At 39.1% G+C, this 120,699-nt stretch overlaps 2 protein-coding genes across 2 annotated transcripts; both read left to right on the top strand.

Moving 5' to 3' along the window:
* Nucleotides 1-44,448: 44,448 nt before the first annotated feature.
* Nucleotides 44,449-80,774, top strand: LOC308663957 (complement component C6-like; the record flags this gene model as incomplete). Its single annotated transcript, XM_081320809.1, has 17 exons — nt 44,449-44,594; nt 45,205-45,361; nt 46,808-46,952; nt 48,435-48,576; nt 49,657-49,795; nt 51,034-51,234; nt 53,734-53,974; nt 55,868-55,990; nt 57,974-58,140; nt 61,892-62,117; nt 66,402-66,573; nt 68,023-68,134; nt 71,655-71,787; nt 73,026-73,217; nt 75,215-75,305; nt 77,260-77,501; nt 80,599-80,774. 17 exons carry the CDS (start codon nt 44,449-44,451, stop codon nt 80,772-80,774), a joined length of 2,805 nt encoding a protein of 934 aa, XP_081176935.1.
* Nucleotides 80,775-86,621: 5,847 nt separating this feature from the next.
* Nucleotides 86,622-116,890, top strand: LOC308661454 (complement component C6-like; the record flags this gene model as incomplete). The annotated part of the gene is made up of 17 exons (XM_081316386.1): nt 86,622-86,764; nt 87,521-87,677; nt 87,982-88,126; nt 89,271-89,412; nt 91,033-91,171; nt 92,026-92,226; nt 94,476-94,716; nt 98,481-98,603; nt 99,119-99,285; nt 104,184-104,409; nt 106,106-106,277; nt 106,914-107,022; nt 108,395-108,527; nt 109,768-109,959; nt 111,966-112,056; nt 113,431-113,672; nt 116,193-116,890. The coding sequence occupies 17 exons, from the start codon at nt 86,622-86,624 to the stop codon at nt 116,372-116,374; spliced, it is 2,805 nt and encodes a 934-aa protein (XP_081172512.1). The 3' UTR covers nt 116,375-116,890.
* Nucleotides 116,891-120,699: the final 3,809 nt, after the last annotated feature.

Raw genomic sequence — 120,699 nt, 5'->3', positions numbered from 1 at the left:
CCACCGAGAGTCACATAGAGATAAACCATATTTACACAGCATTCAAAAGAGATAATAAAAAAGCTATGAAAGAAACACAAACATCAGACATCCCTCCAGCAACCAGTGTCCAGATAAGCATGGATTATCACCAAACAAATAATGAAAGAAATAATGAAACAGAAAACAGTATCCCAATATCCTACAAGGAGAAAACCACCACCACCCATTAACACTGGCAGAATAAGCTCTGTATATAAACAGGGATCAAACCCCACATTCACTCACACTGATGATGTTATCTAGTTTGGTAATAAAATGTTTGCAAGCAAACAACCAAGCTCATAAAGCACCAAGGACGCCACAGTTCTATCCTAAGCTGCATATATTCTCTTGTATTTGTAAGACTGTCAAGATACAGAGAATAATATAAGGTTGGATCTATATTTAGCCATGCTTACAGATATTCATTGAAATCATGAACTGATATGTCACATTGATTTCACTGGATCATCTCTCAGCCTGACTAGGTCCAAATCTACTCAACTATTTTTTTCTTAGAACTCAATATTTATATCCCAAGTATGGATTTTGATAACACATAAAAGCAGCATACATTTCTATTTAACACTCAGAGAAAAATAATTTCCCAGCTTGTTCTAAGCAAAAAATAAAAAGTATAAGCAGAATAGTTCAGTGAGCATTAATAATACGGAGCTAATTTTTCATTGTCTGAGTGAAAGGACACTAATGAAAAAATCTATCTCAAAAACAACCTGTAGTACATGACAATAGAAAATTCTTCCACTCACTTGTCTCATAAGGGAATATTCAAATGCTAAGAGATGAAATAGTGAAAGATTTTAATTAGGCGTGAATAACCTGCAGCCTCTTTACCTTTTATATAAATAATAGTTCCCCAACACAAACTCAGTTGCTATGATTGGAGAAGACTCCAGAATGTTATAGAGCACGGGTGTCAAACTGCCGACCCATGGGCCGGATGCATCACAACAAAACCATGCCCACCCCATTGCTGGCAATGGGCAAAAAGTTCTGATACGTCGCACGACATCATGTGACATCGCAAGTTTGACATGTCCGTTATAGAGGAATATTTCTTAAGCTCAGCATCTTTAAGGTGTGTGGACTTCAACTGTCCATGTTGGCTGGGGAATTCTGGGAGCTGAAGTGCACACATCTTCACAGAACAGAATAACAAAATTGGAAGGGACCTTGGAGGTCTTCTAGTCCAATCCCCTGCTCATGTCTCTTCATGCAGGAGACCCTACAACATTTCAGAAAAGTGGTTGTCCAATATCTTCTTAAAAACCTCCAGAGATAGAGCACCCACAACTTCTGAAGGCAGGTTGTTTCACTGATTAATTGTTCTAAGTAGTTAGGAAATTTCTCCTTAGTTCTAGGCTGGTTCTCTTCTTGATTAGTTTCCATCCATTGCTTCTTGTCTTGCCTTCAAGTGCCTTGGGACATAGGTTGACTCCCTCTTCTTTGTGGCAACTGCTGTGTCAAATCACCAATATCAAGCCCTACCATCTAATATCCACATCCACATTTCTTTCCCTGTTATAACTTCCCACTCTCCAGGATATTATGATCAGAATATTTCCAAGTCATTTCAGCTTTTGATTTTTTCTTCTTCTGTTTCTCCTCATGCAATTCTTCATTTTATTTACTACAACTTTCCTTAATCTGGGGCTTTATAATTTCCACCTAGCAAGAATTATGTTGATGAAGTTGATGATGATGACAATCATGATTAACTTGCTAATAGTAATTGTTTAGTGTCCCGTTAACCTCCTTTGCCCAAGGAATGGATGTTTCCCTTTCCTTCCTCTTTATTCTGATTTAAATCTTAACATAGGTTAAAAATTCTTTGAAGTCAGTTTTGATCTGCTCCCAGAATAGCTCCCATTAGTGAGATAAAATATTATGAATGTAGGAAGTAGTCATCCCAATAAATACTTGTAATCATCTGGGTGGCTAAACTATATCATTCAGTCTCTATACCCAACATATTTTACTTAGGCAAAACTGATGAATCAAGGACCTTAATTTTGACATTGATCCTTGCTTGAAATGGTTAATGTAAGAAGTCTGCAATGCCAAATTAAGGAATATTTTTTTCCTGGTTTGTCAATTTTCTTTTTAAAAGTAAAGTCCTTATTTGAATTAAATAAATATAAATATTTTATTTTTAAGGAGCAAATTCATTTCTGACCAAATCTTACAATTGGACCAAGTGGGAAAGGGTCTTCAAAACATAGCTTTAATTTATCCAGGAATATCTGACTAGTTTGTTTAGAAAGAGGTATTAGACAACCTGGCAGAACTACTTTTATAAATGTATGCACACAGATGAGAGCAAATCAGTACCAGCTTCTTTGAATTCACATTCAAAGCTTCCCTTTGAAGAATAACATTTGAATGTCCTTGGTGAGGGCATTTTATTAGTTTGGGTTACCTTTAGACCAGGAGTCTCCAACCTGTGGGCCATGGCCCACTACTGAGCTGTGGCCTATTGGCCACTGGGCCACATGAATGGCTGACAGGTGCACAGACCTACTTATGCAAGCATCACCACAAGCATCATGGGCATTTGCAGCCCCACTCGCCCAAGCATCATAGGCGTTCGCAGCCCCATTTACATGAGCAATGGGTGCTCGTACACGTGCATGCATGCGTTCACCCCCACACAAACTCATCCCTTCTTCCCCCCTTTCCCCTTTCCCTCCCTCCAGGCTGCCAACCCCAAAAGGTTGGGGAACTCTATTTTAGATGATCCATGACATGGTAAGATGGAAATTCACATCTGAAGGACTCTAATTCGAGGAATCTTACAACATTATTCCCTTCTGACATTAAAGCTAACACCATGTATAGTCATCTAAAGTGCAAAAGTCTATGAGTCTCATTCCCATAGAAAGTTTGAATCCCAGAATAACATTTAGCTACCTTCACCTGAAGAATGTCAAAAAGACTAAACAAATCACATGGTGTTGCCTGGTATTCCATGTACCAAACCTTATAAAACAGATGCCAGTGTCAAAATTTATACAATATTCCTTCTCCACAGTTCTCTTCTGTGTATGGAGTGGATTTGGAGAAGGGCTGCTCAAATTGCCAATGTTGCAGTTGACATGACTCTAGTACCTTCACATATTCTTTCACAGATGGGTACTTAGATCTCTAGAATACAGCTTACAGTCAAGGTCACTGCAAGGAGCTGATGTTGAATAGTCATAAAAGAAGAAGGGGGGGTTGTATAGCTATAGAAAAGTATATCTTAGATTTACTGGAACCATTCAGATGTCAGATTGGCATCCCTTGTAGTTATTGATTCAAGCTTTAAAAACAAAGAACAGCTCCTGCAGATATAACCAAATATATTTCCTTGTTTTATTGACGTTGCTGAACTACAGGTAGAAAAAGAGAGACGAACACTAATTAATATATATTTACATGTAACTAATAATTACTTTCCTATTAGAGAGATCTAAAATATTATGGAAATGATAACAGATGGATATATTGGCCTTCATTAAAAAGAGTTAAGGCCCATTTTGTTCATTGGTGGAAGTAATCAGTGAGAGACAAAACATCTGATGAACACAGTGGGATAAAGCAAGGCTACACAATTTTAATGGGGAACTTTTGCAATAATAATATTTTAAAAATTCTGCTGTTCCAATTCAAGTGATTTGGCATTTGAGTCTTTCCACAGCAGGACACTCATACAATGTCAGTGCACTTTATGCACAGTTTTTCCAGGGAGGGAAGGCCTACCTCTTACAAATTAGGCCTAAATTAGGCCTAAAATAAAAGCTAATGGTGATTTTTATTAAAATGTAAATCAAATTAACAGAAAATGAACACACTTGATTCATGCATTAAACCCGTCTCCCTTGGGGCCCTTTAAAAATTATTAATCTTGTAAAAACTGTTAGAAATCTGGGGGCATCCCCTAAAGGCTTTCAAAAACTCCACGCAGCCCTGGGTCTTGGAGTTATCAAATTTTCTGCTCCAGCATATGATGATTTCATTTGAATTTCCTCAACTTGCCTCATTGCTCTTTGACTATCGCTATTATTTGTTCCATCTTGCTTGTCCTAAAGCAAACTCCTATGCAATGGATTCAAGAAATAAGAATGATAAACATGGTTATCATCTCTGAATGATCTTTTTAAAATTCCAAAATTTGTCATAAAAACAATGGTGTCTCTTTAATTCTGAATAGAAATCTCATTCTAGATCAGTAGTAGGCAACCTGGATCTCTTTCCAGAAACTGCTGCTTTATTTCTTACCAATGACTGGTTAAGGATGGTGAGTGCAATATTTGGAAGGATACTAGTTGCCTTCCCTGTTCTAGGCACAGAATTTCCTGTGGACCAAACAGTGTAAAAATCAAGAGCATTATAAAGAGGTCATAGTACATTGTTCATTCTTTCCACTTCCAGAGAAATCTTTAATAAGCTTCTAATGAATTTATTGGTTTCTACAAAGCTTTCCTTTAAGTCACCTCTAGTGGCCAGAAGAGACTATTATATGCAAGACATGAAGGGATAATTCTGCTTATTGGGCCAGTATTGTCTATACTGTTATGCTACACCAAGGCTGACAAAATTGAGACACTTACATGTTCCTGCAGTCCCTGGATATTTGGAGGTAGAAAGGCACAGCTCTAAAATAAATTGAAAGGCAATTTCAGAAAGATTGAGGGGCTCTTCCCCAGACAAACCATCCATAGCCTGCCCATGAGTGTTCTAAAATCCTGCCCAATTGGCAGGATTGCCGCCACCAAATTGCCACCTGTTTCACAGAACAGTTTTCACCAAGATTGTTCTACGTTCTTTACCAGGGTTAACTACTTTTTTTAAAAAAATGATGATGGCATTATTGCACAACCTTTTGCCACGGTCCTTCCCTCCCCCTGCCAATCATTATGCTCTCACAACATTTCAGTGAGATCATGTGAGATTGCCAAAGTTTTATGAGATTTGATACATGACTCTTGATACATGTTACCAAACTCTTATGAGATTTTTTTAGGAATAACTTGCGAGCTCAAAGTCCAGCAGATGCTATGGCATCTTGGGAACTGTATTCTAGTCCTGTATTGCAATCCTGTGTCCTGTACCAGTATTTTATGTAAAGAAGGGAGTCAACTAATTTCTAGCTTCTTGGATCAAGGGATTCCATAGTCATGTTTATGTTCCAGCTAAAAAGGCATGCAAATTTAAACAGCTGTCCATTCTTTGTGGTTGGTAGAGTTTATTTATTTATTTATTTATTTATTTATTTATTTATTTATTTATTTATTTATTTATTTATTTTATTGGATTTGTATACCGCCCTATTCCCGTAGGACTCAGGGCGGTTTACAGGGCAGTTAAAACCATGAATACAAAAAATTAAAAACAAATAAAACAATTAAATTGTTGTGCACATCACTACGGTAGAGATCTCTTTCAATATGAACAAGGACACTACATCTACATATAGAATTGTTATTAATATTACTGGAAGTAGCCCAATAAGTGGAAACAGAAATCACCTATATAAGTATAGAATGAGGATACATAGTTTAAAGTAGAACTTGAGAAAATGATTTCAGTTATAAATATGACTATGCATTCAAACAGCAGCACAATGTGGTTAAAAAGAGGCAAACTCAATTTTAGGCTTCACTAAGAATAGTATAGTTTATCAATGGCATGAGTAATCATTGACTTTATTAATTAGACCACACCTTAATACTGCAACCAAATCTGCTTAATGCACCTTAGGCAGAGCAAAGCAGAACAAATTCAAAGGACAATAAGGATGATAAGAGGTTTACAATCTTATTCCTGTGAGGTGAAAGAACTTGGAATGGGTAGCCTTGAGAAGAGAAGCTTAAAAATAGGTATGATAGCATTTTTCAGTTACTATTACATAAGGCCAAGAACTGCTCTCTGTCAACCTAGAGCAGAGGTCCCCAACCATTTGGGCATCAGGGACTGGTTACGTGAAGAGAGGTTTTTCTGTGGACCGGAGGGGGCGTGATTTTGTGTGCTGCCTGCAGCCTGCAGATGGGACTTTCCTTGTTTGTGTGGCCTGGTTGCTGGCATGCTACAGCTCGGTACCAATCCATGGACCAGGGGTTGGGGACCCCTGCCCTAGAGGGCATAACATAGAAGAATGGATTTTGATCATTGAGAAAGTTAAGAGACAAAGATGTTCACAGTGGAGCTACCCAGAGAAGTGGTGGGATCCCCTTGACTTTCATTCATACTCCTGCACTGATCAGGAAGATTGGGTTTGATGGCCTTCCAACTCTGTTATTCCATGGTTTAGGATGAATATTTTTCTGTTTGTCTTTGTGTTTCTGTTTTTACATTTATTTCAGTCCAGTGTGATTTTAACTAGTTCAGAGCACCATCTCCCTTACTGGAATGTAAAAAAGCAAAAAAAATTAAAAAAGAAGCTTTCGGTTTGGGAAGCTTTAGACTGAATGTTTCTGAAGGTGACCTGTTCTTCACAGGGTGTTTAATTTCAAAGCGGGCACCTGGAGACACAAGCACAGCCATCTATAAAGTGTGCTTTGTGTAATTGTAATAGCTCAAATGATAACTTTCTTAGATGTTTCTTTCTTTACAGTGAAGCAAAAGCTAATAGTATATTATACAATCTGTTTGGTATAATTCTTCAGTAGCCTCTGTGTTTACACTGTTCTGAACTGTATCTGTTTACTTAATCACAAGGTACTTTTAAGAAAAATGCTGTACACAGTGTAAAATGTATTAATGACCTATTTGTTGAAACTTTGGTGATTCCCTTCTCCATAATTCTGAAACTGTGTCCGTGTTCCTGTAAGTTTTGCTGTGTATGTTTGGGCGTATGTGTGCAGGGGTGTGGGTTGTGCGCATTATACAATTTAGGAGAATTAGCAACTTAATTCTAAATGAAAAAGCTGGTTGTGTTTCTTCAAAGTTGCATCTGTTTTAAGATTTTGTGAAATCTCAAAGCTTCATGTGTGGTTGAGGATTAATTTATATGGACCAAAATCTAGTGAGCTCCTAAAAAAATAAAAATGAAACCCTTCATACGGTTCTCTGGTTCATAGCTGCAAGCTTTGATTGTTGTCCTTAGTATGCATTTTTTAAAATCATAAACATTAAAATGACTGTGGTATTTTGAAAGAAAATAAATGCAGAACAATAACCATGAATCTCACATCTGAAAATGGGGAAAGAATTCATTTCTTGGGAAATGAAATCATGTATTTGTCACCCAATTTGAAATTCATCATCTGCCTGTGTTCCACCATGAAACCTGAGTTCAGGTCCCAGAAGGAAGATGGATAAATTCTGTAATGTTTAAAACTCAAGTCTATTAATATTACCACCAGTAAATTTTAGCCTTATTTCTCTCCAAACCTGAATTTTATATTTATAAGGAAAGGTGGGATATCAATTGTAAAAGTTTTTTTTTTAAACAAAAGCCAAACGAAAACATTCTTTGTTTTGTGGTTTGAGAGATTTTTTTAAATGTTCAGAACTGATTGCACTAAACTAAACCAATGAAAATTAACATATTTATTAATTGATACATAGCTTTAATACATTGGTTTCAAAATAATACTGATTAGCCACTTTTCACAAACAGGAATAGAAATTTGTCCACAGCTTCTTTCTTGTGTGACTGAAAGCCCATTCAGAATGGGGTAAGCAGATTTAAGAACACTTATATTTTATTTATTTTATTAATTTATTAAATTAATATGCCTCCCCTCTCATTTTCCCTACCTTTATCAATGGTCAACTGAAGCACTACATAAAAATGATTTCACCTTCATTCATTATTTACTGATACCTTTTCAGCAAATTCCAGTATTTTATTGACAGATTAAGGTTGCAGTCCTTCACTTTGTTACCTGGAACTAAGTCATAGACTGTATCCTGTGGGACTAAAATAAACTTCCATTAGATCATGCCCTAAAACCATATTCAAATACAAAGAATTCTCTAGCCCTTTATAAAAAAAATTAGGCATGTAAATATGAGCCCAGATATGTGTCAAACATCACCAAAAACCTAAAAGTAACATATATAAATGTAAAATTTTCTTGGATTAATCATTTATTTTATGCTTTTTCTATCCAATCTTTCTGCTCCCAAAGCACTCAAGTAGATAATTATTTAAAGGTGAGTTCTTGGGAAAAAGAGTAAAAATAATTACTTACATTGTAAAGGCAAAGGCAGAAAGACTGTGTGCTGAAACTCCAAGGGACTCTATTCCATACTGATAGTTTGGGAGCAGCATATGGACAAGTTATGCAGTATGCAGTGAGGTGTCCTACACATTGCATAACCTAGCAAATCTGGGCTGCAGTAGGCTAGACCCCCAGATGCAGCCAGAGAGATTTATAAAAAGTTTCTTCTTTGCTGCTACTCACTGGTCATCCAGTGGTGTACAGGTAGTCCTTGACTTACAAGAATTCATTTAGTGACTGTTCAAAGTTACAACAGCACTGATGTTTTTCACAGATATGACCATTGCAGCATCCCCATGGTCACACGATCAAAATTTCAGACACTTGGCAACTGGCTCTTGTTTTACAGTATGATGGTTGCAGTGTCCCGGAGTCATGTCACTTCCTCCAAAGTCAATGGGGAAGCTAGATTCACTTAACAGCCATGTTATTAATTTAACAACTGCAAGGATTTGCTTAACAACTGTGGCAAGAAAGGTGGTAAAGTAGGGCAAAAATCACTTAACAACTATCTTGCTTAGCAACAGAAAGTTTGGGCTACCTGCAATCCAAATATGGGATAAGTAGTCATCTTCTTCCCAATTGTCACAAATATGGCTTGTATTGGCCTAACAAAGTATACCATGACAATGAGTTACCCCATTTGAGTTAGATTTGCTATAATTAACAAGCTCCAGGAAAATACAAGAAAATATGCTTAGCATTCTGTATTCTAGGTCTGCCCACTGCAATAATTATCCCTCCAAGAAATGTCAAGCACACCCTCGGGCTTCTCAAAGGTGTGCCAATCACTTCTCTGAAAGGAGCTGCAGTACTATTTGTGGTGTGGCTTAATGTATCTTTCTCTCAATTTGCCATCACTTTCCGTATTGCTTAAACCAGAATATTTCCCATTTTGGGTACAAGCATTTTGTAAGTAAGTTCCATCAAGACTTGGTCTCTGTAATGAACACATGTTATCAGGATATGTGTTCCATTAAAATTAATGGAATATAGAAGTTGAATGTCTTCTGATGCTTTCAGTGGGACTTGATCCCAGTTAACTGGAGCTGGAGTAGAGTTGTATTTCTTTTCTAAGAATAGAAAATCACAAAAGTGATGGATTGTTTCACAGGCCAAGATTCATTCTTACATTGCCCTAGCTACCTATTGTGAGTTTTGATGTCCTCCGTGTTTCTTCAGAAAAATGGAAAGCCTTCTCTAACAACTCCCTTCTTTTGCTAATGTATTACAGTGACCTTATTTTATTTGGATGGAAATTGTGAATATGTTAACTTGGCTAAAATTGCAATGTGTACCAAAGGTTTTTTTCTTTTTAAATGTAGGTATTTTAATAAATATTGCATAAAGAAAATAAACAAACCGTCTACAGTTCTGTATAGCAAATGTGAATTTTTATTAAAAAATGTATGTAATGTAAAAAAAAAAGAGCAAATGTTTCTTTGTATTCCGTGAAATGTCAAATAAAGCCCTGGTAACCATATTTCTGGTTTGATTATTTGGTTAATGTGTTGATGCAGCATGATTCTAAAATAAAATGTTTTATTTTTCTATATTTTAGTTTGTTGATACCTTTTTATGGCCTTTGCTTAAATGGAATGGGTAGTTGGAAGACCATAAGAAATCAAACGAAAGGCAGATAAGGCTTTTGACTGAAATGGAGTACATTAGATTATCAATTTCATTCAAATGACATTGGCTGTTTTAAGACATGCAAATGTAGAAGTAATTACTCTAACTCAAATAGAATGTATTCTGCTGCTTCACCAGGCAGGGGATGGCTGTGATCAAAGAACCTGTGATGTGCCTGCAGGTTAATTAGAACTATGCAAAGCATCCTATGATGCTTTGTTGTGATGAATATTTCAGCACACACAACACTCCTCAGAGTAAGGAAGCCTCTTCCTTCTAATAGACAACTGGCTATATTGGTTTGGTTTGGTTTGGTTTGGTCTGGAGGCTAAAATATATGAAGAATGGTTGCTGGAATTGGGTATGTCTAGTCTAGTGAAAAGAAGGAGTAAGGGTGACATGATAGCACAATATCTGCCACAAAAAAGACAGGGTCAAGCTCTTGTCCAAAGCACCTGAAGGCATGAAAAGAAGCAATAGATGGAAACTAATCAGGGAGAGAAGCCAGGGCTTTTTTTCTCATAGAACGCTCAGAACGGAGTTCCGGCACCTTTTTTGGATGGAACCTTGTAGGGTAGGCAAGGCGGGTTGTATGACATGTGTGAGTTCCGGCACCTTTTTCTTTTACAAAAAAAGCACTGAGAGAAGCAATCTAGAACTCAGAGGAAATTTCCTGACAATTAATCAGCAACTTGCCTGGAAGTTTTTAAGAAGAGATTTGACAACCATTTGTCTAAAATGGTATATGGTTTCCTGTCTGAGCAAAGGGTTGAACCAGAAGAGCTCCAACGTCCCTTCCAACTCTCTTATTCTGCTATTCTGCTTTGCTTTCTTTTACTCTCTCAGAACTGTTTCCAGTTCTTCAAGCAGAAGCCAGTTCAGATCTTCTGAGCCTCTTCCCTTGAAGAGATCTTGCTAATCTTCCAATGGCTTCTCGTCTGATCTAGGCAGCCCATCAAACAGAGGATTATCCAACTGAATCCCATTCAATTTTATATCAATTTAATATAAGAGTTTAAAAATATTTTCAGGTTTTAGTTACACTTCAAGGAAATAGTATCTGTTCTATTCTTATATTCTGTGATGTTTTTGGTCAGTCTCACATGGCTCCAAGTTGGGGCAGGCAGCCACAGTTACCCTGCTTTTTTCAGGTCAATTTTCAACTGAGGAAGGATAGACATTCAACAGATTCATCTCCTCAATCATCTGACAGATCTCAATGGTGAATGCATATTGGACAGAAATCGAGTACTTTCCTCTGCTATTATCATTGTTCAGACAAAAATTTTCATACAGGTAGTCCTCAGCTTACAACCACAATGGGGATCAGAATCTCAGCAAAGCAGTCCTAAACGCAATCCTGGCATTCTCTGGCCTAGGATTCTCCCAATTGTACAATTTGGAGAATGAAATTTCCAAAATCCCACAAGAGTGTGCTTCTTTTTCACAAACATTTTGCAGAAGGAGGCACTCACTTGGAGAATGGCACCAGGTGAGCCTGCCTCACATCAACTGGGGACACCTGTCAGCAGTTATAGAAAAATTGCAAAGGTAAGTGGGGAGTTTTATAAGCCCTAGTGAACCCTTTAATCAGCTGAGGACTCCAAGGATGTGGGACACAGGTGGGTTGGGTGAGTGGCTGAGATAGGAAGGACAGTTAGGCAGGTGGCAGGAGGTGCAGTGCCCCTGCAGTCATCTGGGCAGACTGCCAAGCACCTGAATTTTCATCAAATGACCACAGGAAACTGAAATGGTCATAACCTCAGGCACAGGGTCATAAGTCTCTTTGTTCAGCATTGCTGTAATTTTGAATGGTCATTCAGCAAGGACTACCCATGTCTCTGTTAATGTTGGCTTGCCTGTGTAATTGTGGCTCCTTTGAATCAAGAAACAGTGGCCAGTGGAGATACCTATTAAGGGGCAGCCTTTATATTATTGACATTTACTACTTGTAAAGGAGAATATTTGTAGTTCAGAGCTGACATCAGGATTACTTGATGCTCTCTGAGTTTGATTGTTTTCTTCCAGACTTTTCATTACCCAAACTAGGTAACATCATCAGTGCTAGTTCACAGAACATTACTGGTGGAAGTGAAAGATTGAAATTCAACCATGCAGAGAACTCTGAAATCATTAAACAATTTTTTTTAAAAGCAAGACACTAGCACTTATTATGTTACCTAGTTTAGGTAATGAAACGTCTGCAAGAAAACAGGCAAGCTCCGAGAGCACCAAGGACCCTCATACTTTACTTGCCATCAAACTCAGCCACCTTTTTCATTATTTAGTACACAGCATTGAACAATTTGCAGATTTCAGATAAAGATTGTTGTAATGATTTTATGAAATAGCCTCCCTTATAAGTAATAATGAGCTGCTTCTCTGGATTTGGGATATTAAAATGCAGAAGACAATTTGCATTATTTGTTGCTACATGAAGAGGTCATGACTCCCTAGTCATCCATAAAAGATGACTCTTCTGCAAAAGGTAGAAGATGTTAGAAAATATAAAATATTAGCAGACAATATTGTCTGAAATGCATTCTCTGACAGCAGGAAATATTGCTTTAAATAAAGATTAAATATTTAAAATAGTAATTTGGAGCATATATGAAACTGAAACTGAGGAAAACTGGCCAGAAGGGTTTTTAAAAATTACTTATTTCATTATTTATGTATTGACTGCAATAATAATAATAATAATAATAATAATAATAATAATAATAATAATAATAATAATAATAATAATAATAATAATAATAATAATAATAATAATAATAATATTTTTATTTGTATACTGCCCTTCTCCCGAAGGACTCAGGGCGGTGAACAGGGCAAACATATAAAAGTACAAAAATACAAAAGTTAAAAAAGAATTAAACGAGATGCCCAAGCTACAACAATAAGTTAAATACATTTAAAACAACAATAAAATCCCAACCCATCCCCCATCAGGCCAGGCCGGCTTGTTCGAACAAATAAGTCTTCAGATCACGTCAGAAGGAGCGAAGGTCGGGTGCCATCCGGAGCTCAACCGGCAACCGATTCCATAAATCCGGGGCGCCCACAGAGAAGGACCTCCCCCTAGGGGGCCACCAGATGACATTCTCTGACCGGTGGCACCCTGAGGAGGCCCTCTCTGTGGGAGCGCACAGGGCGGAGGGAAGTTGACGCCGGTAGCAGGTGATCCCTAAGGTACTCCAGACCCATGCCATGTAGGGCCTTGAAAACCATTACCAGAACCTTGAATCTCACTCGGAAGACAACTGGGAGCCAATGCAGCTCACGGAGCAGAGGTGTAACATGGGAGTATCGGGAGACTCCCAACACAACTCTCGCGGCTGCATTCTGTACCAGTTGGAGCCTCCGAGTGGTCCTCAAGGGCAGACCCATGTAGAGAGCATTGCAGTAGTCTAACCGAGAGGTCACGAGCGCATGAGTGACCGTACGCAGGGCATCCCGGTCTAGATAGGGCCGCAACTGGCATACCAGGTGAACCTGGGCGAAGGCCCCCCTAGTCACAGTTATTATGTGATCTTCCAGAGAAAGCTGTGAATCTAGAAGGACTCCCAAGTTGCGAGCCCTATCACCCCCCATAGAAAGAGATAGAATATTCTGAGTATCCCGAGATGCCGGTATGTACAGCCACTCACTCTTGTCGGGGTTGAGTTGAAGCCTGTTCCTCTCCATTACTCTGCTGCTTTTTGTCAAGGTATTAGAGGTGCTTCATCACCAAAAGCACTAAAGCTACAAAGGACATTTTTTAAAAATAGATGCTTTAAGACCATGAATAGAGTTGATGACACTTCATTTTGAGTTTCTTCTTTATTCTCAGAGTACACAGGACTTTTGTAGGCATACATCGTGATGTTCATGTTTCATTGTCAATCTTGCTGTCCTCCTCTTTAAGAAACATAATAACTATAAAAGTATTTCATAATCCATATTCTTTTTGTTCATAGATGTCATTGGGCAGTACAGTGCAAATGTCACGGATGAATCATCGCTACATATACACATAGCCTTTGATGCCTATATACACGCACAAATTAATGGCAGGCACCACAGAATTCTCTTAGCCTTACCGGTGGAACTGAAAGATTGAAATTCAATCATACAGAAAACTCTTCTATCATTAAACAAAAATATTTGGAAGCAAGAGAGAGAGAAAACTCTCCAACCAGTTTAAGAATTCTCTCCTACACATACATTTCCCACCTTCTGAAACACACATAGAAACCTGCTGAACTTTATAGGTCATTGTGGAAAATGTAATTGAATTGTTTCCATTATTTGCTTTTGTCAAAGGCACGGGTTTTACTCTCTTGGTTGCCTTCCCGAATTTATCATTTCAGACTATGCTTCAAAAAATGGCTCCTCTATAAGTTACAAAATGTGACAATTTCATTATGGCATTGAGTCAAGCAATCTGAATGCAAATTAGTTGGGGTGACAAGAGGTGATGGCAAGGGAATAAAATGACACAGCTACCTCCTCTTCTTTATCACAGGAAGGTTGATGGTGCTGCATACCAATGTGCCCTCTGAAACAATATTCAGCTGTGACTAAATTAATTAAAATCTGGTTTTCTAGCTCTGGGGATTACTGCAGAAATTGATCATTGTCTCACTTCATCCATGCCAAGCCCAGTGAAGATTTGAAGTAATGTTGAAGCTCTTAATTCTCAGCACCGGTGTTCTGCTATTTATATCTGGAGTAAATAGAAAAGGCAAATTCAGATGTTAGACAGGAAGCTCCCTTATTCAAGGCCAAAACACTATTCTGAGTACACTATATCTCCTGAAACACATTTTTCCTCTCATTCTATCACTACTGTGAATTAATCCAGGAAAGTACATAGAGCAGGCCCTCTGCCATGGAACTATGGCTGCTTGATGAAGAACCTGAGAAGGGTTCCAACAGATGACTAAAATGAGCATATGACCTATTTTGTAGGTTGGAGTCTTTGGTGCTCTCCGAGGTTACTGGTAGTTGTTTGCTTACCCAACTACCTTAGGTAATATCTTCAGTGCTAGAGTGTGTGGAATTTGCTCTGTTTGTATACAACACCTTGCCCTGCCAAGGCTGGTAGGGGGTGGTGTTTTGGCCTTGGTAGTTCTTTGATTAGGATATTGTTTTTTGCTTGATTGTTTGTCTGGGTTTTTTTTATACTAATTTTATTAAAGTTTACAAATGTAAAAGATTAGTACAAAATAAGAAAAAAATGCAAACAAATAAAAAAGAAAAAAGAACAAAAAGTAGATGTATAAAAGATAACTCTCTCCCTCCAAAGAGACAATGTCAGTACCTTAACACTTTCTCTAGTATTTCACTTAAAAAACTTCTTCCCAATATCTCATCCCTGATCAATAATCTAATTGTAAGAACTCATCAGGACACAGTGGGTCAGTGGGTTAGGACACTGAGCTTGTCGATCAGAAGGTCGGCAGTTTGGCAGGTCGAATCCCGAGTGCCATGTAACAGAGTGAGCGCCTGTTACTCGTCCCAGCTTCTGCCAACCTAGCAGTTCGAAAGCATGTAAAAATGCAAGTAGAAAAATAGGGACGACTGCGGTGGGAAGGTAACAGTGTTCCGTGCGCCTTTGGCGTCTAGTCATGCCGGCCACATGACCACGGAGGCGTCCTCGGACAAGCGCTGGCTCTTTGGCTTTGAAACGGAGATGAGCACCGGCCCCTAGAGTCGGAAACGACTAGGGAAACGACTAGCACGCATGTGCGGGGGAACCTTTACCTTTTCAAGAACTCAACATTCAGTCCCAAACAGCAAAAGTCCCAAACAGCAAAAGAGCTACTAGAAATAGTAACAAATGTATCTTAATAAAAAAGTCCATTTTGTAATCCAATTTATTACTTTCTCTAAGAAATAAAGCATCTCTTATGAACCCTCATCTTTCAGTCAAAAATAAATCTGATTAATAGCTACCAGAAACCACAACATATATATTTTAATCCTGATTGAATAAGTTCACTTTATAAACCTTCTGCTTACTTTTAAAAAGCTTGATCTTTAATCCCGTCAAATAATGTCCCACCAGTTGATTTCTCATTAGTTTTTTCTTTGTCCCCTCTCAGAAACAGTTTCTTTGGTTTCACACATTCCTTTTGTAAATCTGAGATAAGAAGGCTTTTCAACTCTTCTGATTCATTATTTGGATGCCCCCCTTAATTACTAAGACATCAGCTAGTTTTATTTCTACAATAAATCCATTTTGGCATCTTTCCCCATATCTCTCTTATACTCTTGTATTTTTAAGTCCATATTCGGAGGGCATTTGGCATCTTTTTCCATATCACTTTTGTAATACAACATTTTTTAAAACTCCAAATCCACATACAACCAGTCTCTGTTTCATCTAATAAAATCTGTTTCCCTTCTATATCCTCTGTCAAAGCATAAAGCATTCTTGTAAGTACAAGTAATGCTCAATTTGCAACTGTAATTGAGCCCAGAATTATGGTTGTAAGTTGTGCTGGTTGTTAAGCAGGTCGCCATGTGACCATGATCAACTTTACAATCTTTTCTGTAGTAGTTGATAAGTGAACATTGCCGTCATTAAATGAACTTGGTGATCGCTAAGAAAACCCATTTTAGCTAATGGGCCTGAAACCTGAAGTAAACACTGATTTCTGAATGCTGCAATCCCAACCCGTGGGTTTCAGCTTTTATTTTATGAGAGAGAGAGAGAGAGAGAGAGAGAGAGAGAGAGAGAGAGAGAGAGAGAGAGAGAGAGATTGCAAAGTTAGTTTAATGAAGTAGTTGCAGCTAAATGTGCAGTTGCAACTATTCCAGTTTTACAAATCACCTTGGTGAAGAAACTGCACACTATAATCAGCTTCTTGCTTAAAACAGCTTCAAATATTGCTGACAACTTGTGAGTGTATTTTTTTAAGCAGCCCAGAAAATAAAAGGTATCCAATAAAACTGGTCCAAAATGGGCTAGGAATATAAATACAATGCTGAAATTGGAATACTTAATGTCCAGTGTACTGAAGCATTATCATTTCCCATGCCTTGTTTCTCACTATAAAACTGATCATACAAAAGACTACACATTCTTTTGCCATCATAACTAAGCAAAATGTCACAGGAGAGAAGCAAGAAATGCAAACAATTCTTTTCTCATTCTGAGACTCAGTGATGTGATTGATAAATAATCAAGGCAGTCTTGAAAGAACTGTCAGCCATAACGGCCCAAGAGTGGAGGGATTTTAATAAGGAACAAGAATTCCCAGCAACAATGATAGAAGAAGAAAATTAAAGGTTTAAGGCCTTTTCATGGAGCATATACAGTAGATAGGGTCTCAAATTCATTCTGCTTGACAATTTGGTAGCAGGAATCTCTTCCACTTTCTTCTGCTAATGCTGTAATATGATCTTTGTACTGTTCCTCTAGTTCAGCAATTGAAGCTTTCCTTCCATAAGCCCCTGAAATTTTAGAAACATGGTGAAACCTGGTGGCAGGAGAGATTGTGACCTATCATGGCCATAAAGGTCACGGCCTTAATTTAACAATCTATAATTTCCAAATCTCGTTTTACCAGTTCTGTGTCTGTGACATAGAACAACAAGCAGCAAACCAGATTTATAAAGCTGAGGCTTTATATGGAACCATAACATTGTTCCATGTAGCTTAGTACCATCTACACCAGAATATTTTATTCTGTTATCCTCTGAACGCATTAGGATCCAACTCTCAAGAGTCCTAAGCAATAATTTAGCAGTATTTAATAATTCAGGACATTGGAATCCCCTGAACCCCAAGCTCGGTCTATATGCTGGTGACTGCCTTCCAGAATTGTGATCATCTTGCTTGAGACTAAAATTATGAGAAAAGCTGACATACTGTACTGCATTCTATTTTTTTTCCAAAATGTCTTTGAATTTTTGCACATGCAAAAATATGCCATGAAAACAGATGCTTACGGTACACTGCATACTCTGTACTTCACGGTTTTGGAAACTAAAGGATTGCAGAAAGCAAGACTGGGTTTGAGCAAAGATGCCACAGGTTGTTTACTCATGCAACTCTACAAGAATACATTTTGCTTTTTGATTATGAAAATCGTGTTATTTTGGTGGATCAAATTTTACATGGGGCAACTGTGAACAATTAAATTCAAAATACAGACCAACAAATTATCTGGTGGAATATCATCATTGTACCAGTGACACAAATTGTCACTTGCATCAGTAGCATGATGCATCTGATATAGATGAAATAATTAATGTTAGTTGTCTGATACTATCATAATGGTATGCAAAAATACCTGGGATTACCAGGTTTGAGAGTTGCATTTTTTCAAACTCCACCTGCTTTGATTTGGATTTCTGCCTGCCATGGGACTGAGCTGTGCCCTATTCCTAAGAACTGACATGTAGTTGGCCAGAGAGCTATGTTTTATATCAAACATGGCCTAATTAGAGTCTTCATGATTTTACCATTCTGTGCCTTAAGGCTAAGCATGAATGGTGTTATACCTCAAGGACTAAGCCTTACTTCCAGAATCAGCTCTTAATTGGAATTCAAGGGGATTCTTTAGTATAAGAAAAGTAGCATGGTATCTTTTTAGAAGGGAATGTATTAATGGGGAAAAAATGCCTAAGAAATATTTAGTGTCCCAAAGAACTTCAGCTGGGAATGTGGTGTTACCAGGGAAACACTGATGTTATGAAAACAGATTAAATTACTGTACAGGAGCATATCCTATATTCGTCCCTTCCAAATTCCTATGCCTATCAAAACTATATCCTTTTTTCAAGTATTACAGCCTATTACTGATGTGCAAAATAGCTTACATGTTTTATTTATTTTAGTGTGACTGTGCAGAAGCGCAATCCAGCTCGGCTACTCTACACACAATATAGGAAAAAACTGGGTTTTTTTTTCCTCCTAGCCCCTTTGAAAAAATAATCTTCCATGCAGGATTTGTGTTTTCATTTAAAGGACTGCATTGGCACCTGCAGATTTTTTTTAAAAAGCCTCTGATTACATATTAGTGTGTACGTAGAAAGAGAATGAGAATTTTAATAAAAAAAATGACTGGGAGAAGAATTAACCTTCTTTCTCTTCAAAGTACAGAGGTCTTCATCCACTCATATTGAACTAAACAAAAACAAGAAATATTGCTATAGGTGTTTGCCCTTTCTGATCATATAAAACGTGTGCTACACTGAGAGTGGTATGATTGGCAAGCCTCTATACTTGTGATGGAGAACCTGTGATGGTTCTAAAATTGCATGAGAATGGGGTGTGGTTTTGAGAATAGTTTTTGTTGGGTGTTGGTGAATGCTGACATGTCATCCAAAAACATTGTGCATGTCACCTCTAACATGTGTGTCATAGGTGTTCTATATCATTACCAAAAATGATAGGACTTTATCTTTATATATGCAGTACATATGGGAGCCAGTCTGGTACAGTGATTAAAGCACCAAGCAAAGAACTAGGAAACTGTGAGTTCTAGTCCTACCTTAGACTATGGATTGTGTCTTACAGAAACTCCAAACTCCTCCATAGCCCCAATCACGTTTTGGTCCCTCCAATTTTATTGCTTAAGTATTTATTAAGCTCCTATATAGCTGTAATAAAAAAGAAAACTCTTGATGGTTAGAAAATGCAGCATCAACAGCTCCTAATATTTCCTGGCCCCATTAAGTAAGGCTATCATATTATAATGAGATTTATGTGCTTGTTTAAGTTACTTCCTAAACCTCCTTTGATAATGCCTACCTTCAAAGCAGCATGTGTGGGTCTCTGAAAGCAATTATATGCAATTAATGTAATTACATGGGGTTATGTTGCCTCCAGTGTTCCAGATGTTGTCGTGGCTTGATGCTTCCTGATCCTGTTAACAGCACACTGTTTCTTTTATGCTGCTCTGAAAGGCCTGTTCAGATTATCAAAGAGAGGGAGCTCCCTTACACACCTCCATTGTTGCCTGAAACACCTTATATACAGTAATGCTTTCTCTTTCTTAAAGGAAAAGGTTAGAAAGCCTGTTGAATATCTGAACATCAAAAGTGTGCATGAAACTGACTGGGCAGTCAATTTGTTGGCATAAGAAACAGAGCTTTTGAGGGTTTGTTCTATAAACAACAATTGGCTGGGTTCATATCGAACATTGAAATACAAACTGCAACTTACAAATGACTAAGCAGGCATGCTAAATTAAGCCAAAGTCAAATAAAACAAAGTAAAACAAAGTGAAAGCATTCTGTTCAAAGAACCATTACATTTTCCAGGAAGATGGAAAATGTGAATTAGGCTTCTCTGTTTAATATATCTATAACTTGAACAGGTTGGGGTGTGGGGATTGTTTTATTTATGACTTTGTTCAATTTATATCCCATTTTCCATAGGTACCAGGAGATTGAGGCCAGGTGTCCAGGACTCCCTGCTCACTTTTTTCTTACCATGAGGTAGGTTGGTTTGAAAGAAAGTGACCAATCAAAGTCACCCAACAAACTTTAGTGGCAGAGAGTGAAACTTCCTGGCTTCAGTCCAGTATTCAATCCAGCAATTTGATGCTACACTGGCTCTATTTTTGGAAGGATGATGCAAACATACATTAAAATTAAAAAAAAGTTGATAAGAGAATACAATATCAGCCAAGGAAACAATGTTTGTTCAGTTAATACCAGTCACAGGGGCATTGGGAAGGAGTGGTCCAAAAGCCACACTGGTGGGCATAACTGCATGATCAAAGCCCAATTCTTTGTATATGCTTCAACGCTGCAGGTACATAAAATGGGAGAAGCTATTATCATGGTCATGTCGGTCATCTTGGCATTTTGCCCCCAGCCCTATCCCACTTGCAGACACTCCTGGCCATTCCTGAATGGGAATTTAGTTATGTTCACCCTCTGAGTTCTTTCAAGAAGAGAAATAACATATACAGTAAAGCATAGTTTGCTACAGACTCAAAAATGTCCCTGCACATTTGAAATAGTTTAGTTTAGTTTAGTTTATTGAATTTATATACTGCCCTTTTCCCATAGGACTGGGAGAGATCATCCGTAGCTTCGGGGTGAAATATCATCAATATGCTGATGATACCCAGCTATTCATCTCCACCCCGAACCAACCCAGTGATGCCCTCGATGTGATGTCCCGTTGTCTGGAAGCGGTACAGATTTGGATGGGAGAAAACAGGCTTCGACTCAACCCGGCCAAGACTGAGTGGCTGTACATACCGTCATCTCGTTTAGTCCAAGAGGTTCCATCTCTGACTATAGGAGGAGAGATGTTACCTCCCATTGATAAAGCACGCAATCTGGGCGTCCTCCTAGATTCACGACTCAGTTTTGAAGATCACATGGGAACCGTGGCTAGGGGGGCATTTGCCCAGATTCGTCTTATATACCAATTACGCCCCTTTTTGGACCGAGATGCCCTACGTACAGTCACCCACGCACTCGTTACCTCCCGTATTGATTACTGTAATGCTCTCTACATGGGGCTGCCCTTAAAGACCACCCGGAGGCTTCAGCTGGTGCAGAATGCAGCTGCGCGGGTTGTGATGGGAGCTTCCCGATACTCCCATATTACACCCCTCCTGCGGGAGCTGCATTGGCTACCAGTTGCCCTCCGGGTGAGATTTAAGGTGCTGGTACTTACCTTTAAAGCCCTACATGGCTTAGGTCCGGGATACTTGCAGGACCATCTGCTGCCGGGAACAAATTCCCATCGTCCAGTACGCTCACACAGAGAAGGCCTCCTCAGGGTACCGTCAGCTAGGCAATGTCGGCTGGCGACCCCCAGGGGGAGGGCCTTCTCTGTGGGAGCACCAACCCTATGGAATCAGCTCCCCCCTGAGCTTCGGATAGCCCAAAACCTCCAATCCTTTCGCCGCGGCCTCAAAACACACCTGTTCCACCAAGCTGACCTAGACTGACAGGCATCTTAATTAATTTATATTTAGTATTTTTAATTCATTTTTAAATTCTCTAATTTTTTATTGCACTGATGTTCTCAATTTCATTTATCTTGATTTATGCACTTATTATATGTTTTATTGTGAGCCGCCCTGAGTCCTTCAGGAGATAGGGCGGGATATAAATCCCATCAATAAATAAATAAATAAATAAATTTAAAACCATCAATATAATACAAGAGTTAAAAACAGTTAAAATAATTAAATTTGATCCCTGAGGAGAAAAAAAACAAAACCTCTCAGCCTGGGCTGGAAAGCTCAAAGAGCCAGGTCTTCAGGTCCCGGCGGAATGACCGAAGGTCGGGGGCAGTCCTAAGCTCCACGGGCAGCTGGTTCCAAAGGGCAGGCGCACCCACTGAGAAGCCCTCCCCCTGGGTGTTATCCGCCGGCAGTCTTTTACAGGCGGCACCCTGAGAAAGCCCTCCAAGTGGGAGCGCACAGGACGAAGGGAACTTGATGTCGGCAGTAGGTGTTCCCTCAAATATCCCAGACCCAAGCCATTTAGGGCTTTATAGGTCATCACCAGCACCTTGAATCTCACCTTGAAATAACCCTTGCTCTGGGAACAACTTTTTTTTCTGACATTTCTCCTGTTTTGGAATGGTACTGCTCTAAACTGTCTTCAATTTTGTTACTAACCACTATTGTTATTTCCCCTCAGAGTATTTGCATGCAAGGTGGTTGTGACTTGTCCTCATGCCATGACATTTTCACATGCTGAATCCTGCATCTCAAGTTCTAGCTAGGCCATCTGCAACCTTATTAGAGAACACCCATTTAAATGATTAAAATGCCAGGCTAAATTCTTTATTCATCTAGCTCATTCTTTCCTTGTCCAGATCCTCCAAATATGATGGACTTCAAATATAGTATTCCAAGACGCTATGTACAATGTTTTGGGACTAGGGAAGTAATAATCAACCATTTGGAAGCAATTGAATGAAGGAACTTGTGCTATCTCATCCTGGTACTTTTTCCTCAGTCTGAGGTGAAGGCCTCTTTTATTAACTTGCTGCACTGAGCCATTAGCTGGATTCAATGATCCAGGTAGGCCACAGTTTGTTTTAGTCCATGATGCCCAAACTGATAATCACAATAATCCCTAAAATGTTGCTTGGAACCTTATGGGCAGGTCAAAACCAGTCATCTTAACATATTTTAGCATGATACTGTTGTCCCAAATTCAGGTCTGAGCCTGGTGCTGAGGCCAATGAAGAACAGGTGCAGGTTTTGTTGTCTTTTATTGAAGCATTCCAAGAAAGGGGATCCTGGCCAAAATGCAAGGAACCAAGAACCACAGAATTAATAAAGCCTTATATATTTTCTCTAAAGCAGAAGGTGGGATAAGGTGGGATATATAAGAAATATCATCCAATAAACATTTCAGTTATAATCTAACAATTATTCTGTTGGTCTCTAGCTGTCTCTATTCCAAAGCCTTGGCTAATGAATGCTTCAGGAGTTGTCTAATACACATACTATTTGCTCCGGCCCATCCCTATTCCTAGCTTCTAGCTGAGCTTGCAAGATACCCAAGACTTTTGTTACTCTTATCAGCTTTTTGACCACACAGAATTGTTACAAGCATTACATGTGCATATTCCCTGTGAATAAGGATTTTTTGTTCTTGCCAAACTCCCCAATTACAGGCTTCCTGGTCTCCTTTCAAGTGTATACCATAATCTTGCTTTGTTTTGACAGACAGCCCATCAATATATTAGTATAATCCCTGGATACCATCTTAAAAGCAAGCAGTGTCATAGAAGAGCTGGAGATTAGTTAAAAGGCCATATTGTCCAGCTAAGTGCATTTTTGGCTGGACTATAAATGTAAAAAAAAATCTTGTGACTTCAGCATGCCCTCATGTTCTACCACTGAGCTACAATCCCTTCTCTGATCTGGTTGTACCATTTTGAAAAGGTCTACAAAGTTATTACAAGTTGTTTTTTTTTAATCCCCACTAATGTTTTCTCAGACAAGCATTTTTGGTGTTGTTTTGTTCTCTGGCTCTGTTCTTGTGTCTTTAAGAGCATCCTGGCAAAGAAATATAGTCTGGATTTTATCTCCAGCTCAGTTCCATGCCAGGCACAGATAACACCTGCTGTATTTCCAGGTGCCCATCTCCAGATGAAGGCACCACAAGCGCTGTTCTTTTTCCTCTTCTCTCCTTTCTGCCCAGCAAATATGTAAATAAATAGACCTATTTCATGTATTGCAATCATAAAAGGATGCATCAAATCATTCCATAGTTTGTTTACAGCTTTTGCTTTTTAGCTCTGTCAGACCTGAACTCCAGAAACCCATTCAAAGAGATGGCAGAAAGTCATTAAAAATGTCCTGTGTGTCTTAGCTGCCATCCAGGGCTGTCCAGACGTATTTTACAGTTAACTTTACTGCATTTTTTAATGTTCCATAAAGATGATGAGTCTTCCCACAAAAGAGTTTTGTTAAGTGGCAAATGGGAAGCCTCTCCTTCCACAGATAGAGAAAGCTTGAAGGAACTTAAATTGCCTGTAAATTTCCAAGCTCTTGTTCTGAACCAGCCAACTACCGGCCTTGTAATAAGGCAAACCCCTGTTCAAGTAGTAGAGACTGGAGAGCGTCTGAGGCTGCAAAGCGTCTGCCAAGTTTAATTCACAAGCAAAACAACAGAACAAGAAACACAAGAACTTGAATCCTCAAGCGGAAGGGTTGCTTTCAGCAACCAGCCCCTCCCCAAACACTCCTTTTATTTAGAGTTCAGGGCGTGGTCTCCCTGTGCCTCCTCCCGAGGAGTCCCACAGCCTTTCTTTGTTTGTTCCTGCTCGACTGCCTCCTGCGTCGGGCGTCCTTGAACAGGGCCAGCTGTGGGTCATCATCCTCCGCACTATCGGGCTCACGCAGCTGAGAAGAGGGCCCCGGCTGGGAGCTCTGCCAAGCCTGCAAGCCATCATCAGCCGGTTCGTCTTCCACACCCTCCTCCTCCCCCTCATCTGAGTCATCCGATACATCCGAGCCGGCTGCCGGGCCCACAGGCTGGCCCTGAGTCACAACAGCTCTTTTCTCCCAATTCTACAACGGATACCAAATTTTCTACAATTAAGGAAAGGCAAAGAGAGCCGTCAACAAAGGCCAGATGCCGCAATGGGTTTCCTTATTTTGTCCCACTAGAGAAATTATCCTTTAAGCATTGTTGCTACAGAAGTGAGGATTTCTTGGAGTGACTGTCAGAAATCATAGGGATACATTTATACTAGGGATGCCCAACCTTAACAACGTTAAGATCTGTGGACTTCAGCTCCCAGAATTCTGCATTCACAGGTAACTGGGGAATTCTGGGAATTGAAGTCCACAGATCTTAAAGTTGCCAAGGTTGAATTTTACATTCTTCTCAAGAGGCAAAGCTAAGGGACTGTTTTTCCTGGCTGCTGTGCTGGCACATAATAGATTTCCATATCTAGCATCTGGCCCTTGCTTAATTTCAAGAATTGTTCAAATAAGTCTTCATAGTGGAGTAGTAAAGGCACTGAGCTGGGACTGGATCCCCTTTCAGCATGGCGGCTCTTTAGTCTGTGATTTTCTGTCAGACCAATCTACCTCACAGCATTCATCTTTTGGGGAGAAAACGAAGGCACTGTGTATGCTTAACTCCCCAAGATAAGACCAAATATCAATCTTTTTATCATAATAAAATAGTAATAACTTCTACAAAAGTCCCAACAATTAGTAGGAGGCAGAGTGGAAACTCGGCTGCACCAGGAATGTAGTACTTGGGAGAAAAAAAGTGTTGGGTTTATCAAGAATACAGGTAATCCTCGACTTACAACCACAATTGAGCCTAATATTTATGTTGCTAAGTGAGATATTTGTTAAGTGATTTTTGTCCCATTTTACGACCTTTCTTGCCATGGTTGTTAAGCAAATCACTGCAGTTGTTAAGTTAGTAACAGGATTGTTAAGTGAATCTGGCTTCCCCATTGACTTTGCTTGTCAGAAGGTTACAAAAGGGGATCACATCACCCTGGGACACTGCAACGGTCATGAGTCAGTTGACAAGCCTCTTGAATTTTGTTCACATGATCATGGGGATGCTGCAAAGGTCATAAGTGTGAAAAATGGTCATAAGTCACTTTTTCAGTGCTGTTGTAAATGAACTGTTGTAAGTCAAGGACTACCTGTACAAGAGCGAGCTTGAGTCAATATTGTAATGCTGATGCAGAAATAGAGAACAGGGAAAAAGTTTTTCTTTGCTCAGTGCTTTCAGCCACTGATCTTCAAAGCAGCTGATTGGCTCAGGAGTCAGAAATATATACATCATATTGGTTTTCCATTAAACGTAATGCAAAACTTAACTGACACAATAAAAATACAGTCATTTAATCAATACAATTAAAATTAATGCAAACCTCCATTATGCTATTATTTGTTAGTTAATGAAATATTTCACTAATTTCATTACTAAAATCAATAATATGTTAATCTAATTGAAAGATAATTGAGATGCTTGCCTGTGCCATCCTGAATTTGAAGGTACATTAGAAACAACTCAACTTTTTTTCCCTTTTCCTTTGGCAGGAAAAAAAATGGCTTTCCGAATAATTAGTATGCTGGTGCTCCCTAGTGGCAAAGCTTTCTTTAAATAACGAACATAAATTTTGCATGAAAATGATATCATTCCAGATATATTAATAGATAGTTTTCTGTGTGATTGATCATTTTTACATATTTAAAAATTGCTGAATTTTAAATATAGCACAGGCCTCAATGTCATCAGGCACTGACTGTCAGTTTATTTACTGTCCTCGATCTTTTAACTTCTGTTACAAATCATAGGCTTTTCTGTAGATAAGCAATCTGAAACATTAATCTACAGATAGTTCTTGATTTATGACTGTTTGTTTAACAATGGTTACAAGTTAGAATGGCCTCAGAAGAAGTGACCTACAACCTGGTCCTCACAGTTACAACTGTCTCACCATCCCGTGATCGTGTAATTGTGTAATCACAATTCAGACACTTGGCACCTGGCTCTAATGGTTGCAGATGTTGTGATCAATCTTCCCAACAGCTTCCCACAAACAAGGTCAATTGGGGTTGTCAGATTTGCTTAACTATTGTGTGATTCACGTAACAACTGAGTGATTTGTTAGCAGCCACAATAAAATGGTTGTAAAATTGGGTAGGCACACGACGGCTTGATTAACAACCACATTGCTTAGCAACCAAAATTCCAGTTCGAGTACAAGCCAATGCCTGTCTGTATCAGATTTGTACTGCAAAAAATCTAGATAACCTCTACACAGCCATAAACAGTAATATGTTCTATTATGTCTGTGCTGCTACTCATATTTTTGCAAGACAGATATGGTAGCCCTAATCTTCTTTACAATGCTACATATGTAGAGCTAATAAACATAAATTTGGTAAATTGTAACAACTTGGGATCAAGTTTAGGAATGCTTTCCTGGGGACATTTTTCTTATTGTTTCTAGACTAGTAGAGACAAACGTGTGATCATTATTACTTAAAATATCTTTCTCTGGAAGAAAATTTCACTCAACAGTTTACAACAATATGGACAACTTTTTATTTGATCTTTTATCAGTTTTTTAAAAATTAAGTTTAAGATAGTAAAATAGAAAGAATGTTTTTCAAAACTGAAGAAATTTTGCCTTTTATCATTTTTTTAAAAAAATAATTTTAAGATAGTAAAACAGAAAAAAAAACTTCCTTCAAAATTGAAGCAAACCCGATCTACTCAAAGATTGTTTCGCTCCCTTCCTGATATGATTATTTTTTCTACTCCATTTTTAAATATACATCTGAAGTAACATTAATCTAAGGGACATGGGGAAGGTGTGTAAAAGCAGAGTCACTTTTGAATGCTTAAACAAGGACTCCTTGTCTTCCCTGGCACTAAATATATATTACCAAACCATTTTTTCTGAAAAGTGGACTCCAAATTTTCCTTCGATCTTTCCTTCCATATGCACCTCCCAAATCTCTCCTCAGTTCCTGCAGTGCTTTGAAAAATAAAGAGGAAATTTGTGCCCTTCATCACCATATTTTGATTGACATTTCTAGAATCCAGTCATCACAATGCCATGGTCAGAGACAAGCGAACAGGTGTATCTACTCAGTGGAGAGGGCAACATGCAGAATGGGTAGAGCCGCCTCAGACTTATGAATAGAGCCACTGTTGTCTAAATAGGGAGAATGAAATTTAAATAAAAAGCTAAATGAAATTCAACAGCACAATGGTGATAAAAATCCTGGGTTTAGAGTCCAGGATTGCAGGCTGCCCCCCTCTGCTATAAATGAAATAATACATAATATTGATATCTGATATGTATTAGGTACATATTCAGTTAGAATAATATGATTGCATCTCTAAATTTAATTGGTTTTTGAACTAGAAAGTCGGTTTGAATTTTTGAATGGAATTAGATGCCTCTAAAGATATTCAGAGAAGTACTGTAGCTATCTTGCCACACACCAAACAAACTAAATGGAAATTTTAGCATATATGGATGATTCAAGGCTGAAGAAGATGTCTATAAATAGCTTTAGGAAAAGAACATTAATGGTAAGATTTATCTGAACTATGGATACACAGTTATGGATCTCCAGATGTTGCTGAATTACAACATCATTAATAGCTATTTATCATTAATGACTTATTCTGAATTGTAATTCAGCAACTTCCCCAATAGTATGGTTTTCTGTGGATTGAGATTTTGTCTTTAAAAACAAATGAGTTCAACTCAATGTTAATAAGTCCTACTATAATATATTTTATTTCAGCCAAATTCTGCCAAGAACTCCATGCAACATATAAGATTCTTTCCTAGTCCAACAGATCTTTAGAACAATCTTTAGAGATCATATATTGCTAAAATGATATTCCTCCTCCTCCTCCTCCTCCTCCTCCTCCTCCTCCTCCTCCTCCTCCTCCTCCTCCTCCTCCTCCTCCTCCTCCTCCTCCTCCATTGCATTAAACTGATGTCAAGGAAAAGCAGAGAAAAATACTAAGGCACTCAAGGAACCTTGAAATCACATAAGCGAAGTTTCTTTTCTCTCTGAATATAAAATCTTGGCTTTTTCTTGGTTGCTATAGCAGGTTGCCACAGTAACAGCCATTATTAAAATCCATTAGATATTTATTAGGATTACGGCAGAGGGGATGAAGGGTTGGGAAGAGGTAGAAAGCAGTCTAAAAAAGTAAAGATTATACAATTAAGGATAAGGTAACAAAATTCTGAAGATACTATCCCAATGTGTTTCAAAGGCCCAAGTTGTACATTCAGAATCAGAATAGAGCTGGAAGGGACTTGGGAGGTCTTCTAGTCCAGCCCCCCACTCAAGCAGGAGACCCTATAGCAGGGGTGTCAAACTGCCGGCCCATGGGCCAGTTTAGTCATACTGAAGCCGTGCTCACCCCATTGCTGGCAATGCAAAAAAAGTTGCGATACGTTGCGACACATCACGTGACATGGTGAATTTGACACCTGTGCCTTATAACATTTCAGACAAGTCTCTTCTTAAAAGCCTTCATTGATGTTGTGAGCCGCCCTGAGTCCTTAGGGAGAAGGGCGGCATATAAATTTAATAAATAATAATAATAATAATAATAATAATGAAGCGCCCACAACATCTGAATGTAAGTGTTCCTCTGGTTAATTGTTTTCACAATTGTTCTCTCAGGAGTTGTTTATATAGGAAAGCAGGTAACTGGACTACCCTTGTCATCAAACATGGTCATTATCTTTTAACATGCTCATTTAGGAGGATCAGTTGCGGAAGAGAGAGATCTTAGAACAGGGGTGTCAAACTTGCAATGTCATGTGACTTGTTGCAAAGTATCGCAACTTTTTTTTCCATTGTTGGCAATGAGGTGGGTGCAGTTTCGGCATGACGCATCCGGCCCGTGGGCCAGCAGTTTGACACCCCTATCTTAGAACTTTCTAAATCTATACTTATGAGAGCTACCAAGACTTACCAGTACTAAGCCAGGAAGAGCAGCTGAAGTTTGCTGTGCTCACATTTTGACTTGATATACCTGGAACATTTTTTTTAAAAAAATATCTGTAAGTGCTGGGGGGAAAATAGCAATCACAAATATTTTAATATAATTTCCAAATTATGGGAAGTAATCATTCCAGTCTATTTTACATTATAATTATCATTGTTGTTGTTAGTTGCGAAATCGTGTACGACCCATTGCGACCCCATGGACAATGTTCCTCCAGGCCTTCCTGTCCTCTACCATCTTCTGGAATTCATTTAGGCTCACGCCTACTGCTTCAGTGACTCCATTCAGCCACCTCATTCTCTGTCATCCCCTTCTTCTCTTGCCCTCAACCTTTCCCAGCATTAGGTGGCCAAAGTATTTGAGTTTCAACTTCAGGATCTGGCCTTCTAAAGAGCACTCAGGGTTGATCTCCTCTAAAACTGACCAGTTTGATCACCTTGCAGTCCAAGGGACTCACAGAAGTCTTCTCCAGCACCATAGTTCAAAGGCTTCAATTCTTTGGCACTCAGCCTTTCTTATGGTCCAACTTTCACAGCCATACATTGCAACTGGGAAGACCATAGCCTTGACTATAAGCCCTTTTGTTGGTAGGGTGATGTCTCTGCTTTTTAGTGTGCTGTCTAGAATTGCCATGGCTTTCCTCCCCAGGAGCAAGTGTCTTTTAATTTCTTGGCTGCAGTCCCCATCTGCAGTGATCTTGGAGCCCAGGAAAATAAAATCTGTCACTACCTCCATTTCTTCCCCATCTATTTGCCAGAAATTGAGAGGGCCGGATGCCATGATCTTGGTTCTCTTAATGTTAAGTTTCAAGCCAACTTTTGCACTCTCCTTCTTCACCTGCAACAAGAGGCTCTTTAGTTCCTTAATTATCATTATCAACTCACTATTTCCAGTTTTGGACGCTGGCTGTGTTCCTACAGTATGCTAACCATAGTTTACTCAACTGTGGGTTAAAATAAAATCCAGCTACCTTGATTTGCCTAACACACTGAGCCATATTTATTTAGCATGTTGTGAAAAATCAGTTTTTTAAGAAGAATGTAAACAAAGTGTAAGAGATCACATGAGGAACATGGAAAGTAAATCTTGTGTGAAGAGAGTGAAGAACTGAATATGTTCAACCTTGAAAGGAAACAAGGAGGAATTGGGAATTAGGACATGATAGCACTTAACACCTGAAAGAATGTAGCAATCAAAAAGCCCATTGTCCCAGAATATAGGACACATAATAATAGTCATGAGTTGAACATTAGGAAAACTTTTTTTTGTATATATTTTTGGTATTTTTAACATAACATAAATCATTCAGTAATTTGTAAACAGTATGTTGTCTGGGTAACATTTATAAGACAATCTTTAACAATTGATTTCTATAATCTATATTCCATATGTTAATTTCAGTTGATTTCCCCTTTCCCCAAAGTATCTTTCTTTGCAAAACATTAGATTAAAACAATTCTCATTATTTTGATAAACAACAATTAAGTATATAGTTTTTCCAATAATTCTATTTGTCGTTTTAGTTGCCTCATCATAAATCCTGTTACCATGCTTATTTCAGCTTATTTCTCCCCCCAAATTCTAAATATTCTTACTAGTGACAATTTTCTCAACAATTAACTACATTTAATTGGTGGATTTAATTCTATTTTTTCCATATAAGCCCTCTCATACTTTTATATTTCTTAATCAATAAGTAAAAAAGTAGAAAGAGAAAAGAGGAGAGAGACAAAAAAGAGGAAAAAAAGAAGAAAGAAAAAAGACAAAAAGACAAAAGCACTGAGATACAAAAAATAACATACGACTGAAGATAAGTATCCCTCCTAATTTAATATATATTTATTCCCTCAATTTTTTATTCTTTTTGACCATAGCTGAAAATGTATTTAATCTATTTAAACTTTAAGCATTCCATTCAGTAGATCTAATCATCTAATCCTTTAACTCTCATTCAAAACACATTTTTTATGCTTTTCTTATCGTCACATTTAAATAACTGAAATGTTTGCTTTGTTTAAATCATTTCAACTTTTTTTTACAGAAAGGAAAAAGAAAAAAAACATATTGTATTAATTATAAAAAAAATCATCTCTCTAAGAGTAATATATTCCAAAGTTTTTCCATTTTTAGCCATATTCAAACAAATGTTTCTTTTTTAAGTATTCTCTCTGATAAGTCCCATCATCTATTTTCTTGATTTCCATTTTAACCTTTTTTCTTTGGCCATTGCCTTTCTTAATCAGTATGTTTTGCTGCATCATTCGTTTCCCTGTAAAGTATTTTTTCTCATTCTTTTCCTTATCTTCAAAGTTGCTTGGACATGTTGAAATATTTCCCATTTGAATTAAATCATGATTTTTTATTTTATACGGTTCCATCTTTAAGTCTCTATCCTCAGAATTATGTTCAGTCATCTCTACTGTATTTTCCTGGGAAATTTCTTGGAGTGAAATTAAGTTGGAGATAAGTTGATTCATACTCTCAAGGTTGTTCTGTATTTCTTTGTGGTTTAAAATCATTGTCCTTTGAAATTATTGCCGCTTATCATATGTTTCCTTTTGTAAAGTATTCAATGCTTCAGATTTGGTATTCTCACTTTGTTTACACAGCTGCATTTTTTAAGAACTTTAAGGGTCAGAGGGGAAAAAATCCTCACCCACCAGTAGGTGTCAGCATTTGCTTATTTTTCAGGTCTTTCTAGTCTTTTTTTCTCTCTAAAGGGTAAGTTTCACCACTTCCAGTAACCAAAACGAGGGAGTAGAATCCCCCTCCTTTTCCCCCCTGGAGATCTCTTATTTTTGGGACTTTCTTTTTCAGGAAAATAGGTAGGATAGAGAAAATCCATATTCTTACCCAGATTCAAGCATGCTGTTTAAAATCCGCTTAGTTTAAAAGCTTATGACTTCCATTGTTTTCAGCTGTGACTGGACATGGAGTTAGCCAGCCTTTTCTTCTGTTGGTTTCTGGGAGGCTTCTCCTGGACCGTTCGGGGAGACCTTCATCTCTCCTAAGTCCCTGGGATTCCCTTCCTTCATTCCACCCCTTCAGGGTGGGTTCTGGCCCCTTAGGGTCTCCAACAAAAAGAAATTTCAGCTGAAGGGTTCAGCATTCCGAATCCTCCGACTGCTCCGCTGGAAAACAGGAACCGGACTGAACATTAGGAAAACTTATTCCATCAGGAAAAGTTTGACAGAGGAGCCAATTACATAAGCAAGTGATGATCTCACACTTACTGGATGTTTTAAGTAGTGGATGGACAACTATTGATTAATTTAGATTCCAGGAAAGGAGAATATTTATGGCTCAGGATTGAAATGAGGGACCCTTAGTGCTCTCTGAGCTTGGTTCTTTTCTTGCAGACATTTCATTACCCAAACTAGGTAACATCACCAGTGCTAGTGTTAGACTAGACTAGCACTGATGATGTTACCTAGTTTGGGTAATGAAACATCTGCAAGAAAACCACCAAGCTCAGAGAGCATTAAGGACCCCTGATTTAGATTCCTCCATGAAACAGACGGTTGCATTTGAAAAGCATAGTGTGTTCAAATATCATGATTGTGATATGAAACTACCCATAATGAAACTACCCATAATCTATACAATTAATTTAGAATTATTCCCACTCCCTCTTCAATTAGATCCTAAGTGAGGATATTGAATTCTTAGAAAAGCACTTGGAATTTTCCTCTTCCTCCTTAAATGAACTGGGAATTCTGCTGACTAAACCTAATAAATCTCTAAATGTCTGTAATATTTAAAAATCATTAAAATTTCTAAGTTGCTGCCTGGAATGTATTTGTTCCTACTGTTGAAATGCAAATAAAGTCATACTGAGAACATTTATCAACTGCAGAGCAATGAATATTTAGATATCAGTCGTAACATGATTGTTTTTCCAATGGAGACTCCAAATTTCTTAATTTTATTAATGCTTTATTGAGACATTTCATTTTACAAATCAGTCTATAAGAATAGAATATCTTTTAAATATTTACATAAAAGCAATGAAAGGAACTCAGAACTTCCACCTAGTTAGTCTTGGATATGAATCTAGAAGAATAGTTTTTCACAGCACTGCTCATAGAGAGGCCAAGGTTTTCAAATAATGCTGAAAGTTGTACAAGCTTTTCAAGAAACAGAGTTGAAGTAGAAGCCAAGGAACAGAATCCCATAATACAAATTGCTCAGCTTTAGAAGCATCGCATTTTATGTACTGAGAAGGCATAATGAAGACCAAATAATGGAAATAGGATTAAGGAGAAATCTATGTAATATTTTTTCCACATTCTTTATTACAAGAAACATTAACATTTTCACTTTCTATGTATGAAATAATAGCAATAGGACTTAGACCTATATACCTCTTCACAGTGCTTCACAGCCCTCTCTAAGCAGTTTTACAGAGTCAGCATATTGCCCCAACAATCTGGGTCCTCATTTTACCAACCACAAAAGGATGGAAGGCTGAGTCAACCTTGAGCCAGTGAGAATTGAACTGCTGAACTGCTGGCAGCCGACAGTCAGTAAAAATAGCCTGCAGTACTGCCTTCTAGCCTACAGTACTGCACCAGCACCATATATATGTATGTAACCCCAGAACATCTGAGATTCATAAGCATCAGTAAACTAAGACATCAATTAGTCATGAATTGCTGTTAGTGAATTAGTTGTAGGAGATGATCAGGCTGAATCTGAGGAAGGGGTGAAATGCATCATTAGTCATGAGTCCTTTTGTGCCTAGAGATCTAAGTCCAGCTGACTTTGAATTCCTGTGACTCTTATTCCTGTGCTTAGGCAGTTTGGGGGGGAGATGAAGTAAGTGAGTGTGGGTCTCATGGGGCACTTCCACCCCTCTCCCACCTGCCTTGCCTCATTGGGGCAGCAGTGGTGCAATGTGCCACACAGCCTACTGCTGTGAGTAGCCACAGAAAAAGTGGGCCATCAGCCACACAGGCTCCTGCTGGATGGGGCTGTTGGTGCTGCCGCCACGAGGTAAGGCAGGTGCCATGAAAAATATAAGACATCTCCCGAAAATAAGACCGAATGTCTCTTTTGGAGGCAAAAATAATATAACACCGGGTCTTATTTTCGGGGAAACACGTTAGTAGTTCAGATTCTTGTAGAGAACGTAACCTTGCAACAAATCTTTATACCCATTTGAACTGCCTGGATCTCCTGATTTCCCTGGCACTTGATATTAGTCTTTCTTTCATTGCATGTTTTTTTGTCTAGAATAATCTGTATCAGGAGCCAGCAAAAAGAGGTTTCATTTTTAAAATTATTCTTGGTGCCATCATCATAGATTCATAGATAATCTTCTAGCACAGTTCCCTGCCCAGGGCAGAAATCTTTGTACCATCCCAGATAAATGGCTGTCCAACTTTTGCTTGAAAATCTCCAATGATGGAGCACTCATGACTCCAGGAGGCAGGCTATCCTACTGTTTCACTGCTTGAATCCCAGCTTTGGTTGAAGCAACAATGATGTCCTTTGCATAACAACTCACTGAATAAATGAGATCATGATGCTTATGATATCTCTTGTCTCTTATAATCTTCAGCATAAAAATGGTGTACAAATATAAGAGCTTGGGAAAAAGTTGTACCGAGAAATTTATTTCATTGATTCTACATTTATCTAATAATGAACATTGTAACTAATGGGGTGCAGTTGACATTTTCCTGTTCTAGTGAAGTTATAACATTAAACTTATTTTATCCTGAGGGTCTCTATGCTTAAATGGTTAGTGCTTAGTAGAAGGCAACATGATGATTCTACGGCTTTGATGTAGCAACTATAAGAAGCTTTGTAGATGGCTATTGTTACTTTAAAAAAAAGGGTGGTGGTGGTGGCCAGAATGCTTAAAAATGAAGTACTTCCTTCCAGATACCTGAAGATTGATTTCAGTTAGACATACGTCTACTACCGGATTACATGCTTAGTTACAGTTTAATTGATTGCAAACAAAACCTTTGAGTTGCACCATCATTTGCTCTGAGTGCTTGAGGTCAACACTGCTCTTAGCCAGTACCGAATCATTTGCAAGTAGCTGTCTTTGATGAATTATTATATTCAGGCTGTGCTTCTATCCAAATAGAAAAGGTAAGTTTTAATACATTCATCTATACAGTTAGAATTATTAAAAACATCTCTGGCATTTATTTTGTTTCTTCTAAAAGAGCATGTCATCTGAATACCAAGAATGCATTTGGTAAGACAGATTAGCCTTTGACTGATGTGGCATACTGATTTCAAAGCTGAGAAAGAACTGAGATAAATTGTAATTCTCATGTAACTAGTACAACTTCCTCTCTCTTGCCCTCTGCCTCCTCCCTCCCTCCCTTCCTCTGTCTCTGTCTCTCTCTGTCTTTCTCTTTTTCTGCGTACATGCAGTGGTGGAATTCAGCCAGTTCGCACCAGTTCGGTAGAACTGGTAGCTAATATTTGTTGCCCAGACTCAGAATAGACTTCCGGAAGCGGCATCCACACAGAGAACCAGTTGTTCACATATCTGAATCCCACATGTCTCACAGACAGACATGTACATGCTTAGAAGTATGGCACATTTGACCTCTGGAAATTGTTTAGCTGTTATGATGCTTTAAATCTGATTTTTCTCCACAATGAAGACACTGGAAAGCAATACATAATAATAATAATACTTTCTTCTTTTTAATGGATGTATTTGAAGGAGTGGTGGTTTCTTAAAAAGGAATGAAGTCTGACCAGTTTAGGGGATTTTTTCCCCCTGTTGGTATCAAACCAAAAGTATTTATGCAAGTAATCAGTCCATAAAGTGATACCATCTATTGTGTAATCCAATGAATAATAAATAAAACAATAACCTGAATTGCCAGCAGCCAATAACAACAGCCTGCCAATCATGTTCTATCAAGTTTTGTAAAATCTTAACTTTGATTTTTGGCCTTCTTTTAAAGTAATCTAAAGTTGGTTATTTGGATCTGCAATTCATTTAGTATCTTCTGTTCAATAATTATTGGAATAAATTTAAAGAAGAAATTAAACTTTGTCTAGTTTAATGAAGAGAAGGACGAGGGGTCACACGATAGCAGTGTTCCAATATCTCAGGGGCTGCATAAAGAAGAGGGAGTCAAGCTATTCTCCAAAGCACCTGAAGGCAGGAGAAAAAGCAATGGATGGAAACTAAACTAAGGAGAAACTTCCTGACTGTTAGAACAATTAACCAGTGGAACAACCTGCCTCCAGAAGTGGTGAATGCTCCAACACTGGAAGATTTTAAGAAGAGATTGGACAACCTTTTGTCTGAAATGGTATAGGGTTTCCTGCCTGAGCAGGGGGTTGGACTACATGACCTCCAAGGTCCATTCCAACTTTATTATTATTATTATTATTATTATTATTATTATTATTATTATTATTATTATTATTATTATTATTATTATTATTATTATTATTATTATTATTCATTGCACAGTCAGCCAGATGTTCTGACTGGATTTGGCATTTTTGTCTACCTATCAAGTCCTTACCAAGGACCTGGGACAGGCAGATGTGGATGTTTGATGGTATTACAGATATCGTTGCATGATGGAAGCAGTTCCTAGTAAGGCCGCCTTTTGCAATTGACTAATGGTGAATCTGTCAATGCCAGTGGTGTTCAAGTGCTGCTCCAGTTATTTTGGGATTGCACCTGAGGCACCTATTACTATTGGTACTACCCTTGTTTGCCTTTGCCACAGTCTTTCTATTTCTATTTGTAGGTCTTTGTATTTTGTTATCTTCTCCAGTTCTTTCTCATCTATTCTGCTGTCTCCAGGCACTGCCATGTCTGCTATCCAGACTTTTTTGTCTTTCTTATCGACAATTGTTAAGTCCGGGGTGTTATGTTGCAGGTACTTGTCTGTTTGAATTCTGAAGTCCCAGAGCAGTTTAACTTTATCATTTTCTATGACTTTCTCTATTTTATGATCCCACCAGTTCTGGCTTACAGGCAAATGATATTTCTTGCAGATCTTCCAATGCACCATTGTTGCTACTTTGTCATGCCGCTGCTTGTAGTCAGTCTGTGTGATCTTCTTGCAGCAGCTTACCAGGTGGTCCATTGTTTCTTCAGCTTCTTTGCATAGGTGGCACTTACTGTCTATTGCTGTCTTCTCAATTTTGACTTTGTATGCATTTGTCCTTAAGGCTTGGTCTTGTGCAGCCAGAATTAGTCCCTCAGTCTCTTTCTTCAACTTTCCTGCTCTTAGCCATTGCCAGGTCTTGTTATTATCTACTTTCCCAGATATTTTTTTTAATGTACTGGCCATGTAGTGCTTTGTCTTCCCATGCCTCTATTCTGTTCTTCATTTGGTCCTTCTTGTAGGCCAGTTTGGTCTCTCCAGTAGTCAGTAAGCCTTCCTGATATACTAATTTCAGTGCCTCTTCATCGTTGTCCTTCAGATATTCTTCCAAAGCCATTTTTTCTTCTTCAACCATCTGATGTACTTACAGCATTCCATGTCCACCTATTTGCCTTGGTAGACAGAGTCTGTCAATGTCACTGTATGGATGAAGGGCATGATTCATTGTCATTATTTTTCTGGTCTTCCTATCCATTGCTTTTAGTTCTGCTTGAGTCCAGTCCACTATTCCATTTGTGTATCTAATGACTGGAATTGCCCAGGTGTTGATTGCTTTCACAGTATTTCCTCCATTGAGTTTGGACTTTAAGATCTTCTTCACTCTCTTGATGTATTCACCTCTAATCTTTTTCTTGACTTCATTATGCTTGATGTTGTCAGCTTGAAGGATAGCCAAGTATTTGTAGTAATTTTCCTTATCCAGACTTTTAATGTTATTTTCATGGGGCATCTTGATTCCTTCAGTTTTCACTATTTTTCCTTGTTTGAGAGTAAGTGTGGCACATTTGTCCAAGCCAAACTCCATTGCAATATCTTCGCTATATATACGGACAGTGTTCAGCAGCGATTCTATTTCAGATGATGTTTTTCCATACATCTTCAGATCATCCATGTAAAGGAGGTGGGATAGTCTGGCAGATATTTTTGATGTTTGATAGCCATGTCCTGAGTTATTCAGTATTGTTGACAGAGGAAACAGTGCAATAACAAATAGTAGTGGTGATAATGAATCTCCTTGAAATATTCCTCTCTTGATATTAACTTCTCCCAGTCTTTCACCATTGACCTGCAACAGTGTCTTCCATTGTGCCATCAATCTTTGCACAAATTTTCTGATGTTTCTACTGACTCCTGTTATTTTTAGGCACTTGATTATCCAGTCATGTGGCAGAGAGTCAAATGCCTTTTTGTAGTCAATCCATGCCACATTCAGGTTGGTCTTCCTTTTCTTGCAGTTTTCCAAGATCATTTTGTCTATTAGGAGTTGATCTTTTGTTTCTCTGCTATTGGGGAGGTTTCCTTTCTGTTCGGGTGGAAAGAGATATTATTATTATTATTATTATTATTATTATTATTATTATTATTATTATTATTATTATTATTATTATTATTATTATTATTATTATTATTATTATTAATAATAATAATAATAATAATAATAATACAGTTCTTCCTAACCCAGTTTTACCTTTTTTCATTTTAAGATATATATCATTATATTATTCCAAATCTGTAAATAATTATTCTTAAATAAACTTTTGTTTCATTTTGTTAAATAAATTATCTAGCATTTAATCTCTGTTTGATGTTTATAATAAATAAATATATAGGCAGATTTGTCACAAACAAAAGGGTTGTAACTTTTCAACAGGAGGTTTATATTCCCTAATATTTTGGGGAAAAGAATTAAAAATAATAACATATTTTACAGAAGCTGACAGATACCTGAAACATTTTAAGAAAATTCACATGCTGGGACTGTCTAGAAATTCTGAAATGGTAGAAGCAGATTGCTTTCTCACTCTTGTTTTTCTTTTCTTTCTACATTTGGTATGAAAATGCTATAAATTGCAGATATATCCCCAGGCAGGAATCCTGTTATATGAATGTATGTCAAGGGAAAAATAGTTTGTACTTTGTATTATTTTTGTTGTTATTGTTGTCTTCACAATCGGTACCAGTCACAAAAAACACACAAAACAGTGGTTCATGATGGAAGCAAAACGCACATTAGCAGAAGCAGAAAACCTTGATCACTGAACTTTCTACTGAAGCAACTGTCTCATCCTTCACCATGTCTTCAGCTCCCACAAGCTTCACCAATGTTCTTTCTGCTCCTAACAAAGGAAATGGAAGCTTGAAAACTCCTGCAATATATCTCTTCTGCATCATACGGTCAAAAGATATTTGATTATTGTGAAGTTCCAGATGATACAACAGTAGCGGGCCTTATTCATGATGACAATGAGGGTGCTTACCACAAGGAGTTTGAGGGGTTGGTGAACTGGTGTAAGGAAAACAGCCTAGTTTTAAATACTGGAAAAACCAAAGACATCATTGTTGATTTCAGAAAAGGCAGGCACAGCCACACTTCTCTGTGCATTAATGATTCACCTGTGGAGATGGTTACCAGCATCAAATTCCTGGGTGTGCAGCTAACGAGTAGGCTGGCTTGGTCACTCAACAGTGAGACACTGGTAAAGCAGGCACAGCAGCGCCTGCATTTCCTGCATCACATGAGAAAAGCTCATCTTCCTTCTCTTATCCTTACCACTTTCTACAGGGGGACAATCGAGGGCATCCTGTCATACAGCATCACAGTCTGGTTTGGAAGCATCACTGCTTCAGAAAGGAAGGCGGTGCAGAGAGTGGTGAGGATGGCCAAAAAGATGATTGGCAGTTCCCTCCCTCCCATCCAGGACATAGCATATAAGCGTTGCTTGAGCAGGGTCCGCAAGATTGTCTGGGACACTACACATCCTCTTCACAACCTGTTTTCCTTGTTACCTTCTAGGAGGAAGCTTCGTGTTATCCATAGCAGAACATCCAGTTTTAGTCATAGTTTCATTCCATATAGCATTAACCTTGTCAACTAGTCAAGGAGAGAAGCAACCTAGAACTAAGGAGAAACTTCCTGACAGTTAGAACAATTAACCAGTGGAACAACATGCCTCCAGAAGTGGTGAATGCTCCAACACTGGAAGTTTTTAAGAAGAGACTGGCCAGCCACTTGTCTGAAATGGTATAGGGTTTCCTGCCTGAGCAGGGGGTTGGACTAGATGACCTCCAAGGTCCCTTCCAACTTATTATTATTATTATTATTATTATTATTATTATTATTATTATTATTATTATTATTATTATTATTATTATTATTATTATTATTATTATTATTATCTCTCAAGCTTCCTCCTTCCATTATATTTTTAAGATGGACAGTTTTAATATTTATTTGTTATGTATATATAGGGGTGTGGTTCTATACATATGTTGTATATAGTATGTTAGGTGTGTGTCATGTATGTGTTCACTTTGAGAGCAGGCAGCTAAATTTCATTTAGTGTTGTGGCCACAGTAAAAAAAAATAACAATAAAGGTTATCTTATCTTATCTTATTAATGCATTCCAGTAAAATTAATATGTATGATTGCAACCAAGAGCGGTCAGCCATGAATCTCGCCCTCTCCTTCCCCCTCCTTCCTTCTTCTACCCCTTCTGGACTTCTGTGATATAAAAAATAGACAAAGTGAGAGGTTTTTGTCAGCATCCTTTTTGTTCAGATATCCTAATTACTAAAAAGGAAAAAGAAAGCATTAGGTATGCAGATGGGTATCAATTTGTTTATATAATAAATTATTATATTAAAGCTATGGAATAGAACAGAGGTTCCCAACCCCCATATTGTGGACTAGTACCGGGCCATGGCATGCCAGCAACCGGGCCTCACAAACAAGCAAAGCCCCATCCTTGGGATGCAGGCAGCACACAAAACCACACCCCCTCTGGTCTGCAGAAAAACCTCTCTCCATGGAACGGGTCACTGGTGCCCAAAAGGTTGGGGACCTCTGGAATAGAACAATAGGCCTGTCAATCAGTTCTGCTTTGTAGCATATGACCCATGTCTCTTCTACTATCTGCTTTTACTTTCCTGTCTATCCCAGTCCATGAAAGTGTTTCCAATATTTACTCTCTCAATGGCTAAGAAAATGTGGAGCAGGAATAGCCTTTATCTATTCAGCAGCTACTTGTTCAACTCTTCAGATCCAATCTGTGCAAACAGAAATATCATTTTTCAAAGTCCGTACTCTTTCCACTGTGGTAATGCCATTCTCCAGTAAAAAGAGAAATGTGAAATTGCACATAGTAAAATAAAATGTATATTTATTTATTTATCATTTGGATTTATATACCGCCCCTCTCCCGAAGGACTCGGGGCGGTGTACAGGGCAATTAAAATATACAGTAAGCATGCTTACATTAATAAATATAACTTGCAAACATGCTTTATACTGGGCAAATTTGCTTGTAAGAAAATGGGTCTATTAGGCAAAAGTGAATGTAATACATGGATATTCAAAAAAAAAGAAGACAAAATTGACATGGCGAAAGGATAAATATATATTCTACTAAAACTTTCATTGTCACGTCCTTTAACTGTGTGAAATGTTATATCACACGGCAATGTTTTTTTTAACCAAGGTACTTCAGATAGGTTAATTTAGAGCATGTGTCCAAAATCCAGGAACCATGACTCCCGAAGGAATAAAATTTGGAAACTTTGTGGCTGCTTCAGTGCTACTGGCTGCTTCTGTATTGCTGTGTGTGCTGTTGTGTTCATGTGATCTTCACCTTCAATATTCTATGAAGTTTCCCAGCCAGTCTCACAAACCCTCTCTCCTTTCCCTGTTCACCCAGCAGAACTCACTTACCTGCCTACTGGAAAGAGAAGAAGAAGGGGTAAAGAAGAAACAAATGAAGGATGGGAGGGAGAAACAGAGAGGAAGGAACTTTTTTGTACCCTTCTGACCTCTACTACAGTCCCGCATTCCTTCTGTGACCACCGAGACACCTCTTGTGTGCCCCCATGCACCTTCAGGCACTCTTCCCAACTCAACCCACTCTTCCATACCTCTCATGCTCCAATGCAACCCTCATACATTCTTCTTAACCCATACTGTCCCCCTCCCCTCATGGGCCTATCATACTCTTAGGGTCTGACTCAGTTGCAGTGCAGTTGCTCCACGTACCGTATTTTCCGGCGTATAAGATGACTTTTTAACCCATGAAAATCATCTCAAAAGTTGGGGAGTCGTCTTATACGCCCAGTCATCTTATACACCGGAAAATACGGTACTCACTTGTTCACCCACCCACCCCAGCAATTCCTCCTGGGATCTCTGCACATCACCAAAGTGTGTGACTCATGATCAAGAAGCAATATGCTGAACTCACTAGCAAGATTCACAGCTGTGAATCTTCCATAGAGAGTGCATTTAAGTTCCCATAGGACCAATTGGCCTCTTGCTAGAAGCAACAGTAGAATCTGGCTTGCCCATTGTGGCACTTGGAATCTAGTTATTTACAACCCTGGCTTGTTGACTAACAACAACCTCATCTCTCCCTTGATCTGGCATCGTAAATGTTTGGCTTGACTTTGGACTGCTCAGTTTGGAAACTTGCCTCAGCTAAGTCTTATCTACAATTAATTGCTGTTTCCTGCCACTTGTTGTTGGGATTTGCAGAAGCAAGTCTTCCCTTTAACACCCTGAATGCTTAGGAACTGTATCTAGCTTCTGAAGGGGTGCTAAAAGAAGCCAGGATGAGAAATCAGCCTATTTGACTGATGCAGCATCTCTTACACATACCCGTGACCCTCACTCACTCTTCTTGAACCACATGGTCTCCCTGAATGAATACCTTACCCTACCCACACAACACTTTGTGCACCCTTCTTGACCTTTGCCACTCACCTGCATGCTTTCCCCCAAAAATGTAGCATTCCTAGCATGCACCCACACACCCTTCCCAATAGCATGGCAATCTCATGCACCCCATATAACATTCTTGACATGCATCCCCTTGCTCCTTCCCTCACCCAGTAGCAGCCACTTACCTGCCTGATTGCCTTGTACTTGCAGTCTCCTGCTGGATTCCCCACTGACTTGCTCCATGCAAACTTCCAACAAGCAAAATAAGGAAGGAAGGAAGGAAGGAAGGAAAATTTCTGATGCTTGCTTTTAGTTTCCCACAACTCAATGGGAAAGCCAACATGAATTTAGAAGACACTCCCATTCCCACTGTGTTTTTGCACATATATGGACATTCTATTTCTCTGTGTATCTAAAGAAATATCTCTGAAATGGGGTACAGGTTGCCTGGTTGAATTTAAATGAGAACCTGGAATATTAAAGTCCCCCTCTGATGGTTCCCTTTCAGAAATTAGAGTGCTTTGATAATTGCTTTGCTGCACTTTTACCTTTGGTGGTCCTTGGGGTTGTCCTGATGCTTGTGCTCAATGAGTCAGCAGTTTTACTATGATTTCACAGTTATCACAGCTGGATGCAGCTTTAGATTGCTCCTTGCAATGCACGTTGCAGCACATTAGTTTTTCAGCTGCCATACAGTAGTATTAAAACAAATATCAAACTGTTCTAACTGCACTTTATTTTGTCTGCACCGTAGGCTTCATTGACTTCTTCAGGCTGGTAGTCATGAACAAAGCATATAATTGTCTGTTCCTAATCTTGCTGCTGGCTGCAATTGAGAATAGCAAGGGTTGCTTCTGTGACCATTATCCATGGACTCCCTGGTCTGGCTGTTCAAGGACCTGCAATTATGGGACTCAAAATAGGTATAGGTAAGTAGAAAATATCATGGTGATCACAGAACTGAAGCCGCCCTGAGTCTTCGGAGAAGGGCGGGATATAAATGGAATTAAAAATAAAAATAAAATAAATAAATTCAATCACCTTAAAAGGATATAAAAGGCCTCTGACTTTTCCCTACTTGCTTGCCTTCAAAAGTTGGATCAAAGCTTTAAGAAATATGCATTCACACCAGACCATGCTAATCCTGAGTCCTTGACATAACTGCCCAAAGAAATTTTCTTCAGAAGTCTACATAGGTTGGATTAAAGCTATTTATCTCAGTTGGGAATGATGGGTATTGGAATATAACACATCCAAGGAGAAGCCTGTTGTTAGGTCCCCAAACCAAAAACATATGTGGTGGTTCTTCAAAGTTCAGTTATTTACTGTTCCACATCTATAGGCAGAATCTTGTCAAACTGAAGCACTTTACTATTTGCATCTAGTAAATATTAAATATGTGCCTTGATGTTCTGGACCATCTAACTGCACCCTAAACTGTAGCCATGCTTTGTCCTTTTCAGCATGGATTCCAAGGATCTTAGTTTCCTTGGTTTAACAGATTCTTCTGGTCACAACAATGCTTTTTTGGAATTCTAGGCAAATCAAAGTGGATGATTATTACCGAAAAAACTTCTGTGCACAAGTTTGCACCACCCAGGAATCCAGAGCCTGTAACCAGCAGACGTGTCCAATCAACTGCCAGCTTGGAGACTTTGGTCCCTGGTCAGAATGTGATCCATGTGTTAAAAAACAAGTAAGTAAAATGTAAGCTGGAAAAGATATAGACGTAGATGTAGAGAGTAAGGAAATTGATCTTGAGGGAGATATGCAGGAATCATTGTTCAGGCAAAAGGGGCTGGGTATTTTTTTAAGTTCGGAAGATTGAGATAACATTTGAAAGCAGCTCAGGCAGATGCCTCCCAAGTTTACTAGAGTATAAGAAGGAGGAGAAGAAGGAAATACAGCACAATCAGGCTTGCAAGGTTCTTTTTTATGTCCAACCTCAATAAAGGTAGTTTCAGTGTTTGTTGACCAGGAGGTGGCCTTTGGATCTATTGGCCACTTGACAAGCAAATGCCCAACTCATTTCAAGAGTGTCACATTTCTCACAATGTCAGGAATGTTTTTTAGGTCCATCTCTCAAGAGCTCCCAAAACACTGAAGGGGCCTCCCCAGACAATTAAAGAAATCTCAAAGGGGTGTTGTTCCCATTACTCTTTATTTAGATTCAGGTAACAATATACACTTGAAGGTGACTGCTAATTTCATAAATAAGAACATAGTATAAAAATTAAGCTTAACCACCAGACTCTCCAAAGCTAACAGTAATAGATCCAATAGATGAACAGATGCTGCTTGGTCCAGTCCAGTCCAATATTGTTATTGTTAACAACAACAACAACAACAACAACAATAAAAATTGGAAGGGACCTCAGGCAGGAAACCCTATACCATTTCAGAAAAATGGCTGTCCAGTCTCTTCTTAAAAACTTCCAGTATTGGAGCATTCACCACTTCTGGAGGCAGGTTGTTCCACTGGTTAATTGTTCTAACTGTCAGGAAGTTTCTCCTTAGTTCTAGGCTGCTTCTCTCCTTGGTTAGTTTCCATCCATTGCTTCTTGTCCTGCCTTCAGGTACTTTGGAGAATAGCTTGACTCCCTCTTCTTTGTGGCAGCCCCTGAGATATTGGAACACTGCTATCATGTCACCCCTAGTCCTTCCCTTCCTATTGTCTTAGGAATTAAGTGGCTGCAGTTACAAATCCAGATGTGCACTGGGTACAAGGAACTATTTAATTCTCACCCCAAACTGTCAATAACACTGGTTGTCCCCATAACCCAGTTCAGTACAGCAAATGATATATTTTTACATAAGATACTCAGATTTTACAGATGGGTTTGGAAAGGACGAGGGAAATAAACCCAATATCTATTTGAGAAGTACCAAACTCAAATCACTATTGTCTGGACTAACATTTTGGTCTCCATGAGAGACAGGGTGGTTAAGCTCCTTAACCAGGTAAAGTGCCCCCATGACCTTTTAGGCAAGTACTAATCAAGTCCAATCCTGTTATGATTTATTTATTATTTTGAGGTCAGCCAAAGCAGCTTTGGTGGTGCCAATTGCTTCATTCCCTTCTCTAAAAGTACCAGGATAAAATGCTCTCTGCTCACTTATTTATTATCCTTCTGTTTTTCAGTTTCGTACTAGATCCTTTAACCAACTAGCTCAGTTTAAAGGTCAACCATGCAATGAACCTTTGGTGGAGTCGCGACCGTGTTTTCCCACAAAACTTTGCAACATGGAGGAAATAAACTGTGGCAACAAATTCCATTGTGAAAATGGTAACTTGATAGTATCTTCCTTTTTATGATTTTGATGCATTAAAAATACAAATAGTATAAATACAAATAATATGCTTTTAAAAAAGACAATAAAAGTGTAGTTTTTTTAAAAAAGACACATTCACGAAAATGAAATATCTTATTTTAGCAGTTCAAGAACAATTATGATGAACAAAGGTAATAAAAACTGAAAAAGAATACTTGGTAAGACAGTAAATGCTGGTTATGCAAAAAACAGGAGAAGACTATTGAACATTTGGTATGTGGACGTAATAATATTATTCAGAGTATTTGGAAATAGTGACCATATTGATTCATTGGACTGAGAATTATAACTTATAAAAAGCAGTTGCTGGAGACAGAAGGTTCAATGGAAATTGAACCTTCTGTCTCCAGCAACTGCTTTTTATAAGTTATAATTCTCAGTCCAATGAATCAATATGGTCACTATTTCCAAATACTCTGAACTAGAAAAAAATAGATAAATATAAAGATCTTCAAATATAGCTGGAGTGAATGGTGAAAATAAAAGCAATAGTGTGCCAATTGGTATGGATTGGGACGTATCAAAAGAACTGGAAAAGTATTTAAGGCACAATTACATGGGAATGGAGAGAATCTCAACTCATCAATTACAAAAAGTCTCAGTATTTGGAACAGCACATTTATTGTAATATTGTAAAAGTATCAGACCCAGAAATATCTTATAGACTAAGTGTAAATAGTAACAACACTAATAATTAATAATTGATTGTAATAACAATACCATTGGATGATCATCTATCCGAAATCATCTCTGCAATTTTAAAATGTTGCTTGGTACATTAACATCATGTATTGACTCTGGTGGCATGGAAGACACTGTATCTCTACATATGCTGCTAAGCCAGAGTCTTTGGGCATAGCTACCTCAGGCTGGGATCTGGAAGTGGCAGGAACCATTCCAGAGGTGGAGAAGCTTACAGTAGAGGAGGAACTTCTATTGGCTGAGCGCAACTTCTTATTCTTTGGCCCTCTTGTCAAATTTTTGGTCTCCTCCTTTGAAGTACGATGTGTTTCTATGTTTCCTCCCCCTCCCCCCACAAGCATTCTGTATATTTTCAGTGATAGTTGTGGAGTTATCCCAATTTTACTGGCTAAGGCTACATATGCAGAATATTTCTTTCCTGCATAATAATGTAAGCCTTCATGGAAGTATTCATTCGTTATAGAGTCATTTGTCTGCTTTCCTGTATGGCTTCTAACTCCTCCTCCTCCTCCTCCTCCTCCTCCTCCTCCTCCTCCTCCTCCTCCTCCTCCTCCTCCTCCTCTTCTTCTCCTTCTCCTTCTCCTTCTCCTTCTCCTTCTCCTTCTCCTTCTCCTTCTCCTTCTCCTTCTCCTTCTCCTTCTCCTTCTCCTTCTCCTTCTCCTTCTTCTTCTTCTTCTTCTTCTTCTTCTTCTTCTTCTTCTTCTTCTTCTTCTTCTTCCTCTTCTTCACAAAAGGTCGTTGCATTAGCCAGAAGTTAAAGTGCAATGGAGAAAATGACTGTGAGGACAATTCAGACGAAAGGAACTGTCCACGTGTGAGACCCGTGTGCACTAGAAAACATGAGAGCATTCCTGGTGGGAACTTAATGGGCCTCGGGTAAGCCATGTTTAATGTGCTCAATGGGAAAGAGGAATAAGAAGCAATAATTCAAAAGAATGAAAGGCATAAGCCATGAAAAGAAAAGAAAACACATCTAACGCTAGCTTATATATAAAGACCATTGGTTATACTGTTCCATGCTTTTCTGACCTTTCAAACCATCCAGGCTTTCTTGATATCCATACATGGATATGCTAGTAATGGTGTTTAAAGCCCTCCATGGCATGGGGCCGGAGTACCTCAGGGAACATCTGCTGCCGGCATCAAGCTCCCTGCGCCCTGTGCGTTCCCACAGAGAGGGCCTCCTCAGGGTGCCACCGGTCAGAGAATGCCGACTGGTGGCCCCCAGGGGGAGATCCTTCTCTGTGGGCGCCCCGGAGCTATGGAACCAGTTACCGGTTGAGCTCCGGACGGCGCCCGATCTGCGCTCCTTTCGCCGCGATCTGAAAACATAGCTTTTTACTATGTACCAATTGTATTTTAATCGGGCATGCATTTAATTATCTTTTAGTTTTTGTAAATTTCTGTGTTTTATTCTTGCCCTGTACACCGCCCTGAGTCCTCAGGGAGAAGGGCGGTATAGAAATATTATTAAAAAAAATGGCTCCAAACATTACCACCTGTCCTATAGTTTTACATTAAAATGCTCAATTTCATTTAGAAGCAGTTATATGAGAAGAGAAGAGAGAAAAAAAGACTGCAGATAAACATTTAGAAAAGAACTTGTGACAGATAAGAACATGGGGAAAAAGGGAATCTAATCTAACTTTATCAAACTTGATGCCTCCCAAGTATTTTAGATACAGCTCCCATCAGACAATAGGGCAAGTATGGTTAGATACAATAGGAATTATAATCAAGTATCTGGAGGTCACCAGCAATCATTTAAGTTATTGATGAATTTAATGAATCAGCTTTTGGCCTGTTTGCTCTGTTACCATATAAGCATGTGGCTTTATTTATTCTTCAGAAAAACACCAGCTTGAGTAGAACTCCCTCCCTTACTATGAATAATTAAGGAACTGGTCCAAGGTGCTTTGGCTGACTGGATGCAAAATTCCTATTGCTTTCCCTTAGATATCATATTCTGGCAGGAATGCATCGAGGTGAAGTTCTCCGTAATTCTTTCAATGGAGACACTTGCAGACTTCTCAAGACCAATGACTTGAGGAAAACATATCGTCTTCCTGCAAACTTAGAGTCTGTTTTCTTTCAGGTAACTATCAAACCATATTAAGCATGTAAGCTGTAAGCATGGGCTTTACTCACCAACAAGTTATATTTATATGCACAAATGCTTTACAATGAGTGCTAGGAGTGTCTGCAGGACTTGGTCAAAAGAGTCAACACAGTGGCTGTGAATGGAAACTCTGCTTGTTTTTAACATGTCCACAAGGAGGGAGAATAAGTGGAACTAGAGAAAGGAGGTTACAGACATGGCAGGCTCAACCTCGGCTTGAGTGGTGTGCAGGCGAGCAAGTAATGAAAAGTCTCAGCTCTTTGAAATAGGCCAGATCAAGAAACTGACATTTGTATTTACTACTAATTTATTGTTGTGGTCTGTCAAAAACCATCACTGCTCTTTTCAAGGACAACAAGGTCAAGATGGAGCTGTTCTGTGTCTCCTCACTCTTCATACTTTTTCAGAGTTCAGCAACCTTCAACATCCAAATGGCTTACCTTAGGATGCTGGGAGTAACCCATCATTGCAGGCTTTCAAGAAGAGACTGGACAGTTATTTGTCCCGAAATAGTTTAGGGCCGTGGTGGCGAACCTATGGCATGGGTGCCCACAGGTGGCACACACAGCCCTCTCTGTGGGTACGCGCACCATCACCCCAGTCCTAGGCCTTCAGGTGGGTTTTATAACCCCTTTTTGCTTTAGGCCTCCTCCACCATGTGCAAAAAATCAAAAGGTTCAATCAATCAATCAATTTCAACTTCTCGCGGGAAACAAAAAGATCTCGCAAAGTTGGAATCGATTGATTGAACTTTTTAGTCCCACCCAGTCTGCCGTTACCACCGCAGCCATGCCCACGTAATGGGCCACACCCACCCAATGGGCCACACCCACCCAATGGGCCACGCCCACCCAATGGGCCATGCCCAACCGGCACCCAACGATACATAAGTGGGTTTTGGGTTGCCGTTTGAGCACTCGGTCTCTAAAAGGTTCGCCATCACTGGTATAGGGTCTCCTGCTTGAGCAGGGCAGTGACTTCCACAATGACCTCCAAGGTCCCTTCCAACTCTGTTATTCTATATTCTAACCATTCTACATTTCTCACCTCTTCCTTAAGACCAAAGCTAAATTTCTCTGCAGAAGACACTTTAAAAAGTGCAGTTGTGGGAATTCCAGCGATGGGGACTGGGTAACCACTCCTGTCACTGCCCTTTAAGAAGTAAGATTCAGTCCTTTGTCAAACCAAGTTTCTGTAATGATATCTCTCCATAGGTAGTGAATGAAGAAGATGAAGTGGCTTCAGAATTTCACAATGACTTAATTCGCTTTGAAACCCATACTTCTCAGAGTGATTCTTTCTCTGGTTCTGCCAAGAGCCGATCTGGAATCCCATTCCTGTTCTCCAAGAAGACAAAAGTTCACATCACATCCTCTTCCTCCTTCAAGGAAGCAATAAAAGCTTCAAAGAAAAAGGTATTGCTGTTTTCATTCTAGCTTTCAACTCCATCTACATAAGTCGATAAGTGAGTGGCCAGGAAAAGTCAGTGGTTCATTAGCCTGCTCATATAGAAAACATTTCTGTATTGAATTGCCTTTTGCTTTGTATGTCAGTGGCAAATGTTATTGCATGCCTGAAATGTCAATGCCGATTGTTTTAAATTTCAAGAAAAGGCTGTTCAATTCAGTTGGCGCGGTGGGAGAACAGAGTTATTATTTTTCTTATCCAGGTTATTCATTTCTGTTTTAAAAATAAAATTAAACTATTTCAAAATGAGAAACATTTCTGTTTCCTAGTTGGTGACATCTGGCTTCTGAAATACATGATGTCTTTGGATTTGTGGCCAAATAAGACAGATCTCCTTTTATATAGTGATTACTGATGCCAACTAGAGACCAATCATCTTGCAGTACATCCATTTGAAAAATACGGCAGTCGTAAAATTTAAAGATGCATTCCTTCTGGAAACACCACTGCCCCGCAATCACGATATGAGTAGGTAGATGTGTGTCCAGAAGTGACTCCCCCATGTATTTGCTGGAAAAGTGAAGTAAAAGAATTATCCAAGAAGAACCTATCCAAGTCAGAAGTAGTGCCTTTTGTGAAGCAAGGTATAGATAGTCCTCAGTTTATGACTGAGAATCTCCATTGATTCCATAGACAGTTGTCTTGGCAAGTAAGATCATAAAATGGAGCAAAATTCACTTAACAATTGTCTTGCTTAGCAGCAGAAATGTTGGGCTTAATAAGTCGAAGACTACCTGCATACAGGTGCCTCATTTGAAAGTAAAGGACTTGACAGAACCCTTTTGTTATAACTTCCACCTTCCTTCCAATAAAGTCTATCCAGGCTGGACATGGAGCAGCATTTCTGCTTTTGTCTTTTGTCTTTTTGTGTGCAAATGCAACAGGAACCCTCAGTGGTTAAAAGCATATGCATATACATTCCAGAATGTTTATTTTAAACAAATATCCTTGATGGCATTTGTTCCATTCAAAGTCTGCATTCATTTTTCCAAGGAAGTCAAACATGAGCATGATTTCTAATATTGTTTCCAGTTATAAAAACTGCTTTTCTTACAGCAAAGATTTATTAACAACAATAACAACATCCATATTTAATGGAGGATAATTGCAAATTGAATATTTGTTAATAAAAACCTATGAAAGTTATATGTGAGGGCTGAATATCCATGTACAAATATTATTTAAATCTTGTACAAATATTATTTAAATCTTTAGGATTAAAAAAAATATTACACTCTACCATTAAATGAAGCAGAGAATTTAAAAGGGAGCTGGTAATTTTCCTTTAGTTTGGAGTGGTATTTTATTTATTTATTCCATACTAAAAGACTTCACGTTATATAGCAATGGTGCCACAAGTGGAAACACAGCTAATAGGTTCACTTCTCTTTTTGGGTTTCTGGGGAGTTTCAGGATAGTTTAAAACATGATAGCCCATGATGCCATCCCGATGTATCTGTTTTAGAACTTAATTGATCAAATAAAAGACATATATTGTATTTCTCCAGACATAGTGTGTGCATGTGTTTGGGTATTTGGGTGCACATGTCCATGTGTGCATGGATTCAGGAGCCACAGAAATGGATCCAGGACTATGTGCTACTTAAGTATTATTTATTTATTTATTTATTTATTTATTTATTTATTTATTTATTTATTTATTTATTTATTTATTTATTTATTTATTAAACTTATATACTGCCCTTCTCCCATAGGACTCAGGGCGGTTCACAAGGTTTTTTTAAAAAAAAAACCAATACAATTACAAAAATTAAAAACAATTAAAATGATTACATTAACCTTGAATAAATAAAAATCCCAATTAGAATCCAATTAAAACCCCAATTAATATTCTTAGTCCAGGCCAGAAAGCTCAAAGAGCCAGGTCTTCAGGTCCCGGCGGAATGAGCGAAGGTCAGGGGCTGTCCTGAGCTCTACAGGCAGCTGGTTCCAAAGGGCAGGCGCACCCACAGAGAAGGCCCTCCCCCTGGGTATTGTCTTCCGGCAATCTTTTACCGGCGGTACCCTGAGAAGACCCTCCCTGTGGGAGTGCACAGGACAAAGGGAACTTGATGCCGGCAGCAGGTGCTCCCTCAGATATCCCAGACCCAAGCCATTTAGGGCTTTATAGGTCATCACCAGCACCTTGAATCTCACCCGGAGGGCAACCGGAAGCCAATGCAGCTTGCGGAGCAGAGGTGTTACGTGGGAGTATCGGAAAAGTACAAATTGCTGACTTAAAGTTTCTCATTAAAAAAACTTATTTTTTTTAAAAAAATGTGGCCCTGGCTATGTATTTTGTTGGCTTTAAAAGATGACTGACAGATTCCGATTTTGGTTCAACAGAACCATAATCATTACTCATCATTGCATATCATGGGTCTAGGGAAAAGGCATTTTAATTATCAACTGGAGTCACATCCACATTTTCTCATCTTCATTTTTAGGAGTCCAACTTTATTAGGATCCATAAAGTCATAGCGGTATCCAACTTCACAATGAAGGAATCAGACTTGCAGCTGTCTAAGGTGTTCTTAGAGGCGCTAAACGGCTTGCCCCTGGAGTACAACTATCCCCTTTACAGCAGGATATTTGACGATTTTGGGACCCATTACTATGCCTCTGGATCACTGGGAGGCAGATACGACCTTCTTTATCAGTACAGCGCTGAAGAGCTGAGAAATTCAGGTATATGGTCCTTAGCAAAAGAAGATGGAGCCCATTACTGGGCCAGTAACTATATTGGGAAAGGACAAGTTGCCTTACCATTTCACTGTGCAGCACTGTAATTCATCCTTTTTTTCCCCCATGGGTTTTTTGTTTTTAGGGAGCAGGGGGTTGGACTAGAAGACCTCTAAGGTACCTTCCAACTCTGTTATTCTCAGATGATTAAAAGAGAAGGGAACCAAAGATACATTTCTACCAAAGTCTGAAAAGCACAGTTTGGGAGAAGGGAATACTTAGAAAAATGGAAGGCATATAAAATGATAATATCTGTGAGGGGTCCTTGGTGGTCTCTGAGTTCGCTTGTGTTCTTGCAGACATTTCATTACCCACACTAAGTAATATCATCAGTGGTGATGTTACCTAGCTGGGCAATAAAATGTCTGCAAGAAAACAACCAAGTTCAGAGAGCACGAAGGACCAATCATTCAACCCTGAGCTATGTTATTATTATTATTTTTTTAAATCCCATTTACCGTATATCCCGCGCTTCTCTGAAGACTTACAATCTAAGAAGCACAAATCAATGTGCTTAGCAATAGCCTTCATTCTATGTATATGTTTGCTTATTAGGGCTTTCACCCCCCCCCCCGAGCGGCATTATTACAAAGTCAGCTTATTGCCCCCAACAATCTGGGTCCTCATTTTACCTACCTCGGAAGGATGGAAGGCTGAGTCAACCTTGAGCCTGGTGGGATGCGAACCTGCACTAATTGCAGGCAGCTGGTGTTACTTAAGGAGGCATTAGCTCACTGCTCCACCAAGGCTCTTTTTATTATTGATAACATCTGTGTTGCTGGAAGCTTCCTCTGTGAGAAAGAGCATTTAAAAAGGCAGATTTACATGACTGCTTCACAGAGTGATCCTACTGTGGTAGAGAAATACTCCAGTTGTAGAGAGCAACTTAAACCCAATTGATGAGCGGAAATAAACAGAAATAAATGTTTCCATTTCTTGGTTATTTTATTGTCCTTTACTATATTAAAATAATCACTGCATCCAGATGAGCAGCAAAGGGCACAAGAAGCTTCTTATTAATGTACTGCTAAGAATAAAATGCATCCTGCTTTTTCATCATTAAAAATATACCCAGTGTAAGAGTAAAATTCATTAAAACGAGTACGCACCATTTGCAGCAATTTACAAACAACTAATTAAACCCAAAATAACAAATCTATTAAAAGTTGCTTAGAAAACTTATTCAAGGGACGCGGTGGCTCAGTGGGTTAGGACGCTGAGCTTGTCGATCAGAAGGTCGGCAGTTTGGCGGGTCGAATCCCGAGTGCCGCGTAACAGAGTGAGCGCCTGTTACTCGTCCCAGCTTCTGCCAACCTAGCAGTTCGAAAGCACGTAAAAATGCAAGTAGAAAAATAGGGACCGCTCCGGTGGGAAGGTAACAGCATTCCGTGCGCCTTTGGTGTCTAGTCATGCCGGCCACATGACCACGGAGACGTCCTCGGACAAGCGCTGGCTCTTCGGCTTTGAAACGGAGATAAGCACCGGCCCCTAGAGTCGGAAACGACTAGCACGCATGTGCGGGGGAACCTTTACCTTTACCTTTTAGAAAACTTATATAAGAAATGGGAAATTGGAACAATAATATCCAACTAAACCAAAAAAAAGTAAAGGAGCCTCAAATTAAGAAAAAGCTGCATGTACAGATATAATTAAGAAGAATATGTCCTTTGGGTCTTCCTACTGTAATAATATTAATTTTTCAGTCTCGCTTCCTTATATTTCAAATGCATATAATTTAGATGAAGCTGTGGTTTCAGAGGGGGAGAAGAAGGAAACAAGTGTGAATACTTATTTTGCAAATGCCAAAAAATGTTTTAGAAATAATTTTCATTTCTTAAGGTTTAACACAGGCAGAATCACAAGAATGCATCCGGACAGAAACAACCAGGCGTATCTTTGGTTTTAAAAGGAGGAAAGTGAGAACAAGCTGTACAAGCAACAGAATGGTTGCCCGTCATGAAGGTGATTATTGAGGGAAACATGACCCTTTGGGAACATAGTGTTACAATGTCACTCCAAGAGCTTCCAATGACAAATTATAAGAATGTTAATACTGTTAGGATTTACTCAAACACTCGTGTGTCTCCATTAATTTTTTGCTATCTTTCAGGAGGAGAGATCTAAAAATAGCAATAGCAATAGCATTTATATACCGCTTCACAGTGCTTTGCAGCACTCTATAAGCAGTTTACAGAGTCAGCATATGGCCCCCAACAATTTGAGTCCTAAATGGAAGGCTGAGCTGGTGAGGATCGAACTCCAGGCAGTAGGCAGAGTCAGCCTGTAATACTGCATTCTAACCACTGCGCCAGCACGGCTCCTAAATATAAGTAGTCCTTGACTTACAATCTCAGCTGAGACCAGAATTTCCATTGCTAAGCTAGGTGGCTTTTAAATGAGCCGTATCCAATTTTACTCCCTTTTTGCCATGATTAAGTGAATCACTGCAGTTGTTAAGTGAATCTCATGGTCATTAGGTAAATCCAGCTTCCCCCGCCATTAACTTTGCTTGTTGGAAGTCAACTGGGAAGGTCACAAATGACAATCACATGATCTTGGGATGCTGCAACCATTATACATATATGCCAGTTGCCAAGCACCTGAATTATGATCAAATGACCATGGGGATGCTGCAAAAGTCATATGTGTGAGAGGACCACTCACAATTTACCAGTGCAGGTATAACTTTGAACCAGTAAACTAATGGATGAAAGTCAAGGACTACTTGCAGAGCACAGAGGACTAGGACTTTTTCTGTTTTGAGAATTAAAAGAGACCAGCTCAAATGTTGCTTGCTACAAGCCCATCAAATCTATAGATAGTCAAAAGAAAGATGCATCTTTTGTATGTAATAAAGAGAATAATTTCAAAAAGGGCAAATAGCTGGAAGGGATGTCCAAAAGTTAGAGTTAAAAAGAAAGTTAATAATGGCCACAGTGGTGTATTCAAGGATCTGCCTGTTTTATATGTGCATTGTACATCTTGACCTTTTTGATCTATGTTTGTTTCTGAGATATCAAACGAAGGAAGTTCAGAAGCAAAATGTAAATAATGTAAAATGAAAAGGTTCTATTCCATGATATGCAAACATTATGTAAATTTCAGTGAATTCCTACGGGAGTCCAAAACATTTGATTTCCTAAAGATAGAAACTGGTTCCCCAGCTTCTAGTACCCATACTCTGCTTCAGTTTTCAGAAATTCTACAAGAATGTCGATTGGTGGCCCCCAGGGGGAGGGCGTTCTCTGTGGGCGGGCCAGACCTGTGGAACCGCTTGCCGGTTGAGCTCCGGATGGCCCCCGACCTTCACTCCTTCCGGCACGATCTAAAAACTTATTTATTTGAGCAATCTGACCTGGTTTGATGGGTTAGGGTTGGGGTTTTAATATGTCTTTTAATTACTGTTTTATATTCGGGCATAATATTTAATTGTTTTTAACTTTTGTATTTCGTTTTTATATTTATTGCCCTGTACACCGCCCTGAGTCCTTCGGGAGAAGGGCGGTATAAAAATTTAATAAATAAAATAAATTAATAAATAAGATTCTTTCAAAATGCTTGAGGGCTAGAAACGTGTTATGAAAATGGAGGGAAAGATGTTTATTTGGGGTCCATCTGTTAAATTCTGCAAAGAAGGATGTTGAATACATACAGCTTTATTAATAGCCCTTAGTGCAGCTAAAGCTCTTGTTTTATAGCATTTATATGGTTGTTGAAGAAGCTTGATAGCATAATAAATCCTGACTTTTTTTTGGTGCACAATGGATAAATCCACTCAAAAAATGTAGCAAAGGGCATGGTTAGGTGAAGATGGTTTACTTTATGTCTTTCTGGTTTCCAAGAGTGTCTTTGACAAAATATTTTCTCTTTTGACTTCTGATGGTTGCTATGAACCTACTTGCTTATGTTGTTGCGCCAATCACAGGCCTTAAATCTGTCTCCCAGGTTCATTTCTGCAATCCTCAGAGAAGTCCATATCCTTCATCAGAGGTGGAAGATCCCAATTTGCTGCAGCTCTTGCCTGGGAAAGAAAGGGAGCTTTTCCTGAGCACACCATCTTTACCAATTGGCTGGAATCAATGAAGGACAATCCAGCTGTGATTGACTTTGAGGTAAAGATAAAGGAGAATATTTGTAGCTCAGGGTTGAAACGCGGGGCCCTTGCTGGTCTCTTTTCTTGCAGACATTTCATTACCCAAACTGGGTAACATCATTCTTTGAGGTAGGAAAGCAGAAACCTTGAATCTTCTAAGAAAAATGGCAACAGGAAAAGCATTTGTCGGCCACCTGTGAATATCACGAATACAAAACGAGATATTACTAATCAGATTGCAATAACAGTGTAGGTAGTCCTTGACATAAGAACGGAATGGAGCCTGCCCATTATGACCATATATCTTGATGGTGATAAAAGGCTTAGTCCAGTGGTGGGATTCAGATATGCGAACAACCGGTTCTCTGTGTGGATGCCACTTCTGGAAGTCCATTCTGGGCCTGGGCAACAAAAAATTAGCTACCGGTTCTGCCAAAGTGGTGCGAACCAGCTGAATCTCACCACTGGCTTAGCCACAAATGAGCTTTGTACCATTGGCCTTTGTGCAGGAAATAGGATTGCCGGTGTCTGGAAAAAAAATCTGCTTTTTTGCAACAGTTGTTAAGTGAACTCCACTGCCATTAAACTAATCAATGATTCGCAATAGGCACGGTTTTGCCGAAAACCAAACAATTTTGGCAAAATTGTTATAAAACACAGTTACGTGACTCTGGGACAAATGGCCATAAAGGCTGCAGTGCTGCTGAATGCCCAAAGATCAGTCATAGGATTGCGGAAGGGCCCAATGTTGGAGCCCCAGAACTGCTTCATAAGTCCCCTTTTGGGGGTTGGTGGTAATTTCAAATGGGTGCTACGCAACTGGTCATAACTCGAGGACTACCTGTAATAAATAGCCTGGTAGAGTTTTGCTATTCGAGATCTCCCATTGTATTTCCCCATCCAGCCTTTTCCCCCCTACCAGAACAGCCAAGGAACATTAACTGAACTTGCTCAGCATTAATGGAGACCTCACAGTTTTTTCTCCTACATATTTTTGCATTTCCAGCAGCTGTGGTTTCCCCCCCATTCCTTGACTTCTGTCTGAGATCATAGCTGATAGTGGTTGGTTCCTACCTCTGAAGATAAAAAGTGCAGGGAAATGACTACAAATTTCAAGTAACTTTAAAAAGCTTTGGACAAAATGCAGTTCCCTGCTCACAGGCCTGCTGTTTAATAGACATAATAGAAAAGAGGGAATGGATGGAAAGGAAATAGGAGAACAAGGAATTTCAAGCATAATGTTCCATAAAGTGTTACAATACCAAAATATTGAGACATTTAACACTTCTGGGCAGCCTTCCCCACTGTCAGTATATATAAAATTAAATTTCCTTTCCAACTGCTATTGGGGAAACAAAGAAATACACGGGAAAAAAACATAAATAGATTCATTGCATTACAACTTTTGGTTGCTATGTGTTTTTCTGCTATGACATGGATCAACAGCCAAGGGATTTATTGTTCTTCTCCCCATCAAGTTCATTCCTCATTTAAACAAAGACACAAATACCATACTTTAGAAATCAAGTCAACCCTGATTTCATGAGGTTAAATAATTACATTACAGGTGATTGCAAGGTGGGGAATGCCCAGAACTTAAAAAGCTTGCCAACTTCTGTATTATGATATAGTCTCAGTGAAATAGAAAGCTGGACATGCAAATATATTGAAAGGAAATGTTAGCATTAGACATTGAACCAGGAAGTTATTTCTGACAAATCTTTTAATTTGAAAATCTAATAGAGCCACAATATGTTTGGAAGTAATCTATCTTGTAATCTATGTGCCTGCTGGATATAATACTGTTGGAGGTTATGCCAAATAATACATCTTATGCATTTCTGATTACCTGTAGGAAGGTAGGTTTTTTTTTTTAAAAAAAATGGAATTTGTGGCTGAAACAAATCATTCAACTCTAATTTTTCTTTCATTTCAAGTAGTAGCAGGATTATTTTTAGACACTACCACTCCTATTTCCTGCACAAAGGCCGATGGTGCAAAGCTGATTTGTGGCTTATCCCAGCTGGCACCAATCTGACACCTCTTACAGATGTGTTGGACTAAAACTCCCAGAATGTCCACCCAGCATAGTCAACTATGTCATGTGTGAAATATAGTCAAATATGGTTGCTTCCTTTTACCAAATGGTCAACAAAATCTTTGACCTTGGCAAGAGGAATGCCAGTTATCTGTCTTCACGTGAACTGGATTATGTTCCAAGGTCCAGGTTAGAAGAAGCTTTATTGTTTGATTGGGCAATTCTAAGAGTTGAAGTCCACACATCTTCAAGTTGCCAAGGTTGAGAAACACTGGTCTAAAGAGCATCGGATTCTGAGACTTACTTTGATATTAAGCATAACAGAAGTAAAACAATCACTTATGGCTGGAATCCAGAATAAGGAAAGGGCATCAACTACATAGGATTGATTAAAGTGAAAGGGAAGAAATGCAGAAACAAGATTAAAGAACCTCTGAGGTTTGCTAACATCAGCCTTTCTTCAATGTTCTATGTAAAACACACAGAAAATACAGTTTTGTTTTGTTATGACTCTCTGATCAATACCACAAGCAATATTCACTGGCGGGATGAATGAAACATTCAAGCAGTTAAGGCCATAGGGGACTCTTCTTCAACCTAATGCTTTCCAAAAGTTTTGGAACATAGTTTCTATTATCAATAATTGTCTGGCCTGCTATCCAGGTACAGTTCTATAGATAGTCCTCGAGTTACATCTATAACTGAGCTTGACATTGTAAATTGTAAGGTGTGATGTTGAAAAGTTGATAACCATGTGATCATCCTGATTTTATGACCATCTTTGTGGGTAGTTATTAGCTGCGTATTGTGGTATTAAGCAAACATCATGGTCATTAAGTGAATGCTGCAGTTGTTAAGCAAAGCCATTGTTTGCTATGGGCTTTTTTTGCAGGAAATCCAGAGTAAATACTGGTTTTTGACAAAACCACTGTAAATTGTAATCATATGACACAGGGCACTGCAAATGACTGTAAATGCAGGCTGATTGCCAAGGACCCAAAATGCAGTCACACAACTGCGAGTAATATTGGAACATCAAAACCAGGTCGTAAGTCAGTTTTGAGGAGACTGTTATAGTCAGATGATTCCAAGGTGAAGAATGCCCAGAACTTAAAAATCTTGTTAACTTCTGTGATATGATATAAATGAAACAGAAACTGGACATTCCAATATATAGGTAGGAAATGTTAGCATTAGATATTGAACCAAGAAGTTATTTCTGTCATTTTTAAACATTTGAATATCTAATAAATGGAACTTCAAAATCAGATTGTAAGTCCCTTTTGAGGAGTCTGTTGCAACTTTGAATGATTGCTAAGCAATCTCTAAACTATCTGAAGGGCACCCACTTCAAAAATTGTTGGTGAGAAAAAACAATGTTCTAACAAGGGAATGCAACCATATTGACTTTTCACAATCATTAGAACTAAGTTCTTGTAAAAATAAGGAGGAACCAGAGTGATTTCTGCAGCAAATGGCAATGATGACAAAATGACTCCTGTGCAATGATGTCATTGCACAAATACCTCATTTAGATATTTACATGATGAGGTCCAACCCAAGTATATGTCATAGAATTGGAGTATGATGTCACCATGCAAGAGTCCCTTCCTTTCCTCCCCCCCACCCCGAATTGTTCAGATTTTGCCTGTTATCAGATGCTTTCAGAGTAAAATTGTGGTAGAGTGGAGTGTTCATAGCTCTGTTGGTGTCCACCTCTTCTGTTTATTAGCTGACTTCCATTCTGGAGCTGGTGAAGAACATCCCCTGTGCAGCAACTAAGCGTAGCAATCTCAGAAGAGCTCTTGCTGAGTATGCAGCACAATTTGACCCATGCCAGTGTGCTCCATGCCCCAACAATGGCAAGGCAGTGCTGTCTGGAACAGAGTGCTTATGTGTGTGCCGGGCTGGGACCTATGGCGATAACTGTGAAATACGGGCACCAGATTACCATTCAGGTATGTGAGTTTAGAGTAAGAATGCAAGTATTTCATTACATAGAGCTTTCCTAATCTTCTAGATGTTGATATAAAAATGTGTTTTAGGTTAATCCAGGCAGTTTCAACTTTTGGCAAATCTGTTCCCCCTCTCCCTTTCCTTAGAATTCTTCCTGCTCATATATTAGCCCCAGGTAAAAGTTAGCAAGGATAAAACTGAGTGGAGATAATTAGGAATAAATAGGCTGGAACTATTTTCTTTCAAGTGAGCTAAAGAGAACAAGCCCTCCTTTTCTTCAACAGGGAATGAACAGTTTGGCAAAGCATTAAACTGCTTCAGTGTGTGCGTTTCCACCCCTTGCATTAGGTAGTTAAATCCCCCTTTCTTCAACTATTTATCATATTTCTTTCCTTCCTTCCTTCCTTCCTTCCTTCCTTCCTTCCTTCCTTCCTTCCTTCCTTCCTCCCTCCCTCCCTCCCTCCCTCTCTCCCTCCCTCCCTCTTTTAAATGTGGGTGAGAAGAATTGCCCTAAAATGGAATCTCCTCATCCACAGAACTATAGTAATAGCAATATATCAAGATGGGTAAATACGATCCTTTGACCATAATTTCATTTGACTGAGAAAGGTTTATTATCTCACATCAAAACCAGAACTGTACCTTAAATGGAATAGAAAGCATATTACTGAGCAATATAAAATTGTGGCACTAAGTTGGATGATGCCATATGGAGGTTTCTTACTCCATGGGCTGGCAATACTATTGGACATATAGGCTGAAACTGACAGAACTTGTAGCCTACAGCATCTGGAGAGGTTGCTTATGCCTCTGAAATATTTGGCTATTTCTGGGTGGAAATAAACAGGCCAGGAAAAACCAGGATCAATGGGTAAATGCAGCTTGAGAGAAACTATGATTTATAAGAAAGGAGCTAAAGATGAAAAGAGGAATAGTTCGTAATGGGAAGGAAGGAAGGAAGGAATGAACAAGTACCACAGATTTCCTCTTGATTTGAGGATGGAATAGCAACCTTTCCTCTACTTCTCCATTTTGACCATCAAAATTCTAAAAAAGTATCAAAGAAAAATTATACAAATTCCTGAGTCAAAAGAACAACTTTGGGGGCAGAGTCCATCTGACTCTCCTCACCAGTGTACCAATATCTTCAGGGAAAGTTTTAAAAGGAAAGTTGGTGGTTCAAGCAGTGCCCCTGAAGCCTTACCCCACTGTACAAGGTACATGTACAATGTCAACAATTTAGAAAAAGGTCAAGATTTCAATGGTGTGACTGTGAACACCATCTAGCCTTTTTGTGATTCCCTCCCCCTGGATGTGGGCACATGTGTATCAGCTGTGTATCATGAAAAGCAGTTAGAAAAACCTGGAAGGAGGGTTCCCAACCAGTATCCAGGGTTGACTGGTGCTCCATACACATTTTGTGGGTATCAAAATGAAAATAAAGGTAAAGATTAAATTAATAATGTTAAATAAGGTTTTTTTTTAAAATGGCCCAATCCTCAGGAGATAAACATATTTGTATTATTTTGGCTTTACCACTGAAAATCTTGTAAGTTTGTGTGAACTCAGAAGAATTTAGGTTTCTTAAGAAAAATAATTTTATTTAATTTGGAAATCATGTTAGTACCAACTATAGGTACAGTAGGTGTCTTCTTGCTACTTCCCAGTTATTAGAATTGTGATCTTAAGCTTTTGATGGCGAATGTTTTGGGCCTGGTATGTCAAAAAGTCAGAAAATATTTGACTTGACTCGGTTGGCGTGTCATCCCCTACTCCCCAAATAAAAGAGAAACAATTCTTTATATATTCATTTTTTTAAAAAAAAAATACAGTCCAATCATGTCTGTGACCTCCAGAAAAAGAGATGTTGATAAAATGTTCATGACTGGGGCAGGATGTTTATTCCTATCTTAATTAACAAAGTGGCTTGGGATGGGTTAATGTACAGATGCTTTATTTTCACTATATAATCTTCCCTTCATTGTCTGCTACTTCTCTGGTTCCCTACATTAACTAAAGCTCAAAAAAAAAAAAAGGTCTCATGAGAAAACCTCTTAAATAATGGGTTTTGTTTTCCAGATCAGGAAGTATGGGGGGAAATGTAGTAAGAACATTGCCAAAAGAATCAAGATGGTGGCTTAGGCTTTGATCTCATGGTTACAACTGCCATCTTGATTTTTTTAACCTTTTCAGAGAATGCAACTCCTGCTCCAGACACACAGAGAAATATTAATAGGAAAGAGGGCATCTTCCTTTACCTCTCAAAAAAGAGCACCAAGAACAGGACACAAAGAATGTTAGATCTTCAGTTCTTTAGGCATTAAGCGAGACAAGGTGTTGAAACAGCAAACAAGTTTATTTAACTCAGAACAGAAGCAAGCTAATAGCTGCTGTGCAGCTATTTATATGGTTGGCCTCTAGGCAGCGACCAATAGGTTTAAAGTAGCATTTTCCCACCCCAAACCTCATTATCAGCCTGGAGAAAAGCAAGTCTGGCTCAGTACAGCAACCGTTACATAACACAGACAAAAGTAGGTCAGCCATTAAACAAGTGATCAGACATTAAGCAAGTGATTATACACAGAAAAATGGCCAATACATTACAGAGAAGAATTCTAAGACTGTGTAAAAAGGAGATTGAAAAAAAAAGAAACCTCTTTTGGGGGGAAGAAAGCTTTCAGGAATCCAGAGAGCAGGTTTTAGCATCATATTTATATTTTGCCCTTGGCTGAGATAGCCCAGTTGGTGGCTATCTGCAGTGCAGTGATGATATGATCCACTTTATCAAAGTGCCTGGCGTCTCTCTCTCTCCCTCAGTGGTGTCTTCTGCTCCATGTAGGGGAGATGCTTTACTTTGTTTCTTAGAAGCTGGGAGCAACATTGCTCTTGAAGCCCCTTCAAAATGCTTTGCTTGAAACATCACAACTTTGCTCATTTTAGCCCCTGGGCAAATGCAAGACAAGGGCTGTGGCTAACATTGAGACAAGCGAGAATATTGGAATGTAACAGAGCGCAAATAAAAAGACATTCAACATGCTGGGAAATGCAAAAGAAGTTAAACCAATGTAACTCTGAACAAACCAGCAGGTAGAAGTGGTGATGGGTGAATGATTTAGAAATGAAGATTTGTGACTATCTGTTTCCATCAGTCTGTACGCATGAAGAGATTTGTGTTTGCCTTGGACCAGGGGTGTCAAACTCAATTTCATTGAGGGCCGCATCAGCATTGCGGTTGCCCTCAAGGGGCCGGGTGGGTATGGCCTAGGTGGGCGTGGCCTACTGGGTGGGCGTGACTAGAGTGCATATGGCCTACTGGGTGGGCGTGGCCAGCTCTACATCATTCGCATCAAGGGGGCCTATGGGGGCCTGGGCAGGAGTGGGACAGAACTGAGGGTCTCTGGCAGAAGGAGGGTCTCTGGGCCAGGGCCAAGGCAGTGAGAGCCATTCCCTCACTGTTTCCAGGATGGCTTCGCGGGCCGCATGAAACCACTTCGTGGGCCGGATCCGGCCCCCAGGCCTTGTGTTTGACATGTCTGCCTTGGACCAACAGAGTTTTCAGATTGGCACACCTACCTATGGTCTAAGAAACTTCTTTGTACCCAAGGGGTTGATTGTACCTATGGAGTTCTCAAAGGGGCTGGTCTGCCCCCTGGCTAATCCATGTTAACCAATAGCTAGATAGGGCCGAGAGGATTTTCAGAGGGCCAGGCCAATCTGAGATACAATTCCATGTTAGTTAGCAAATACATCGGTCTGACGAGTCATTTTCTAAAGCCATATTTTTAATAATGAAATTTTATTTAAACTTTTAAAAAGATAAAAACTAATACAAAATAATACAAATTATTTTTTGTATTACAAAGTGAAGAAGAGAAAAAGAAAGCAAAGAGGGAACCAAAAAGTGCAAGAAAGAAAAAACACTGAAGAAAAATACAACAAGAAGAAAATAAATACAAAGCAGGGTTTTTGGATATTTTTCACAGCAGTTAAAAGCACAATTATACTTTAACCTTTGACTTTAAAGCTACACCACTGAAAGTCAGAATTAACTACGGTATGAATGGGGCTGTTCCCAGATCATTTTGTCAGGTTAATGGACTACTTCACCTAAAGCACATTGTCCCTTCCTCTATTTCTCTACCTCATTTTTCAGAAAACATCTGCACTGTTATCTATGTCTAATGGAAGATTTCCAAACCTAATCTTGTTTCGGGACCGCCAATTCCTAGGTATTGTGAGAAGACTCTTAATCCAGATGTTTTGTGAAACCTTTCCATGTATTCCAGTTGCAGTAGATGGTAATTGGAATTGCTGGAGTTCATGGAGTCCCTGTGATGCTTCCCATAAAAGGCGGAGGAGCCGGAGCTGTAACAACCCGTCCCCTCAAAATGGAGGGAAGCCATGTGAAGGTGAACAAGAGAAAGAGGAAGCATGCTATTTTTCCATATTTGTTGACAGGTAAGTCACAGAGTTTTTTTAAAAAGCCGTAGCTCTTTCTTTGCATATGCAACATCTTGGATTCAATCCGTTGTAATCTGAGAAAAGACTTGTATTTAATCACTGCCAATCGGTTCATTTGCTTCACTGGTGACAATTAAAGGAAGATAAAAAGAAAAGCCATCAAAAACTATCTATGAACTCAGTTCCCATTCTCATTACAAGCTCAAAGCAAAAAACCTTGTAGGAATTCCAGAAATCCTTGATGAGCTTCCAAGCCAGAATAGTCAACCTGTTACCCTCCATTGATCACAGGAACCCAGCATTTTTCATTATAGCCATGCTGATTAGCACTTACGGAAGTGCAGTTCATGTGGAAAGTACATGTTGCTTCCTCCTACTTCGAGCCCTTTTGAAAAAGATACCAAAATCTCTTGGCAGGTATAAATTGTAGGGCGGATTGAGAGTTTTGACCACTCTGTTCCTTTTATTGATTCATTTGTTCTTTTCTTCTCTGTCTTCTGAGACAGAACAGCCAGGGTAATTATGTAAAAGACTACTCTCTGTTTACTGCAAGGATCCTGTGATATGCAGAATTTCTTGATAGCCATTTAGATCCCAAAATGGGATTAGCACCATGTCTCCCAGCAGAATTCACTGTCATGCAGTTCAAAATAAAGTTAAATTGTTCAAGAGATCCTGTGGCTGATTTTGAAAAACCCCATATAAGTACACAGAGTGCTAATTTAAGAGCAATGATTCAAAGGAGTCTACAATGGTTGCCTTTTTTTCTGGTTAGGAGTTCTGGGACAAGTATGTGGGGGCTATATTGTAGAAGCATAAAAGGCTCAGTGGGTAGCTTTCTCAGCCTTTTGTCCATGCCTTTCTCTAATTTCTCCACTCATTTCTCATTGTCATAGCACTATAATTTGCACCAAATCAGCAGTTAATGGTGAAGTGATGCTGGCACAGTGGGTCCGAGTATTTCCTTCACCCTCTGTTTTAGGTTGGCCTTTAATTCCACTTCCCACAACACCAAGATAAGTTATACCTTTGAGTTTAATTGCCATAGAAATACTCAGCTATAACATTCCAGGCAGAATCAGGGGGTTCTTCCTATATTGGAGACCCAGCTATGCATGCCATACAGACAACCCAGTGCTCCCTAAACCATCCCACCGCCTTAAAATGCAATGCAATACTGTGTCCAATTGGCAGTGCTGAAGTTAAACTGGTGTAGAATAGAGGCCACCCTGTCTTTGGCTTCAGGCAAAGCCTGGTATGATTACCTATGGTACTGGTCTCAAGAATTTTCATATCACCAGTTACCCAGTCTCTTTAACCAGAAATCCTATAACTAAACATGGTTCTTCACATGTTTCTAGCATAAACTATGATTTTCCCCTCTCCTCCAGAATCTGAAAAGATGGCTGTCTAGTGATTTCCCATTCCATGGTTTTTTTCTTTTAGAGAAGCTGTATGCGTAAATGATGACGAAGCAACAAGGGAGGGGGACATTGCAGTTGAGAGGCCTGAATCAGGATGCCTCAAACCAGATCCACCAGAGCATGGATTTATCAGGGTAGGTGTTTTAGAACTTCTCAGCCAGCAACATCTGTGATAGGTGAATGTGTTAAAATCAGCAAGATGGCAGATGGAGCATTGTGATGCAAATTCATCCCTTTTGAACATGCATGCAATGTCAATACACCTACAGAAAAGCAGAAAGGGCAGGTTATGCAACATGAACCTCCATCCACCATCTTGCTGATTTTGACTCTTCCCCCCCCCCTTGTGAACATCCGTGTTCTCAGGTTTTTTTTTCTTCTTATCCTTCTTGGATACAGATACTTATTTTAAAAAAGCAAAGGATTAAGCAAATGTGCTAGCAAGGGATTAAGTCTTAAACGCATCCCCTGGAAGAACTGGTATGCAATCTGGGGGTCTTCCTGGACTCATGAAAAAAATTGTGTCAAGGTCATCACAAAATAGTGCGATATTGAGGAGTACCTTTCCACAAATACATCCTACACTATTCCTAGATCAGGAAGAACTGTTCATTGTCATATATGCATTAATAATTTCCCAATAGAACTATTGCAATACTTTATATATGGGCTGCCTGTGAAAAACATTTGATTTTATGTTTACCACCCAAAGTTCCACTGGCTAGATAGGAGTTCATATAAATTTGTTAAATGAATGAAATGAATTCCTAAATAGAACTATCCTGTTTAATCTGGTATATCTTTCACAGCCAGGCATTTGATATAAAATGGCCTTGCTGGAGTGTTTGACAGCTACAACACTATAATTCACAGCGGGCTTCCGGATGGCAAGGCGACGCCGGAGGCAGCCATTTCTTGGCTGTCAGCCTCGCGGCTCCGTAGAGCCGCCGAAAACAGCATCGATCAGCTGTTTGGCGGCTCGGAAGCCCCCACCTCAGGAGAAGAGGAGGGGGTGAGCGTCCAGGTAGGGGTAGAGCTCTCCGGGGCCGCCAGAACTTAGAGTTTTGGTGGCGGAAGGATTGAGCCCCCCCGAAGCCTGGGCATGCTCCGGACTGCGAGGCGTCTCTGCTCCGGGTTTTTTGGAGCAGAACAGGGCGTTCGCAACCATCCCTGCTAGCAAGGAAGAGCTTTTGAGAACGAGGACGCAGGCAGAGCGATGCAGGAGATTTTGGTGAAGATGATGTTTTGATCTTTAACTCAATGGACTTTGCTGAATCTGCATGTGAAAGCGTGTAGTTAACAATAGAGGGTGAAAATGGTGGCTATATCTTCTAAAGTTCCTGCCCTGAGGCAGCAGTCTTCGGTGAAAACTTCATTGTCCTCTGCATCTGAATCTGTAGCAGCTTTTACAGTAAAAGATTTGCAGAGTTTGCTGCTAGAGACTATGGAAAAGCAAATGCAACAATTTGTTGAGATAATGGAGAAAAAGTTGGAGGAGAAGTTTACAGAGAAATTAGCAGAAATGAGAGCAGACATCACATCTGCAATGTTAAGCATGGCTAAAAGCATTGAGATATTGGATGAAAGAGTGGAAGATCTTGTTCAAAATGATATTAGAATGGAAGCCAAAATGACAGAAACTGAGAATGTGATAGAGAAAATGGATTATGATTTGATTTCAACACAGTATTCTCAGATGGAGTTTGCTTTGAGAATCAGAGGCCTAAAAGAAAATCCTAAGGAAAATTTGACGAAAATGGTTTCTGAGGTTTTGGAAGGGGTGTTGGAGCGACCAGCAGATGAAATAATGGAAGATATAGATAAAATCTTCCGTGTTAATTCGTGGATTGCAAGACAAAGATGTGGTGGTTTATTTTACAAAGAGAAAGATTAGAAATGCAGTTATCCAGGCCTCCTATAATATTGATTTTGTAATGGATGAGCAAAAAGTTTTGATTTTAAAAGAGATTCCTGCAAGAATTTTAAGAAAAAGGAAGGAATTTGCTTTTTTGACACAAGAATTGAGATGACGTGATATTAAGTTTAGATGGCAAATACCAGAGGGTATGGTGGTGACTTATGAAGGTACGAGGCATTGTTTAACCACGGTGATTCAGGCACGTGACTTTTACAGTAATGTTTTAAAAGCAGTCCCCATACCGTCTTTGGAGTCTACAAAGAAAAAAGGTGACAGAGAGCCTCAACGTTCCAGAGAGAATCCACAAGATGTTGAAGGGTTAATGCAGACAGATGTGAAAGCTACAGGAGTGGGTCAAATTTCATCACCACGGGAGAAGGCCAGAAATTGGAAGAGGTGTGCTGCTTCTGGAAGAAAAACCTGAGGATTTAGTTGCATAATTGCAAGCGATAATAATGTAATAAGGATGCTAGAAGGATTAAGTATTTGGGGATTCATTTTTCACCCTTATAAAATAATTATATAATATTTTGTGTTGCTTTAGTTTTAAGATGATTATGAAAATTTAATTGGGAAGATTTGTAGCAGTGTTTATTGATATTCTGTAGGTTATGCTTTGTTATTTGGATGGAAAGTTTTAAGCCTGGAAGGTAATGTATGGTATTTTAAGTAGTATAATACATTAGGAGAAGGAAAGGTTGTATAAACTTGGTTTTAGTATGTTAAAGTTTAGTTGGATAGAAGAATAGTTTTATAAAACTGATATAAATTGTTTTATGTGTGATTGAAATTAATTTGTAATACTTTTATGGGCAATATTGGAGTAGGTAATAGAATATAAGAATATAAGAATGATGTGATTATATAAAAAATTTTTAAGTTTGGAAGTAATCTATGGTATTTTAATTTGTATAATATATCAGGATAATATGAATCTAAAGCTTAGTTGGGAAGAAGAACAGCTTTAGACAATTGATATAAATTATTTTATTTGTGATTGTTTTTATTGGGTAGATTGAAAAGTATTATCTTGTTTTTGAATAATTATTGATATGATGTATATATATATATGTTTGGAGTTTATCTATATGAGTTAAAGTTCGATAGTCTATATAGTTCAGGATTGTTTGCGTAAGCTAGATTATGATTGTTTGTATTTTTATACCCTGTATTCTGCTCTGGGAAGTGGGGGGGGAGGGGAAAGGGAGGGTGGGGTTGGGGAGGGTTGGGGAGGGTGGGAGGGAAGGGGGCTGGGGGGGTTTCTTTTTCTTTTTTTTGTTGTTTGTTAAAGATAAAATGTATTCTTAAACTTTTTAATAAAAAAAACACTATAATTCACAGCCATTTGTGCTGTTTTTTAAAAAAGTACAAGATAATATTAAGATTCATTGTGACTTAAGTAATAATTTATTAAAAAACTAAGGTCAGGGAGACCCTATTTCAAATTCAAATTCAGTCACGAAACTCATTGGGCTAGCCTTAGTCCATCTATTCATTCATGCAGCCTTACTAAATTTGAGAGTTATTGTGGAGATAAAACAATGAAAACAAAATCTATGGATTTTTATAATTCTGAGAGGACTTCTGCTAATGGGTACAATAAAGTTTGCCTAAATAATTTTGAATGGATGAACTCCTCAAACAAAGTTGCATGAAAAACTTGGATTTGAATGATAATAAGGTGCTGTTTTTATTCCATAACAAGTATATGAAGAGTTTTTTCTGGTTAATTTCAGAATGAGAAGAACCATTATAATGTTGGGGAAAATGCTGAAGTTGTGTGCTTCAATGGATACACTCTTACTGGATATCCATTCTTTAGCTGCCAGCCAGATCAAACTTGGTTGCAACGTTCTGTCGAATGCCAATGTAAGAACCATTAAGAGACTTGAGACTTAAACTACTAATCTGAGAAAATTAAATAAGAAGAGGATACAGTATGTCAGCCCCATAATCACATGCAAAATGCTGAAGCTCAGCTGAGTACAGGAAGTCCAGATTTTGGAGAATGTGGCTACTCTTGAAGTAGAAATGTGGAAAGGGAGGGGAAAACTTGTCTTGAAATCTTGGCACATCGTTGGTATTAATTTTCAACAGTATTGTCATAGATAGATCAGTGTTTGACTTAGTATGTCCATTGGAAGGGGCTATAATTCAAAGATCTGCTTTGAATGCAGGAAGTCCCAAGTTTAGTCCTGGCATCTCCAGAATGACTATAGTTTTATTCCATGAGAGTTGTCATCAGTCATTGTCAATAATTAAGGATAAGCGGACTAACATATTGACTTTGGTACACAGCGTCTTATGTTCCTTAATTTTATGAACAGAACTTCTATTCCTAAGAGAGCCAAGTATTCAAAGGATGTTATGTTAAATGAGATGTTGCAAACAGTACATCCCTCCTTGAGATATTCAAGGCTTGTTACATCTGCTTCAGTGGCTTTCCTTGGTCATTTCTGCATATAAGCAAGCAGGTCACTTTGTTTCCCTTGGAAATCCTAACAGAAATGTTATCTCTGTAGGCACATGGATATGATGATTAACTGAGAGCTGCAATGAGAGAACATGGTTGCCTCCATATTTCTGCTTTAAGGAAAGGCCTGATTGCCTTCTTGCATTACCTGAATTCCTGATAGGGAAGGCAGGGGTATACTTTTTCAATAGCTCAATCCAGTGTTTCTCAACCTTGGCAATTTTAAGATATGTGGACTTCAACTTCCAGAACTTTCCAGCTAGCTGAGGAATTCTGGGAGGTGAAGTCCACAGATCTTCGAGTTCCTAAGGTTGAAAAAAACTAACTTAATCCAAAGCTAGCCATCCAGTTCATAATCCAGGCCTTGTGATTAGTTAAGGCTTCAATTCAAACTCAGAAAACTAGTTTAACTGGATAATCTCAATTAAACTAACAATAAGTAAATGTACTATGTGAATATAACCAGCGAATTATTGTTTCAGTTTTCAAACTGGATTCTTAAATTGTTAATTGTTTACATTTTTTGATATAAAGCCTTTACAAAATATTTGAATTTTGTAGTTAATTTGCAGCTCTTCTCTCATAACATGTTAATCTCATTTACAGTACCTCCCTCCATTCCTTCTTTCCTCAGTATCTGCATGTCGCAGACCAGCAGCCTCAGATGTTGTCTCCATTTTACCCTTTAAAAGTGAATATAACATTGGGGAAACAATCCGCCTAAGTTGTGCACCAACCTTTAGGTTAACTGGCCAATCAGAATACACTTGTGTAAGTGGCCCGTCTTGGCGTCCTGCTGTAGTGAGACTGCTTACCTGTGAGAAAGGTAAGTGAATAGTTCATGTGGCATGGAGATTCACCTGCTCAATGAGGGGTTTGGAGCAATGGGTTCAAATCTTCACTCAGGCATGCCACTCAGTCTGATCTTCCTTTCAGGACTGTTGAAAGAGCATATCATGAAGGGGGTGGTGCTGATGTTACATATGAATGCCTTGAAGGAAAAATGGGATTAAAATACAATAAGAGAAGTAAAATGATGAAATGATGGGTGCTCTCAAATAAAACAAAATGAAGAAGCGCCAAAGTCTAGGAGGGCTTTACTATTAATAGTTATATTATAAAAAGTAAAGATGCTCCACATCCATCATGGAGATACAGCCAAGGTGTTTTCTTGTCAACAGTACAAAACATTGTCTTATTCCAGGCTTTTAAATCCCCCCCCCAAATCTAGCCTTTATCCCTGGCATGTCTGGGTAATTTACCACAAAAATCTGAATCAGCTCCAATCTTACTTGATTTTCAAGATAACCAAAATCACTTCAGTGGTACCACCTGTTATGATTTATTTTTACTGTTAGATTCATACACGGTCAGGAAAGCAACAAATCTGAACTCTCAAAATTGTGTGTAGAATCCATTCTCTCCAAAAGAAATGATAGCTGTGTCCCTCAGAACTTCTCTCCCAATTGCTGACTCTATGTAATATTTTGCTTGACAAGAGGAGAAAATTACTAGATTTACAGGAACTATCCAGAGTGAATGAAATGAAACACTATGTGTTCATTAAGAAAATTGATATGAAATATTTAAAATTGAATTGACAGTATCAAGGGAATTAGGAGAAATACATACAAAGAATGTGGGAATATTACAAACAGTGTCCAGGTTCCGACTAATGAACCCAATGAAGTAAGCATAGCTGAAATGATGTAATCTCTAATGCAAAACTTTATTGAGCACATCATTTCAGCACAGATGAAAGGAAAGCCAGCTCTGGTTATTTTGTACCTAAATTGCTATATTAAAGTAGAGAAACCTCCCTCCCCTTATTAGTGCAGGTCACATTATCCAATTATAAGTCAGAGAATTATTATGAGAGAATGTCTTTAGTTCTGAGTAAAAAAAATCTTGAGTGACCTTGGTTCTCACAGCTGGCAGTCAATGTCTGAAGACTGCATTCCATTCTTCTTTTCCCTTCCCCCCTGAGTCTATAGGCAAGCTAAGAAGCAATAACGGCTGACACAGCATAGTCATTTTTCAAGACTTGACCCAGAGAATGTTAGGATGCTTGCTCAGGCTGTTCATGTGTGACAAAAGAGAATAAAGTTAGCAATCCACATTGTATGTACTTTAAAATAATAGCATAAAATACAAAGAAATGTTGATAGATAAAGTAATGCAATTATACAAAAGAGAATTGAGGGGAATAAACATCTCTTACAAACTCCCGTGAAGCCTGAAAAGATAGAGTATAATAGCTGATGTGGTATGTATACACCAAATCATAAATACCTTTAAGAAGTTAAAGAAGTAACCAGCACTTAATAAGCCTGAGACATTTCTGGCTATCTATACTCAGGAAGGCTCAGATTCCCTTTATTATCTTGATTTTACATCCCACCATGCAAAACTTGGCTACCTTATTTCAGCACTGAGACTGGAAAGGTGAAATTGCTTATATTGATTGGTGAATCCTGCTTTACTGGTCAGAAATGGGGTGATTACAGCATTTTGGGGTTCTGCATAAAGGTGTCAATACATAAGAACTTTCAATTCCAGAACAATTGTATCTAGCAAATTTAATCTGAATTCAGTTGTTTATTTTAAATCATGCTTCATTTTTGCACTGACCACACCTACTTTGGGGAATGGGACCCATGGATGCTATTCAAAACTAAATATGAGCTTTGTCTCCAAACAATTCTACATTGTAGTTTAACATTAATCCTGAAAAATTTTATCTATCAAGCTTTTATATAGTATATCTAATAGAATTCTTATGTGTTTATGCTTCATTTTTTGGCATTCCTTATCTTCTTGCAGATGATTCTCTACGTTCTCAAAGCAACTGCAAACCAGGAGAGAAGCAAGTTGACTACCAGTGTGTGTGTATGAATCCCAGAGAAGACTGCAGGTAAATTATACAGAGAAAAGGGTTTCGCCGTGCTACATGTTGAGACTTGTATCACCTTAAGAAAAATGCTTACTTCAATTTGTATCTAACCCCAAGATATTTTCCTCAAGTTTTTCTTAATGGATCTTAGTTAAGAGGAAGCTCTTTCCTACAGAGAACTTTAACATTGTATAAAACTATCCATTTGCATACTGGCCAGTATCTGTTGAACCGTGTTGGGCTTCAGAGTTTTGTGACCATGATCTAGACAAAATATTTCCTGACATTTCACCAACAACTGTGATTGACATCTTCCGAAATTCATTGGGTTCCTGTCTTTATAGCCAACTGTTCTGATTTGTGATTGGTCAATAATATATTGCTCCGTATCTTTGTGTTTGAAGATGCCAGCCACAGTTTCCATGGAAACCTCAGGAAATCTGTTCACTAGATTGTTGTGTAGTGAGTTCATTGTGCGGGAATGAAGACGAGGCAAGTGAGTTCAGCAATGGTCATGTTTATTTGCTTGCAGGATCTGAACTGAGAAACTGAGCCACAGCCTGCAGCAATTTATAGCCTGGCCCCTAGGCAGCAGCCAATAAGTTTAAAGAAACCCATTGCCACCTAGGGGCAGCCAATAGCAGCACTGGAGATGGGGAGTCTGAGTTGCTGGGAGCCGTTAGCTAGCTCCAGCTTACCATGTGGTGTTACAGTTAAGCCCAATACATAACAAGACCATGGTGTAAAAAGAAAATTCTTCATCAGGGTCTAGTCCAAGCTGGGAATAAACAAAATGGAGACTGCATTAGAAAGAAGGTCCTTGTGTTGCCATAAACTTCAGTGACAGCAGTATGTTTCTGGGGTGACTGAACCAAATGGAGCTGGGCCTGGTGGTTTTTTATACCTTCTTGGGCTTTTGTGTTTGGAGTTGTTCCTGTTCCTGTGGCATGAACTTTGACCTGAGGTTCAGTGTGCCCTTCTGGTATTCTTATGGTGGTGGGTTAATCCTATTATGTACTAAAGGTCATATCCTTCTTCCCTGGGGCTGTGATTGATGGCTATGTCCTTTGTTGGATTTGTTTTGGGTAAGGGGTTGTTAGATCTAGGGATCTTTATCATTCTAATCCCATCAGCTCTAAGCTGCCTGTCTCAAGTCTTTCTGAAAGGATTATCACATCTGCATTTCTACAGAGCTGGTTTCTGCTTGGAGCAGAGAGATGGTGGTAGTGGTGGTGGTGGGTTTCTGCCTAAGCTTTTCTACTATTCCTTTGGGGAAATATATTCTGCTTTTTTAAATATCCCCCCAAATATTTCTTTCTCTGGGGGACTGCTGTCTTCCTTCAATTGTCACTAAATTCTTCAGCCCAACCCTGCCCATTATCTACTTGTCTGTCCTTTGCTCAGGAAGGCTCCACACTCCACACTGGATTCACATGGGCAGATGTTTCTTGTATTCCCTTTGATGGGGGTTGATCAATTTTTCCCCATATGGTATGTTCTCAGGCTCCCTCTGTCTCCTCCATAATCACATCCCCTCCACCCTCCTGAGAACTTGCATATTGTTACACAACATCCTGCAAAATCTCAACATGCCCTGACATTTGGTGATATGGCTAGGATTGGAATGTGTAAGTAAAATAAAGAAAGAGATTGGAGTTCACTTGTGAATATGTTGTTGCTAACCTATTTTATACCTTTTGTTTTACCACCTTTTAAAAAATTTCTTCTCTAAGCAGAATTTGGAAAATTCTGTTAATGTCCATCTGATATGAATAGTGATAATCACTCCAGATATTTTTTTAAAAAAAATAACTTGGCTAATCAGCTCCAGCTAACTTCCCAAACAGATGTTCCAAATGTTATAAACAATAATGAAAAATACTTCTTTATTAATTGTTTGCTTCATCCCTCTCTTAATAAATAATCATGGGATTGTTTCTGTTTCCTTTGGCTTTGTGTTTTGGTCATTTGGCAGACACTATTCTGAAGATGTCTGTGTACTGGATGCCACTTCTGAACAAGCACTTACAAAGCCCAGCTGTCCATATTTGGCTGAAAAATGCCTGGATCAGCAGTCATTCCATTTCTTGCATTCTGGCCCCTGCCGGACTGGGACTGATGTGAGTTGGGCTAAGGAAAGACTCAGAATTTCTACGGACAGCATAAAGAGAGAGGCTTGTGGCTATGACACATGTTATGACTGGGAGCAGTGCTCAGGTACGCAACTAGGCATGGATGCACTAACTTGTTTATTGTTCCTGGACCACGTTTATGAAGTCAGATTAGAGGCAATTGATATGGTTAGGCACTAATTTAGGTCTCAAAATAATTTCAGTAAGTGATCTGATTTGATCTGGCATTTAGAGATGGCCAGATTCAATCTGGGGTCAGATCCTGATCAAAATGCAAAGCTTGGTCCTCCCATTGACTGTGGTGAAATCAAAATATTTCTCTTCTAGCATTACCCAGTTACAAACAAGGTTAGAGCCGCATTTTAACAAAATAAATGAGCAAACACCATAAACACAATCCAAAATCCTATCAGGATACTGAACAAAGGGATCACAGTTTAAAAGAGAAGGCAAAATTTTACCGAAAGGAGTGGAAAGTTAGGGCAAAGGCTGGTTTGAAAGGGTAAAAAATTTGGAAGAGACCCAAAAGAGAAATGATTCCTCCTCCTTTGTCTCTCCATCATGATACTTTCCCTACTCCCAATAAGAAAAATCTCCAATATTACTTCTGGATCAGTATTGGATTCTTACACCATTGTCTAGATTTGGTAGCTAAACCAATTGATTTCTGCCTTAGCCATAAAGCAGAGAAAACTTTGCAAACTAAATATTCCAGTTGACCTTTTGAGACCAAAGTGCTTGGAGGCAAGTGGGTTTTTTCCCCCTCATTGGCAGAGAAATATATTTAAGAAACAATGTGTATAACACTTTAGATTCCTTTCTCCCCAAAGAATTTTACCTCAACCTTGAATGGGAAATGGAATGAAACTGCAAATTGAGATGGGGGAAAAAACCCCAAATCAATAAGAATTTGTGTAAGAAACCTCAACTTTTGATTTTGGATATACTGAAAAATGCACTGTCCTTTCAAGGAAGAAGAAAGATTAATGACCCGGCAGGCAGAGTTATAGGTTATGAACAATTTTCATTTCTAACATTCCCAAGTAGCAGACACAATGTTCTGAAGATCAGACCATAAGGTTTTCAGGCTAGTCTGCAGCCAAAAAGGGATCATTTTTCTAATTTCTTACAAGCATCCTTGGAAATCCCCTTTCTTTCCCACAAAACAATCATCCCGTACAAACTGCTACAACTGAAGAAATTAATAGGATTTTTTTGGGGGGGGTTATGTTAGACTTGGATTTAAAAAGAGGTTATAGTTTGTATCTATGTGCATATTAAAAACAAAGCTCCTGTGGGATTATCGGGTTGAATGTTATTCTGCAAAAAGAGAAAAAAGAGCTATGTTTTTTCAAGAGCGATTATGAAATGTTTGTTAGCCAGCGTGTTAGGTAGTAAGCTCCTGCCAGAAAAATGGTGAGGTGATGGCTCTGTGTCAACAGAGACCTGGAGAGGATTTTATTGGTAAGAGAATTCCCTCCCTTAATCAATTATTATAGAACTGGTAGGGACCTTGGGGGTCTTCTAGTCCAACCTCCTATTCAAGCAGGAGACACTATACATTTCAGACAAGTAACTATCCAATCTCTTCTTAAAACCTCCAATGATGGAGCACCCCCAACCTCTGGAGGCAAGCTGTTCCACTGGTTAATTGTTCTCACTGTTAGGAAGTTTCTCCTTATTTCCAGGTTGCTTCTCTGCTTGATTAGTTTCCATCCATTGTTTCTTGTCCTGCCCTCTGGTTCTTTGAAAAATAATTTGACCCCCTCTTTTTGTGGCAGCCCCTCAAATACTGGAATATTGCTATTGTGTCACCCTTAGTCCTTTTCTCAAGACTACTCATACCCAATTCTTGCAACTGTTCTTCATATGTTTTAGTCTCCAGGACTTTAATCATCTTAGTTGCTCTGATTAAAGACTTGGAAACTAAAATATATGAAGAACGGTTGCAGGAATTGGGTTAAAATTCCTTACAAGCCAGTATTCTACATACTTGCTTCTGAGATGCTGAGCTGTCTATGAGATTCTCAGTCATCCAAATCATAGTTGTCCCAAAGATTTTTTCACGAGGCCAGTTGCCTGCGTCTTTAGGAGATTCTGAACTGAGCACAATAGCTTCATCACCATCAGACAAGGAGACTTTTGTTTAAACAGGCAATTCAGAGCCAGGCCTACAACATTTGCTGCCTGGGGCAAGAAAAATGCTCCCACAAAGTTATCCCATTTAGGTGGAATTTTAGTTCAGGCCTTGTGGTGTGGGTGGCCAAACCAAAGAGAAAAGCAAGGGGATCCTGGGAGGCAGAGCAAATACTGCTTGGTATCTCAGATGTAGTGTGTATGGAGATTCTCAGTCATTCAGGTCATGGTTGTCCCAAAGGTGCTTTTTCACGAGGCAACTAGACTCATTGAGTAAACTCATCCAGTCCAGTTGCCTCATGAAAAAAAACCACCTTTGGGGCTCAGATGTAATGGGCATTTTCTTCTCGGTCTTTTCAGTTAATAAGGGGGGAGTCCTCATAGTATAACCCCTGAAATCCCTGAAAAGAAAGTAAAATTATCCCCACTTCTCCCAATTAGCAAAAGATGAGCATCACCACAGTTCTTAGCAAAAGAGAAGGATCATAGAAGAATTACTACAACTGTCCACCACTGAACATCCACTGCCTGGCTATTTCCCATTATTGAGTGGTCTACCTTGTCAGATCTAGAGAAGGGGAACCTTTTCCTTGTTTTCTATAGCCTTATGATTGCTAGTTAAAGGTGGGAGTCAGAGAATTAAATGATTAAATCTAGCCTAAAACTTTTGATATGACCCCCAGCAGCAAGCTGTATGTACGAGTAGTCCTCGATTTACAACCACAATTGGGACCAGAATCTCTGTTGCTAAACAAGGCAGTTGTTAAGTAGAATCACACCTGATTTCATTTCCTTTTTTTTGCCATGGTTGGTTAGCGAATCAATGCAATTGTTAAGTGAATTGTATGGTCATTAAGTGAATTGGTTTCCCCCATTGACTTTGTTTGTTAGAAGCCAGCTGGAAAGGCTGCAAATGGCAGTCACATGACTCCCCCCATATTAAGGAGACCAGTATTATTTTTACAATAATGTAAATATTGCATTGACGGTTTGATACATCTCTGAATATCATGTGACTAGAACTAAAAGCCTTTTTTTTCTTACAGAGCCACTTGCTAAATGTGTCTGCTTGCTGCCTAACCAATGCCCGCATGGTGGGGACCCCATTTCCTGCATCCAAATAAGGACAAGAAAGATAACAGCAAACCTCTGCATGCTGGGAGCATTGAAGTGCTCCAATACAAACATTGTAATTTTACATGAAGGGAGCTGTCCAAACTAACAGTTTCCCACTCATGGACCAGCCACAGCACGAATGGCTGGTTGTTGTTTTTTTTGTGTTCTGGCCTTTAATTATAAAGATTATCATTAAAATTGCTTTAATTCCAGCATCCAAGCTTCTCATTCTAGCCTTTCTTATTCATGTCATCAACACATATCTGAAGTTCATGACAATTCCTCTTTTCTCCAACTGAATAACTGAGCATGGATCAAGTGGACTGCGTACAAAAAAGTTGGTGGAGCTTTGATTCCACTGTCACAGCCACTTTCTGGGCTCCTTTCTTTTGATGGAATTCAGCTCCCAATTGCAAATGTCAGGAGTAAGTGTCCAGTGTCCATTCCAATAATATGAGGTCTCTAAGCTGGACCCTAAATGGCAGCTCTCCCTTCAAAATGGCCGCTGCTTCTTCTGTCCATTCTGATGAGCATTTTTGCACTGCTTTATGTTGCTCTTTAAAGCTCCTCCTTGCCAGCTATTCCAATGCACTAAAAGAAGCAACAGACAATTCTCTGCTTCCTTCCTGGTTTTGCCTTCACCTCGCCATCCTGTGGCCAGAAAGCCAAGCAGATCAAAAACAGTTCGCTTAGACCAGCTACAGTGTGATAGTGGCATCTAGATGTCATCTGCATTCCAAAATAAGATCAATCCTTTCAATCTACCATTTTCATTTTTTTAAAAAAAATCTGAAAGCAGAGGTGGGAAGACCTTGACAAACCACTGACATAAAATAGTTTTTTTCCCCAAATACGTGCCCTCCAGATGCATAGAAAAAGCAAGCCCCAGAATTCTTTATCAAGCCCAACATCAGTACAGATAATATTGTTCTGTACCAGCCTGCTACCGGCCCTGCAGAAAAGGTAGGGACAACCCCTTTTACAAGAAGGCAAGAGGCTGGAATTAAGCCTGCCAAATTTATTAACATAAAAACACAGAGCAAAGAGAGCAAACACGAACCATGAAACAGGAGCTTTTCAAGCGGTTGCCTTCAGCAAACCAGCCCTCCCCTGCATTCCCCTTTTATACAGTTCAGGGCGTGGCTTCTCTCTGCCTCCTTCCAAGGTGCCCCATTGCCTTCCTCTGTTTACTCCTGATTGACTGCCTTCTGCGTCGGGAGTCCTTGAACAGGGCCAGCTGTGGGTCATCTTCATCCACGCTGTCAGGCTCACACAGCTGGGTCTCTGTCGTGACCAGGTGGGAGGGGCCTGGCTGAGGGCTCTGCGGAGCCTCAAGGCCATCATCAGCAAGCTCTTCAACACCCCCCTCCTCCTCCTCTGAGTCGTCTGACCCAACTGCCGAACCCACAGGCTGACCCTGAATCACAACAAATATTAGGGTAGGTAGCCCAATGCTATGGCTGCTAATTTCTTGATATTTCTCAACTGAACACTATTAAGTTGCTAACTAGAATTATTGGTAGTTGTAGTACTGAAAACTACAAGCTTTGTCTGGCTTGAATTATCCTAATGTCTAATTTGAGGGACGTCCTTAAATATCATGTTGGGAAATAATATTTTAACAATACACAAATCTTTTCTAAAATCACTGAGCTCAGTGAAATTTATTCTCTGCTAAGCACATACACAATTACAACCAAACTCTGTTTTTCCCCCCCAAAAAGATTACAACTGAGTTGTTACTTAACTCTTATACAATGCACAGGGCAATCCATAGACTTTATTCTGAACAAACAGATTATTGCATCTATAATAATTGCTCAGCATTAATGCACTGTAACCTTGGAACTGGCTTGGCTTAAGGTTTCCAACTTTCTGTTCTGTTAACACTTAACTAATACAAATAAATGGCTACTGCAAACAGCCAACCACTTTTCTTGTTTTTATGACTCATCTTTTTAAAATAATCAGTGGCATTTATTAAGAGTGCCAGGTTTTATTGGAATGTAAGTGATCTATGCCCGTAGTACTATTTCCATTGCTATATTATTAGCTAGGCTTCCCATGAATATTTTAACCCAATAGGGTAAGTCTCAATTCTTTTACAATGATTTATTATTATATGGGACTATTTTGTGCAGTACTATATTTCTAAAGCATTTTTTTTAAAAAAAGAATTGCTTTCCTGGATCAATCCATCTTTTTGTCTCTAGGTATGTAGCAATCTAACAGCGACCTTTGATGTATTTCTAGGGTGCTTCTAAGTGTGGTGTAACCCTAATCTTTTTGTTGTTGTTTTTATCCCAGCATTTGAATTGTTGGCTCTTGAAGGAAGAGATTCTATTTAACTGTCATTTACTGTACAGGTAATCCTTGCTCAACAACCCTAACTGAGACCAGCTAGTCTCAGGTGGTTGTTAAGTGAAATATAACCTGATTGCCATGCATAGAGAATCACCTTCAGTTGTTTAGCAAGTCATTACATTCTGTGATTTGCAGTCTCCTGCTGGCTTCTCCATGGATTTTGCTTGTCAGAAACTAGCTGGAAAAGTTGCAAATGAAGATTAGATGATTGGGGTATTGTAAATGCAAGATAGTTCCCAAGTGCCCGAATCATGATCATGTTACTGCAGGGATGTTGCAATGGTACTAACTGTGAGGGCTGGTTGTAAGTCACTTTTTGCAGCACCATTGTAGCTCTGACTGGTCACTAAATCAATGGTTGGTAAGTAAGGACTCCCTGTAATAGTAAACTTTGGTAGTGAGTGCCAGTAGAAAAGAGAAGAACATGTGTTAGCATGCCTGAAAAAAAATCCTGAGATTTACAAATATATGTCTGTGGATAATGTGTATGTACATATTTTTTGTCCCATCAAAAGAAGTGACAGTGGTGGTGAATGAAATGGTTACAATCTACAAAAGGAGCACTTTTGTTTAAAAAATCAGGATGCAACAATTCATTGCAGATTTTATTAGTAATAGCTATAATTCAGTGTAACAATTATGCCTTTTAAAATTATGAATGGCTAAGAGCTACCCATTTTGGCTCTGACTGGAGCTCCCATGGATGGAGCTATACTTTTAATTTCAGCTGTCATGCCTCCAGCATATAATTTGTGTATTTTTATTGCTGTTGTTGTTCTTCAAAGTGTTTTGAGCTCCATTTGGTGGTCAAACACAAATCTTTCATTGCTTAAAACGTTGGTTTTAGTAGCATTTTGATCCTACTGGGTACCCATATTCTCTGAGAAGCTAAACTCCGTTTTGTAATGTTATGAGGTAACAGAAGCACCTAGAAGAATCCACCTTAGTCTGTAACACATACTCTTCTGAAGCCAAAATCTATATCCCATACACAGTATTGCTGTTTTACCTCATCCTGTTTTTTAATAAAGTATCAAGATTTACATTTATGGCCTTGACTTATTGAAGGATAGGAGGGTTTAGATGTACATTGAGCTACACACAGGGTAATGTGTAGTGAGGACAGAACATCAACTATAAATGTATTATTCTATAAAAGGTGTACATTCTAGTACAATTAACTAATCTAGTTATTCATGGAATGGTAGAACTGGATGCTTTCTAAAGTACTTATGCAGCTGGGTAAACACAAGTTTTTTATTTTAAAAAAATATATAAACATAGGTATTTCTCAATAAGAGCACATATTTCACCTCCATTTACCATCCTGTCATATCATTTAACACAAATATTGACAGACTGGAACATGTCCCGAGGAGGGCTAGCAGAATGAAAGCTGGAAACAAGCTCTACAAGAAATGATTGAAAGTTTTGGATATATAGTATTTCACCTGGGCATGAAATCATGAACAGATAAGAGGATTGTTATGTTCCAATATTTGAAAGCTATCATACAGTAGATAAGACACTATTGTTTTTTAATTGTACCAGGAAGCAAAATTAAAGCATAAAAAAATGCAGAGATGCAGATTTCAGCAAAACGTTAGGAGAAACATTGAAAGAACTTGGAAGTCTCAGACATTAGCGGGATCTTCCATATCAGAGATATTTAAGGATAACCAGTCAGCTGCTGAGTGGTCATCTGCGGTCATTTGCTGCACTCAAGAAGGCCCTGGCGATCCCAATTTCCTTCCAAATACATTGAAACTTCCATTTTATGATTCTATGATTGGTCACTGAATGCCATGTTTTACTTCTGTATTTACGTAAATATCCCATATCTTTCAGTATCTTTTGCAACATTACTCTCTGTCCCATTTACACATTAACTGGGGCATTTTGCCATGTTTGGGATGCCCAGCTGTACTGGATATTGGGAAACATGGGTGTCAAGATTTACCCAGTTGCAAAAAAGACTTCATTTATTTTATTTTTTACCATTCTGTGGGTAATTGGATGATCTGATTGTTCTACCTAAACAGCTCAGTTTATTTTTGTGAGAACAGTCAATGCAATTTTACAATGACATGAGCTTGGGAATATTGTGGAATCTTCTTTTCTAATTATTTTCCAGAGGAGGCTGGGCCAGTTGCTGTCTGAGTTTCTTCAAAGCTAGTTCTCACACCCAAGCTGTGTCCTTATGGTAGCAGCATAAAAGGTGGTTGGCATGTATGTACAGTCTGCCACAGATGTAGTCTTGTCTGTTGATCCATTGGTGGGAGACTTTAAGGAAGTTGGGATGGAACAAAACACAGAGATATTGTATGTAGCTCTGGCTTATGTGATCCTGTCAGATTAAGAGAGGCTTAAGATAATCAAAGTTAGAACTTTGAACCACACCTTGTACTCATGAATTTAATTTTGACTCCAGGTATGATTTGTAACCAACAACTCAGGGATTTTTGCATGGAGAAAAAGTCAAGATGACAATTACAATAAGCACACATAGAATCTGGGCACAGCTTTGACTACACTATTGCAGATGTCATTTTGACCTTATCATTACATGGACACTTCTGTGGGATCTACAATTAAATGTTGCTCTGTGAAATCTTCTCTTTCATGTTTAAACAATGAACAGTCTTGACTATGAGACATGCTGAACTTTTTGCTATTTATATCTCTTTTAACAGTGCCCTTTCCCTGCTATTCTACTTTCATTTCTCATTCAGGCATCCATTCTGTTGGTAAGACCTGCCAATTAATGTATTTATTTATTAGACTTTTATCTCACCTTTATTACTTTTACAAGTCCCTCAAAGAAGAGAGTACACTTAATATTCCTCCCTCCTCCTACTTTTCCACAACAAAACCCTGTAAGGTGGGTTGGGCTGAGAGAAAATGACTGGCTCAAAGTCACTTGACTAACTTTCTTGGTTAAGGCATAACTAGAACGCCAGTCTCCTGGTTTCTAGGTCAGTACCTTAAACACCAGACCAAACTGCATTCTTGGAGATAGTGAAAGTGACATGATCTATCCAAAATCAGAAAGATAAGATTATTCATTTGTGCAGTTTAAGATGTATGAACATCAACTTCTGGAATTCTCCAGTCAGCCATGGTGGACGCAGAATTCTGGGAGTTGAAATCCACATGTCTTAAAGCTGCCAAGGTTGGGAAATTAGATATTCTGTAAGTGATTTTCCAGTCATAAAATAAAAATATCATTTTAATAAATTTTTCCCTTACTGCAGTTAACTTCACCCTCTCCTGTTTCATTTGCTCTTTAATAGTTTTTACCATTTTTAATGATTATTTTTATATGTGCTTATTGTTTTTCTTTTTAATTAAGTGTTGACCGCTCCCCAGAGTCACCTTTTTTTAGACGGTGGCCATACAAATATGAAAATTAATAATAAACATTATTATTATAGAAATGAAGTCGTAATCTTTTATGGTATAAAATTATTTCCAAAATCCATAATGTGAAACATAATTGGTCTGGGATCTTATATGTTGTAAACTATTTTAATGTAACACATCATATATATCTAAGTAGCCATCCTTTGTAGCTTGATATTTTTTAGCCATGGAGAGAAACATCTTCATATGTGTTATCCTTCTGAGCTTTGTAGTTGAAAAAGGGTTTGGATGTTTCTGCGATCATTATCCATGGAGTCCTTGGTCCAGATGTTCAAAAACATGCAATTTTGGGACACAAAGCCGAACCAGGTTGGTATAAGAACAAGAAGATTTCTTTTCCCTGTAAGACGAGCTATAATTTCCACTTGATTAAGAAGATACTTAAACATGTATTCTAAGGATATTATAGACAAGCATATAAATCTTCTAGTTTTCAATGATAATGAAGGGAAGAGGGAGGAAGTGTTGGAAGATATTGAAAAGTGTTGCAATATCTAAGGGGCAAAGGGGGTGTGAGTCAAACTTTTCTCTAAAGCACCTAAAGGAAGACAATGGATGGAAATTAATCAAGATGAGAACCAACCTAGAAATAAGGAAAAAATTCCTAGCAGAACAGGAAATTAATCAGTGTAAAGGTTGTCTCTAGAAGTTGTGGCTACTCCAACAATGGAAGCTTTTCCCTGTAAAGATTGGACAATCAGTTGTCTGAGACGGTATAGGGTCTTGTTTGAGATCTTCCTAACTCACTTTTGTGCCTCTCTTCCTCTTGGGAAAGCAGTAGGAATGGATAGCATGAAGCTCTTCATGTGATAAGATTCCTCTCTGGTTTGGGATCCGTCCTCACAAAAATGAGCTTTATACATAATATGTGGCTATTTGCCATGCCTGCCAAATCCATAGCTAACCTTTGTGATGCTTGCTAAATGCATAAATAACAGAATGACTAGATGGAGTATATATCTGCAGCATAGACAAAAGTAGCCCATAGGAATATAGGTGTATCTCCCCATCCTCATCTTCTTGGCATAAGATTCAGGATAAATGTACAATATCTTCATTTTGCAGGGCAAAAGTCCAAAATGATTATTATAATAAGAATTTTTGTGAACAACTGTGCCAATGGTCTGAATCTCGGCCTTGTAGCCAGCAAGCATGTCCTATCAACTGCCAACTCGGTGATTGGGAAGAGTGGTCAGAATGTGACCCATGTGTTAAAAAACAGGTAATTTAACCATGATATATGAGAAACAATGCAGTTGCCTCTATGTTCACATTCATGATGCAGTAAATGTTTCAGGCATTCTGAAATATGGATGCAGAGGGACAATAGATTTTTTTTAAAAAAAGAAAAGGTACATGGAACCCCAGGTCCTAGTTCTATTTCCTGCATCAAGTACCAGGTTCTAGCTTTGTATGACAAAAATAAAGTCTCTCTGCAGCAGAAATTTTAGATGAGGTATGCAACTGTGAAACCCACATTAAGAAAATTTGTTTTCCCCCCCTCATACATGGATTTCACCTTTTAGTTCCGAATCAGGTCTCTTGAACAACCATCTCAGTTTGGAGGTCAGGCCTCTTGTGGGCAGCTGGTGGATGACCGGCCCTGTTTTCCACAAAAAATATGCAACATAGAGGAAGTGAACTGTGAAAATAAGTTTCACTGTGATAACGGTAATCCCTGTTTTATTATCTTTATGGTCAACTACAATAAACATTCAATTTAACCAGGGGAGCCTGAGGGGAGGAAATAAAAAGTTTTTAAAAAAGTAAAAAAAAATCAAAATGGTGGTCTCAACCAGGCAGTTGAACTCCATCCCCTTTTACCTATTGGGGAGATTGTGTTGTGGTCGCCACCATCTTGACTCTCCTGGATTTAACAGGTTTTGGTTAGCTGATTTAAGACACATTAGAAAAATATGAAAATATATACCTTGCATAATATATTCATAATATATACAAAATTCCATTCCCATTTCACACAAGCCTAAAATAGGTAAAATTGAATAAAATAAGTTAGCATAGCATCCCATTCATTTTTAATGGGAATTATTCTTTAATGGGCATGACTTTCCCTGTATTGGTCTGTTAAAACAAAGGTGTCCTGTTAATCATTCTTTAAATTCTGAACATGAAACTAATAACAGTATGGTTCCAACCTCATGACTTGTCAATATAAAATTCCACTTAGGTGTTATCAAAAGCTGTTACAATGATGTTTTCCCCAAGTAAACCGAATGACTCATTTGCCATCTTGTCCTTTCTGTGCTCATTTAGATTTAGATTTTTTTATCTCAACTTTATTATTACTTAAGGCAATAAACAAGTCTAAAATTCCTTCCTCCTTCTCTCCCCCCCCCAATAACAACCCTAAGTAGTTGAGCTGGGAGAGAGCAGGTGGCCCAAAGTTACCCAGCCAACTTTATTCATAATCCTCTAGGCTGTCCTAACCACTACAGCAAACTGGCTCATTCCCCAATTAACCCAGGCAGTAGTATTTCCTAATAATGTTTTTATGCTCCCCTTTACCTGTTTTCCAAAGCCAGCAGTTTTTTGAATTCCAGTTTTGGGGAGACCTTGAGTTATGACTGCCACATCTGAGTTCCAAAACCTGTGTCATTCACTAGGCAGCACCAAAAAGCCAATGTTTTCTGTCTCTTTGTTGCCATTTAGTGGTCTCCTGACCCAGCTAAGGGAATGCTACCTTAAGAGTAAGGTGGGGAACTCTGAATATCTGTCTACTTGGAGCAATGCCATAGAGTCAATGTTAGATTCTGTGTCTGAAACTGACAAAGCCACCATGATTTTCCCAAAACAGGACGCTGTATTGCCAGGAAACTAGAATGTAATGGAGAAAATGACTGTGGAGACAATTCAGATGAACAAAATTGTCGGAAAATAAAGCCTGTCTGCAGGTCGAAAGTTGAAAGTGTACCCAGCGTGCAACTCATGGGCCTCGGGTAATATACATGAAGAGCTGTTCTCCTTTATTAAACAATGACATCTAGTAGTCCTTGAGCTAGCAAAAAACTGTCTCAGCCTAAAGTGTTCACCCTTATATAACTGGATAACAATATTGCTAGACGGTGGTGTTCTTATTTAGAGGGTTAAGAGCATATTATAGTGATTGATTCCTTGGATAAGTGAAGTCTTGCCTTGCATCATCAGCAAGGTGGCAATGACAAGGACACTCATAGAAAATTATGGTACCGCTAGAAGAATCCAGAAGTCAAGATTGTGGTTGTGACAATGATAGATGCACATCAAAAGGGTATGGGGCATTGGTTGCTTTTTTGCAGCCATCATCCTGACTCTCAATCCTTCCCTGGAGACCCCTGGTAAACTCCCATAAACACCAACTATATAATCTTTTTGTTTTATTTAGGAGTGAAACAGTCTTTAGGGCCATTTAACATAATTTCAAATCTGCCATGAGCCTATGCAGTGTATTTGAAAATTCCATAATTTTAGTTAGCTGGCATGCTCACAAAATAGAACAACTAAGTTGCTTATTCACAAAATTGTTGCCCTGGCAGGTGTGGCCAATCACAAAAGATTAGTTTTCCAGAATGTTCTCTTCCACGCCAGTCTGAGCTTTGTAGGGTCCATATAAATGTAGATACTTGAATACCTGCTTTCTATTCATTTTAATAAATTAAAATGTACTTTGTAAAATTTGATAGGATATGTAGCCTGGTGCCCATGATGGGAGCTGTTGAAGAGCTCATGTGGGCTTATTTATTTGTTTGTTTATCCATCCAATTGATATGGCTGCCTCTCTCAACTATTGACTCTAGGTGGTGAACTGAATTAAAATAAAATAAAAACAATTATAAACATTACAAAAATTAAAGTACAAAACAGCTGAGAAATATCAAACTCAAATCAGTAATATAACCAAGAAGCAGTGGCTGTACAAACACTCAGAGGTCCAGGGCCAGGCACAGAACTACATTTTTAGCGCCTTACAAAAGGCCAGTGCTTTTTTTGTTAAAAAAAAAAAAGGTGCCGGAACTCACACACATCATACAACCCGCCTTGCCTACTCTATAAGGTTCCATCCCAAGAAAGTGCCAGAACTCCGTTCTGGGCGTTCTATGACAAGGCCATCAAATCAGGCTCATTCTGATTTCTGGAGAGAGAATGTTTCACAAGGTGGATACTACAACAGAAAAGGTACATCTACTAGGTCTTGCCAATGACCATTCTTTGGCTGATGGGACCCAGAGAATGCCCAACCTGCCTGCCTGGATCAGCTGGATAGAAACAACTGAGGAAAGAAAAGTTCCTCAGGTAACCAATCCAAAAACATGAAGAGCTTTAAAGGTGAAAACCAGCACCTTCAATTGCACCAAAAAGACCAGTGACAATCAATGCAGCAGCTCATGGAGTTTTGGTGTTATATGTGCCTCATAACTGCACCACATATTACCCATGTCACCACAATCTGCACCAGTTGAACTTTGGGAATGCATTTCAAGGGCAGTCCCATGTAGAGCACATTGCAGTAACCCAGATGAGGAATCAGAAGTGCTTATCATTGTTCTGATCATCTTTCTTTTATTACAATGATGTTCTAGGTATCATATCCTGGCTGGAGAAACCCGTGGAGAGGTCCTTGATAATTCATTCAACAATGGTAGCTGTGTTCTGCTGAAAAGTGAAAATAAAAGAACTAAATATCGTTTACCTGCTAACCTATATAATATCTCTTTTGAGGTGATTAAAAAAGTTTTAATAAGACCAGGTGCTATATTAGCCATTGAACAATTTCAGTATATACTCATCAACTTTTCTCCTAGGTTTTTATCTCCATTTAGTTAGTCACCTAAGAACTGGAAGATGTCTTAAGGAAGACCAGGGTGGGGGCTGGTCTAACTATGGGAGGAATGATGTTCCAAAGAACAAAGAAGTCTCTCCCTTTGGGTCCTGTCAAATGACATTCCTTGGTAGGCTGGATCTATAACATGCCTCTCCTGTCTGAGCTAATGGGGATGTTCATTTTTGTTGTATTAAAGCAGTAAAAAAGAACCTTTGTTTAACATTGAGCAGATCAATCAGGTGTTTAGTGAAACTAAGCTGATGGGAACATCACTAGTATTTCAGTCTGCAGATGATGAGATGGAGCCCTAGAGAAAATAGCCAAGCCAACACAATTTTGTCTGAACTTCATGACTCAACCTTCACTCCTACATGCTTAATTGCAATGTTATGATGCATGTTCAAATGAGACAGAGTTTGCAACCATAACAGGTGGTTTGTTGTTTGCTGCTCCCCCAGCCAAATTCGCACTTTGAACACCCAAGTTTCAAATATGCTCATTGCTGAAGTAAATGGGATCCCAATGGGATTTCTTAATGCAGGGACTTCTGAACTCTTGGCCCAATCTCTAAGTCTATACCAGCGTTCATATATGAAACTGTAGACATTTTTGCATATACATGTTTTTTTAATATTATTTTTTCCAAACAATTATTTTTTACAAAAGCTAAAATTTTTATTTTTGATGGCTTTTAATTCTCCTGCCTCCCTTCCAAGAACACATCTGTAATTATACAAATCTCTGTTCCTAGGTGAAAACTCAAGAAGATAATGTGATAACAGAGTCCTACACCAGTTTAACATCCATGACCCGTTCTCATAGTCAAACCTCATCTTCTCGGAGTGTTGGAAGAGGTACTTCTGGAATCCCCTATTTCTGGGGGTCAATAACAACCACAACATCAACATCATCTTATCAGTTCAAGCAAGCCATTAAAGCATCTGAAAAAATGGTAAGAATCTGTATCCTTGGAAGTAAGCTCTTCTATATACAGGCAGCCCTTATTTAGAGACCACAATTGGGATTAGCAGCTCAGTTATTAAGCAAAACTAAGAGAAACCACAACTGTGCTTATGGTATGATTTCAAAGCTTTCCTTTCCTTTAAAGACATGTTATAAATGTGAGGACTGGACATTTTTCCTCACTGTTGTAATTTTAAATGATGATAAACAAGACAGTTATTAATTGAAGTCAACTTGTGTAGCAGGGGCCCACTACCAGGCCACAGACTGTTCAGAACCGGACCGTGCAAGTGGCTGGCCAGTGCACAGACAAGCACAGCTTGACTTGCAGGAGCCACAGGCTGGCACCCACATGTGCATCTCAACTTGCATGAGCGGTGGACTGGTTCACTCTCTCCCTCCCCCACCAGGCCACCAAGCTGTAAAGGTTGGGGGCCACTGTTAAATAGACTTTTATTGCTACTATGATGTTCTGCTATAATCACTTGGAGGTAGTGGCATTTGGGTGGTGATGGTGGTGGGGTCAGAATTGACATGATGGCAGACAGACAATTGCAATATAAGCGGACAGAGGAATGCAATGCTCGATCTACCATCTTGAAACCCCAGCCCCCTCAGCACATACTATTGCCTGGAAGAGAATTAAAATGAATATTCTGGACAAGCCTTTTGACAATTTCATCATCAAAATTTCAGCAAAGACCTCTTAATGTTGACTTAGTTCCCCATTGCAGTTTCAGCTGATTTAACTGCCTTTCTTTTAAAAAAAAAACGTAGCTAGCACCAGTGGAAGTTTTCTCCAAGAGAGACATTTGTTTGTAAGCAAACTTCATTATTTTGCTTAAAATTTAAGGTCCCCTTTAATGAAGATGTGTACAACTTGGTCCTTCCTACTGTGAAATTACTTACAATAGTCAATTATTTTTATCTGATTGATTGTTTGCTATCAAGTCATTTTTGATTCCTAATGACCACAGAGATAAGATTTTCTCTATGATAATCCAGCCCTAACCTGGTATTTCAAGTCTTCCATTGGTGTTGTTGTTGTTAGTTGCGAAGTCGTGTCCAACCCACCGCAACCCCATGGACAACATTCCTCCAGGCCTTCTTGTCCTCTACCATCTTCTGGAGTCCATTTAGGCTCACGCCTACTGCTTCAGTGACTCCATCCAGTCACCTCATTCTGTCGTCCCCTTCTTCTTCCATTGGTGTATTCATCACCAATTATTCAGGCTTCTCAATGTATTCAGGCTTCTCAATACATTGAGCCATGCTCATTTGGTTTCTTTGAAGTGCTGCTTCAACAACACCTGGCATTTGCTTACAAACAAATGTCTCTCTTGGAGGTTTCTCATCCACTTTTCTCTTATATTGTGGATACAGTGCTTGAATTCTGCTGGGCAATGGTCCAATAGAAATCTGTAAATGTCATCCCTTGATTCCCATTCTCGGTTTTCCTCATATTACCAGTTCCATTCCTTACATGTGTTTCGAAGCAGAGATTAGGGGAGAAATGGAGGAGAGTGCAGGTCTGTCTCTAGGTTTCTGGAAACTCCTTGCCTGGAGCAGTACCGTCCATTTTCTTTCTCTTGGACCCCATCTGCATCATTACTTAAAATGGAACCAGAAGAGAGAAGACAGATGAACAGCAAGGGATCCACAGTGGGCCTCTTCTTAGATGAGACTCTTGTCAGGTGTCCAGACTACAGAACAACTAATCTCTTTAGCAGCTACTTGAACAGGTAGTCCTCAACTTATGACCACAATTGCGTCCCCAAATTTCTGCTGTTAAGTGAGACATTTGTTAAGTGAGTTTTGCCCCATTTTATAACCTCATTGCACTTGATAAGTTAGTAATATGATTGTTAAGTGAATCTGGCTTTCCCATTGATTTTGCTTGTCAAAAGGTTGCAAAAGTTGATCACACGACATTGGGACCCAGCAACAGTCATAAGTATGAGTCAGTTGCCAAGCATCTGAATTTTGATCACATTATTATGGAGATGCTACAAAGGTCATAAGTGTGAAAAATGGTTATAAATCACTTTTTTCAGTGCTGTTGTAACTTTGAACGGCAAGTCAAGGAATACCTGTATTTATTTATGTAATTTATTTATATAAAATATTTCAGGTTGCTCTGAGTTGCATACAAGGCTTCAAAAACCTAAAAGGTCATGGACAAAAAAGAAAGCATGAAAGACAATAATGTTCCGTATCTATTTTGTTGTGTTTCCCAAGTCTTCCAGTTATATTAGGATCCATAAGGTGTTTGCAGTTTCAAATTTCACAATGAAGGAGCAAGATCTGCAACTTTCTGAGGTGTTCTTAAAGTCTCTCAACAACCTGCCTCTGGAGTACAACTACGCCCTATACAGCCGGATTTTTGATGACTTTGGGACACATTATTACACGTCTGGTTTATTGGGAGGCAAATATGACCTTCTGTACCAGTTTAGTGAGGAAGAAATAAAAAATTCAGGTATGTGGGTCCATATGATGTGGGTGCTGAAGATACAGTATAAAGTATCTATATCTTTGTTTCTGATGATTTGCTTAGAAATCAAGAATTTAAGCAGGGAGGATGGGTCTCTCAACGGTAAGTAATCCAACAAGCAAAGACAAGAAAAACAACAGAAATAAAGAATTCTACTGTATATACTATCTTATGGCTAGTGCCAGTGCTTTTTTTGTAAAAGAAAAAGGTGCCGGAACTCACACATGTCATACAACCCGTCTTGCCCTACCCTACAAGGTTCCATCCAAAAAAGGTGCCGGAACTCCGTTCTGAGCGTTCTATGAGAAAAAAAGCCCTGGCTAGTGCTATTATAAAATACTGAGAATAAAAAATATAAATAAGAAATAATTGAACACCCTCCACAAGAATTTCTCCATGGTGTTGGGTAACAATTTAATATGGATTCAATATGGGGAAAAAATCATGGATTCTCTTGGATGAATCCAAGGAGAAAAGTGCTGTTTTCCTTTAGTAGAGATGGAGCTGGAGGTGGATTGTATTTACTTTCCAAATGCTTTCTGGAATGCCCTGCAAACACTTGCTCAGCCCAAGGAGTGCCAGGAGAAGGGAGGAGCCCCATAGAGTTGCCGTAATAAGAGTTGGTTTAAATTATAGGATCTCCATTGACCGCCTTTCCTTTGCAGTTCCTGATGCCTTTTGAAGCTTCCAAAATAATGTGGGAGATAGCCATTAGGACTGTAGGAAGGCCACGAAATGGAGACTCAACCTGGTAGCTCATCTAGCTCTTGGGCTGCTTTCTGCACCCTGGGAATCTGCAGTCACATTGGTCCAGCCCAAATTACAGTTGTCCTTGCTACCCTGCACTCCAAGACCCCTACCATTGTGTGCTCCACCATCCCAGCTGATCTGTGCCATCTTCTTGCTCTCACAGCTGACAAAATGTGCTTGCCCTGGCCCTTCATGTCAAAAAGCCCCTTGGTACACAGCCAGAAAAAAACCCAGCCAGCCAAAGCAAGCTCATTTGTTCCATGCTTCAAGGCTAGTCTGGGGTAGAGCTTCCAGGTATGCTGCAGATCTTCATCCAGTTCTTGCTTGCATCTTTGTTTTCTTGCTTCTACTTCTTGCTAGCCCAGAAAGGCTCTAATATATATAGAGCCTATATATATATATATATATATATATATATATATATATATATATATATATATATATATATATATATATATATATATATATATATATATATATATATATATATAAGAATTAAAGGGAGACTAATATAGCTATTTCAAACTTATTTGTTCTCATCAGTTAGCCATACCTGGGCCGACTGCACATTAGGCAATTGTTCTAACCTTTAGGCCACTGGCTCTTTCTCGCTTTGTTAGCTGAGAAGCAAGGGAGATATGTGTTAAGTGTATTACAAACACACTATATATATATTTCAGCACCAATGTAACTCTGAATGGTTGTTGGACGAATATCATAAGTCAAGAACTACCTGTATTCAGGATGCCACCCTATTTTATCTAAGCAGAATACAACTTTTCAAAAGAAAAACCAGAAAGATTAGAAGGAAAAGATTTGCTACCATTAATATATTCTCATTGAACCTAACGTGGTTCTTCCTGCATTGACTTAGGAACTTCAGACTACCTCAGGAGATGTTGATACAGTTCTACAGCAGAATTGTTGAGTCTGTCATCTGTATTTCTATAACTGTCTGTTTGATACAGCAACTAAACAGGAAAGGTACAGACTCCAATGGTTAGTTTAGAACTGCAGAAAAAATAACTGCAACCAGCCTGCCTTCCATAGGAGACGTGTATATTGCATGGGTCCAAAGCAGGGCAGAAAATATCTACAGACCCTTCGCATCCTGGACATAAACTGTTTCAACTTCTTCCCTCAGGATGCCACTATAGGGCATTGCATGCCAAAACAGGGACACCTTTTCCCCTCGAGACATCACTCTGCTGGACACCTAGTCCTCACAGTATTGTCTTATGTCTAAGTATATTTACCCACAGAATGGGACAACTCACAGCAGTCGACTCACTGCGGCCAATTCATCACAGCCAACTCGCCACAGGACAACTCACCACGGCCTACGTGCCACAGGACAACTTGCCATGGGACAATTTAACAATTCAATTTAATTATTTAAAATAAATAAAAAATTATGTCATTCACATTTCATTCTGCCCTCCCTTTTGCATCCTTTCTTTAGTGACTCTATTTCATCATTTCTTTGATATGAGTGTAACTTTTCTCCCACAGCAAGTTGTCCCATAGCAACGAGTTGTCTTGCAGCAAGCTTGTAAGCCGCCCTGAGTCTTCGGAGAAGGGCAGGATATAAATGGAAATAAAATAAAATAAAATAAAATAAATAAGTTGGCCACAGCAAGTTGGCTGTGGTGAATAGACCTATTTACTCATGTTGCATGACTGTAGTATTATTGACATTCTTATCTTCTCTACTACCTCCTCTTTTTGGTATCATTATCATGATTATTATTGTTCTGTACCAGCCTGCTACCGGCCCTGCAGAAAAAGCAGGGACAACCCCTTTTACAAGAAGGCAAGAGGCTGGAACTAATCATGCCAAATTTATGGATACAAAAGCAAACAAGACACGAACCATGAAACAGGAGCTATTCAAGTGGTTGCCTTCAGCAAACCAGCCCTCCCACGCATTCCCCTTTTATACAGTTCAGGGCGTGGCTTCTCTCTGCCTCCTCCCGAGGTGCCCCATTGCCTTCCTCTGTTTACTCCTGATTGACTGCCTCCTGCGTCGGGCATCCTTGAACAGGGCCAGCTGTGGGTCATCTTCATCCACGCTGTCAGGCTCACACAGCTGGGTCTGCGTCGTGACCAGGTGGGAGGGGCCTGGCTGAGGGCTCTCATCATCAAGCTCTCCAACCCCCTCATCAAGCTCTTCAACACCCCCTCCTCCTCTGAGTCGTCCGACCCAACTGCCGAACCCACAGGCTGACCCTGAATCACAATTATTACTCTGTTGTTTCAAATGTACATTGAGAGCTTTTCTGCACCAGAGACAAATTCCTTGTGTTCTAATCACACTTGACCAAATAAAGTATTCTATTCTATTTCAAATTCTTTTTTTTAGCCAAATACAATGCTATTGGGTTCATCCCAATCAGTTGTGACTTGTTATTGAATTTTGTTTTAGTGCAGGATATTTTTTGATACTGAACCTGGATTCTTCTCTTTGTTAATGAAATTTGGAGCTCCTACTGTGAAAGGTTCCCAGGTGTTGCCTTTCCCAAGCCTGTTTAAGAAAACTAAATCAAAAATTTCAATTTAATGTGTCCATGTGGCAATTGGAGGATGAAAAAAGGGGTTGGAATCACCTAAATATAAAATCCCCTAAATGTTTAGCGTACAAATAACAAGCTTTTAAAAATCATTTACACTGGGGGAAAAATCTAAAAATTTCTTTCAGGGGTCTGTACATAGAACAGAAAAAGTCAATATGGTGGCCAGAATGATGCAATCAAAGCCTTATCTTTAATGCACATTAAAAACAAGGTAGGGCTGCAATTACACAGTCATAGATGCCACCTTGGCTTTTTATTACCCCCTCTCCTTTCTCAGATAACCCTGTGTACCTTGCAATTTGAAGGTAAAAAAAATTGTAGGTTGGCTAGGTAATGTCATTTTTAAAGATTTCGTACTATAATGCTTGACAACTTGGATAATTTGAGAAATTTTATTTTCTGTTTTTACTATTGAATTATACCTAGGTTTAACAACAGAACAAATGCAAAACTGTGTACAAACAGAGACACAGAACTATGTTTTCTTCATTAGGTCAACTGCACATTATGGATATTGCAGCCAAAATAAGCTTACAGAACGCCATGAAGGTAAGCAACATTTTCAATCAATCAATCAATCAATCAATCAATCAATCCAATATGGGCTTTATTTTTATTTATTTATTTATTTATTTTATTTATTTTATTATTTATTTATTTTAAGGCACTTCTTTTACCCCATAAAACATGCAACACACATACAGACAAACACACAGACACACACACCATTATATTGTCTCATATGTTAGGTTCTTCTCATTCCTCAGATTTAGTGGCTCCTAATAAAGATCTACTGTCCAGTGTAAGCAACCAGAACCACTCTGTCAATAGTCCCAAATAGACGCTTTATTGCTAACCATCTATAATACAAGAATCTTGCTAGATTGGCTTTTCTTGGGAAATGGTAGATACAGATCTCAGATGTTTCTCTCCCCCCACACCAACTCCAAGCTGGAATGTCTCTTTACTCCCCTTGGAGCCCCCCCCCCGCTCCTTCAGCCAGTGAATCCACCACATCCATGCAGTTAAATATGTAACTCTTCTGTGTAATTCATCCATTTTAGGTTCCATGTTGAAGTCATCTGAACGATCCATTTCTCTGGTTAAGGGTGGGCAGGCACAGTATGCTGCAGCTCTAGCCTGGGAAAGAAAAGGCTCTTTGCCAGGGCATGAGATCTTTAACAACTGGCTGGAATCAGGCAAAACCAATCCCACTGTGATTGATTTTGAGGTAAGTGATAAAAAACAAGAGGAAAACAGAATGTCCTCCTGCAAAGGCCAAAGCTCCCGTGAACAGAAGAAGAAAAAAGAGGATGTTGCATATTTTGAATGAATGCTATGGTACTTAAAATGGTCAGATCTTCTGATATCCTCTCTTATTTTATTTATGGAGGTGGTAATAACTAAACTCCATGCCTCTCCTGATATTTATTTATTTATTTATTTATTTATTTATTTATTTATTTATTTATTTATTTATTTGATTGATTGATTGATTGATTTATATACCGCCCTTCTCCCGAAGGACTCAGGGCGGTGTACAGGGCAATAAAAATAAGAATACAGGATACAAGATTTAAAGTTAAATGATTGTGCCCAATGTAGTAAGTTAGTTAAAAACAATGTTAAAACCCCAAACCCATCAGACCAGGCCGGCTTGTTTAAATAGATAAGTTTTTAGATCACGCCGGAAGGAGCGAAGGTCGGGGGCCATCCGTAGTTCAGCCGGTAAGCGGTTCCAAAGGACTGGTGCGCCCACCGAGAATGCTCTCCCCCTGGGGGTCACCAGTCGACATTCTCTGACCGGTGGTACCCTGAGGAGGCCCTCTCTGTGGGAGCGTACAGGATGGAGGGAAGTTGATGCCGGCAGTAGGTGCTCCCATAGGTAATCCGGACCCATGCCATGTAGGGCTTTATATGTCATCACCAGCACCTTGAATCTCACCCGGAAGGCAACTGGAAGCCAATGCAGCTCACGGAGCAGAGGTGTAACATGGGAGTATCGGGAGACCCCCAAAAGAACTTGCGCAGCTGCATTCTGTACCAGCTGAAGCTTCTGAGTGGTCCTCAAGGGCAGCCCCATGTAGAGAGCATTGTTGTTGTTAGCTGCGAAGTCGTGTCCGACCCATCGCGACCCTATGGACAACATTCCTCCAGGCCTTCCTGTCCTCTACCATCTTCTGGAGTCCATTTAAGCTCACGCCTACTGCTTCAGTGACTCCATCCAGCCACCTCATTCTCTGTCGTCCCCTTCTTCTATTGCCCTCGATCTTTCCCAGCATTAGGCTCTTCTCCAGTGAGTCCTTCCTTCTCATTAGGTGGCCAAAGTATTTGAGTTTTAGCTTCAGGATCTGGCCTTCTAAAGAGCAGTCAGGATTGATCTCCTCTAGGACTGACCGGTTTGATCGCCTTGCGGTCCAAGGGACTCGCAGGAGTCTTCTCCAGCACCACAGTTCAAAGGCCTCAATTCTTTGGCGCTCAGCCTTTCTTATGGTCCAACTTTCACTGCCATACGTTGCAACTGGGAAGACCATAGCCTTGACTATACGCACTTTTGTTGACAGGGTGATGTCTCTGCTTTTTAGTGTGCTGTCTAGATTTGCCATGGCTTTCCTCCCCAGGAGCAAGCGTCTTTTAATTTCTTGGCTACAGTCCCCATCTGCAGTGATCTTGGAGCCCAGGAAAATAAAATCTGTCACTACCTCCATTTCTTCCCCATCTATTTGCCAGGAATTGAGAGGGCCAGATGCCATGATCTTGGTTTTCTTAATGTTAAGTTTCAACCCAAGTTTTGCACTCTCCTTCTTCACCTGCAACAAGAGGCTCTTTAGTTCTTCTTCACTTTCTGCCATTAGAGTGGTATCATCTGCGTATCTTAGGTTGTTGATATTTCTTCCGGCAATCTTAATTCCAACTTTTGATTCATCTAGCCCTGCCTTTCTCATGATGTGCTCTGCATATAAGTTAAATAGGCAGGGCGACAGTATACAGCCTTGCCGGACTCCTTTCCCAATTTTGAACCAATCAGTGGTTCCGTGTCCAGTTCTCACTGTTGCTTCTTGACCCGCATATAGGTTTCTCAAGAGACAAATAAGATGGTCTGGTACTCCCATCTCTTTAAGAACTTGCCACAGTTTGTTATGATCCACACAATCAAAGGCTTTAGCATAGTCAATGAAGCAGAAGTAGATGTTTTTCTGGAACTCCCTAGCTTTCTCCATGATCCAGCGTATGTTGGCAATTTGATCTCTAGTTCCTCTGCCTCTTCGAAATCCTGCCTGCACTTCTGGTAGTTCTCGATCCACATACTGCTGAAGTCTAGCTTGTAGGATTTTAAGCATGACTTTACTAGCATGAGAAATGAGTGCAATGGTGCGATAGTTTGAACATTCTTTGGCACTGCCTTTCTTTGGAATTGGAATGTAAACTGATCTTTTCCAATCCTGTGGCCATTGTTGAGTTTTCCAAATTTGCTGGCAAATTGAGTGTAGCACTTTTACTGCATTGTCTTTTAAGATTTTGAATAGCTCAGCTGGAATACTGTCACTTCCACTAGCTTTGTTGTTGCTCAGCTTTTCTAAGGCCCACTTCACTTCACATTCTAGGATGTCTGGCTCGAGGTCAGTGACCACCTCATTGTGATTATCAGGGACGTTAAGCTCATTCTTGTATAGTTCTTCTGTGTAATTTTGCCACCTCTTCTTAATCTCTTCTGCCTCTGTTAGGTCCCTGCCATTTTGGTCCTTTATCATGCCCATTTTTGCATTAAACGTTCCCTTCATTTCTCCAATTTTCTTGAAAAGATCTCTGGTCCTCCCTATTCTATTATTTTCTTCTATTTCTTTGCACTGTTCATTTAAGAAGGCATTCTTATCTCTTCTAGCTATTCTCTGGAATTCTGCATTCAATTGGGTGTATCTTTCTTTTTCTCCCTTGCCTTTCGCTTCCCTCCTTTCCTCAGCTATTTGCAAAGCTTCCTCAGACAGCCATTTTGCTTTCTTGCATTTCTTTTTCTTTGGGATGGTTTTGGTTGCTACCTGTTGTACAATGTCGCGAACCTCTGTCCATAGTTCTTCAGGCACTCTGTCTATCAGATCTAATTCCTTAAATCTATTTGTCACCTCTACTGTATATTCAACAGGGATATGATTTAATTCATACCTGAGTGGCCTAGTGCTTTTCCCTACTTTCTTCAGTTTAAGCCTAAACTTTGCAAGGAGAAGCTCATGGTCTGAGCCACAGTCAGCTCCTGGTCTTGTTTTTACTGACTGTATAGAGCTTCTCCATCTTTGGCTGCAGAGCATATAGTCAATCTGATTTCTGTGTTGACCATCTGGTGATGTCCATGTGTAGAGCCGTCTCTTGGGTTGTTGGAAAAGAGTGTTTGCTATGACCATTGTATTCTCTTGACAGAATTCTATCAGCCTGTGCCCTGCTTCATTTTGCACTCCAAGGCCAAACTTGCCTGTTATTCCAGTTATCTTTTGGCTTCCTACTTTAGCATTCCAATCCCCCATGATGATAAGAACATCATTTTTTGGTGTTAGTTCTATAAGGTGCTGTAGTGCTTCATAGAACTGGTCAATTTCATCCTCTTCAGCACTGGTGGTTGGGGCATAGACCTGGACTACTGTGATATTGAATGGTTTGCCTTGGATTCGAACTGAGATCATTCTGTCATTTTGAGGATTGTATCCCAGTATTGCTTTTCCTACTCTTTTATTGACTATGAAGGCTACTCCATTTCTTCTGAAGGATTCTTGCCCACAGTAGTATACCTGATGGTCATCTGAATTAAATTCACCCATTCCTGTCCATTTTAGTTCGCTGATACCTAAGATGTCAATGTTCAGTCTTGTCATCTCTTGTTTGACCACGTCCAGTTTTCCTTGATTCATGGATCTTACATTCCAGGTTCCTATGGAGAAAAAATCTTTACAGCATCGGACTTTCCTTTCACCACCAGACATATCCACAGCTGAGCGTCCTTTCGGCTTTGGCCCAGTCGCTTCATTCTTTCTGGCGCTACTAGTACTAGCCCTCTGCTCTTCCCCAGTAGCATATTGGACGCCTTCTGACCTGAGGGGCTCATCTTCCAGCGTCATATCGTTTTGCCTTTTGGTACTGTCCATAGGGTTTTCATGGCAAAGATACTGGAGTGGTTTGCCATTTCCTTCTCCAGTGGATCACGTTTTGTCAGAACTCTCTGCTATGACCTGTCCGTCTTGGGTGGCCCTGCACGGCATAGCTCATAGCTTCATTGAATTACGCAAGCCCCTTCGCCACGACAAGGCAGTAATCCATGAAGGGGGTAGAGAGCATTGCAGTAGTCTAAACGAGAGGTCACAAGTGCATGAGTGACTGTACGCAAGGCATCCAGGTCCAGATAGGGTTGCAACTGGTGCACCAGACGAACCTGGGCGAAGGCCCCTCTAGTCACAGCTCCTATATGATCTTCTAAGGAGAGCTGTGAATCTAAGAGGACACCCAAATTGCGAGCCTTATCTACGGGGGGTAGTAACTCACCCCCAATAGTAAGAGTTGGAATAATCTGAATTTCCTGAATTGCCGGTATGTACAGCCACTCAGTCTTGTCAGGGTTGAGTTGAAGCCTGTTCCTCCCCATCCAGACCTGGACCGCTTCCAGGCAACGGGACATCACGTCGAGGGCATCACTGGGGTGGTTTGGGGTCGAGATGAAAAGCTGGGTATCATCAGCATACTGATGATACCCCACTCCAAAACCACGGATGATCTCACCTAGCGGCTTCATATAGATGTTAAACAGGAGAGATGAGAGGACCGACCCCTGAGGAACTCCATAAACGAGAGGTCTCGGGGTCGATCTCTGCCCACCCGCCAACACCGACTGTGAACGTTCCAGAAGGTAGGAGGAGAACCACTGAAAAACAGTGCCTCCCACTCCCAACCTCCTGAGACGCCGCAGTAAGATACCATGGTCGATGGTATCAAAAGCCACTGAGAGGTCTAATAGGACTAGGATATTATGCTTTTGAGACTGCAGAAGGCAATCATTCCCAGATAGAAGGCCCAAACTAATATTTCTTTGGTTTAAGAAGTCTGCTGGGACAACTTTTGTGAAATTAAATATAATTCTTTCTTTCTTAGGTTTCCCCCCTTGTGGATTTGGTAAAGAACTTCCCATGCTCTGCAACAAAACGGTTTAATCTCAGGAAGGCCTTTTCTGAATATATGAGAAAATTTGATCCCTGCCTCTGTGCCCCATGCCCCAATAATGCTCAGCCAGTTTTATCTGAAACTGGATGCCTTTGTGTATGTAAGTCTGGAACATATGGAAGCAACTGTGAGCTGCGAGCCCCTGACTATAGATCAGGTATTTTTATAACAGCTCCATCTTATTTTATTATGCAATTCCCATGACGGTAACAAGATTTGCACAAAAATAACGGTGCCCTTGCATTGAAGTTTCAGTTTTTGCTATGGTATAAATAAGGTAGCAAAAAGAGCTAGAAAGTCCTAAGGTCAAATTTAATTTTAGGCAAAAAGTAAAATTTTGGGCAAAAAGTAAAATTTTGGGCGAAAAGTAAAATTTTGGGCAAAAAGTAAAATTAGCAAAACCATTCTCTACCTTACTCTTGTCCTACAAGTAAAAATATGGGCAAAATATCATATGTTGTTATATGTCGTAAAATGTTCTTATAGCTTACATAGCAGTTTTACATAATTGAGAAAAGGCATATAAATTCATTTCCATGCTGAAAAGATAAAACAGATGTGATTGATGGGTAGACAATCTTTAAAGAATCAGGTCCAATTCAGCCTTCTGACTATACAATGGATTTCTAGTGGCTTGGTAACAGTATTGAACAAACCTTAGGGACTTTTGTTCTCTCTTTCTCTTTCTCTCTCTCTCTTTCTTTTCTTTCATCACTGGAGATAACATAGCTGTAGTTTATAGTAGGAAGTTGAAAAAACATTCCAGAAAAAGGCAACTGGAAACAATTTCTTTACTGGTGTAAAGAAAACAACATGAGGGCATACATGAACAATTGAGAATCACGTTTTGGAGTCTTTTCTTTAGTAATGTATCTAACCTGTTTACATAGAAAATGTTTTAAGATGTTTATAACTCTATCATGAGTAATAGAACATACACTTGATTTCTGAATTTGACTTTTTCCATCTTTGTCTTTCTCAAATTGGGAAAATTTTAAAAAATATCATAGGAAATAAATTCATTTCTTAGAAAACTAAAGATCAGAACAATGCTGCATAAAAATTTAAAAGTCAATATAAAATTACATTTTTAAAAACTAATCAGCAAATCAGACACACAGTATAACAGTAGTTAGGTTAAAAGTAGATAGAATGCCTTTGAAAATTAGAAATATGTTCTTTGCATGATGCATATTAACACCACCCTGACTACTGTGTTGGAATTCCATCACATTGCACACTGCAGGTATTGCAGTCCAAATTTATTTATGTATTTATTTATTTATTTTTGGGACTTATATGCCGCCCTATCTCCCGAAGGACTCAGGGCGGCTAACAATAAAAACAACAATACAAAAATTAAAAAAGAATTAAATAACAGCCCCAAAATAAATTAACTACACAGTTAAAAATTAAAACATATTTAAAAACCCATCGTCAATCCAGGTCAGCCTGATGGAAGAGGAAAGTTTTGAGGTCGCAGCGAAAGGACCGGAGGTCTGGGGCCATCCGAAGCTCAAGGGGGAGTTGGTTCCAAAGGGCTGGTGCTCCCACAGAGAAGGCCCTCCCCCTGGGGGTCACCAGCCGACATTGTCTGGCCAACGGCACCCTGAGGAGGCCCTCTCTGTGTGAGCGCACTGGGCGATGGGAAGTCGTCCCTGGCAGCAGACGGTCCTGCAAATATCCCAGGCCTAAGCCAAATTACTGATGCAGGCTAGACGGTTGGACCAGTTGAGATTCAAGAAACTGGGGGCATCAAGATGGAGAAGGCTGAAATATGGATAGGACTCTTTTGCTCATATCAAGACTGTATGGCCAAGACTACAAAAGGATTGTGTTGTTTTGCACTCCAGTTGCAGTAGACGGCTACTGGAGTTGCTGGTCTGCATGGAGTGCTTGTGACTCATCTTTTAAGAGGCAAAGAACTCGGCTGTGCAACAATCCTGAACCCATGAATGGAGGAAAACCTTGTAAAGGTGACGCTGAAGATGAGGAACGGTGTTTTATCTCAATGTTTGAAAGCCAGTAAGATATGTACTATTATAAAATACCAGGGGGATTCTCACCCACCAAGATTTTGTTAAAGTAACGGAATGTGCATCTTGACATCAGTGCAGGTCTCCTCCATTTTGATGCATGTTTTAACCTTTGGTTTCCCTTTTGCACATCTATGGGTAATGATTTCAGGACCCAACTGTGTATTATTCAAAAAAGGAGGGGAAGAAATATGTGGCCTTCCAGATGCCTTTGTGAGATGAGGAAGTCCAAAATCTCATTGCATAGAAAGTGAATTTTTAAAAGAGCATAAAAGATGTAAAGTGTGATAGTCCCCATTAACACCTGAAAAGGTGATTCTAAAGTAAGTTAAATGTCCCCTTTCAGATCCCTCAAGTGGATGCAGCCCAAGGAATTTTGTTTCCAGCATTTTTAAAAAGTGGAGGAAGCCAAGAACCCTTTAAATCTGAAAGAAGTAGGCAGAACAAATCAGAAAGCTATAAATATCCCTCCTAGATATTGGGGGATGCCAAATCTAAAATGAATGGAACAGAATTGGGTATTTGTCTTTGGCCTATCAGATTGTTTGCAATCCACTGATTATGACTTTTTGCTTTATGGTTTTCTTTTTAATAAATTCCTAAATGGACAATGTTACAATTACAGGGGTGCTACTTGTGTAAATGATGATGACTATACTGAAGAAGGACGGATAAAACCTAAATGTGACACAGGATGTTTCACTCCAGAAGCACCAGAAAATGGATTCATCAGGGTTAGCAGCATTTAATGGACTAGAGAAGACTCTGACACTTGTCTAAGTGGATCCCAATCTTTCACCAAATAGCACTAATGCTATAGTGCCTTTTTAGGCTCTTGAGATAAGGTGCTCCCAGAAATGAATTTTTGAGATTCTATCACAATTCAACCCCTTACATGTGTTGGGAATGTAATGTCAGAATTCTCAGAGAGGAATTTGAGGAGTTGATTCCTAATATTTCTGGAGAGAGTTATATTGGAAAAGATGGATGTACTGTTCATACTTCTGTTCCAGAGATATTGTAACTCTCTAACATACACAGATATTAAGGAATTGATCGACAGGTCTGAGAAATTAATTCCAGTCAATAGGTGGATTTATAGACACCTTGATTTATGTGAATAGCCATATATTTACAAGAACACTTGAAAAAGATTCATGTGATTATTATAAAGGGGAGCAATTGTGGTTGCCATCCAAAATTGAATTTAAAATAAGATTACTTCAATTAAAGATGTAAAAGAATTTTGCCTCAAATTCTATTGGGAAAAAATGAGAGTATACAAATCCCATTGGACTTTTCAACAAGCCAAAGTCTTGCATCCTTTGGTTATAAAGAAAATTTGTCTTAAAAATAAAAGCTACTATAAATCTGGGCAGGGGTTTTAGTGATTCATACTTACATATTGAATATTTTTAATAAATCTTAAGCTGCCCATTACATCCCTGATCTCTTGGCACACTCATAGAGTTATCCATTTTGACATGCACAACCAAATGTTCAGCTGCATATTAACTTCTTTTTCCTTAATCGCAGGAATATTTTTTAAAACCTGCTGCCATTACTCTAAATTGGTTTCCTTTTTTTTTGAAGAACAGTCTCTTTAGCCCTACCCTCTTTTGTTATGTTTATTTTATAACTTCTTTAATTCATGATATTTTTGTTGCTACCATGAGAACTCAAATTATTGTAGTATTGTATCAGTCCCGCTTTCAAAGTCTAAAACAGACATGTCAACCACAAGGCCCAGGGGCCGGATCTGGCCCGCGAAGTGGTTTCATGTGGCCCGCGAAGCCATCCTGGAAACAGTGAGGGAACGGCCCCCACTGCCTTGGCCCTGGCCCAGAGACCCTCCTTCTGCCAGAGACCCTCAGATCTGTCCCACTCCTGCCCAGGCTCCCATAGGCACCCTTGATGCGAATGATGTAGAGCTGGCCACGCCCACCCAGTAGGCCACACCCACCCAGGCCACACCCACCCGGCCCCCTGAGGGCAACCGCAATGCTGATGCGGCCCTCAATGAAATTGAGTTTGACACCCCTGTTCTAAAACATCTAATTCATGTAATGAATATTCCACTTATTGCACTAAACTTTTACTTTATAGAATGAAAAACCATGCTATGATGTTGGAGAACAAGCAGAAGTGCTTTGCTTCAGTGGCTATTTTCGCTCAGGATACCCATTCTTTCACTGCCTGCCAGACAAAACATGGGCACAACAGAACATTGAGTGCCAATGTAAGAAACAGAATACATTGGATAACAATAAATAACTCAAATGCCTTATAATATATCCCTTCAAGGGAGAAATGAGAAAATGTAAGTTTGGATCTTTAAACTCATTGAGGTCAAATGGAATTCTGAGCAAAGGGCCACTTTTTCCCACAAATTTACTCTAACGATAACTAAATATTGATCCAGACCTCAGTTTCAACTTCCCAATCGAAATGGCTTGATATAGTGTTATCCATCAGCATGCAGTGCAGACTAAAATACTTTGATCAGTCTAATATTAAGCATTTTAATGTGTAGATATCCTCATTTTCTTTGAGAGGCAGTTCAACACTTGGTATGCCCCAATAGAAGAATAGAAAAAAGTTGTATTTTACTCCAAAGAGAAAATGGCATGTATCAGTCCAGTTTTACTCCTAATAATCCTATTGTTGTTTAGGAAACAGTTACATGTTACCCTCAGAATGAGCCAACTTAATGCAGTGGCCAGGACATCTTTATCTGACAAGAAAAAACTTTGGTTCAAATTCCTACTCATGAATTAAAATGACTTAATTTAACTTTAATCAATCATATAAGGTTGTATGAAAACATATGCAGGTCTGAGCTCCTTAGGGAAAAGTTAAGAATATGTAATTCTTACATGAAAGATGAGGTTAAATATAATTAATAATTGTAGTACTATAATTATTTGTAATCTCATATTTCCTGTAAGATGAAGAAAAATAGAAAGCATTCATATGTTGGTGGCTGTTCATGTTTCATCAGGAAAAGAAGTATAGTCATATGGATTTAAATAGACCTCTGGTTTCTCTCAGTATCCAGAAAAAGCAAAATCAAGCTTCTGGCTGTTTTGCATGTAGGGAAGGATGGTGCTTTGTCAATTTTAAGATTTCTGGACTTCAACTCCCAGAATTCCCCAGGAATAACTTCCTAGCCAGCTTCCTCTGACATGTTTGGTGGGGGGAAGTACTATGTGACTATTAAGGACAGTTTACTATTTAAAATCTCTTTAATTTCTCTAAATATTTTTGGGTAGTTTTAGACCATATTTGAGTGCTTTTTAGATCTTTCGTCCTAATATCAGGAGATTTTAAAAATCCTAGTTTTATTCTAATGCTTGATTTGTATGCTTATGTTGTACTTTTATATTGCATATAGACCTATATATTTGAGTATATTGCTCAGTCATAGTTTTGTTACATAAAAATATGTAAATCATAACATTTTTTTTCTTAAACTACAGGGTTGGCTTGTGACAGACCATCAGTTTCCGATGCTGTCCATGTGACCCCATTTAAAATTCAGTATGACATTGGGGACACGATTCACCTGAGCTGTCCTAGAGGTTACAGTCTTACAGGCCCAGGGACTTACAAATGTGGGGACCAAACGTCCTGGATCCCTGCTATTCTGAGCTCACTTGATTGCACGAAAAGTATGTTTCATGTTTGCTGTAGATTGTTCATTAGTGTTATTTTCTTTTCTTTTTTGCTTGCTATTCTGTCTTGAAGATTTAATGATGGGAGTATTTGTACATCAAGAAAGATAGAATGTACTTTGAAAATTAACAACCTAAGATATGCAGATGATACCACTCTAATGGCAGAAAGTGAAGAGGAACTAAAGAGTCTCTTGTTGCGAGTGAAGGAGAGTGCAAAAGTTGGGTTGAAACTTAACATTAAGAAAACCAAGATCATGGCAACCGGCCCTCTCAATTCCTGGCAAATAGATGGGGAAGAAATGGAGGTAGTGACAGATTTTATTTTCCTGGGCTCCAAGATCACTGCAGACGGGGACTGCAGCCAAGAAATTAAAAGACGCTTGCTCCTGGGGAGGAAAGCCATGGCAAATCTAGACAGCACACTAAAAAGCAGAGACAACAAAAGTGTGTATAGTCAAGGCTGTGGTCTTCCCAGTTGTAATGTATGGCTGTGAAAGTTGGACCGCGAGAAAGGCTGAGCGCCAAAGAATTGAAGCCTTTGAACTATGGTGCTGGAGAAGACTCCTGCGAGTCCCTTGGACTGCAAGGAGATCAAACCGGTCAGTCCTAGAGGAGATCAACCCTGACTGCTCTTTAGAAGGCCAGATCCTGAAGTTGAAACTCAAATACTTTGGCCACCTAATGAGAAGGAAGGACTCACTGGAGAAGAGCCTAATGCTGGGAAAGATTGAGGGCAATAGAAGAAGAGGACGACAGAGAAGGAGGTGGCTGGATGGAGTCACTGAAGCAGTAGGCGTGAGCTTAAATGGACTCCAGAAGATGGTAGAGGACAGGAAGGCCTGGAGGAACGTTGTCCATGGGGTTGCAATGGGTCGGACATGACTTCGCAACTAACAACAACAACAACTTACTAATAAACCTATAATTTGGGGTAAATCTGCAATGAGGTCTCACTTAGTCCATCTAAATAAAGCTGTGATAAAGAGTGGAAAATTGTGCAAAAGGAGTGTGAACTCAGCCTTGCTACTGAAAGCCTGATTTGTAGCATGTGCTCAGAAGTGCTTTGTCCTTTAATTCTGCTAGATGTATAGCCAATCCTTTATATTCCAGAGGCTGTATCTTATCCTCTAGTAACCTGAATGCAGACTGCTACCCAACAGCCTATTCTATTATCTGTAGGGAATTAAAGATTTCTATTGGGGATTTGATTTTTTTACATAAATTTGAGCAGGTGGCTGCAGAAGGTTTCTTGGTGAGATGAACCTTAACCATAAGCAATGTTTAGTTGGCATTGTATTTTTTTTCTCAAAATGAACAAAATGACTTCAAGAATTCCTCTAAACCTTGAAAAGGTCTGGCATGCCTATAGCAGAACTGCACTCTTTGTAGAGAAGCTTCGGCTTTCTCACACCTTTTGGAATGACCATGTGATTGCCATGAATGACTGTCTAAAAATAGTGGAAGGGGAGATACGTCTCTGCAAAAGAGAGCCTACTCTTATTGTAAGCATGGCAATGTTTTAGAAAGTTGGGTGCCTCATAGTAAGTCCTATGCCAATTTCTTCCAAGTACTCCAGAGCATGTTACTTTAAAGAAAATATCTCCAAAAAGTGACAAAGCTGTAAAGTGCCTTCCAGTGTTGATAAGAAAATGAAGCAAAGTTTTGAGGATCCCTACACAGTATGATGAACAGTTCGTAGAAAATAGAGGTGGTCTCACAAAGTTCTAGGCCTAGATGGATAGTAGACTGAAGCAGATTTTTGAGGCGTGTACAATTCTAGCCTTCCATGTCTAATTAACATGTGTCTTGGGTTGTGTATTGAGTATGGTATTCTGTTCAAAGCATTATAAACAGTTCTTTCTTGACTGAACATGATCCCAATTGAAATATCTAAATTTTACTTCCTTTTCAGATTATACTAGGATGTTAAAACTCACAACCTGCTTGTCAACTGATTTGAAATCTGACTCTTTCCCTCTTTCTCTTAATTCCTTCTTTAGGTGAGCCACGTCATGTCAAAGACAATTGCAGTCTTGGGAAAAAAGAGGTGGATTCTCATTGCGTCTGCATATCCCCAGAAGAGAACTGCAAGTAAGTATAGGTGCAAAATATTGTAAATAATCGGGTTTCAGATTTTATAATCTGCCTATAGTTTGGCAGCCCTCTTATTTTTGTTGGCAGCTGATTTTTCTTCAGCAGGAAAGAAAGGTAGGTACAGGTGGAGAGCACAATTAGATTTATTAGGTCTCTGGGGGACTGTATATATAGCTGATGGCCCATACTCATTAAGTTACCATTTGTGCTGAACCTCAACAGTTACAGATGAACTAAATAATTTGGCTCAGTGATTTCTGAAATGTTTGCAAAGTCTAGGTGAAATGCAGTACTTCCAGAAGACCAATAATAAAATAGAGGAACTACGTGAGGATGTCGCCTTGTTCTAAGGTTCATTATGTCCCGAAGAATATATCTGGATTGGTGAAAAGAGATAAGCTGTCCTATTGCAGCATTTGCAAGGCTTTCAGGGAGAGGACTGAAGGAGGAGAAAAAACTATTTTGCTAATTTTTCAATTCACCTGCACTCTGCAAATCTCTGAGCTAGTAAATGTTTTGCAGAATTTCAGAACAAAGTCTTGCAAGGAAAAACTTAAATTATACATATTTTAACCTAGAAAGTGTTACACAGCACAAGTAAACAAAACAAAAACTCCAGCTGAATGCATTTCTAAAGCAGAGATTGCCAGAACTCTTTTGGATAAAACTCAAAATACTGTTCTGTGGCCTGGTTTTCTCCTGATAGTAATTGGGCTCCTTGGCCTTTGTACAGATGGCTTTTAAATTGCTCATAAGTTAAGGCCTTGTTAATGTCTGGGTGGTATTCAGGGGAGAAGAATTATAAAAACTACTTAAGCACATTCTAAAGAAATGAAACCAGCTGGTTCACAAGAACTTTATTATTGCTATAAATCAAGGAAATTAAAACATTAAATTGACTATAATACTCTCAGGTTCAAAAACATATTGTAGTTCAGACAATTTATGTTTTTTGCCTCCTTAAACCACAGTGGTTGCTGGTGAAGGAAGATGAAGGGTCCTATAAAAGTTAACTATTGTCCCAACATTCCAAGGGTCTACCTACTCTGATATAGAGTTTATAGCCTCACCTATTGGGACAACAGAGTGGGTAAAATGCTAATTTCTTTTTAATGAGCCAGTTAACAGTGTCAAAATCAACATCAAAGATATTGTTCAGGAGAGACAAATTGAAGCTTGGTGATTGGCACAGGCTTAGTTACACAATGTACTAAACTCTAGAATATTGGAAATCATTGATGCGTTGGCCAATAAAATATTTGAATATTGACTATTCAGGCAATGAATTATATTGTAGAAATATGGAAGTAAGGTTAGCCAATGGCATCTTATTGCTTCTAAATATATTATTTGTATTTACTGGTTTTCCAGCATTGGCTCAGAAAGTATCTGTGTATTGGATGTACAATCTGAACAAACTGTTACAAATCCAAGCTGTCATTTTCTGGCTGAAAAGTGCAGGAATGATGAACAAGTCCATTTCATTCATAATGGACCTTGCAGTGATGACACCAGGTTGACCTGGGCTATTGAGAGAGCAAATCTTTCAGCAAACAGCAGAAAGAAAGAGCCGTGTGGATATGATGTATGCTATGACTGGGAAAGATGTTCAGGTAGGTCTCTTGAACACTTCAATCTTTGAGTTGTTATGGGAGCTTCCCGATACTCCCGTGTAACACCTCTTCTCCGCAAGCTGCATTGGCTTCCAGTTGCCCTCCGGGTGAGATTCAAGGTGCTGGTGATGACCTATAAAGCCCTAAATGGCTTGGGTCTGGACTATCAAAGGGAACACCTGCTGCTGGCATCAACTTCCCATCGTCCTGTGCACTCCCACAGGGAGGGCCTTCTCAGGGTACCGCCGGTTAAAGAATGCTGGCGGGTTATTCCCAGGGGAAGGGCATTCTCTGTGGGTGCGCCTGCCCTATGGAACCAACTACCTACGGAAGTTAGGATGGCCCCCGACCTTCGTTCATTTCGCCGGGACCTGAAAACCTGGCTCTTTGAGCTGTCTGGCCCAGACTGAGGGGGTTTTAATTTTTAATTGGATTTTAGATTTTAATTTTTAGGGCTTAAATTTAATTAATTGTTTTAACTGATTTTAATTTTTGTATTTTATAATTGCCTTGTGAACCGCCCTGAGTCCTACGGGAATAGGGCGGTATATAAACTCAATAAATAAATAAATAAATTTGTAAAGTTAGTTTTATAAATATTTTTAAAAGTTAATGCATAAAAAGTTTCTACATAATTCTGGTTATATGGAGATATATAAATACTCATTGTTCACATAAGTCAATTTCTATTGATACAATGGTGGTATGCAATGCCCCCTTGCAGATCTTGGAAGCTGCATTCTACAGCTTCCGTGTGGTAGGCCTTTCCTTTCTCCTAGTGAATTGACAAAATATTAAAACAATGTTCTGAATAAAGTATCAGTTTTAGGTTGTCTTTGTTGGGGACCTGTTAATTCATCATAGTAGGGTCATATTCTTTTAAATTTCATGCAGTCCTGAAGCTGATGAGATGATGAATGAGAGAAAGCTTGATCTTTCTATATAATGATGCAATTGACAGACCTATTTTTGAAAAAGGCACTTCTGAGTATTGCTGTAACACAATACAGGTCTGGAATAAAGAGTACTTTGATGACTTATTTAGGATTTTGGTGGTCACATGACAGCCAATGAAAGACATTTGCTGAAGACTGTTGCATGCAGCCCTGTGCACATTTATGGGAGAATCAACACACTTTAACTCCAAAAAGCTTTAGTGACAAGTAGGAAAAATGAGTGGAATTATGTTGCTGTCCTCCGAGGCTTCTTAAGAGCATAGTATCAAACAATCCCCTTAGATGTGTCCTTTATTTATTTTGCTTTCTTTAGAAAAGATTTAAAAATGTGTGGTTGTGAAATATTCCTGAAAATGACTGCCCAGATCCCTGTTTGTTTTGCAACTTGTTTTTCACTGTGTGGTAGGATTAAGTAATTGTGAGCTTTCCTGTAAATTGCCTTGGCAGAGATTCCTACAGAAAAAAGCTTTGGCTTGTCTGGTTAAAATTAACATTTCTACCTCCTTTGCTCTTGCTTTAAACCTCACTATTTAGACATAGAATCTATTTTATATCTGCTCCTAAAGAATGGTTGGTAGGGGTGTTTCACCTTACACTGAGACAGGGAAACAAAGAAATTGCAATTTTAAGCCTTAATTTAAACATCTAGTAAGAAGGTGTAGAGGTAGTTGTTGATGAAATAAAATTAAAACTCCCCACTTCTATTTGGAAGCAAGTGATGAACATCTTCATCACTCTGAACAAAAACACATACACACTAAAAATGCCAGTCTTATCTAAGTTGTATGATATAGCACTACATACTCATCATCCATCTTCTGAGGACCTCTTTTGCCATTCCTGAAAAACTAAATGTGGATCTTGGCTTCAAAACCTTATCACAATAGTTGGCTTATAATTCTTATAATTTGGAAGAAAAACCCAAAACCCTGAGCAACTTCTGTTACAAGGGTAGTTTTATAAACCTATGACAAAAAAGTGGTCATTATAGATCAAGAATCGATTCTTAAGAAAATTTATTTTAGTCTTATGATGATTACTGCCAAATAGGTAGGTCTTCTTGTACAGCATTTAGATATAGGTACATATCAAATGAAAACACACACAAATACACACACACACAAACACAAACACAAAATACTAAAGTACATGTAGTCCACAACGTACGACCATAATTGAACTCAACATTTCTGTTGCTAAATGAGTGAATTTTGCCCCATTTTATAACATTTCTTGCCACAGTTGGTTAGTGAATCACTATAGTTGTTGTTAGTAACATGGCTGTTAAGTGAATCTGACTTTCGCTTGTCAGAAGGTTGCAAAAGGTGAACACATGATCCCGGACACTGCAACTGTCATAAATATGAATCAGTTGCCAAGGGTCTGAATTTTGATTATATGATTGAGTGAATGCTGCAATGGTCGTAAAGTGTGAAAAATGGTGAAAGTCACTTTTTTCAGTGTCATTGTAACTTTGAATGGTGACTGAATGAACTGTTGTATGTTGAGGACTACCTGTAAAACTAAATAATGAGCTGATCCCACATTTTTATCTGTTTTACAGAAGAAACATTGCACTGTACCTGTCTGCTTCCAAATCAGTGTCCAAAGGGTGAAGAAGCGGTCTATTGCATTCAATATGGGTCTAGAAACCAAAGGAGGACATCAACCCTCTGTGTACTTGGAGCAATGAAATGTGCCAACGTGAAGGCAATGCTGTTGCATCCTGGGAAATGTGTGTCATAAAATGAGATGGCAAACAAATATCTGATGTATTCAGTCCTATTTCAATCATTGTTCAAAATAAATTCATTGAATTAAAATGGTATAATTTCAGTTGAATCTACATAAAATTAATGAATCTCAGCACCTTGGGAGTTTTGAGAACAAGTGGGCACGTTCATAATATAGCTACCATGAGAGCTAACTTAGGCACAGATATTATATAAGCATGGGCATGGACATCAGGAAATATCTCAAAGTCAAACTAGGCTCCTTAAAAATTTTGTATCTTAGAGATTTGCTATTTCCATATAAGCCATACATGAGATATTTCACTCCAAAAACAGATAAGAATAAGGGCCATTTCTCTTCCTAATGCTGCAGGCATAGTAGCCCGATAACGTGAAATGCCTTGTACCACATATGTTAGAAATGAGTAAGATTGGAATTACTGAAGTGGGAGCAAAACACAGACAAAAGAACTGTATATTTGAGAAATTGGCTGGCTTTGGGCAAGATGATACCTCTAATGTGCCTACAATTGTGAAGTCATGAGATTAATACAGTAGTAAGTGTATTTTTTTTCTTTTAATAATAGTAATGGGTCATGTTATTCCTTGTATGCTGAATTTGGGTTCCTCAAATGTACTGATAATTTGAACTAAATAAATAATTTGAAATAAATAAAAATCCACAGTTTGTGTTATTATGTTATCATTGGCTATGATGGCTGGAGATAGCGGTATCCAGAATTAGCGGCAGGTTGGATAAATCTATAACAGGGGTCTCCACACTTGCAACTTTAAGACTTGTGTATTTCAACTCACAGAATTCCTCAGCCAGCCATCACATTAAAGTTGCCATGTTTGAGAACCCTGGACTATAGGAAGATATGGAATAGATCATGGAAAGAGGCCCAAGAGAAAAGTTATGCTAGAAGCACTGTTGTGTGAGGCTTTGTGGTGACAAGTTTCCTAGTTGTGAGTAGGTACACAATATACAGCATCATATGTACTATTTGTTATGTACTGGGCTTTTTGAGGGAATACCACGTGGGTTGCTGGAGCAGCTAACGTCTCTCCAGCAACCCAGACTACAAGTCTCCTGTGCTGCAATTGGCTATCTCCAGGCGGCAATGGTTGATTCAAACCTATTGGCTGCTGCCTGGGGGTAGACTATATATTGCGGCTGGTTGCAACCATTACCCTCAGTACAGTCACAGCACGAAATAAACTATGAGTTACCCTGTACTCTGTTCGCGTCTTCATTCCTGCGTCAAAGAACCCGCTATTTAACACTATTCTTATCACGTAAGCACAAGGCATTTCTCTTAACTGAAAGAGAAAAAGGAAGAAATAAAAGGCCATAATTTTGGTGACCAACTGAGTGCACTTTCAAAAAGCCCAACAAGCCCACCCCACCTGTGCCAGCAGAAAAGGCCTGTTCTGAATCCCGTCTGCTAAGGAATTGAAGCAGGTGGGGTCAAGGAGAAGAGCCTTTTCCGCTCTAAGAACTTCCTCCTCACTTTTGGCCTTCTGAAAGGGTAGTAAAACCTGGCTTTGCTGGTGGGCCTGGAGCCCCCAGGGGCACACTCACTGCTGGAGGTGGCTGACAGGGTAAGAAGATCTCACCCCTAGCCCATCCATCCAACTCTTACTTCTCTTACTTGCGGTTTTAGTACAGTTCTTAATAATATGTTAATCTGTGTCATTTTTTTTAATATTGGAACTATTTTTATTTGTTTTATAACTTGTAAGCAACCCAGAGTCACCTTGTAGGGGTATAAAAATTTAAATAAATAATAAAAATTAAATTCCCACCACCTGTATGCATTTTTAAAGTCCAAATTTCTCTCTGTAGACATACAGATTTTTATTATCATTCCTTTGGTTCTGCACATTTATGTCCCTTTTGAAGAGAACTAACTTATTTTCCCGCATCCAGTCCCTTGAATCTCTTCCTCCCATCTGTATTTCTGGACCAATTTGTCTCTAGTTAATTTGCCCGAGCCAGTTACCAGTGAACTGGATCTTAATCTCTACTAGTCACTTTCAATCTGTTTCTTAACATCTTCAAAACAAACAAACAAACAAACAAACAAACAAAAACACCTCCCAGTTTGATTTCCCTTCCTTTTAAGAGGAGTGTGGCAGCATTAGAGAAATAAAATGGAAAGTGTACCCTTGGTTTATAATGGACTCTATTGTACAGAGAAGCTGTATTTGCCTTTTTAAAAAATCTGTGATAAAAACAGCTAGAAGAAAAATTATTTGGGAGGAAAATTGCATAAGGGTTAGTGAAAGTGAACATCATGTGCTTTTGAGAGTGAATTGGTCAGTTCCCTGATGGAATATAACAGCTACATAAATCCAGTAAATTCAGTAGAAAATAAAACCAAGGGTATGCATTATTCAAGTGGAAGTGGTGATCTAAAGGTAGAGGCAGCTCTGCATTTTTGTTACTAAACAGGAATGGTATGAATCATTTCGAGCAGGAATAGCCAGCCCAAGTGTCCCATGAACAAAACACAAGTATGAAAAGAAAACAACCAAGCTCAGAGAGCAGCAAAGACCCCAGAAATAAAAACATTTTGGCTGATTTTGTTCATTTAAAAACCAAAGTGTTGTATATTGTCAGGACCACATGGACAGGAACAGACAGGATTCACAGCAACAGTCTTTATTGTGTGCAGGCAGGAACAAAGGACAATGGAGCCTCCGGAGCCCCTTTAAATACCTAGCCAGGTACATTCCCAAAACCAATCCCCACATCTGGAATTCCCGCCGAATGCTGACCAGCCAATCCGAGCCTTGACTGGCGCCACCTGTTGGTCCTAGTGGCTTGCTGTGATTGACAGTCCCCAGCATACACAACACAAAGCAAGATTGTTTTGTTTTGGATACAACCCAAAATGTGGTGATTTCAGGTGCAGGTGTTCCAAGTATTCTATTCTATTTTAGGGATATTCAACCAAACCCAACTCTCCCCCTGGCCCCATCAAATCTCCAAATAATAAACTCCCTCTCCTTATTTGCCCAATTGACATCAAAGAGTCATCTGATTTTACTACACAAAATCCTAATTTTTGTCCTCTGCATTCTAACAGAGGGAATGTAATTGGCTAGGCTAGGGCAATCAGAATATCAGCAACAGTAATGGGAAAGCTTGCATGGGTGAGTTGCAGTATAGAATGAAAAGACATGGAGTTTTGCAAAGGCAGGTTATCGTTGGGTCTTGAAGGATAGAATCTCACCTGTTTATCTGAAGGAAGAAGAGGTTGGTGGAATTCAGTTCTGCATGCACTAGTTTTCTATATGTATAAACTCACTGATCACTTGGAACAATTGACATAGAGGTGTTTTGCAGGGAGACTTGGCAATTACCTGCATATAAGATGCCTCCTTTTGGTTAGACCGGTGTTTCTCAACCTTAGAAGCTTTAAGATGTGTGGACTTCAAGAACTTAAATATTAGAGGAGGTGATACGCTGCTAGAATTGTTTGGAATTGTCAAGACGAAGAGGGACGTAATTTTTTATATTTCTTTTTTCCCCTTTTTTCTCTGTATCCCTCCTCCTTTTTTCTCTCTCATTTTTATTTTTAAATTTTTTCTTAATTTGCATTCATTTCTTATCTTACTATTTTTAAACTTTAACAAAAAATATTTCTTAAAAAGGTTTGACTGATATTTTTAGGGCTTTTATTCCTTCTGCCTCAGTTGAATTTCCTTTCTTTTTTTGACCCTGATCTGTACTATTCAGCTTCTTCCTGACTCACCCTTTCTCTGTAATGGAGTGCACAAGCTACAGTCGTCCTTTACCTATAGACTGAGTTAGATAATTCAGCCTTTTCTACCATCATGCTATTTCCTAAAGAAAGATTCTTTATTTTCTTTCACACGAGTACCAGCCTTAAAAATACATGCTTTAAAAAAAAGTTATACACCTAATTTTAGTGTTCGTTTCCCTCTTCATTCTTTCAGGTTTACAAAGTTATCTGCTGACCTGGGTGGTTTGGATTGATGTAGCCTTTGTGAGGCTTCATCTGAGTTTTTGGAACTAACAGTAGGACTTAGCAGTTATTGGGGTAGAAGGGTAGCACTTTATGATCAGCAAACTGTGGCCTCTATCTAGAAGTCCCTTTTTCCCAGCAGCAGAAATAACTGCAAGCAGGAATAGGGAGAGTCTTTTGAAGAGAAAGAAAAGTAAGAAGGAAGCAGAAGCAGCCTCTGGGGAGCCTTGACCTTATCAGGAGGGAAACTTACTTCTTTTCATCAGCTGTATGGGAATTTTCATCACCCCGTATATTAGAGGAAATAGTAGTAGAATTGGCAGTGACTGCAGTCTTTGGC

This window comes from Vipera berus (genome assembly GCF_964194415.1).
Source record: "Vipera berus genome assembly, chromosome: 2".
NCBI classification, from domain to species: Eukaryota; Metazoa; Chordata; class Lepidosauria; order Squamata; family Viperidae; genus Vipera; species Vipera berus.
The sequence above is the reverse complement of the archived record's forward strand: the minus strand, read 5'-3'. Positions and strand labels throughout refer to the sequence as shown.